The 139,315-nt window shown below is 45.4% G+C and overlaps 9 protein-coding genes and 2 long non-coding RNA genes across 15 annotated transcripts; 5 read left to right on the top strand and 6 right to left on the bottom strand.

Moving 5' to 3' along the window:
- Positions 1–23,765: 23,765 nt before the first annotated feature.
- On the top strand, positions 23,766–49,112 carry TSC22D2 (TSC22 domain family member 2). Of its 4 annotated transcripts, XM_035566437.2 has the most exons (5): positions 23,766–25,839; positions 36,362–36,435; positions 40,188–40,259; positions 46,552–46,603; positions 47,737–47,834. In XM_035566437.2, exons 1-4 carry the CDS (start codon positions 23,858–23,860, stop codon positions 46,590–46,592), a joined length of 2,169 nt encoding a protein of 722 aa, XP_035422330.1. In that variant the 5' UTR covers positions 23,766–23,857; the 3' UTR covers positions 46,593–46,603; positions 47,737–47,834. The 4 variants fall into 4 exon arrangements, with proteins under 4 accessions (XP_035422330.1, XP_035422328.1, XP_035422331.1 ...); XM_035566435.2 differs by lacking the exon at positions 36,362–36,435 and having other exon boundaries at positions 23,767–25,839; positions 47,737–49,112; XM_035566438.2 differs by lacking the exon at positions 40,188–40,259 and having other exon boundaries at positions 23,767–25,839.
- Positions 49,113–56,748: 7,636 nt separating this feature from the next.
- Positions 56,749–57,567, bottom strand: SERP1 (stress associated endoplasmic reticulum protein 1). The gene is made up of 3 exons (XM_035566537.2): positions 57,361–57,567; positions 57,110–57,185; positions 56,749–57,013 (listed from the first exon to the last, which is right to left on the bottom strand). The coding sequence occupies exons 1-3, from the start codon at positions 57,442–57,444 to the stop codon at positions 56,973–56,975; spliced, it is 201 nt and encodes a 66-aa protein (XP_035422430.1). The 5' UTR covers positions 57,445–57,567; the 3' UTR covers positions 56,749–56,972.
- A 90-nt stretch (positions 57,568–57,657) lies between these two features.
- On the top strand, positions 57,658–73,758 carry EIF2A (eukaryotic translation initiation factor 2A). 2 transcript variants are annotated; one of them, XM_035566481.2, is made up of 14 exons: positions 57,658–57,787; positions 61,024–61,093; positions 61,529–61,603; positions 62,285–62,403; positions 63,618–63,717; positions 64,132–64,214; positions 64,921–64,994; positions 65,139–65,283; positions 66,214–66,330; positions 68,531–69,102; positions 69,963–70,079; positions 70,960–71,088; positions 72,172–72,237; positions 73,297–73,758. In XM_035566481.2, exons 1-14 carry the CDS (start codon positions 57,760–57,762, stop codon positions 73,360–73,362), a joined length of 1,761 nt encoding a protein of 586 aa, XP_035422374.1. In that variant the 5' UTR covers positions 57,658–57,759; the 3' UTR covers positions 73,363–73,758. The 2 variants fall into 2 exon arrangements, with proteins under 2 accessions (XP_035422374.1, XP_050568457.1); XM_050712500.1 differs by lacking the exon at positions 61,024–61,093 and having other exon boundaries at positions 57,710–57,787.
- A 705-nt stretch (positions 73,759–74,463) lies between these two features.
- Positions 74,464–81,735, top strand: SELENOT (selenoprotein T). The gene is made up of 6 exons (XM_035566535.2): positions 74,464–74,661; positions 75,491–75,601; positions 76,718–76,844; positions 78,314–78,401; positions 79,236–79,387; positions 80,923–81,735. The coding sequence occupies exons 1-5, from the start codon at positions 74,513–74,515 to the stop codon at positions 79,358–79,360; spliced, it is 600 nt and encodes a 199-aa protein (XP_035422428.1). The 5' UTR covers positions 74,464–74,512; the 3' UTR covers positions 79,361–79,387; positions 80,923–81,735.
- Positions 81,736–85,833: 4,098 nt separating this feature from the next.
- Positions 85,834–86,793, top strand: LOC118258008 (glucose-dependent insulinotropic receptor-like). The gene has a single exon (XM_035566514.1). The coding sequence runs from the start codon at positions 85,834–85,836 to the stop codon at positions 86,791–86,793; it is 960 nt and encodes a 319-aa protein (XP_035422407.1).
- An 886-nt stretch (positions 86,794–87,679) lies between these two features.
- On the bottom strand, positions 87,680–96,844 carry ERICH6 (glutamate rich 6). Its single transcript, XM_050712610.1, has 12 exons — positions 96,798–96,844; positions 96,153–96,268; positions 93,863–93,909; positions 93,637–93,753; positions 92,686–92,787; positions 92,450–92,607; positions 91,390–91,457; positions 90,403–90,560; positions 90,171–90,256; positions 89,231–89,383; positions 88,195–88,426; positions 87,680–87,943 (listed from the first exon to the last, which is right to left on the bottom strand). The coding sequence occupies exons 1-12, from the start codon at positions 96,842–96,844 to the stop codon at positions 87,680–87,682; spliced, it is 1,548 nt and encodes a 515-aa protein (XP_050568567.1).
- A 2,349-nt stretch (positions 96,845–99,193) lies between these two features.
- SIAH2 (siah E3 ubiquitin protein ligase 2) lies at positions 99,194–109,655 on the bottom strand. Its single transcript, XM_035566534.1, has 2 exons — positions 109,148–109,655; positions 99,194–100,682 (listed from the first exon to the last, which is right to left on the bottom strand). The coding sequence occupies exons 1-2, from the start codon at positions 109,559–109,561 to the stop codon at positions 100,125–100,127; spliced, it is 972 nt and encodes a 323-aa protein (XP_035422427.1). The 5' UTR covers positions 109,562–109,655; the 3' UTR covers positions 99,194–100,124.
- A 300-nt stretch (positions 109,656–109,955) lies between these two features.
- Positions 109,956–115,908, top strand: LOC118257998 (uncharacterized). Its single transcript, XR_004781758.2, has 3 exons — positions 109,956–110,445; positions 111,538–111,627; positions 114,419–115,908. It is a non-coding gene; the product is annotated as an uncharacterized LOC118257998 (long non-coding RNA).
- LOC126913405 (uncharacterized) lies at positions 113,743–117,518 on the bottom strand. Its single transcript, XR_007708639.1, has 2 exons — positions 117,154–117,518; positions 113,743–114,503 (listed from the first exon to the last, which is right to left on the bottom strand). It is a non-coding gene; the product is annotated as an uncharacterized LOC126913405 (long non-coding RNA).
- A 676-nt stretch (positions 117,519–118,194) lies between these two features.
- MINDY4B (MINDY family member 4B) lies at positions 118,195–126,377 on the bottom strand. The gene is made up of 12 exons (XM_035566517.1): positions 126,262–126,377; positions 125,994–126,021; positions 124,815–124,961; positions 123,926–124,045; positions 122,833–122,924; positions 122,062–122,227; positions 121,560–121,625; positions 120,960–121,030; positions 120,019–120,091; positions 119,640–119,744; positions 119,024–119,204; positions 118,195–118,337 (listed from the first exon to the last, which is right to left on the bottom strand). The coding sequence occupies exons 1-12, from the start codon at positions 126,375–126,377 to the stop codon at positions 118,195–118,197; spliced, it is 1,308 nt and encodes a 435-aa protein (XP_035422410.1).
- Positions 126,378–130,930: 4,553 nt separating this feature from the next.
- Positions 130,931–137,766, bottom strand: CLRN1 (clarin 1). Its single transcript, XM_035566531.1, has 3 exons — positions 137,514–137,766; positions 131,695–131,874; positions 130,931–131,196 (listed from the first exon to the last, which is right to left on the bottom strand). Exons 1-3 carry the CDS (start codon positions 137,764–137,766, stop codon positions 130,931–130,933), a joined length of 699 nt encoding a protein of 232 aa, XP_035422424.1.
- Positions 137,767–139,315: the final 1,549 nt, after the last annotated feature.

The raw sequence follows: 139,315 nt of genomic DNA, 5'->3' as shown, positions 1-139,315 counted from the left end.
AGCAAGTGTTCACATATGTATTGTGTAGGTCCCTTTGGCATTCCACAGGAGAAGCACATAAAATGAGGAAATAGAGACTCACAACTAAGTCACAAGGCTGAAAAGGGCAGGGGGCTGGATCCAGCCATAACTTTGACATGCAGTCTGACAGACTCCATATATTTCAAGGTGCAGAACTTCAGCTTGTCATATTTCAGTTTATGAATGCTAGAGAGTGTTTTTCATCTATCACATTTCATCTATCATATTTCATCTATCAGATTTCTCAGTTGTATTAAGTTTCCGTCAGGGAAAATTAAGCCCCTAATTTGCTGCCTTTCCTCACTTGTAAGTGGATGTCAAGGTCAGCTTTGGAGAGGTGTTGTGATGATAATGTTGGAAGCAGCTGTGAAGTGCCCCACCTGGTGAAGTCTCAAATGAAAGACAGGATGGCTGTGCCAAGCATTATGAAGTCTTTTGAAAATTAAGATAGCAACCAGTCATGTCCAAATTTGTATGTGAGAGTCAGAATTGCTGCTGAACAGCATTTCATCCTAATAATGTGCACTAGCTGCTACAGCTGCCGATCAGTCCTTCATTTCATACCAAAGCAAGGGGTTTGCTCCAGTTCTTGGACTCCTTCACCTCAGTGTCATCAGGATTTCTGCTACACAGTCATTGACAGCTCACACATACCTGCCACACCTAGCACACTCATCTGCATTCCTCACATGTTCCAAGACATGCCCTGTTCATGTACTTGCACTCGTGGAGCTCACATTTGCTGTCTTTCTTTCTCAAGTGGCACCAAGTCGTCCTACAAAGTGCTGCTGCATTACAGAAATGATGAATTTAGACCATAGTCTCAAAAGCCAAGTGATCCTGTCCTTGTGAGAACAGATTAAGGGTGCATTATCCTGCCACCTAACCAGTACTTTCTTGAAGTATTTTACAACTTACTTAAAGAAAATAAATGCTAGAAATATCTGATCTGCAGTGATGACCTCTGGAGCTTACTACGCATGTAACAGAAGTCCTTTGCTTAATGCATTTTGCTTTGATCTGTGACCAGCATATGCAAGCTTTCTCCTAGCCTTTTCTCAGTTTATAAAGCTTTTCCTACCGTCTTTTATGTTTACCATCTCCAGTTCCCAAGTGCTGTTCAGATTTCAGACTCTCAAAGTTTCTCTGGCAGACAACTCTGTCTTCCAGGTGATGCAGATTGGATGGAACAAAGCCTGAGGCCACAGCGTCTCACCTTGAAGGTACTTTGAGCCTGGACTCGGGCAGAGAGCAGCCAAAAATGGTTCTCCCTTCCCCCCTTCTCCTCATTCTCCTCATGCAGCAGGGCAAATCAAAACATCAAAGCTGCAAAACCCCCATCGTTGCTTAATTTGCAGTCTAGAGGGGAAAAAAAATCAAGCTCCTTATTTCCATACAGCAAGTGGGAACCAGTACTGGCTGGCAACTGTCTAGCCTTGGCCAAGGGCAAAGGAAATTGTTAATCTATCACTACTTTGAAACACAATCTGTTTGCTTCTGTGATTGCTTAGGCTGATTTAATTTCCCATTTTTCTGTTCTAATCTCAAATCTTATGCCTTGCTTTTTAGTTTAATCCTTTACATTTAAGGTTCGCCTGGCATCAATTTTTTCTTAACACAGTTTATGTCCATTAAATAGACTGATTAACTGATGACTGAACATGTACCTGACTATAATTTAAAAAAAGAATCTGTTCTGGAAAAAAAATCTATGAAGTGATCTCTCAAAAGTGTTTGTTAGATTTGTATGGTAAATGTGTCCCTGAGCTCTGGGTGGGAAGGTTGTGTCACTGATCACCCTCGTTTTCTTCCAGTCACCTTCCTGCACATGCAGGTTCTGCTGGCCATCAGAGATGAGAATCATGATAGATTAAGGCATATATTTTGAGAACCTGATTATAATAAATAAATAAAAATCCATAATGTGACAAAGTTGTCTAGGGTAGTCAGAGGAGCTAAGGTATGGTGACACTGAATGATCACTGGTAAAATGCTGTGGTTTAACGTGAGCCACACCAAGAGGTAAGGATGTTGCTGACAGATTCTCCTCAGACCCTTTGCACAAGCGCTACATTTAGGAGAGATGCATGGGAGGAGGAATTAAGGTGCATGGCAAAAGTTGGAGGCTGGCTGCTCTGGCAGAAAAGGATGTGTTGTCATCTACGTGAGAGTTTGCAGTCCTGCTGCACTGTAGGTAATCTGCAAGCCTTTCTGAGGGCAGGGAAGGATTTAGGGAATGAGCTAGTGGTGGGAAAAGGGACAGATTAGGATCTCTGGGACGGATCCCAGTCCATGCCTGCTTTGAGGCTGTGGATTTCTCTTGTTGATTTACTGCAATACTGTTTTGACTTAGGAAACTGACACACCTTGTGATATATCATATCTCTGATTACAGTAGAAGCTCCTCTGATTACACACCAGTGCGTGGCTTTCTTGCTTTCTCAGTTTTATTTTCTACACTGAGCTTTGCAGCCTTATGTCCATGCTATATTGACATACACAAAAATGCACTTTAAAAGTGTCCAGTACATTTTCATTGAAAAAAAAAAAAAATCCATCCATCTGCTGTTTTATAGCATCAGTCACCAGAATGAAGTCCCTAGCACTGGGAGTGTGTTCCCCACTGATGTGCCAGACAAAAGTTCATAGCTTTGTCTTACTGAAAATGAAGTCTTGACTATTCACACAGTTCCCAATGAGTCACTCCACACCCTGGAATTATTTCTGACAGATGTAAAATGCCTTCTGCTGAATTCCTACTCCAAAGAGCCTTTTGCATGACCGGTTTATCCGTGAATGCAAGCAGACTCATGATTTACAATGCTTCATCATCATGGCATGTGTAATACTAAACATGATGACTAGGGAAAACAGACCCACCTGTTTTTTCTATAAGTTCACAACCTGAAAAATCTCCCAGCAGCCACACAAGAGTAGTTCACCCAGGGAAGGTGTGCGCACAGGGAGACCCTGTACTAGGTATATTAGACCCTTTTGATTCTCAACACAGCTATGCAGTTGAAAGAAAATGGATCAGCTGAGGGTATGTGAATTCACTGGCAGAGAAGACGTGCAGATCAAAATACTAACTTGGAGATCAAAATAACTAAGAAAATACTGACTATTTCTGTCACTTTTCACTTTCTTGTTCTCTTTTTGCTGCTAAGAGTATGCTTACCACTGACTAGATACTCAGCTCTGATTCAAATAATGCATGTTGACTGTCCTTGTTTTGAGCAATCGGGACAAGACACTTTCAGCTGAACTAGAACTCAGCTCTGTTCCTTCAGCCTGCCCCTGTTGACCTCCTTCGAGCTGGAAGCACTTTTTCTGCTGTGTTTACCCACAAACACAGCCCATGAGCGCCATGCAATACACAGTCAGAAGACATGCACAGGCCATTTCCCAAAGCTCTACAGCTTCTTCTTGAAATGAGGGATCCCTAGACTGCACCTGAGAGATTTTCACAGATCTTTCTTCCACAAAGAAAGGCGCCTTCAGGGGCTCCAAATTGGGCAGAACCTTCTCTGGAAGAGAACCTCCCCCAAAGCAAGAAGGCAGCTGCAGTAAGGATGCTTGGAGGGGGTACCAAGAGTTGGGAGATCCCCTTGAGACCTTTTGTTGCTCTCAGGTGTGCCGGCTCCATTATGAAGCAGGAACATATCCATGGTAACTCAATCACTAGCTTTGAGCTGGTACTAATGCCGGGAGGTTTAGTGTTGATGTGGTCAGATGTAATCGATATCCTGTACGTGCCACTGCATGTGTCTCATGAGAAATGGTGTAGTTTCTCATTAAAGGGGAGCTCTATTGAATAGCTGAGTACTCACTGTAAGAAAAGACTGTGGAGAAATCTCTATTGCCATACCTGCAGTTAGTGAAAGGAACTGATGTGCTTTCACTGGTGGCTGCAATCATTTTGATGACATTCCCTAGTAGTTGGCCAGTTCTAGTATAATGCGAGAATGAAGACATTACCTCTGTGATGTGAGATTTTAGGCTGTGATTCCACATTCTTCTCCTATGGAAATATCCGTCATTCCAAAACAAACCAACAGCACCCAACACCATGTTAAGCAGTTATTTTTAGCACTTGTGAAATAAATTATTAACCTGAGTAATTAAAAAAAGAACCACCACAACTCGCTAGAACTTACAACTGTGAATTTTGTATTTCCAAAGTTGAAATTCCCTCCTTCTCTTTATTCACAGATAGTTATGATACCTTTTGTGCAATACTGAATCATTTTTGTGTCAGGCTTGACTTGTTTTAGGGAGTTAAATTGAGTGTCTTGTCCAAGGAAATCTGTGATTGAAATACAAATCTCTGTGCATCAGGGCATGTGTGAAAGACTCCCAGATGCGTGCAGACAACCAAGTATATGTTTTTAAACATGTTTTACTACCTTAAAGGTAGTAAACAGGACTTTAGTAGAGGCTGATATATCATTTCTATGCCTTGTCACTAGATGCACTGGATTCTGACAGCTGAACAGAGCCTATTAATTAAAACTGTCATTTTTGTCAGTCTTTTGTCATCTTTCCTAGTTCATTCAGTTTCATGCATTTCAAGTATCTTCAGTGGGAACTTGACCAAACCTTTTCAGTTAGCCCCTAAATTCTTTGCCTCTCTTTATGAGAAGGAGGATTTATTCTCACGTTTCTCACAGCAGTAGCCCCTGGCACTCTCCTGGGGGGTCATTGTGTTGCAGTGCTACATTAAGGAGCGCCTTGGCTTGCGCTGACTCCCCGGGGAGAGCAGCCTCAGGCAGTCTGAGGCTGGGAGCAGCTGTGCAAAGCTGCTGGTAGGAGTGGTCAGGTATTAAACTCCCCACCCTCATCAAGGTTACAGAGGATAATGCCACAAATTTTGCTGGAATACAGAGTCTTTTTTGTGCTCTTCTGAGAAGGATCTGTGCTAGAATAAGCAAACAAAAATTGGACCTGATTTTGCATCCCTCTGCTCCCACAGCTATCCTCACTGGAGTCAATAACACTGCTCGTGTGAACATATGATGTGGTATAATAACTCTCAGCTATTCATTCTTAAAGGAGAAGTGTTATTTTTGCAAATAACTATGACCTATTTTTGAATTTTGCTATATATACAAACTTTCTCTTCATAATGTATCAATGAATCATTTGAAATACTTGTGATGAAGAGAAAATGATTGGACCTTACAGACATATTTAGAAGATGCCAAGGTTTTGTTTATTTTACGTTTTAATCATCTCTGCCTATATTACCACTGATCACTTTCCACAGTAGCTTTTGAATATTGGTTTATCTGGATATTCAATATTGCTAAAAAGCACTTAAAAGGTCAAACACAAGAACAGAGAGCCATTTATTTTTTCACACTACTACAGCCTAATACAGATTTGAACCATGAGCCACCTTGTTACAGCTTCTGAAATCAAAGTAAAGTTAAATAATTTATAGCATAGCACAGACATATCCTGTAAAGATAGAGGTATCTTTCATGAACCCATGCCATGCAAATGAACCGGCCTTATGATGTTTTCTCATTGCATTTTCAGTACATGTTTCCTTATGTTTCAAATTAATTAAAAAAACAAACAAACAACAACAACAAAAAAAACTTTGGGGTTGAGATACTGGTTTAGGATGAGATGATAACCTGTAGTCATAATGCACGGGTCTTTTACTATACTGTTTATTTTCTGAATTATCCTCATCAGAACTTTTCCTTAAACGTCTAATTATCTCTGGTCTGCTCTGCTCCCCAGACTTCTCCAGTAAGTGGGGACTGAACTGGGTTAGTAAATGGGTTCTTATGGAACACAAAAACAGTTGCTGGAGCAGAAACAACATTTTTGTCCCTGTAGCTGCACCCTAACAATTTTATAAATTTTATTTTTTTCTGTAAAAGATTAATTTATTTATTGTAGCTGAAATAAAACCAATAAAAGATTCCTATTTAAACATGATGTGTACATATAATTCTGTTTGATTGTTTGCCTGTAGAGGTTTTTACTCAATCTCACCAGAGAAGGAAACTGATCTAAAGAAAATCCAGAATAAGATATTGTTTAAACTGGCAAAAGCATTTGGGGAGCACACCGTCATCGAGCTGTAACAGCCCGTGCAGAGACAGACCATTCCCCCCCAGGCCTGGAGCCAGCTGGGAGCGGCACGGCAGGTCCCTGCCCCTCTGCCCGCAGGCACACAGCCCCTCGGCAAGATCAGCTCATGAGTGGCATTTCACCATTGCTCACTTAAGCAGAAGGTGGTGCAACAACACTGACCTTCCCACGCACCGCCCGCTCTTTATCCCCTCCTGGAACACCCTCTGCGCACCAGCAGCAGGGAGCTCTCTCTGGCACATTCCTGGCGGGACCTTAAGTATTATAATTGATAGAACTAATTATATTAATTAATAGAATTACTCAGGGGTTGTAATATTCTTACATAATATCTGTGACTACCATCAAAGAGTCTACGCCTAAGTGCTGTTGAAGGTGGCCTTTGAGCATACAAGGAACCTCAGCACCTTGCTCTGAACTACCTACACCATAGAAAACTGGAGATAAACAAGCTGAGTCAAATCATTTCTACCTTTCAAGGCCAGTTGATGCTTCCCAAGCACCCAATTTTATAGCAGAAAACAAAGATATATGATTAGATGTTAATAACCATCTTCTCACTGTCCTAGATTGCAATAGCAATCATTGCATATGGACAGCTTGTTCAACCACATACTGCTCATAAATAGATGGATACTCTTCAGAAACTTATTCCCTGTCCAAACAGAATAAAAGGATATGTCTTCTTCTTCAGGAATAATGTCTGTTCAACTTGGATGCCAGAGATTTGCCTCTGGGGCCAACCTGAGCTGTGATAGAGAGGGTGGACGAAGCTGGTTTCAGGTAAGGCTGTACATGCAGTTTATACACTTGTGACGTTGGTCACTGCTAGATTTCCATGTGGAAGTAACACCAGGAATGAATGCTTTTAAAAAGGAATTCCTATGGTGGCTTCCACAGGGGCTTCCACAGCAGAGGAAGCTGTGTAGGCAGGTAACTGGAGTCTCAGACATTCACGAGGGTTTTCCCACAAGCTCAGTTGTATTCAGGTGGTCTTCCCTAGAGACTCTATTGCCCATCACGCTTTTTCCTCTGCAGTGTCCTCTGCGTAAGTAATGGGGTAGCCAGGTTTTCTGTTCTGCGTCCCTTCTCATGGGCCTTCACCAGGAATGAGAGGCTCTGGTCCACCTTAGGCCATCCCTTGAGTAAGGGTCAGCTTAGCTGAGGAGCTTGCTTTTATTCTTGATGCAATGTTGGCATCTCATAAGGCCACTCGCTGCCAACTGCTGCACTGCATGATGGAGCGTGAGGGCTAAGCATAATGCTCAATGACAAAGTGGCGTGAATAAGAGCATCTGCCAGCGTCTGCATATATATGAGGTCAGTGAGGCTACATTCCTTCAGATCAGGAAACAGAGCCAGCCTGATCTCATCCTCATGCCAGTTTCTCCACGTTGCAAGGTTACCACAAGACCTGACGACACATTGTTCCTGCACTGGGGGGGATGGGTCTGTGGGCTTGTCTCCACTGCTTGGTGAAACCAGCTGTAAGGAACAAACGTGCACAAGCAATCTTCAGGCAAGAATGCAGCAGAGAACAAGCTCTGGTTTTCCCACAGCATGAATCAGCCAAGCTCATGGCATATACCTCCCCAAAATCCTTAAATACCTGGTCTTTACTATGTTTATACCATACTTGTTCATGCTCCTTAGCAAAACTATACCTTATTTATCAGGGGCTGCAAGAGCTCCGTGACCACATTTATTTGGTGCTGGCTGCCTATTCGGGAACAGTGGTCTACCACTTCAAAGTGATGTGTGCAATCTGGTGGTCAGCCCTGATGATCACAGAGGGAGATGAAAGCAGAATAGTGGAAGGCAGTTATACAAAACCTCCACATAATAATCATATTTTCCTACTCCCCATTTGTTATTCTGTGTGGTAATGTATTAATTCCTTCACTAAACTCTTTTGATTATTTTTATAACCCTTCATGATGTCACTCTGAATATTACTGTTATCCTTATAAATACACAACCCCCTTTCTGAAGAAATTTTATCCATCCAGCCAACATGCCCTATGACTTTGAAACCAGTACAGTAAATTCATCAATTGAATTGAAAATAAGATTAGGTTTTGGATGAAAGCTACACTACATACCCCTCAGGCTTATAAATTTGCTCTGGTTCAAGGCATAAGTAGATGTCTCTGAAATGAGTATCATTCTGATGGGTTTTATATTTTTCTTAGGCAGAACTTGACAATTTTGGAGACGTATATCTGTAGGCAAAATGAAGTTATGGTTATATTTTCATCGATACACACTAGGAACTTCTCAGGTCCTTTGTTTTACCAGAAGTCAAATTTTACAGAGTCAGAATGTGCATAGTTTCTCTGTTACTTCCATTTGATAGCACAGTTGTTCCACGTAGGTATCAACGGAATTGAAAACAAAGTATGACTTGCTCTATATTTAGAGAATTTGGAAGTAGACTTGACATCAAATTTCTCTGCATCTGGTGTTTTCTTTTAAGCACCTATACAATGCACTATTATACATTTAAATTAAACTCAAAATATACGAAGAAAAACACTGCTGAATTACTCTTTTCTTCTTGTTTTAGAACATGTGAAAATAAGCTTATAAAACTCCAACATATCTTTCACTTCCACACCTTTCAAGATATTCTGATACTTTTTCTTTGCCACATAGCATGGAAGAGTTTGAGGACAAGTGCTTTCAAGTTTACTCATTATCAGAGCTCTGATGTGAGCTTGTAATTCAGGTTCTGTGTCATCTGTGGGAAAAATCGTAGAATGCTCATCTCTGCCCCTTGCACCCACCCAGATGTTGTATCAGATTCTGATCTCTTTAATTGTTAAAACTTGTCATTATTATTTGATTTTGCATAGTATCTACGTAGGCTCATTATAGACCAGAACATTACTATGCTATATGTTCCCATCTTTTTCTGCTCTGTATTTGTAAACTCCTGAATGGCTTCAGTTGCTATATGATGTTCCATATAAACCTAACTTCAAAAATAAATGAAGAAGGATTGTCTTGCAGTCATGATCCTACCACCAGCACTGTCATAAAGCTTTTTCTGTCACAGCTGAGTGGGCAAGTGCCCATAGCTGATGCACAGTGGAGTTCACCCAGACCGGGTGAGGGTCAGCGGGGACCATGAGGCTGCAGTTTTTTCATTTTACTATTTTTGCAAGATGAGTTTGAAAGGTATTGTAATAATTTGCAAAAGAGAACATAGGGTTACAGGGTTCCTATCTACGTGTGACTGTTTATGAGTCACGGAAGGAAGCAACACACCTCACACATTCTAGAGGGTAAAGTCATTTGAACTTGTCGTTTGGGGTTTCTCGGCACATAACCCAAGTTCCTGCCAGGCTCCTGTTACTGATTTTTTCCATGTGCTACAGCTTAGCTATGTGTATACTGGCCAGACTAAAATCCCAGATCTAACTACCGTTTTCAATTATGCTCACGTGACTTAAACATAGTCTCATGTAAAATCTCTAGCAATCCTTTGGGGCAGCAAGAGTTTGGCTTGCAGTCCTCAAACACTCTGTGAGAGCTTGGATGACTGAGCACTAGGCCACCAGCTCCGGAAGCCACTGCAGCCCCACGGAAGCCAGTAGCACTGACCACCAGTGGAGAACCCTACACCACAAACCTGGCAAATTTCCTCCTGCTGCCACACATGAAAAGGAGAAAGCAAATGTGATAGGGAAAGATATAAACAGAAAATGTGAGAGGGAACTCAGAGCATCGCCCTTCTCCTCACGCAACTGTATCTCTTGTTTTCCAAGTTTCTGTTCTGCATCACCTCTGTTATAAGCACAACCTTGCCTCTCTTCTAGAGAAAACGTGAATGATATGCTCAAAAATCCTTTAGTAATTTAAGACTCAAAATCATTTTCCCCCCATATCTTGTGCATTGTCAACACATTTGCAAAAACACATACACAAAAACAACAGGCTAGTGCAGTGTGTATTATACAATCCACATACATGCTAAAGTTAGTTCACGCAATACACTGTTTAGTGTTCACAGTACTAGGCAGGAGATCAAGAAATCCTAGATTTTAATTTTACTTTGGCCACGCTGACTGTGTCTGCAACTTTGAGTGAATCATTTGCAATTTAGGTTTCAGTTCCTTACCTAAAAAAAATTGGGAGATTTCAGGAAATTTCTCTAAAATCTGTCTTTTAATTACATTTCACCAGAAGATGAAATGTCAGTGCATGCCGTTCACATATGCTGCACTATGGAAATGGACGCTACATGATCCAGAACATGGCATATTTCTTTTAATAATTGGGTGTGTGACAGCACAGAAGGCCTGGTTCTGTGAAGTACACTGGAAGAAAAGTAGGTATTTTCTTAGGCATCTAGCTATAGGCTGACAAATTTGAACATACAAACTTTCTTGAAAAGAATCATTTCGTATTATTATGTGCATATTGTCATGCCAATTTGAACAGCATGCCTGCATGTACATTTTAACTTTTAAAACATCTGAACCCCCTTTCTGCTACTTGTGTGTACATTGCCTTTACATTCCTGCAGAGCTCACCTTGGGGTGAATAAAGAAAAATAAAGGGTAGCTGTAAGAACATAGAGGGTAACTTTCCCATATGCTTAATCTATCATACTACATATTTACTTCCCATTATAAAAGTCTTTTACTACGTCAGTAATTATTGAAATATTAACATGGGTTAACAATGATATTGGCCTACAAAGAATAAAAAGAGTTCCATCATACTGTTATTTTGTATTTCCACCCCTGTCTCTGTCCCCTCCACTTTGTTCTGACCCACGTGTGCTCGTTCAGACCCTGCCGGTTCACTAACCTTTGGGCTGGAGCAGGCTGTGACGGCAGAGTGCCCCCAGGGAAGAAGCTCCGGTTAACTGAAGCATGAGAGCCATCAGAGCTAGCTCGCAGAAGAGTGATGCCCTGTGTCTTTCACTTAAGGTGAATGCTTGCCACAGTCACCCTCAGCCCATGTAGAAGGGCGCAGGAGCATGACCCATCGTCTCCCTGCCATCACTGGCAGGGCAAGCCCCCACGCTGAAACAGAACGGGGGCCACCCACACCCTGACAGCAACATCTTCTCCTAGCCCCCATCCTCTCCTTCATAGAACTCCCACTTATAGTTCACATCTTGCGCTCAGTGTGTTTTGCATTGGTTTACACATATTGGCATTCAGATAGCACCTCTGAGAAGCACAGGTTATTGGGTAAGAGCCCTGCAGCTTGCAGGCAAACTGTCCTGCCAAGGGGCCTGAGGTCAGGAGGGCTGGTGCAGGCCTGCGTTCAGAAATCTGCCAGATACACTGCGGTGCCCTGTGCAACCTGCCCATTTTGTGGGAACAGGGGGGAATGCTTTTGATTTCACTTCTCATCTCTGCCCTTTGTTATTTTGCACAAGGTAAGGAATAAAGATATATAAATAAATAAAATAAATAAAAAAATAAACAAAAGCTCTAAGATAGATGGAGAAATGTCCCAGTACTTCAAAAAAAAAAACAACAGGGTCTTTGATCTGAGGGGAAAAAAGTGAGAAACTGAATGTTTTTTATACAGTTGTTACTATGCAAATGGAAGGCACCAATGCTGAAAGACTCAGGGATTCAGAAAGAAGCTTTTCCCTTTTCCTTCAACCAATCTGCTCTTTATCTGACTATCCAAAAATTGTGTATGACAATGCTGAAAAGAAGCCCCAAACCACTATAATGGAGAGAACACAATGAAACTGCTTGCAAGATGAATTAGTTACCAGCTGTTGAAGTGAGTTATCTGTAGAGTGTGAGTATCAGCCAGTACAAACAAGTACTATAGTCTGAGAAGGGAAATCTAAATCACTCATGATATTCAGTGATCAAACCCTGCCTGTCTACTACCTACGTAGCACAGGTGATTTTTTCCATTTTCAATTATTTTATAAAAACTGGAAAAGAAAACAAATGGAAAATATGGGCCAAATTTGTGCTGACCTATAATAGGGTTACGCAAGTGGTAGTGTAACTGCAAAAGCATTTCAGAGCTATTCTCAAGGGAACTACGTTTAAGTGAGTCAAAATTGTTATTGTCTACAAAGAGGAAGGGAGAAAAGGTGAAAAAATAGAAGTGAATAGACATGTGTAAGATTTACTAATTCAGAGAGAAATAGTCCTCATTTTTTTCAGAGGGCAGATTTCCTTAATAATAGATAATGCATGGCACAATAATTGCCTAGTGTCTCATTTTATGAGGGTGGCTCATTCTCAAATGAATGTATATTGTCTTTACAGGTTTATGACCACAACGTTGAAGTAAAAAGAAATCTTGTGATTCACTTCAGTTAGAAGGGGAATCACCTCTATATTTTTTATTGCTTTCCTAAGCCATGTTTGGTTTTAATATAAATGCATCTGATATGTTTTCTAGTATTTGGAAGAATATTAAAAGAACCAGTCACAACAATCTGATGCCTGCAACTTAAGACAACTTTCAGACTGATATTTAATCTCTGTGTCATCTCCTGCCAAAACCAAAACACAATAGCACAATGTCATAGTATGGGAAAGTCAATAAGAATCCATTGTGCTCATTGCAGTTCCAACAACTGCTATTACATATGTTACGTTTGAACACTCTGGGTGTGTATTCATCTTAATTTCAGATCCAGTTAAAAACTTCTTGAGAATTCCACAAGCTTTAATCAGGCTTTGTCAGCAATTCAGGTTTGAGTTACATCATCAGCAGTGCCTGCACTTGACTAGCATTTTAATGAAAGAAAAAACTATGAATTTATATATCGCACAGTGTAGAGTGTCTACAAACTGTTCCTCACACTAACAGACATCGACAAAATTTGCTAAGTGCTTGCTGACGTTCATTTCTGAACTGGATTTTGGTTGGAATACTGCTTGAACAAGGATTTCAAGCTTAATTCCAGTATTTCATGTACATCTGCTAGTATTAATTTCAGTTACCGCACTCTGTAAATTTTTAGTGGAGAGCAATACAACTTCAAGACTCCACAAGATATTTGCACTATTCAGTAATTTTTTCTACAGATAAGAAAGTCATACCTTTGCTTCCACTTCTATCACTAAACAACCATATAAGAACCACATTTTTGATGTTACAGAACTACTTTTTGGGCATATTTTATACAATAAATGTATCTGTTTTCCCTTGCCAATTTTTTTTGCTTATTTTTAATGGCTTTGTGTGTCATGTTACAGCAAAATGGTAGCTTCCTCTTTTGAAATGGAAGGATAGCAATTTTTTTTTTTTGTTTTATACACCAATACAGAATTATTAGTAGTAAAATGGTCTAGCCCTTAATTTTGTTTACTAGAGGAAGACAACCAGGAAGGAAAAATATCCTCAGTCACAAAGATTTGTCAAGCCAGGAACCATATTTTGTTTCTCCATGTTCTCAGCACATTACTATTCGCTTTTGCAACCATTAATGTAAGTAAATTTAATTCATACAAATAGAATAAAAAATTAACACCTGTACCTGAAATCCACTGCATGATTAAATAAATCTTTGATAATTAAAAGGAGAAAGCATAGCTGCTTATTAGAGTAACCTAAAACAAATGTCTCCCTTTTTGTAATAGAGTAATGTGGTCTGACATTAACAAGCTCTGGATGTGAATACATGGTTTTCCTATTAGGATTACACTCATGAGTGGGAAACAAATGTTTCTTTCTAATAAGTATTTTCCTCTGTCCCCTGATACAATACTTGCTGGTGATCATAAAAAATGGGAAAATGGACTCACGTGCTTTTGTCTTGCTGACACCAGCTACAAAAGAAAGCCAGTTACCACTTTTCCAACCAGCAACTTATACATAAACTTGTGTTAGAACTACTGTGTTTGAGTGACTACAGTAAATGGCAACGGATCAGGAAATGAGAGAGTACTACATTAGGGGACTATTTCTGGTAGTGCAAAGGAGAAATGTTGTTTTCTTATTGGAGACTTCTGGACAACACTGTACTGACAGAGTGCTGTTCTGCCTTTCCCTTGATTCTGGTCCCGGTACAAAGCCTGCCCCAAGATCTCTCTGTGGCTTTCCAGCTGAGCTTCTGAGATCCACAATTACTATTTTGGGAATGGCAACAGAAAACAGATTTTTTTATTATTATTATTTTTTACTTTGTTGTACACAAAATGGGAAGGGCCAGGGACGATAGTGGTGCCAGTAACAGCAGGGCTCAAGGAAGGGAAGACTGCTCCTGGCACCACAGGTGGCACCTCGAGAACCTCGCCAGTCACCTGGCACTGCACGTGTAGTGCTGGGTGCATCCCAGATGCACGAACCCCGTGTTTCTGACGCCGCTACTGTTCTTTCCTTTCTGGCTTCTGCTGTGGCAAGGACGCTCGGCCAGCTCAGCACAGGGAGACGGGACATGAGCCCCATGGCTCAGGCTCTCTGATGATAGCGCTAGCATAGGGTTTCCTTTGGGGTGAAGCCAAAGGTGCCACTCTGCTGTGTCTGCACCTGCTCAGTATCTATTGCATATATTGTGCACATCCTTCCACAATTACACTTGACTGCTGTGATGTCACGTTTGCTACAAAGCAATGCTAACTTTGTGCAGTCATCTGCTACTTGGCTTTAGATGCTGGCATACTCATTCAAGCATCAGAGAGTGTGGATGTGGCTGGAAAAAAAATAACAACCACCCCTCTCTTTCTGTAGGAGGGAGGAAGTCCCAACGATTCTCCACAGAGACCACAGCTCCTCTTGGTGACCCCTCCATACCTACAGTCCTCAATGATTCTCAGGTGCCTGATGCCTTAACAGAATACAAAGCCCATGAAGAGCAATGACTGATGGTCTTAACTTGCAAAATTTACAACCTAATTCTTTTACATTGGGAATTACATGTATTAATAGTGCAACTGGGAAGAAATACCCTCTTCCAAATGAAAATGCTGCCAGTGAGTTTTTTAAAGCATAGTGATATTTTTCATTTAATCCAGAAGTAAATTTGTAACACTTCCATTGGTTCACCCTGACAGGCTTTGGAATGCTCACTTCCCCAAATATTCTGTTCTCCCATTTTTCTCAGGCTCCCAAGACAGAATTCTGAGACCGTTTTGATCTGCACACACAGATAGACAGACAGATCACTTCTGCCACCCTAATGATGGACAAAAACTTGTGTCTGTTCTTTTAATCATGTTTATAATGCAAGTGTTCCATTATAAAATAGTAATTACAATACAAAATTTAGATCGTCATAAACAACTATCGCTTCTCTACATCTAGCATTTTGTTTTTGCTGAGGAATCCCTCAGTTTCACTAACAATTCTATTTCAGTGGATTTCAGCAGAACTACTTATGTAAGCTTTAAAATTAACAGCATAAAAACTGAGACTTATGTGAACAGAATTTAGTTTTATACTCATCATGTCATTTTAGTGCCTAACAGCATGAGTATTTCAGAAAGTGTGAAGTCACAGGCTTTTATAGTATCTGTACAGTTTGATTAGAAAAGCAAGAACTAACCGCATGAATATTATGGAGGTCTAGTGTTTTGGGTACAGCTTCCGTTTGGAGTCAGAAAGTCCATCAATCCACCATCCAGAACAAAAATAATGCTTGTGCTTTTGTAGAAAAGTTGCAGCTATTGCAGAATGTAAGTTTTATGTAGCATGTTTGTAAGAAGAAAAAAAAAAGCAAAAAAAAAAAAAGCCAGGGAACCAGTTTTTGCTAATCAGTATCCCATGACATGGTAGCAATACATCTGTCAAAAATTACTCAGAACCTAAATATGCAGAAGTTCTCACACACCTTTATTTATCTAGCTCTAATCTTTGCTCTTGAATGCATACTTACCAAGGAAAAGGGGGAAGAAAAGGCATTGCATGCATTTAAGTGAAATGTGAGGGGCATAGATACAGGTCCACCTTTGAACCTGCATATCTCAGGTATTTCAGCCAAATGAATGTTGTCTCGGCTAGAGTTACAGAGCAGACATCACCACACTGAACAATCGGGGCTCCCTGGAAAGTCAATTTAAATATTTATTATTATTGTTATTATCGAGTTACAATTGCTTTAATGCCTTCTCTATGACTGTTCTCTCATCTTAGATAGAGATCTGTTCTCTCATCTTAGTAGAGATGATCTACTTCACACTTCCTTACTCTTATGCTACAAGTATTACATAAAGGAACTCACTTTAGGAACTCAAACTGCAGACTGGCCTATAACTATAGTTCAAGTCATGCCATGGGTTATTTAAGTATCTGACTGGCTATTTGGAATTTGTGTTCCAAATGTTTTGTAGTCTTTACTCGATAGGAGTTTGAAATGTATGAGAGAATATGCTGCTGAATTCCATGTATGATATCTGAAACCATTCACATTGCACTCTTAACTAGGTTAAATGAAACCTGATCTAGATTCCACTTGATCATAAGACTAGAATGCTGAAAATGCCATAATCTATTTATACATCAAATTGAAGACATTTTAAGTATCTTTAAATGTCATTGGATGACAGTATGTTAAGCAAATATCCATAATTTACAAAATGTTTCATGTTCATAGTCAGAAAGAAGACATACCAGCCTGACGTATTTATCGTAAAGCCAGGATTTATTTCTTGACTTTTAAACTAAACACCGAAACCAGGTCTGCTCTAAGCATAACAAACAAAATCAGTCATGAAAACTTGAGAAAAAATTTTGCTACCATTATCAGTTCATATAACAAAGAAAAAAAGGTAAATGATTACACTCTCAGCTGGTCATAAGAATACCTCCCTAGACTTTGAATGTTACAACTGGATACTTAGGGTGATGGGGATATTCTACTCATCTCAACATGCTGAGTGGGTGTAATACCATAATTTCCTTTGAATAAAATTGTGGAAGTGTGAGCAATTTTGGCTTAATTCTGGACTTTGAGCATGTTGTATATGACAGAGATGTGCTGAAATATTTTTTTTTCTTGTCCAGTTGTTATCACATATTTATAGTTGCTCCTTACCAAAGATCCTGAAGGATAAAATTTTGTCTTAGATTTCAGTGAACCCAAGAATACAGCTGTATTGCTGTAATGCTTTACAGGAATTACAGATGTTGCCTTCCCTGAAAGTGTTGTTCCTGAAGCAATAATTCATTGTTGGAGCCAGCACATGGGAGCTGGCTCATAATCACATCAAAAAAAGTTCATTACTTTTTAGCATCAAGAACATACTGCAATTCCAAGCTGGATTTACTGATCAGATTTGACTTATACTTCTCTTCTACCTCAAAACCACAAATGATTCAAAACACAGCTAAGAGCAAGGTTGAGAACAACTACGGAAATATGAGTAGCCAAATCAAACAGATAAAAACCATGCAGGGGCTTATACAGCCCAGAAGTAATTGAAAATAACTAGCCTACTAACAGACAACCTCAGACTCCCCTGATGAAACAGAGCTCTTCAGGCAACAGTTCCATACTATGCTGTAATTTGCCTAAATTATTTACATAACGCTTTAGGTGTGCACAATGCTCTTTGACACAGTAGGCTGAACAGAGGAAAAGTCCTGCCCCAGACCACTCGCAGTCAAACAGCACAATCACGTGCAGCACAAAATAGTACAGAAAAAGTAAATGTATCCCTCGTGAAGAAGAGAATGTCACACTAAAGACCTGTCCATTAATTTGTGCAAATGTTCATGTTAGATTTTGACATATCTTATTTAAATAAAACACAGATGTCATTGACACTTAATGGGCTTTGTGATTGACTTGAAAGGGGTCAGGATCAGGCTAACAGTAACTGGTGAGATTTCATATAATTTATGCATTTCCAATTGAACTTGAAATGTGTTTCCATGTGTGTAAAGGTTTCCACCTGTTCTCAGTTCTTTGTCATAGTCTTTTTTTTGTTGTTGTTGTTTAGTTGTTGTTTTTAGTGCCCATTATTCTCTATATAGAAAACAGTGAACACTGCAAAGACAAAAAAGAACAATTTTGTTAGGGTCAGAGAAAAAGGAAATTTCCATGATTTTTGTCACATGAGACTTTAAGAAGAGCCTGAAGCTAATACTGTTCACTGGTTCTCCTGATAGTGGCCTTTATAAACGCAAAAATCTATTTAGACATTCAACTAACTCATTTGCCTTTTTCTATGCCCTTCTTCCCTCCAGCAGTCTGTAAACTGGAATTTGTCTCCTACGTCTTCCAGTCAATGTCTTGCAGCTTGAAATCCATATTACCATCACATCTCGGTGCAGTTTGAGATTGTTTGTGGTAATTTAGACAAGTTTTAAAAACAAGAATTTGGATGTACGTCTTACTGTCTAACACCACTAGCTTAATAAATTGTAAAATGTACAGTTTACAGTAAAAGAAAGAATTTTCTGATATGCCTGTTTATTTTTAAATTTGAGATGTTAACTTAGGATCTTCATAAAAGAATCACCTGAAAGGGAGTTCACTCCTAAAATACCATACTGCTAAACTTAATGTATGTAAAAGTTTAATTTTTAGTAATCCCTAAAATTCTGATCAAATTTGAACCTAATGATAAATGTATTTGCCACTTTTTCATTATTGTGCCAGTTTGTTACTATTTCTGAGACTATCACATAGATGATATGAGGCTTTTGGAGGGGAAAACAAAAAAGAGGCACAAATGGGGGAAAAATAACTTGTAAAAGGCCACACTGAAGATAAATACCAGCGTCGGTGTAAGACCGAGGTTAAAACAATGATCCCCTGAACTCTTCCTACTGACTACCACAAAAACAGTATTTTAGCCTGGACTCCTGATGTGTAAATGCCCTATTCGTTAGAGCACACTGCTTCCCCAGGCTAGTTTTTAATCTTCTACAGTAATCACCTAATGTTATTAAAGGCTAGGAAATTTGAACCCATGAACTCTTTATACCAATAAATGGTCTGACTCCCTTTGGTAATTCCTATGGCTTTCTTTTAAACACATTGTATTTTTAATGTTATCATTAGGGATCTTCAAAATTCTAAATTTACATATACACTCGCTAATATGCTTACACATTTTTATACACACATGCATACATCTATAGATGTGAGAGTGTGTATGTGTGTGTAAACTCTGTAAGTTTGTAGGTTTTTTAATGTACAACTTACATAACTGCCTGGATGATATATAGACTTCAGCCATAATCAGTGGGATGGACTGCCTTTTGCCCATTTAAAATCATATAAACAAACATACAAACAGAACATTTTAGTACCATTTTCACTGAATCCATACATGTGGTCAGCGTCTGAATCCACAGCTTATGCTCAATAGAAGAACTTCTTTTGTGGTCTTCTGTCATCTGTGATAACGTTTCAGTGCGTTCAGCCTCCAAGCCAGAGAGATTCTGTGAAGGAAGCATGTCCTTTGCATGACTGGCACCGGATCCTTAAATGGCAAAACATGCAAGTTCACCTGCAGCCCACAGATGGTAGAACCTCAAGTGTGGAAATTCACCAACTGCTCTCCTTGATGAAGCTCTGCCAAGGGATCCTCGTAGTGAGACGCACAGTGGCAGAAGGAGGTGCAAACCGTGGAAGAGTCGCACAACGCTGTGCGCAGCGCAGGAGCACTGCCACAGAGTCTGCCCTCACTGCGCCTGCTGAACCTGCCCATGCCAGACCTCGAGAAAACAAGGACATGCGCACACGCACACAGAAACCATTAGGACCCCATGCAGTTGATGCTCACAGGAAGTCAAATAGAAGTCATGTGGGAATTTCTTTTAACTAACTGTGGCAGATGTTATTATTGCAGGCAAAAAAGGAATATACACATGCTTGACACTTAATAAAAATAACAGGATATTTGTGCCCAACATACTACAATATTGTTCAGCAATAATTCAACCTTGCAAAAATATTATCAGTGTAAAGCTGCCAAGGCCATTGTGTGGATTATTTGTGTGTATCTTGGCCAACCTGGACATGGACTGCAGCAATTTTTATACTTGACTTTTCAGAAACCTTTCTGTTTTGTTAGCGAATCAGTTTATCCTGTTCATTCTTGTTCGTCATCCCTTGCCTATTTTACTTTTTATTAATTTCCAATTCTCTTTTGCTAGACCGCTGTAAATGTCAGCCAAATAGTCCATTCCTCATTACATTTTAGGTTCCATTAGAATGTTCATATATATGCAGTTCATGAGTGGAGTGTTGCTCCTGATATGACTGCTTCTACACGGGATTTATAATTTTATAATTGCAAGTGTTAATTTATTATGAACAGGACCGAATTAACAGATTTAAAAAAAACATCTTTGATGGTTTAAATTTCAGATGCATCTAAATCAGAAGACCATTATATTTTACAAATACACATTTTCATACACTAAAAAGTAATATAATAATTGCATAAAATGCAAAGAAAATAACTCTTAATTTTGGATTACTGCACTGTCAGGAAAAAAACTTCTGTTCTTACAGCGTAGCAGCCTACTGCTGAACAGCTTACTGGTAGTCATTCAATACGTAATGTTGAAAAAAGCGTTACCCTATCTGTCATGGGTCTATACACCTATGTGGTGGGAATGAACTTCATCCCACTAATTACATATCCTTCTTTTAATCATTTGAAAGATCACACGTAGGGGTAGACCTAGTAGAATAACTTCTGCCTCTGTTTTAAGGCACCCTTGCAGGTTTTTAAAATAACACTTCCTAAGAGAGGCTTCATCAGTTTCACTTGTTACTGCAGCGAAATAACCACACACAAATCCACTAGCTGGTCAATAAGAACCTTCACAACTACCTTATATCTTTGTATATTTAAGACGTACCACTTCAAAGTGAAGAAAATGTTAATGTTTGGGAGAGGTAAAGGTTGTGACACTTTTGTCCACAATAAACAGTCCTCCAAAGACTTATTGATTAAAAAGTATTTGTTGGGTTGGCTCCCTATTATGTTCTGGCATCCTGCATCCTTCCACTGCTATGCATATTATTTGTCTGTGTCGGGACAATGTTTTAAAATTTATTGCTATCCAAAAAATGATGCATTATATGCTGTCCTGAATGTATTGTATTAATATGCCCAAATGCTTCTGATTTAAAAATTAAAAAACTTAAAAAATCTATATAGAAAAATTATCTCAAATCTTGACTGTTTCCTGTAGCTAGCCACTACTTGCCCTTAGAAAATCCTCCTCAAAGATTATCACCATTTATCCATGTCCCATACAACCCCAGATGCTTTGCCTCGCTACAGCTTTCATGGTGACCTGAAAAAAAAAACAGAACAGAACTCCTGCTGACCCCATTGGTATCTGTGATATAAACGGTAGTACCATATAGTATACTGCACTATTATATACTGTCAGCCACATGACTTTCTCTTACCTATTTAATCCACCATTGTTGTAAGTAATTCAAAAACTCCCAGACACATCCAAAAGCTGCCTGTTAAAATGAAACTTGTCAAATAAGCGTTACTCTCTCTTCTCTAATACAGAGTTCCTTTCTTTTATCAAATTATACTCAATTAACTTGCAGAATAAGGAGTAATAGTTTCGGGGCTAAAGGCAGGTTTAAGGTCTAACACCTTATATCCCATGCCAAAAATAGACATTCTCATGGACATAAGACATTTCTTAGACTGAAATACAAAGGTTTAACATTGCAATTCAGTATTGAGATGATATTACGCATTTTAAAAGATCTTGCACCCTCTGCATTACATTTCCTTTCTAACATTTGTATATCTGAAATCATACTGTGAAGAGAGTACAGGAAACAAAGGAACGTATGTCAGAGGGAATTTGTTTGGGAGGAAGTTTGGGGAATTGTCTTCTTTCCTCTTCAAAGTCAGGGCTGAATATAAAAGACGAATTCTAAGAATGCAGGTTCAATCGCAGGTCTAGAGGAAGTTAAACAGATGGCAGCAAGCAGAAAATAAAGAATGTGTTTTATCCTCCAGTGGATACCTGGTAGAAGCTATTCCAGAAAGAGCTGTCTGGTGGAACTCATCTCATACCAAGAGGGAAAACTCCTGTCTACCAGAAGGAGATCCAAGAATTAGAGATGGAGTTCAGATGGGAATTCAAAATCATTAAGGGGGAAAAAGGAAAAAGGATGCTGCACTCTCAGCTCATCACCTCCTAACATATGCAGAACAAAGAAACTCTAGAAGGCAGACTTTGAAGGATATGAGGACAGGAAATAATGAGGGATGAGTTAGTGCAAAGAGAAACAGAACTGAGAATAAGGCTCATAGTAGCGTAAAGAGGATAGGCAGAAGACAAAGTGCTAAGTAGTGAAGAAAAAAAGCCTCAGCACACTGTATACGCCCAGACGGGGAGAGCAAGGATTTTACGTATGTAAGAACTGATGAGGCTCTGCAGAACAGGCGGCTTTGCAGGGCGGGGTATACCCCGAGGCCTGGGATCTGAAAGAGACTGCCCAGTGCGTGTGGTGAACAGGCAAAGGGACGGTCCTCTGCCAGAGGAGACAGAAGATTTGGGGTTTAATATCTGCAAGGATGTAGGCCGTGAAATGTTGGCTTGAGGCTAATGGCAAAAAATCCACTGGTTATTTTGTACATGTGGTCGCGGACACTGCCGGTTCCACAGCTGCCGAAAATGATGGCAGTGCTCAAGGAGACGGGGACTTGGGTGACTGTCAGCAGAGTGCTTTCGTCCCTGAGAAGGCATGAGGAGGTGTGACAGGACAACGGGGGTCACAGAATGTCCGGGGACGGGGGCTACGAGGGTGTGAGGCATCGGGCTGCCAGAGCAGGCTGACACCGCGGGCGGACATCATCCGACCAACTCCGCCGCCGCCCTGCAGCCGGGGCTGGCACAGCCGGTGACAACGACGGGCCCAACGCAGCGCCGGGCCCGGGCGGCCCCGGCCCCGCCGCGCCCCTCGCAGCGCGCCCCCTGCCGGCGGGGCGGGGGCGGGGCGGGGCGGGGGCGGGGGGGAGCGGCGCGTTCCGCAGAGCCAGGCCGCGCAGCCCCGCCCCGCCCCGCGACGACCGCCCGGCGGGCCGGCGTGCGGCGGGGCGTGACGTCACCGCGCCGCGGCGTCGGGGGGCGGGGCGGCGCCGTTCCCGGCATGCCGCGCGGCAGGACTTGAGCCCCATCTTGGGCGAGGGAGCCGCAGTCGGAGCCCGCGCGCCCGGGGCCGGCGCAGCGCAGCGCAGGGTAGGGGCCCGCCCGGCCGCCCGCCCTCGCGCCCAGGGGCCGCTGCCCGCCTCCGCCGCGCCGGCCGCGCCTCCTCCGCCCGCGGGGCTCGCCCGCGGCCGGTTCCGAGCAGGATGCGCCTGGCGCTGGTCTCCAGGTAGAGCGCGGAGCAGGGCGGGGGGACGCGGGGCCGCCTGGGCCTCGCCCGGCCGCCGCGGGGCCCTCGGGCGGGGCGGGCCGCGGGGCGCTTCTGCGGCCGCCCCCTGCCCGCGCCCGGGCCGCGCCCTGCGCCCCCCACCCGCCGGGCCGGGCCGTCCGGCAGGAAGCTCGGAGCGGGGCCGCGGCGGGGAGGAGGAGGAGGAGGAGGCGGAGGCCCCGCGGCCGGCGGCGGGAGGAGGGCTGCGGCCGGGGAGGAAGAGGAGGAGCGGCGCCGCCGCCCCCCGCGCGGCCCCCGAGCGGGAGCGCCGCGGCCGGGCCCGGCCGCCCGCCGCAGGGCAGGAAGGCGCCGGAGGATGTGCGGCAGCGCCGGGGGCCCGGCCGGCACGCCGTGACAGCCCGCGCCGCCCCCGGCCGGCGCCGCGCTCGCCGCGCCCCGGCTGCCGGAGCCCCTCCCCGCGGCGGAAACATGTCCAAGATGCCGGCCAAGAAGAAGAGCTGCTTCCAGATCACCAGCGTGACCACGGCGCAGGTGGCCAGCAGCATCACCGAGGACACGGAGAGTCTGGATGACCCCGACGAGTCCCGCACCGAGGACGTGTCTTCTGAAATCTTCGACGTTTCCCGAGCTACCGACTACGGCCCTGAGGACGTCTGCGAGCGGAGCTCCTCCGAAGAGACTCTCAACAACGTGGGCGAGGCCGAAACTCCCGGCAGCGTCTCTCCCAACCTCCTCCTGGATGGGCAGCTGGCTGCGGCTGCTGGCGGGGGAGCTGCCGCTCCGCCAGCCGTGGCCCCCAGTGGGGGGGCTGTGCCCAAGAGCTCTGCCGTGCCCCTGCCAGGTGCTGCCCCTGGCGCTGCCGTGGCAGGAGGCAGCGGTGCTCAAACTGCCTTGCCCTCCACAGGGCCTTCTGCATCCGCCACCCCTGGGACGATGTCTCAGACAGTGGCTGCTGCGTGCAGCTCACGCTTCAGGGTGATCAAGCTGGACCATGGCACAGGCGAGCCCTACAGGCGAGGACGATGGACGTGTATGGAGTATTATGACCGGGACTCAGATGGTGGTGGTGTCCTGGGCAGGACTGGAGATTGCATTAGGCACAGCAGCACCTTCGAGCAGGCCGCTCAAGAGAGGGACAGCGGTCTTGGTGCCACAGGAGGTTCCGTCGTGGTCTCTGCTGTGCCAGCATCGGCACATGGCCCTGATTCCATAGCTGACAGTTCCCTTACTGCTGTGTCACAGCTGCTCCAGACAGAGAAGATGAGCCTACAGCAACCTAGTTTTGTCATTGGGCAACAACAGCAGCCGCAGCAACCCATAGGTGGGGCCATGCCTCAAAGTACCGCTCAGCCTATGTTTTCTGGGGCTTCAGTAGCAAATCAGCAAATGATGGTGCCACAGCAATCGCAGCCACAGGTGAATACGCAGAGTGTTGCACAGGCTGGACCCAATGGGAAAGGCATGGCACCTCCAAGTGTAACAATAGGCCAGCCCAGCATGCCTGTGGCACAGCAGCAGGTGCAGCAAGCAAGCATACCAGTGACTCAGCCTCAACAATTTGCTTATTCTCAGTCCCAGATTCCACCACCCGTACATCTATTGCCGACGCAACCTTCTGGTCAGTCAGAATACATGCAACACGTGACAATTATGCAGTCTCAAGGAGCTATTCAACAAGCTACTGCAGGCTCTGTTCCAAGTACTGTGGCTTCCAGCCTCCCTGTGGGCCAGGTGACTGGCCAAAATCCCTCACCTGTGGGAGCACCTGTGATGGGGGTGTCAGCACAGCCGGGTGAAGCGGTCGGACAGGGATCGGGAGTAATGCAGAGCGGCCAGACACAAGCTGGTCAGACTGCCGTTCCGCAACCAGGAGGTGTGGTGCAGCAAGGGATTGGACACGCGGGGGTTGTGCAACAGAAATCTGTGACTCAGCATCAAATGGGTGGAAGCAGTCAAGTGTCTGGAATGCCTGGTGCTCCCCATGCCATGGTTTCTGGAGTTCAGAACGTGCCTGCAGTTGTGCCCGGTACAAGCGTGCCTAGTGTGTCTACCACTTCTGTTACTATGCCAAATGTCCCTGTTACGCTGGTCCAGTCGCAACTGACTAGCCACACTTCTGTCAGTAGAAGTACCGGTGTTGTCCAGCAGCAGCATGTCGGACACTCCTTAATACAAGGCGCCCCTAACGTACCGACGAATCTGCCACAGTCAAACCTTGGACAGTTTCAGACTCAAGCTCAATCCATAGTAGGCCAGATCGATGATACTAGAAGAAAATCGGAACCCCTACCTCAGCCACCACTTTCTCTTACAGCTGAAAAACCTCTTGTGAAGCCTCCCATTCCAGATGCTCTAGCAAACCCTCTTCAGTTACCTGCGAGTACTCCTATGAACAGTCTTGCTAGCTCTGTGTTTGGCATATCTATTCCCGTTGATGGTGATGAAGACAGGTATGAGTTATTTTTTAACACCATAAAAATACCTTTTAGTAAGGGGGTAAAAATCCTTCAACTTACTGTCAAGTTTTCTATCAGTTCATATTTTTCAAAAAGTCTTAACTGAAACTTTACTTTTTTTGAACTGTACAAAACTTAGCAGGGTGTTTAGGCAAGTAGTAAACTGTAGTTTTTCTCAGGCTGTGATCGTGATTACTTTTCTCTCAAAGCAGGGCAAAAAACAGCAAGAAAGCTGCTTAATGCACAAATAATTCATTTTCTGAATCAAAGTGACTGAAAACTGTCTGCCCTCCTACACATAATTGCTCAGTGTGTGAAGAATTATTGCTCAGTTCACTCCTTTCCTTTTCCCTGAACTTAGGATAAAATAGCCAAATGACAGCCAGGTTAGAATAACACTCCACTGCTATACTGCACTGTGCCCTGCTATCTTAGGGCCAGCCAGTTGAGGTATCTCGGAAAACTTACAGGTTTCTAGCACGGATTCCATTTTTTTAATTATCCTGCATTTTACATTACCAGTCAGTAAGGCAAGTACTTGCATCTGGACGTGAATGTAATGTGCTGACATAGTGGAAGCTCTACAGATAACAGCTCTTTGAATGAGAAGGATACCACTTACTCTGCTTACTTGAGTGAAGATGCAGACACAGTGGAAAGTAAGAAAATGTATTTTGAGGTTGTAATCGAAAAATAATTAGGAACTGTTGATTTCAATAATGTAGTGTGGCGTGTAATATGAGAAGGCTTGCTGAAGGGCCTGAGAGAGGGACCATAAATTTCTTTGATTCTTGTAGACTTGTCAGACTGTTCTGGAGGGTAGCATGATGACTAAAGCTGTTCTTGCTGACTGCTCCTTTGAGAGAAGACTTCCAAGGAAAGCAGAGTTTGAGCATTGAGTTAATGTCATTAACATTTATTGTTGGGATTACCGCATTTTGGGGGAATAAAACACGTGGGTTATACTGTTTGTATCTTTAAAAATAGGAATAACACCTTTATGAAAAGGTCTGATGTGCCTAAATTATCCTTTAGGCCTTCCCTTCCCGTGGAAGAACACCAGACTGTATGATAATGCTCTCAGCGTTGCTTCGAGTGCTTTTTAGTAAAGCTGCTGCGTGTGTGGGGTCAGGGTGTCTTGGATGGAGAAGGTACCCCAGAGACAAATTAGTGTTTTAAGAGTTAGTTGTGCAGTAACAACGGCCTTGTGCTCTCTGGAGCTTTGCCTAGCTTCGTTTGAGGTGGTAACCTTACTGATACCTTTATGCAAGCAAGAGCTGGCTTGAAGGCAGTTGAGTTCTAATTAAAGCCATAAAAGACTTAGTTATACAGTTAAATTTTTCTGGTGGTCGTGCCTACCTTAGGAGGGTTCCTGGCAAAGTCTTCATAGTGCCAATAAGGTTTGATTTCAGCCAGGTATTTTCAATGGCTCAGTATATTATCAGAAAAAAAGCATGTTTTTAATCATGTTAATGACTTTCATTTTGCATAGCTTGTAATACTTAGTGTTTATATAAAGTGTAGTAACAGGCGTGACTGTGACAAGTGAATCCCTTACCTAATGGTGAGGGGAAGACTCGTGTGACTTAGAGCTGTAACCTGCAAACTTTGTGTTGGGTACTGGTGAGACAGGTCTTGGTAGCCATGCCCTGAACAGTGATTTTTAAAAGTTATTTTTGTATTGTTTTATTTGAGGTTGAGCCACCTTGCAGCACTGCTTCATACATTGTTAGCTTCTGAAGCTTTCTCAGAAATGTGGCCACAAGAGCTGCGAGTGAGAAACAGGAACGGATCGGAGTGCAGCGCGTTCTTTGTACGTGCTGCCTTATGACGTGCAGTAGGGAAACTAACTTGTGGTTATCTTGAAAGAAATGCGTACTTCTCAGTTGTCTGCTTCTGCGCTGGGTGATAAAACCTAGTCATTTGCTGGAGTGGTGCACTGAGCAGGAGCTCTGGGGTGTGTGTCTGCCAGCTTGGAATAGCTTTATTTAGTAGCAATGCTGGTAAGTAATGAAAGCTTACTCTAAACAGGCCTACGCATCGCACAGAGTAGGAGATGGAGATCTAAGTTTTTACTTCCACTGTTTCCAGACAAAGGAGAAAATCCTAACAGCTTGTTAAATGCTGTTTTACCACTTAATTTATATTTGCTGTAGTCGCTGAGAAGGCTTTGTTATAAAATAACTGCTTGTTTGCTGTTTTCCTCCTCCTCCTGCTTTTTTCCTCTTTCCAGCCATTTAAATTACACCATTACTCCCCTGGGCTTATTCCCAGCTGCTCACTGGTCTGAAACCAGTGGTGAAATAGTTAATGAAGACCTTCAAGTGTCATTAATAGGCTGAGGGTTGACACTGCGATAAAACTAATAGGGCGCAAAGGGAGCTTGCACATCGTGAGTCACTGCTTCAGGCTGCCTGCTGGTTCAGGAACTTAACGCTTGGTTTTGTGTAGAGAATTTACTTTGTGATTGCAAGAGCTAGAAATTCTGTGGAAGGCATTTTTCTTTTCAACCTTAATGTGTGACATTAAGGTTGTAGGCAGGTGTCTGCATTTCTTCTGACACCTTTGACTATATTTAAGCATTTTTACAGGCTTGAAACTTCACAAACTTCTATAGATTATTCTTACAGTACTCTTCTAAAATAATGATTCATCAAGGAATACTGTATAGCTCTCAATATCGTGAGTTCATCTAGTAAGTCATTCACCACTTCGAATATGAAGAGGAACTATTTGGTAAAATAGTTTAGGAAGAGACCCCTTTCAAAACAGACCAAGAGCTATAGTAAGAGACAGAGGCCTATATAAAATGCTGATCAGCTCCAATGTTGTTTGAAAAAAAGTTCTTTGTATTATTCCTCTCTTATGGTCTACTGTTTTAAATTGTCCTATGTCTAAAATTGGGGTGGAGGAAGTGATGCATACACACATTGAGGTGTGAGGAGATGATACATATATAGAACTATTTATCTGTAGATGTAGAACTGATTTTTTTGCAAGATGTGTTGCCTAAAAACCTTCAATTTCCTGCCTTGATAGTCCATTACACTTTTATGATAATATAAATGAAACTGCAGTTCCTTGTGTTGACCTGCTGAATAATGATGAATTGAGTAACCATGAAATCTTACCGGGGGGGAGAGGGTCCAGAATAAAAAAGCCTTTGACACGTCACAGCCTTCCTTTAAAAAGCAAAGCTCTGTTACTTAGTTTAGATATCTAAATTGCTGAGATCTTAAAAAGAGAAATATATTCTGTACAAGTTAATGAAAGATCTACTGCATAACATTTTTTTCCTCTCTGTGTGTCTATAAGTAGAATAAACTGCAGCAGTATGCAAGGATTGAGGAAATGCTACTCTTACTGAGCTAGATGTGGACATTGCAATCCACTTTGAGTTTAATGTCTGCCAAATGCTATGAAAACAGTTAGAACTGGATCTCGTGTTCATGTCGACTGGTCTTTACGTGCTGGTCTTTAACAGCGGTATGTTTCAGGATCAGTGTATGTCAGTTCCTCATTCACCTTTATGTCCATGTATACCCAAATTTGTAGCTGACAGGCATAATGTTCTAGCTGGTTTAATATTTTATTTTGGCTCTTGGGGGAAAAGAAATATGTTGCCTCTGTTAAAAGAATGTTACTGAGAAGGCTTGTTCAAACCTCCTGCATGTTTGGCAGGCTTTGGGGGCAAAATATTACTAGGCGTGTTGGAAAAGGAGCAGAGTATAGATCACTTTCCAGAGATAGCTGACCAGCTTGAACTGTGCCGGCTGTATTCCAGGAATGCTAATGAATGGCTGCAATTGTGGACTGTCAGCTACAGCAGCTAAACTGTTGAAAACCTGGCTATACAGACCTCTTCACAGCATAGGTCTCTCTGCTCAGTTAAATCACTTTTTTGTGTAGTGTACTAATTGTTGCTGACAAAGTATAATTGTTGAAACTGAGCTCGTGAGACTGTATTCATAACGTAAGGAAGAAAGAAACGGCATAGGCATGGATGTAACTTTGGTATCAGTTTTTTATGTGTTGCCCTCGATGCACATTTTGTTGTACTCCTGAAGAATGAGTGTTCTGCGAACGCGTACCAGTAAGCAGTACTTGAACTGCATTATTATTGAATTCTGTCCCTTTCTTCACTGTGTTTGTAAACTTATTAAAACTCTGAACTCCACTGCAGCTACGGATCTGAATGTTTTCATCTCCCCTAAAGGGTTCTGTGTAAGAGGGTTTGCAGAGTCAGGTGAGAATGAAATGCAGGCGTGCTCTCAAAGTGAGTGTCTGTGGGTCGGTGGCCAGAACTACAGCACTTGGAACACAGTTGAGATGGGACCTCCGAGGTGAACGGTACAGTTGGTGATATCAAATGATAGTTAACGCAAATAAAGCTGCAATTGGTTGCATTCATGTCTTGTACTTTCTATAGCAAAAATTCCGTAAGGTAACTCTAACACAATGTTTTCTAGATTATGGAAAACTTAATGTGTTCTATATTCTTGAGTGTTGAAAGGCGTTTAAACAGAAAATTGTGATTGCTTGTTTGACAGTGCTGTTTTCCAGCTTACACTTTTAAATGCCTTTGTTAAGGGCAAATCCATACAGTCTTAAACCTAATGAGATATAACTGTTTCAGATGAGGTGGTTATTAAAAGGAAGAAAGGGGGAAAATACTTTAAAGAAGTTCACAAATTTAAACAATTCAGCTTCTTTTGAAGACTGCAGTATACCAGCTCTGAAATAAATGGTTCTCTGTACCTTATACTCCCAAGTATTTTGCTCAGCTGCTGTAGGTTTGTTTTTTTCTACTCACTACAGCAGAGTGCAAGTTTTCCATAGTCAGCCTCTTTCTCAATGCCGTTTTGTATGATAGAAATAACAGCATATGTTTCACGGGAGCTTTTTGAAAGCTCTCATTAAAAGCTGAATATTCAAGTCTTTAGGTTTGTTGAGCTAGGCAGGACTACTGAGCTACTGCCAAACTACCGGAACTGAAATTGCTCTCAGACTGTGCGTCCTCCCGAGTTCCTGATAATCCCTTACAGCCTAAAGGGACCATGAAGGGAAAAGGAATTGTTCCCTGTGACTGTACTGGATATTGAGTATCAGCCTGTTGCATTTTGAGGTTATATATTTTTTCAGTTATAAAGCTGATGATTAATAGCTCCTGCTGCTCATGAAAAATACCAATTTTGTTTATGCATTTTGTGTGTTAGCAAAGATTCTTTAAGATTCTGTGAAAATTTTACTGCCAAAGTATGAGTATTTTAGTTCTGGTAGATAAATCTAGATTGTCAGCACAGGTGTTTACTTTTATTCATGTATTTGACAAACTGTAAAGATAAAATTATTTATAGTACTAAAGCTAGTATGTTCTGAGAAGGTTCTCCAGGCATAAAAGGTTGCTTGAAGTGTAGTGTCTTCGTTATTCTTCTTGAAAATCCCTTTATTTTTAAAATTAAATTATAAATTCAAACATGATTAAGTTCTAGTAAATTCTTTGCATTACAGGATGATCTATTTTTTACTCACGTAAGGCAGGTGAGTTGCCTATTCTGCCACATGAAGGACAGCTAGATGCTTCTCTTTTTATTTTGCCTGAAAAAAAATTATTCCAGGAGGTTTTTTGTATGCATGTTCACCCTTTGAAGCTAGGAATAATATTTGTATCATGACAGCTTGATTGAATTATTTTCCCAGTGCAGTGAGAAGGTGGAAATACTAATCAGTATAACAGAGCGCTGTCAGCTGTCTAGCACAATGACAGCTGACCTGTTGGTGTGGTGCTCATTGGAGTTTACAAACTGAAAGAGATCTGTGTCAATAGCAGAAGACAGCTACAGAAAGGGACAGGCTGGGTTTGGAGGTACCTCCAGGTCCTTCTGCCCCAGCCCTACCCAGCAGGGCTGCCCAGGGCCACGTCCTGGCAGCTTCTGAAGGTCCCCAAGGAGACCCCAGCACCCTGTGGCACCCGCCTGGCACAGAAGCATTGCCTGGGGGCCACAGGGAGCCTCCCCGGCTGAGGTTTGTGCCCAGGGCCTGTGCCCCTAGTGCTGGTTTGGAGGTTGCAAGGTCCTTCAACAGCTTGACCAACCTTACAGTGCCTCTTTAAAATAACATCTTGAAGCCAAGTGGTAGCTCTTGTGCTGCGTGTGTGTTAGTTATAACTTCGGCTGAGCGTGTGCTTGCATGAAACAGGCTGTAAACAACTTGTAAATGGTGTAGAAAGGCAAAGAAGTAAACTTGCAAACTGTGCCATACATAGTCTAGATTCTAATATCTGCTTAAAAAGCTAAGTACTTAAACCTGTTCGCTAAGAGATGCTTTCTTGAGCCATGTCACATAAATAAGGACAGGTAGGATTGTGCTAAGTCTCCTTGAAAATCTGTTTTCCTTTACTTTTTTTTTCTTTCTCACAGATCTTGAAATAAATATTGTTGTCAAAGAACAGGAACTACTAGTATTTATTGGTAGCTAAAATATCTTAAACTGCTGTACTGTAACTTCATGTGCAACATAGTTGGGGGGGATTTCAATTTTGGGCTGTTTTCTATGAAAATTAATATTCTCAAGCAAACTGTTCACTCTGCAATGCCTCTTTCATCAATAATCAAACTGTTTTTCCTTTCACCAATAGGTTTGATGAAATCTAGTTTGTGGGCAGAGCAAGCAGTAGGAGCCTAATCCTCTGTAGTAATAAGTTCGTATGTATTAATAAATGCTTTCTTCTTCACCAGCCAAGCTGAGAGTAGAAATCAAGGTAATTCTCTTATATTGAGAACTGAATTAATATGAAAGGAATAGTTGAGTTTCAGAGTATTTTTCTTAAATGTAAATGTAAAAGATGAGCACTACTTGAACTCTTAGACAAAGTTCCCTCCAAGAATGATTGTTAACCTAGTGCAGTTACAGACCACTGTTATTTAGTTACCTCTTATGATGAGGTGCCTCCCTTTTATCAATTCACAGCTGTGTGTACAGGAAGCATGCTGTCTCACTGTCCTCATTAATTTTTGCCAATATAATTGAGCTGTAACTCTTCCTTCATAGAAACCATCATTCATGCTTTCAAAGATTGTAATAAAATCAAGAGAAAAGTCTCACTTTTCATGTTCCTGTGTTCTACTGATTTTGTATTTACTGATATTTGTATTGCCAAAAACTTGGCAGGCAAAAGCTACAAAGTGACATTAATCAGAAAAAGCCTTGAATTTACTGGTGGCAAAACTTGGTAGACCTGAGTGAATACTTCGGTATAGTTGCACCTAAGACATCTCATCTGGTTAGCTTCTGTAAAGCAAATGTACAACAGACTCGTAGATATTAAATATTAAACTACTTAAGAAATTAGTTTGAATTTAATGTTGCCTCAAAAGGTTCTGGTATTTTAGACAAGATTTTCCAGAGTTGATAGTCAAATTCTTTAAAAAATAAATAAATAAAAAATCCTCACAAACAAAAGAAACACCACCATAAAAAAAAAAGGCATGAGAAAAATCAACCAAGCAACCAAAGTGTACACGGGGGAAAAAAAACTTGCTATTTGATACTAATTGAGTGCGGAAGTGAGGCTGGGTCACCTTTTGTCTCGCAAACCACTATCACCTCAGGCGTGTCTGTTCCATAATGCTATGAAATGGTATCTGATCTACTTTGGAACAAGACTATCAAGGACTTTGAGTATGTTTTAAAATGTAATGGTGAGTCAAGTAGAAAAGTGTTTTCTGCAATTACTCATTGCTGTAACAAGTAGAGAAATTGTTGGCATCTCTTCTGTGTAACTCAGGAGAATGGTGATCCTCCTTGGGAGGGCATGGTAGAGGTACCAGTGACTGCTTTGTTCAGAGCTGTGTGCTAAATGCTCAGATTATCTGCTGTATCCCTCTGCTGTGACCATTATTAATGTCAGTTTCACCTGCTCAGTCCATGCTGTATTCTCACTTTCGGTTCTTTTAAGTGTTTTTACTCTTTTTCCCTAGCGAATGTCGGGACTGAAGAATATTACAAGTGTGTTTCAGAGATCCAGGCCCCCAGAGCAAGGGCAAGCTAATGCCATCATTTCAACAGACCAAGTAGATGGTAGTGAAATGGATCTGTCAGACTTGCTTACTACGACCACTTGACAGTCATCTCATTCACTTTCTCCTTAGAGACCTCTAGTCAGTACAAAAAAAAAAATTCCAAAATCCTCTTTGTGGAGAAGATATGGGCTACTGCTCTGATCTTTCCTGTGGAAAGGAATAGGCAACTCTGGTAGGAAACTGTAACTCTTTTCTCATACTTTAAATCCAAACATCAGGACTTTGAGATGCACCTTAGTTGAAAGAAAGCTGTTAATGTCAGACTGATGTTGCATTTCAGGTGATACGTGCTTTAGCTCATTAGCTGCAGTTTCATCATTTCTGGAAGAGTTGAGAGGGAGTGCACAGCTTGTTTGTAAAGCATCTGGAGCATTGCTGGTGCTGCAGACAGTATCCTGATTGCTGCTGTACAGTACATCCGGCTGTTCTTTCATCTCCATCTTGAATTATGTTGCAAAGCTGCTGTTAAGCATGTCCTATATTAAGTGATTTTTTTTAGCAGTTAAATTTGTTTCTCTTGATTTTTCTGGTGGAGGACAGACCTGTGCTGAAAGCTTTGTTTCCACTTCATGATACTTTCATTCACAAGTAGACTATGAACCAAAAAGTCCATGGTGGTTTGGAGCCACTGTCCCAAAAACAATCATGCAGGCTGCTAATTTAGTCAGCCTTTCCTGTCACAATAGTTAAAATGCGTCTAAAACTGAATGCAACAGTCTAGTTCTTGCTGTTTTTCTCAGCATATGTATTTCAAGTATAATGGCTTTAAAGAAGGATGTCAATGGAACTACATAATTAAACATGACTTGATAGTTTTAATCTTTTCTCTCTTTCTTTAATTCCACATTGACTGCCCCAAGTTTAATATTTGCCAAGTCTCTCATGTAAGCTTTGTGCTCTGGTTACTATGTTTTGTAGGTAGAATATCAGGAGATCCCGCAGTTGATTTATAGTAGTATAAATAAGAAGTGGAACAGTTTTTAAAAGAGGAGTGGAGAAGGAATTTTGTTACTAGGCTAAACACAATCTTAAAATACTATAAACTTTGCAGGGAGTTTCCCGATAAGCTGTTGTCAAGTGACAACAAAACCCATGGTTCAACTCCTAAAGAAACCACCCCAACATCTGAACACCAATTGTAGTCGGTCTTTGCAGGTTGTAGCTACTAGTTACATAGCAAGCTACTAGTGAAACAGCCTTTTGGTGATCAGTACAGCATGTAACTGAAAACTAACTGCTGTTTCAAATGCCTTCTAGGCAATATAATCTTGTATAAATTTTAATTTTTTTTTTCTGTGCTTTGATAAGTATGGCTAAAGAACGGTTTTATTTTACAGATGCATAGTCAGGTTCCTATAAACTTCTGTGCAGAGGATAAAGAAAGAGAAGCTTGCTGCTGAATTTCCCATCCTTCTGATGCAAGAGCATTACTCTATAATTAACGACCTTCTAAGAACAGGAACACAAGAATACAGGATGCTTTACTAATACTTTCTAATCTTAACATGCTACAATATGAGCTTTCTGTGCAACTAAGAAGAGTTTTGTTTTAGGGTGATCATTCTTCACTTTCCACCAGAAAAGTAAATGAACTATACAATTGAAATGAAAGGCAGCTTGGTTTCAGAGTATAAACTAGTCTTTCTTTACTTCTTTCTATTCCGTTTCATAGTTAAATTTGATTCCTGTAGAAATTGATTCTATTCAAAGGAAGAACTTTAAAGTTCTTGCTAGTGATCTCATGAATTCTCAGAGAATTGTGAAAGATGGGCTGATAGGCTTGTCTGGGGCTTTAAGGGCCTGAAATCTTTTGGAGCAATGACTATTTGATCTCTTCTAGAATCACCAAGGATGGGAATTCCACCAGTACTGTAAGAATTCTTTTCCATTCCTTACTGTTTGCATGGAAAACAATTCTGATGTGTAATATAAACTTTTTCTGCATGTTAAAACCCAAAAACCCATAGTATTTTTGTTGTGCTTATACCCAACAAGTATGAGATTTTCTTTTCCTTTGCAGATATTTTTAAGTACATGAAGCCTAGAACTGTTTTCCATCTTTCTTCAATGCTTAATTTTCCTACTTGTGATACTGATTAATGGGGGGAGAGGGAGGGAATGGAGATAACATCTAGTGGTCTTACCTGAACCTTGGTAGGTTTATATCCTTCTGGACAGTTTGCATCTGAAACTGTAAGAAATCTAAGTTAGGGGCCAAATGAAACAAGACTTCAGTTAGTATATGCATAGCTTGTGTAAGACTGAAGTATCACAACTTTGATACTTCTGCAAGATTTTTACTTCTGCTTAGATTCTCTTCTGTGGAATTGCACTGAACTACTGATTCCATGTTTTGTAGTTGTGCAGCTGATTATTGCTACCAGAGCATAATACTTCATGCTTATCCTTATTGAATTGCATCCTTTTTATTTCAGACCATTGCTCCAATTGGGCAAGATCTTCCTGAATTCTATTCCTGCTGTCCAGAGTGCTTGCAGATCATCTGCAGGTATAAAGATAGTCTGTACTCCACTGTCCAAGTCATGGATTAAAGTTTCTTATAACAGACTCGGAGGAGACCCCTGGAGAGCTCTGGTTGATGCATCCTTCCATTCTTCCACTGAACTATTGGAGAGCCACGTGTACAGAGTAGTTGATCAATTGTGGACCCGCTTTGAATAAGCCATGATCTTAATTACAAAGATGTCATGCAAGGTGGCATTAAAAGCACTACTAATTTAATAATAATTAGATCTTCTGTGTTCTTTCTATATGAGGCCTGTTAATTTTTTTCGTAAAGAATTTTTGTTTCACATAAGCTTCTAAAATGGCAATCCATGCTGGTTTGCTGCTGTATAGGTAATAATAGGTGGTTCTATTTTGCTTTGATTTTCATCTGAGGTATTGAACATGGGTTATTTGACCTGTTAGTTTCATGTTCTTCACCTTCACAGATGGGTGCTTCGGCATTTTTAGTCTTCTGCATCATCCGTGTCCTCAGTTAATCACTGATCTTGAGACAGAACTGTCTGAGGTGGAGTGGTATGAACTTTTATTTTGACACCTTGAAAAATTCTTGGTATTCTTCAGGAATTCCTCCTTTTGTGGCCTTTAACTGCTGCTGTTGGCCAGTAGTTGGAACATGCTTGGTTGTGTAATGAGCAGCGATGCTCCTAGTCTTCCTTCGGAGGTGGGAGCTGGAAACAAGGCCTCTGTGGGTCATGTTGGTAACTGGTACTTCCAGAGCCAGTAGCCTTATTCAAATGAAAAAGCATCTGTCTGTGTACCTGAAAATTTGCCAGCTTTCATGGGCCTGCTTTGTAGCAAAGCAGAGCTCTCTTGAGTAAAGTTTCAATTTGGCACATGCTTGCCCTGATTAACAGCAGTGGGGGGAGGATACCCTTCTAAATCCTTCCAAATGTGAGGTGAGAGTTCGGATATGGTTTAGACTTCTCTTTTAAAGGGACAACTTGATGTTTCAGGTATGCAGAGAACTGTTAAAATTGTCATCCTTTAAATTTAGATCAAGTTTCTGTCATGCTAAAACTGTTGTTAAAAACGGTAATTCTGGAGTGTGTAGAGAATATTGGAGTTTGTGAGTGTTTAGAGGAAATAAATCTGCCGTAGGACTTAATCATAGAGAAACAGACTCTTGCACAAAGTGAGATGCAGTTTGAATGTCTAAACTTGCTATGCTAGTCATCTGTCACAGTCTCTGGATCTAGAATCAAGCCATCCTTGGGAACACCTGTTCTTCAACCAGAGATGGAGAAAAATGCCTGGTGTACCTCCTGTGGAAGAGGAGGGGACTCCTCTGGTGAAGTGCTGGGGACCCCCTCTCTAGCTGGCTGTTGGGCCCCACTGTGCAAGTCTGCCAGCAGCTGGGACTGAACTGTGGTGCCTGCTTCTGGGGAGGGAGCCTCGGGAATCAGCTTCCCTGGTCCGGGCTGCCGCTAGGTGCGGTGGGGACGGTGTCAGAATGACTTCTGGTGCTCCGGCGGTTGCGCTGCAGGGCAGGCTGCACTGCTGCTGTAAGCAGTTTTCTTGATTGTTTCAGCAAGCTGAAAGGAGAGCTGAAAGGAGTTCAGTAATTCTCCAACCCTTTACAGTTTAATGTGGTTAAAAATAGATGCCTCAGCAGTCTGGAACTCAAACATCAGCTCAGACCTGCATGTCAGACATCAGTTACCTCTCTGGATTTGCTTTTTGTATTGAGATAGCGCACCATCCCCCATTGACATCTTGTTGAGTGAGATATAGCTACAGAGTAGAAAATGTTAGTTGTCTAAGGTAATATACCCTGCTGCTGAGATTTTTTTGTAAAAATGAGAATTTAACAAGAAAACTTGCTCATGCTTTTCCAGATATTTTCCAGATACTTGCTTAAGAATTGTGAGAGTATATTGCATATAGCCTATCAGTGCAAAAACAGATTGTGTGAAATACACGCTGTGTGGTTGTAAGCCACAACCTTTCAAAGCTAACAATAGCAATAGGGTTTTGTATGATGCAAGTAAATTTATCTTGGGAGATAAATGACTTTTTGTTTAGTCAATTTATGAGGAAGAGACTTTTACATATGCATCAGATAACTTAATTAGAAGAGGTTGGGCCTCATCCTTCCTTTAAGCAAAAGAGTGCTGTTGTATCTGCAGATGCCAGTTGCTTTCTATGTTATGTCCCTGTATCACTCATATGTCCTTTACTTATTGTGCTGCTATGTACTGCTTCTCCCTATAATTACTTGAATTAATTGTCACTCAAGTGTGTAATACTTAGGAAAACATAAGTTCTAACACGAAAGCATGGTATTTGGTCAGTTTGATCAAGCAACATCTGTAGCAGGCTTTAAGCTAAATTCATGGAGGGTAGAGAGTTGAAGGTAGGAGATGGAGTGACAAACACCACAAGCAAGTGATTCCTGATCTTTGCTGAGACGTGCGTTATTAACTACTAACCTTGCTAGGCTGTTTGTATACAGCTGTCATGGGAATCAAATTACTTCAGGTTAATAGCGTCTTATGGTGCTGCTTCTGTGACGTTTTCTTATGATTTCAAGTATACATACAGTAGTTGTGCTTAAATGGAAATAATTACCTCGAAGACAGTTGTTTTAAGAAGTGTTCTTGCTGCAAACTTAGAAAAGGGATGGACACCTGTGCTTCTAATGTTGGTATAAGCTTCTGATCTTAGAACTGCCTTCAAAAGGAAGCTGAGCCAATACTAGCTCTTCTGAAGATTGTTCAACTAAGCTGTTAAATTCTTCTCCAGGGCTGGCATAGCTACACCAGTGTCAGGATAAACAGCAGTACTGATGAGTTCCTAAGCTTAGCTGTAACACCGATACAGCTACTAGCAGTGGAGAGTTTTGACTTTGTGCTTCCTCTAGTATCCTATAAGCAGTAAGTCTTCAGATGAGTGTTTGGATAATTATGGTCTTCAAATTACCCTCTTGGTATAGCTGCTATCTGTGGGCAAATACACACCAAACAAGGAGGGTCAGGCTGTCTTAAGGGTTTGGCATTGGTGACAGAACTTGTGCCACCGTGTCCTGTGTTCAGAAAAGTTACCAGTCTGCTGGAGCTTTGTGAGAACCAGGGCAGCAGCTAGTGCGCTCAGGTTTACGGGTCAGCAAGGGGCCCCTGAACAGCAGTTGGCCTGTTGTACGTCAGGGGAAGCGTGAGGACAACTGTGGCAACCGCTTACAAAGTTAGCGATATCTTAGATTCTGTATTTCAATTTTAACTTAACCTGTTTTTCAGTTTTAACTTAAACTTTAGTAGGTTGAACGTGGCCTATTTAGCTCTGACTTGGAGGTCCAGTTAGAGAACTCCTGTGTTTCTAATATAAAGCAGGGTGTTAGGTAGAACAGATACACTGGGTAGTGTTCTAGAGACTTTTTGTGAAATGCCTTGAATTTAGGTATGTATAGCACTAGGGTGCTATACAGGTTACCTATAGGAGACTGTCAGCATTCTGTGAGATGTTTCATTAATAGCTTTTACTGTATAGTCCTTTACAGAAGCAACTTGAAATAGCGTGAAAATTAGTAGGAAATATGGAATCAATGTGTCTTTAATGGAAACTCATAGAAACAGTAAGGACTTTCAGCCATTGAACTTTTAGGGATTCTGCAAAATCTAAACATGTGGACAAAAACTTAACCTGTCTGGATAGCTGAAGTATTTTGGTAGAATAAGAGTTAGTATTTATATTATATATCCATTTTCAATATCTCTGTTTGATTCTTGGATCTCATAGGAATCCGTCAACTGTATTCTACCAAGCGTTCCATTTCAACAAGTTACGTGAGTCAAAGACCTTCTGGGATAGGTATGAATGCTTAAATATGGAATGCATACATGCTGAGGTATGCATGAATGGCTTTGCTCTATGCAAGTTTCTCGTCATTTCATTTGCGCAGAACTGTTGCTTGTGTTCAGAACTTCATGTTGGACCTCTGTTGCCTGGAAGTCTGAAAGCAGTCATGGAGTTGAAATATATGTAATGAAACTTATAACTAAAGTCTGAAATGCTATTTTTCTTCTTCCTTTATTATGCATGTATAATAAAGTATAAGCTGAAAGAGTTTAATGCTGGTCAGCTAATAGCTGGCCTTCAATAAAACATTTTACAGCTTCCTTTTCAAAAAAAAAAACCACAACTTTGACATTGTGACTCTTAAGTCTTATGTCAGAAAAAAGGTTGTGAAAATGTTGTTGATAAAGTTAAAATCTTTCAGGCTTGAGGCCAGGAAAGGAAGCTTAGTGGCTTGTTTTCATTCTGCTTAAGTTAAACTAGATGGGTAACAAACACGAACTGTGACATGGTATGAGGACAAAGTAAGCTTACTAAGTCAGCATTGAATTCATGGCGAGAAACTGCAATGAAGTGCAACAAAGTCATATTTGTTACAGATATGACTCACCAGAGATGCATTACTAATTCATCAGTAGCTGCAAATGGTTTCTTTCCTGCACTTTAATGATTTTGAAGGGTTTTTTTATTGTCAGCATTAAGTCCTAGTGATTATGTGACTTAATGTTTTGCGATGCTCTGGCCTGTCACAATACTGCTTAGCAAGCTCTGTGGAGTATAGATCTTATTTTTTTTAAGTATTGGTAACAATTTTATCACTGTACTGGCTGCGTTTGACTTGAGAGGCTCTTCAACTTGCAAAAGCTTAACTGAATCCTTTAAAGTTTGCTTGGCAATAATTTGTATATTTTACAACACTGATGCTTAAAAGTAATGCTAATGCATCCTGCTGTTTTTTGTTAAAATGCTAGCTTTAGGCCAAGTTTCAAAAGCACATCTTTCTTTTCTTGTACAAATGAGTATTTCTGTGTTAAGCTCTGGATGATGCCATTTCTGTGTATTTACGGACAGTGGTAGTATTTATGTTCAAAGACGTATTTAACTGAAGCAAACTGCATGGCCTTGAGTACAAGTTTGGTACATAAACCAAAAATGCACTTTAAGGTCTATCATTCATTTGTTTCTCTTATTTCTGTCTATAACTTGAAATAATCCTTAAGATGCAGAAGTGGATTCAAAAAACCCAGACAACTAAAATTGCTAGTGATTACAACTGAGACAAATATTAGATTCCTGTATAATGTCCAAAACAGGCACAGGAAATGTGGAATACAGGAGAAGAAAAGCAATATAAGTGGCTTCTGAAAAATAGTCTTGTATCTTTGTTGAACACTTCGTAGTGAAAGCAAGCATTTGTAAAAATGTTGAAGCAACTTCATCAGGGTTGGTGCAAGTATTTCCAGTGAAAACCTGGCAGGGGAGCTGAAGCGCGGTCCGTGCTCCCTCTCTGGGCTGTGGGCACGCAGAGGGAAGCCCCAGCAGGATGGAACCGGTGGGCAGGGGCAGCCTCTAATGCCAGCAGAAGCCTGCGCTCAGGCCTGAGTCGTCTGATGGCAAGTTAAGTGGTTTGGGGCTTCTGTGGTCTCAGGTTTGTGAAAGAAGTCTCTGCCGCAAAAAATGAAAGTCCTTCTGAGTTCCTCAGAATCCCTGTTTCCTCATCCCAAAACTTAGGGGTTCACATACTGCGGAACATAATGATCTTAAACCTGGTCGTAGGCTTTTTAATTACGTTCTGTAGCTCCTTCAGAAACAGTCTATGAACCTCAGGGATTTATTTGTTAGGAGAACTTAGTGCAAACATGGAAGAAAATCTTCCTCTGTAACTGTAGTATTGTTCTGAACAAATATGGATTGTTCTCCTGTGAGCAGCCATCTCCTGGGACTATTTGAAGCCAGCAAAGCTGGCTACGTGCTATCACAATAGATAGATATTGCTAAAAATTCTTAACTAAAATAGAGACAGGTATTTCTCACTAATACACCTTGGCAGGGAAGAGTGATGATAACATTCAAACTGTTAAATGTTAGTGAAATGAGGAGCCCTGCAAATGTTTTCCCTCCTTAGTTTTCACCTAGGCATTGCTCAGGGCACAAGTCTCATCAGCCTTTCTTTTTGACTGGCACTATTACTTCAGAGGGGTAACAAGAGGAATAATGGCTTTTTGGCATATCCATATGAGTCTGGATGATTGCTCTTCTGGGACGTGGTTTCCTTTGTGTGGTAATGGTAGAATAGGAGCTTTATATGGATTTGCCTGAAACAGCCATTGTTGTTGGTAAACTTCAATTCCAAGCAATATGATTAAGTTTCCATTGCATTTTTATGTGAAGCATTAAACGTTCATGAATTTTAAGTGTTGCAGGAGATCAGTTAAACTCGCCTTAACTCCTTAAAGAATAGATAAGGCTTCTATGGGTGGACTAAATAGTTTGGCTAGTGGTAAGACGTCAAGAGGGGCATAGTTGACTATGGTAACTCCCCAGTGAGGGGAAAGAACAAGTTAACATGCATATTGTTTTAGTTTGAAATTCACTTACAAACAGAACAAATATGGGTGTGCTTTGAAATACCTTACTTATCCTTTCAGAAAGGTTACTTCAAAGTTTCATTTAAAGTGGTAACAAGGAAGGAGCTAGGGGAGGTCACTTAGTTTCAGGGATGTCTCAGATTGTGGTTTATGATGCCATCTTTTCCAATTTCAACTAAAACAGGATAGATCTAGTGCTAAAGGAAGAGTTACCGTGTGTTAGCTATGGGACGTGACTTGCTACCATCAGTGTACCTCTTGCTGTTTGTTCTGCAGGTAGTCTTTCCTGCTCTCACACAAGCTTCAAAATTGGCTTGCAACATCCTGTCACTAGGACTTGCAGTCTCATTTAAATGTGGGGCGCTATTACCTAGTGTAGTACTTGACAGTGCCAAAGTGGGACTGTTTATAACTCATGTTCCTAATGCATTTAATTTTGATATAAAATACGTGCACTGCTGAGGACTGGAATCTGTAAAAATGAATGTTATTTTTTTTAAGCATACAGAGTGAGTTAAGTTGTAAATGCCTTTCTTTTGAAACTTAGATTCTTGGTCTTTCTACCTAGCTTTCAAAACGAATTTTGAAGTTGAGTACAAATCTCTTGGAAGGATGATGGGTCTATCTAAAGTCACTAATGGTGAAAATACTAGATTGACCACAGTGGTGCTTGTTGAATTCACCATTGAAATGGGTTATAATGCCTACATATGTCAGGTAGTGCTGAAGGTTAAATTTTCCTCCAACCATTAATGAAGTCAGCGTTAAGGCGTTAACTTTTTTTGCTGTCTCCCGATCCACTGATCCTCAATTTTTACATCACTTATTTTATTCACTTTCTTTTGAACAGTGTCATTCAACTTTTTGGAATAGTCTATAGTAAGCAAGTTTTCATGAACCATAGAATTACACTTTACAAAAAAAAAAAAACACTAGTTTGATCACTATGCAATACCAATACTTCCCGTAATTTATATACTGGCATATGTTGTGCTAACAGGCCTACCAAAGACTTGTTTCACATTATTATAGCTTGTTGATGATACTGAAGCCTCTTCTTAGTAACATCTTTCCATACTTGTGGGATACCATATCTCCATAGGAGAAATTTTTGTAGCAGTGAAGTCAGAATTACACCAAGGTTTTAACAATGCACTGCATTGTGGAAAGTGCAATTGCTCTACATTAAATATAACATACACTAGAAATCAGATGTGCACTTAGACTTACCAGTTCTCTTCTTGTTTTCTTCATTTGTATGTACATGGTTGTCCAAGAGGCTTCTTTTTTGTTTACAAGGCATTTGAAACAGAATAGTGCTGTTCTTGAGTTGTGTATATATATGTTAAGAATATTTTTCCTATGTAAAGAGTTATGAGGTGCAAGCTGTAAGTATTGGATAAAACACTTTTGGTCCAAAAGCTGCATACGTGATTGTGTGCTATAGCTAAGCAGTATTATCAGTCAAATCTAGTTTTGCCCATGGTCTTTTCAAAATAAAATGTGAACACTATATTTAAGCCACCAGGATTTTTGAAATCATCTAAATGAGGATTTCTCAGATTAAGTAGGTTTTTGTCCATCTGCTGTGTATGATAGAAGGGCCTTTAGAGATAGGTGGTTAAAAAGCAAAACTGTAGCTGTGAAAACTGACGAAGATTACTGTAAGTCTCACCTTGGTGCGGTGACCTTCCCTGGCCGGTTCCCTCACCGCCTGTGGCAGGAAGTTACCCTCCACACGTTCCAGGGGTCTCCTGTTCTGCTGCTTCTCTGCTGTGTTGTATTTCCAGCAGACATCTGAGAAGTTGTCTCCCTTGAGAGCAAGTGCTAGCGATCATGACGCTTACAGCTGCTTGTAGATTATTTTCTCCGCTTCTTCATCCTGGTTGGGTGCTCTGTAACATACTCCAACCACAGTATCTCCCTTACAGGCCTTTCCCCTGACTCTTACCCAGAGACGCTCGGCCCTTCCTAATGCAGAGGGCTACCCCACCGCCTCTCCTTCCCTGCCTCTCTCTGGAGGAGCCTGTAGCCATCCACCTCAGCGCTCCAGCTGCACAAGCCATCCCACCGCATTTCACCAAGGCCTAGGATATCAGAGCCCTGAGACTGAGCTGAAAGTGCCACTTCCCCCTGCTCTTTTTCCTCCTGCTACGTGCATTTGTGTAGAGGCATTTAAGTTGAGCCCCTGCACAACTGGAACGCATTTCTTGTTAAATACATGTTCAAGCATTGTAGTTACAGATTACAGGCTTTGTTTACTTTACCAATAGAGGCTGTTACTTTCTCAGTCTCAGAAGCTAATTCCCTTTACTTGTAAATGATTGGTGTTAGGTACTGGCTGTTTTTGTGGGACTCTGTAAAATGGGTTTCTCTAAATAGTGACATATTCTTTCAACAGCGAGGCTTTGTTTCATGTACGAAACTAATATTTATGACCACCTTGCTGATACTCACTGTAAAAAGCCTTAAATATTTTCTTAGTGTGTGGTATCAGCGAGTGTTATGTATTCTTAAAGGGGCAAGTTTCCAAGCCTGACTGCAAACCTTCCATTTTTCCTGCATGTTAACTTGTTTTTTAACGTGGCTGCACACTACTGATAGCAACTTCCTCCTCTGGTGGAGCGTATCAGTAGATACAACTAGCAGGCCTGGCAAGTAGTCCAAGAACTGCAGTCTTGTGTCAGACATGGAGCTGTGGAGTAAAGTCGGATCACCAGGACCTAGTATAGGAGGTCAGGCAAGGAGCGTAAGGGGTGACAGAAGATGCATGTGGTTTGAATTTATTCTGTGGCTGCTGTGGATGTGTTCCTCTGCTGAACCCTGTCTTATCCCCTGGGGTGGGCTACACCTCTTCTCCACCTAGAGAATCAGTCTGAAGGAGATCAGGGGACACCCCCTGATTTGTGTTTCTATATTGTGACTTGAAAACAGCCAGCCTAAAAAGACCTGAATTGCTGTAATCTGGTATTTAAAGATGTAGTTCAACATCTTGTTTCCCACAGTAAATACCTGCTTTCTTGTACCGATGATTGAGATGTTTTGTCGGGCTGCTCTGCATTAGTATGTCTTTTGGAACAAGACTGACTCATAGCTGTAAGCAGGCAAAGGGCAGTGCATTTTTTAGATCGTTAAACATGATCCACTGAGAATTCACTGAAACTGAGTAAATGCTCTTGTGGAGTTCCAGGTCTCTGGACATGTCTTACACTCCTATTGACTACTGCTGCTTGGTTGTAAAGTAGTAAAGACAATGCAGATCCAATTATTTCCTAATGGGAAGTAATCTTCAAGTAAAGCCAGAGAACAGATACTATACTTTTTTTCTTCGGTGCTTTATAAAAGCAATTTAGCAGAAATTAAACTAGAGGTTAGGACCTCATGAATATCCCATGTATCCCCATTTTCCCCAGGAAAGAAAGCTGACAAATGAGGCGAGGAATTAAAGTATTTATTCTACTGTCTATTCAAATGTACTTTCCTGTGTGTCATACGTGTAGTCTAAGGAATTACAGACTGAAGGAGCAGTGTCTCTCAGGTGCTCTAACTGTACTAGGCAGTACGGCCGGGGGGACAATACATGATTATGTATTGAACCTTTGACACTGAAGCTCTAGCCTTTCAGAAAACATGTTCTAGGAATCCTATGGGTGCCAATAGGTGCAGAGTTTCAACCAAATGATACGGTAATGCTCACAAAGTTTTCTGTTTGTTTACAGTGCATCTGGTGCAAGTGTTGTTGCCATTGACAACAAAATAGAACAGGCAATGGTAAGTAAAGAAACCCAAGCTATTATTTCTAATAGGTTCAGCAGTTTGTCATTGAGCATAAGTTTCCAGCTGTGTTGTCTTTCTATGAGTCAGTAACTTTCCTTCAGTTGGGTCAGACTGAGAAAAAAGGATTTGTTTGAAGAAAGGATTTTCTATATAAGCTATGGGATGACCACAAACAAGGTATTTCACTTTAAGTTAAAAGTGACACTTTGCTTATATACTTGTCACTTATATTGTTGGCCCAAAAATGTTCTTAAACGAATTTTTATATAAATTTCTGTGAACAAGCTGAGACTGAATTTAAAGCAGTGCTGAAAATAGCACGGGTTTCTTATTTTAGTGATGTTCGTTTCTGGTTTCTTCATCGTCAGTTCTGCTGCGCCATCCTTCACAGTTAGTTCAGCTTCAGTTAAATTCAGTTTGATTTTTTTCCTTGTGCTGATTTAGGGGCTTTCTTATTTCTTGATTTTTCGTACACCTCAGTGCTTGGGATTCAACACTGGACTCCTACCACGGGGTCAAAACTTCAGAGCTGATGTTTTCATTCTGGGTAGCTGCATAATTCTAGGGCGTTGTCTTCAGCATAACTGAGGTGACAAGGCTTCACGAGATGGCAGGTGATGGTTTACGTGTACTGCAATCCTGCCTGTCAAAGCTGTTCATGGGAGAGAGCTTCATTTAAGCAGTTAACACCGGCCTCTAAGGCCATAAGGATAGGATAGTACCTGAAGGTTACTGTTGTCCTAATATTCTGTTGGATTATAAATACATGCAGTATAACAAAAAGACCCTTTCAAAAGTTCTGTATCTACTCAGGTTACTTTAACTTTGTCAATATTCCTTGTTCTTCAGTGGGGGGTGAGGTGGGATAGAAGTCAGTTATAATAGAAACATACTTAGGTTGCTGTGTGCTAGAACTTACTACTGTTACTGTTGAATGCTGCAAGCAAAGCTTTGGATGTATGGGCCACTTTATAGTGAATTAAAGCGCTAGGTTAACTGTTCTTGAAGGCTAATTTGTTCAGGCTAATTATAAATTATTATTTATATAGTAAAGCAGTGAATTCTGGGCTTGGGGTGGAATGGAACTGTTCTTTCAGTTGGAGTAACTGTCAGCTTGTTCTTTGCAGGATCTAGTGAAAAGCCATTTGATGTATGCAGTAAGAGAAGAAGTGGAAGTCCTGAAGGAACAAATAAAAGAATTAGTTGAAAGAAACTCTTTACTTGAACGAGAAAATGCACTGTTAAAATCTCTTTCAAACAACGATCAGTTATCCCAACTTTCAACCCAACAGGCCAATCCTAGTAGCACTTCACAAGCGCAAGCAGTGATAGCACAGCCTCCACAGCCAACACAACCTCCACAGCAGCCGAATGTCTCCTCAGCGTAAAGCTTTCTTGCCTCGTTTAAAAAAACAAAAAACCTGAGAGCAGTCTGTCCTTGTGTGCCACTGATGTTCTTTCCACTTTATATGAAAGCAAGTAGCCATGCTTCTGTTGTGTGTTTGGCCTTTTCAGTATTAGACAATCATTCTCCAAGAGCTTTCCCTCACAGATAAGTTATGAAGTGCAGTTGGTGTCCGTTATGTCATCAGTGCACAAGGGGAGTGGTAGACAGAGTTGTTAATGCAGAGAATGCATTTGCTTGGTGTGCCAGAGTGAGGTCTTTAAGAGCTTTGGTGGCTCTCCGAGGTTTCCATTACCCATGGATTACTTTGAGCCTTGCTATCTTGTAAGAAGTAACAATTCATCTTAAGAGCCACTGTTCTTTCAATATAAGTAACATTTGCCTACATTAGTTTCATTTATTTGTTTTATTTATTACAGGGCTGCTATTTTCATAATGTACATGAACAATGTCACAGAACTTTTTTAATTTTTTAATAAATGTATGTATCAGTAAAATGATAGATGGGATTGCGTTTAATAGATAAAAATGTTTAGGCAATAATTGAACAAAAGAATCCTGGCATATTTCTAACACTAATGGCAATTTACCTTTGGTATTTATTTACGGTAGTAAAGATCCAGCTTGAATGTAAATTTTGTATAGAGTGTAAGTATGAAGACCATAGTGCATCTGTACAGGTAGTCACCAGTTATTGTGATATAATAAATAATTGATGGGCTATTTTGATGAAGAAAACTTTGCTCATTTCTGTTTCTACTTTCTAATAGAGAGAAATTGCCACGATTCCTCTGCTTTTTGACATTTCGTATAATTTTTTTTTGGGTGGGAATAAAAAGCTGTGAAATTGTTCAACCTACTTTGTAACCAAAGAAGCAAAGCTGTGTAATTGAGTTTTTTATTTTATAATGCACATTCTTTATGTATTTTTATTTAGTGTTTTCTCATTCACAACTTTCTTTGCTGTCTAGCATGATCTGCATGACCTATAATCTTTGAACCACTTTCGTACCTCATGTTTTTATCCAGCACTCTTATTGTAATATGTAATAGTCTGTGAACAATGTCAAATAAAAAAGAAAGAACAGCTGGTGTTGGTGGAGCTGAGCTAGTGTGCTATGCACTAGTTGTTTAAAAAAATGAAGTGAGCCATCTTTTGTTCATTTAAAATGGTGTTTTGAATTTCGTATGCAGAAAACGTTTTGTTACATTGCAGATTTTAATGTATTTAATAAATGCAACATGCAGATTAAGTGCAGTGTATACTGAGTATTTAAATTAAAAATGTACATTTCATAAATACAGTTTCAAGCGAGACCATCATTTGTGTAAACTAACACTGTGTCAAATTGATGTATAAATATATATTTTAACACATTTTCTGAAATTAAATTGCAGTTTTGAAAATTTGTGGCTGTAGATGTGGTTACAAGGTAACTAAATTCTGTACCTTTTTTTAAATTCTGTATTTTTTTAACAAAACAAAGACAACTAGGGAGCCAGTAATGGAATAATGCTGGAATTCTAACTGCTTTTCTTGCAATAATCTTGCTGTTTTTTTTCTGTGGATTTTGAGGGGTGTTCTGGGAAAAGCATAATTCTAATGAGGTCAGTGACTCTACTGGTTTGTTCTTGTACCAATCACTATGTGCTGGGGTCTTGAAATGATTTGGTATCTTAGTGACATAAAGCCAATAATTTACTTTTGAGAAGGTTCTACGAAGAGCACGCTGCACAGCACACCTTCCCCAAGAGCAGTGTGGAGCACAGCTGCGAGCTGCTTTTCCAGAGCAGGCGGTCTGGTTCGCTTCTGGGCCTGCACCTGTTCGGTCAGCGTGCCAGCATTTACCTCCGTGTCCTCACCCTGTGTTTGTCTCAGCTCTGGTCAGGTTCATGTGTTGGGGGAAAAAAACAAAACAACACTGGAAACTGAATTTTGGTGCCTTCCCTTCCTCTCCGGTGTTCTACTAGTTGACAGCACCACCCCTTTCTGGTAAGCATCTGTTCACAGCACAGTTCAGAAAAGGGTGTGTGTGTATAAAAGTACTCACTGGTCTAATACACTAAAATATCTTCAGTGGTAGGTTGGTGCTCTTGGCCTGCTATAAGCATGCATGTAGTGAAATAATAGCTTTGCATACAAATTGGAAAAAAATATTTTAGTAGCTAAACTTATTTCCCTCAAGTGTGAGCAAAAGCTCTCTGGCTACACAGCAAGGATACGGATGTCTTGAGCTCCTGTCTGATATGATTGGCTGGTAAAATAGACAAATTTTAGGAATTATTTGTACAGGAAGTCCCCCTTCAGGTGAGTAATTGATTCAAACTTCTGTGGGGGGAGCAAACTATTTATATGGTTACACTGTGTTTCCTGTTCTTAAGGATTGTAAGTAGTAAGGAGGCATTTGAAACATTGGAGTTGTTGGTGTTCTGACGACGGTAGAAGTAGAAAAGCATGCCTTTTGGACTGAGAAAAGTCCTAATTGTTTCTGCATTCCCATGGAGCTGGTTTCTGTACATCTCTCCTTGCGTAATTCTGTAATCCTGGTGCGTAGAGTTGCCGTTGTGCAAGCTCTGCCTTGAAAGGACAAGTAGATCCACCTATGTGCAGGTGAAAAGGAAAAAACATGTAGTAAGGTTGCTGGAAATGGGGGTTGAGACAAAGGTTAAGCTGATCCTGTTTCTAATCCTTTGCTTGCTTTGCTCCTGTTAGGGGTTTTTGTTGTTTGTATTTAGCTTTTCTCCTGGTCTTAAGTTGTATTCAGCTGTGAATACCACTGCTTGCTGTACTGAGAATGCTATAAAGTGGCAGAACTGAGTTCGGAAGCTGGTCTTTGCGTTGCTGCTTTCTCTTGAGAGGACGTCTGAGGCCGCTGCCTGGAGAGCGGAAGGAGCAGCAGCTCCTCGGCGCGTGATGTTCGTCTCGATGTTGTTGAACGCTTGATTCACAGACTTGGAAGGACGGCTCCTTCGCCAGCCATCGCGTTACCGTCGGGCTGTACGGGCTGCCCCGCCGTACGTACGGCCGCGTGCAGTCGGCCTCCCCCTGCTGCACCGCCTCCCGTCGTCGCCTCCGTGTGACCGCGCGGCCGAGTCAGGCAGCGCCGGCACCGCGCGGTGCGGGCGGCGGGGGAGGCCGCGCCCCGGGGCGGCTGCGGGAAGCACGCGCACGGCTGAGCCCAGCGCCGGCGGCTTTCGGGGGGCCTCGGGGAAGCGGCCGCGTTAAGGGAAATAGCTGCGTGCAGCCGGGCGTCCGGGAGGTGATGCCGTCCTTTGGTAGGAAGCGGTGCCGCTGCGGTTCCTCGTCTTGGGAATTATTCCGTCGCTTCAGCGTAGCGAGTAGAGAACTGATTCGGCTGCTGGACTTGTGGTGCTTAGAGGTTAGGTGGACCCTGTGGCTGTGGGTGTGCCTGGCGTGGGTGAGAGGAAGAATCGTGTCCCTCTGCAGCAAGAAGCATGCTAGAGCAAAAAGGTCTTAAAGTGACGAGCCTTAGTTTTCTGCCAGTTCTGAATTAGTCCTGGCGTCTCAGAAAGGATATGATTGAGCATGCAAGGAGAAGCTGCAAAAGTGATGGAGGATGTGGAGGAAACGCTTGCTGAGGAGAGCTGAGTGGTAAGGCAGCAGAACATGTTCAGAGCATCTCCGGAGGTGCTGAATGAGGTGAGTGCAAACAGTGATTCACTGAAGCTCAGGTATGGGGAGGAGGAGCACTCAGTGAAACTGGCAGGAGGCTGGCTTAAGAGAAAAAGCAAGTTTTCATTTCTTTCTTTATTTATTTTGAAGTAGCAGAAAGTGAACTTTGGAACTGGTTGCTGCAGGGTGTAGTTGGAGGCAGGCACTATGTTCTGAAACAGCTTAGACAAAGTCTTGGATAGCAGGTTGGTGAAAAGGGATGCACCCTTATCACCCCTACACAGCACTTGTGGCTGTGAGGAAAGGAGCAAGAGGGAACTGTAAAGGCTGGCGAACTTGCCTGCTCGTAGTAACATTGCCTACTGGCATGGCTTGCGACAACGTACCAGGCTAGCCAGGCCAAGTATGTAGCTTGTAGAGAGCCTATCTTTTCTGAAAAAGTTTTTCTCTTCAATAACGTGCTCACATTTTGTGGGCTAAGGTAAGATTTCAGTTAAGCAACAATCTGGTAAGTCACCCCCCTTGAAGTTGGGGAGGAACAAGATTCATTGCCTTTCTACCACTAACAAACATGTCACAGGAAAGCAAGTCCCTGCAGTCTCTGAGGATGCAGCAGTTCTGACTTCCAGTCTCCAGTACAGCCATCTTTCCTTCCTCTTTTTCCCGTGAGCATGCAAGGGAATTTTTCTGCTCTTGTAGTTAACAACTGTGATTTTTATTTTTTGTACAGCCTGTGTTAGCAGTACCCTAAGTCTTCCGCTTCCTTTCTGCAGAGCAGCGGAGAAACAACATCCCGCAGGGTCCCAGCTCCGCCGCCTCGCTGCAGCTTCTGGGCCAGCTCTTCCCCGCTCACAGCTGCTGCTGCCGGGGAGGGCGGCTGGGCCCGGCTGGCTCCCGGCTGCGGGCCCAGCTCCGGCCGCCGGTGGCCGGGGCCCAGCCGCAGCGCCGCTCCCTGCGCGTTTCCGCGGGCTCTTCGCCGCCGGTCGGAGCGATTTAACGCCTTAACGGCACCGGGGCTGCACCGGGCTGCCGGCAGCCAGGGGCCTGCAGCAGCGGCGGGGCGGGGCGGCAGGCGCTGCCCCCGGGAGCGGGACGGGGGAGCGGGGGCCGGAGGCAGGCCTGCGCTCGGGGAGAGGCGGAGGCAGGAGGCGACGACCGCGGCAAGCGGCAGGGCCGGCGCTGCTGTGCGGGCACCCCGCGGCCTGCTCGGCGCCCGCACCTCGCGCGGGAGGAACCCCCGGGGCGCTCGGCCCGGGGCCCGCGGGCGCCGCCGCGCTGTGGAGCCGCCGGCCACGGGGCGGCGCCGCGCGGCGGGGCCGGGGCCTGCGGGCGGGCGGGGCCTCCTGCCGGGACCGGTACCGGGCCCCGGCGGACGGCGGGCGAGAGGCGGCCCCGGGCCGCGGGGGCGCCCGCGGCAGCGCCCGAGCGGCACCGGCCGGAGCCCGGCGCAGCGACCGCCGCCGGAGGCGGGTCCCGCCCCGCCGCGCCCTGCCCCCGGGGTGCCGCTGGGCGCTGAGGGGCGGCGCCGGTGGGCCCGGCTCCCGCACGCCGCAGGCGCCGGGCCGGGGCTGGCCGCTGGGCCGGGCCGTGCCGGCGGCTCCGCAGCGCCCGGGTGGCAGCGCCCGGTGGGCACGGCGGCTGCCGCGGCTTTTCCGCTGCTGCGGGGCTGCGGGCGGGCTCGGAGCCGCGGGGCCGGGCGGTCCGGCACCGGCACCGGCACCGGCACCGTTGGGGCCACCCGCGGGCGGGCAGGAGGCGCCGGGCCCGCTGCGTGGCAGCGCGGTGCAGCCTCGCGGCCTTTGCGTGCCCCGCTGGGGGAAGGGAGCGGGATTTGCCGTGAAGCTGCTGCGCTGCGGGTGCCGGCACAGCGCCCCGGCGGCACAGGCAGCTCGGCTCCCCGCTGTCCCTGGGTCGTGCCCGGGGGTTGCTTTGCCGGGTCGAGACGCCCCGGTAGGCCGGCGTGTCCCGGAACTCGCTTCTCGGGTCCTGGAAGCGGGAAGCCGGAGTCCCATGAGATGGGAGAAAGACGCGGGTACGGCCCTTGGGCAGCCCCGAAAATAAAGGAGCCCGGCGCTCCGCAGCGGTTATACTTAGTGCTGCGGACACGGCGCAGCCGAGGCGGGGTGGCTGGGGCTCCCCGGCCCCCTGCTGGGCTCTCTGCCCCCCGGGCCCCTCTGCCCGGCCGCTGCCCCGGCCTGGTGCCAGCGCGGGGCCTCGGGAAGGCCGAAAGCCCGTCCGCAGCCCGCGGTGCCCGCTGCTCCCCCCTCCTGCGGCTGGCCGCTGGTCCCTGCGGAGGGGCGGACGGCGGGGCTGTCCCGCTCACCAAGCAGAGCTGCTCCACGCCGCCTCCGCGTCCGCAGGGTGCCTGGACGCGCTCTGCAGCAGGTTTCCTTCCATCAGCCTGCAGAGCAGCCAGCCTGCAGCTCCCCGGATCCTTTGCCTCGCCCATCTTGAAGACGAGAGGGACGATTGCTTCCCTCCAGGCCTCGGGAACCTCTCCCCTGGGTGCACCCTGTCAGGTCCCGTAGACTTGGGCCCCGTTTGTTCGGATATCCCATAACCGGTGCCTCCTGCACCGCCGCCAAGCCTTCCTTGCGACATCGCCCCTGCGGCTGGTGAGAACACCGGCCCCGCAGAGCCGGGAAGAGCAGGGTGCTGTTTGCTTTGTCCTTTCAGATCACGTAGTGTCACGCACTGTGGGATCTTCCCAAGTATGTAGAGTCTACTGGTCAAAGGAAGTTTTTTTAGTTGAATACAAAGTTGTTATGAAATAAAGACCCGTTCCCTGGAAGCAACAACAGGGTATCAGCGTCTGCTTGCTTGTTACCTTAGCGCTAATACCACTCAATATTGTTTCTAAAGACAAATTACTCAAAGCTGGAAGGTCCACCATCAGACGGCTGACCACACGTTGTGATAAAGCTGGTCTCACAAACGAGCATCGTCCCTGAGCGTTTGTTTGCAGGCTCGTGGGGTGTACAGGGCTTACCCTGCACCACCAGGTGTAGGACACCCCAATGTAACCAGCCAAGTAACGGAGGCTGGACTCGCAAGCAGTCATTGCTGCAAAAGGCAAGGTGGCTTCCTTGCCTTTCTGTGCTGCAGCCCTCTTTAGCTGTATTTTCCTAGTATTTAATACCACGTCACCTGCAAAATGTCCTTGCTCTTGTTTTGCCAGCTGATCACTAAAGAAACCATTAACCATGGGGCTTCCTCATCCCATACATAACCAGTCTGTTCTTGGCTCTGACGTTTTTAATGTAGAGAACCCCCAGCACACCGGTTTAAATCCAACAGCACTTTCCAAAGGGCACAACGTGCCAAGCCGTAATTATCTGACAGAGGTCATCGCTGGCACTGGCTCTCAGACAAGGACTGCTGCTCGTACCGTTCTTACAAGCAAAAGCAGCTACTGCACGTCCTCCCATTTAGACATGACTAACAACATGCTTCTGTTTTTCTGAATCTGGTGATGCTAGAAATCGAAAGAGCATGCTCAGCTACTAGATAGGCAAAGCATCACAAATGCTGATGTGTTCTGCATTTGCACCAAAGCAAGCAGTCCTCTACAAATTTAATCAAATTCTGGGCACGTGGGCAGCCAGCACAGCCCGTTCTGAGGCCGCCCGAGCGAGGCTTTGGGCAGAAGCAGGACCCCCGACGCCTGCCCGAGGCGTGTGCAGCGCCTGCCGCAGGGGCTCCCCTCGCCGAGGGGGGACGGTCACCGAGCTAAGGCTGGCGTGACGCGGCCCCGCCACCCAGTAAGGCACCAGTTTGCCAACCCCAAAACTAACACAACTCACATTTGAGAAGAACTTTATTTAAAATAAGAGATTATACAGACTTCCCCTCCCCCACCGGTTACAAAATATGAGCTTCCAGGAGTAAGGAGCGTACGTTACGCCACATGGCTGGAGTCTGGGGCACGGTCTGGGCCGTGCTGGTTTACACCAGTTCCAATGACTTCAAATGGAAACGTGACAACTCATACCAGCAAAAAGTCTGCTCCTTCACAGCTAACAGACATGTAATTCATCTCTACAGAAACTTTTTTCTATTACTAGTAATGTAACCAGATTTTAAATGTCTTCTAAGAAACCTGAAAAAAAATAATCTTCCTTTAGCAACTGCATGCAACAGCAGGCCGATTTAAGACTGCCTTCATTTACCGCAACAGACACTGAGAGGCCGCCGCAGAGCCGAGGCCATCAGCAATAAAGTATGATCAATAGCAGCATTTCTATTGTGATTTTAAGTTACATTCTTCTATACAGGCAGGGAGGGTTTCGTTTGGTATTTCAACGTTACTAAGAAGGAATTGTGACGATCCACAGGGAAGCAGTTTAGCAGTGGATCCATCGTTAGAGGAAACAGAGCTGAAAGCAGGATTTACCTTAAACACGATTAGAATATATATCGCAAGACACACCACGCTCCGCAGATGTTAGGCATAAAAGCAGAACCGTGGGTAGGAGGGGGCAGGGTCCCTGGTACCTGCACGAAACATCCCCATACAACATTTTAAAATTTAAAACCACGACTTGTTGAAGGTTGTCCAAGAAGTATTTACAGCAAAGTCACAGCCTGCCGCCGGGAGAAGTTCAGTAGCTCTTGCCCTCGCTGATAAACAGTACGTGAAACCTCAGCATCGGGTTATGTCAGAAACAGCTGCTGCTTGGTCACGCTGGTCTCTAGTTAAGTAACTCCCACTAGCTATACAAACAAGCATCTTCTATTTATTAGAACAAGAGGTATAGGATAGAGTTTTCTGTCACGATAAGCATTTGAGCGCTAGCGCACTGCCACATGCTGCAGTGCTGGTCTACATACACAGAGATGACGGTTCACTTAGATAAGCAATAGAACGCCGTGCGGCCCGACTGCTTCGGTAGGAACATGCTTTAAATCTGTACTCCGGCTACTACAGAAATCCCGGCTTCCGACTTTAAATAAAAGCATTTCCAGCTATACAGAGGCTTACACAGGTCTCGAGACCGGCGTGTACAACAGGTGCCGGATCCCAGATCTCTACATTGCATACAGACTAGCAGGCGTACATAGAACACGAAGGTAAGCTCTGCTGAATAAGTAGGTCCACGATTGTAGATCAACAATAGAATTTTATTGCTTTATACATGTGGTGCTTTTCAAGGCACTGTGGCACGGACTAGAAAACTCGGAATGACTCGTGAGGGGACCTGGAATGAGGCATGGCCGGCGCCGGGCGTCGTCCCTCAGCGGCTGCGGGGGGGCCGGGGCCGGCCGGGCGCGGGGCACAGTCCGTCGCGGTCCTCGGGGGGCCGCGGTGGCGGCGGGAGGCGCCTTCACATGCCCATCCTGATGCTCTGGATGATCTGGAAGATGGCTGCAAGAGAGCAGACGGGCGGGCGGCTGCGCTCAGCGGGCCGCGGGGCCGCCTGCGGGGGGCGGCGGGGCCGGGCGGCGGGGCCGGGGGGCTCACCTGATCCGCACACCACGAAGATGAACAGCGCCAGCAGCCACGGCCCGACCGACGCCTTCTCCTCCGGGGCCGTCCTCTGCGGGCAGCGCGCAGCGCGTCAGGGCCGGCCCGCGCCCGGCGCCCGGAGCGGACCGGGACGGCCCACAACGGCCCGGCCCGGCCCGGCCCCAGCCCCCCGGCCCGGCCCCAGCCCCCTTCCCCGGCCCGGCCCCGTCCCTCAGCCCGTCCCCGCCCCGCCGGTCCCCGCGCACCGAGGTCTTGGCGACGTTGCCGCGCTGGGTGATGTTCTTGCTGTGCTTCTCGTTGGCCATGCGGATGCGCTGCTTGGCCACCATGGTGCGGCCGCGCCGGGCCGGGCCGGCTCCGCTGCGCTGCGCTCCGCTCGCTGCGCCCCGCTGCCAGCGTCAGCACCGCGCGGCGCCGCCCGCCGGAAGCGCGCCCCCGCCACGTGACGCGGGACGGCGCCCGCCGCCAACCCGCGCGCCCGCCTCCGGCGCTTCCGGGGCCGCGCGCGCCGCGGCGGGCGGAAGCGCTCCCTCGGCGTCACGTGCCCGGCGGCGCCCCCCCCGCGCCGCGCGACGTGGAGCTCCCTGCGGCCGCCGCGCCGCCGCTCACCCGGAAGCGGAAGCGCGCCCGGCCCTCGCGCCAAGATGGCGCCGCCCGCGCCGCTGTTGGCAGGTGGGTGCCGGGCCGGGGGCGGAGGGCCGGGGACGGCGGGGCCGGGAGCGGGGCCGGGTCCCGCTATGCCGGGTCCCGCTGTGCCGGGTCCCGCTGTGCCGCCGGGCCGCGCCCTCGTCGCTCCGCGGCCGGGCCCTTGGGCCGCGGCCGCCCGCCGGGAGCTGCCTTCGTGCGCCCGCCCCGTGCTCACGGCCGCCCCCCCCCCCCGGCCTCGCCTCCTGGGCCGCGGCGCCCCGCGGCTCCCTCGCCTCGGCCGCCCCCGGCGGAGGGAACGGGGCGGGCCGGGCCGGGCCGGGCCGGGCCGGGGGGGCTGCGGGCCCTGCGGGCTGCCGGAGACCCGCGGGGCTCCCGGCGGGGCGGGGCGGGGCGCGGTGCCGCTGCTGCCCTTGCGGAGCCGTCACGGGCCGCCTCGTGGCCCCCCTCCGTGCCTTTCTCTCCTTAAATTCGTTAAAGTTGCGTGTAGCGGGAGGGGTACCGGCTTCTACCCTCCTCCGTTGCGAAGCTTTGAAAGCAGGGCTCGTCCCGGGGTACCGGGGGCTACAGTTGTCCAGGCTGGTCCTGGCTCTGCGTTACTGCCCGCAATCTGCTGTGTGTTCAGGTCCTGATTTTTCTGTGGAGCCTGATGCGGGAGCTGGGCAGTAGGCTCCAGCAGAGTGCTCAGAGTGCTGAAACGCACCCCTTTGACACACGTGAGAATTTGCAATCTGTCGACACAGTGGTTTGGCCAAACTAATGCTCTCTTGATTAAAACGTTCTCATCTTGAGCATTTCTGAGGTGCTGGGAGAGAGATGCATGGGGATAGGCAGCAAGTAAAGAAGCAGCTCTGAGGAGCGGTGTGAGGGGGGTGGCTGCAGGCAGCACTGGCTCCCAGCGCTGCGCTGCTGTAGCTGCGTGAGGACCCCGTGGCGTGGCTCAGTACGAGCTCGGGAGGCCGAGCGGGAGCACTGGAGGTTTCTGGGCAGGCCCCTGCGTGCTGCCAGACCTGGTGCTCGCTGAGATAACCTGGCGGCAGCGTCTGCTTGCTATCTTGAGTCCTGTTGGTGAGGAAACCGTTTTTCACCTCAGCTTTCATCCATAAATTGATCAAACATCAACATTTTACGCAGGCTGTTAGCCTTAGCTTTTAAAACAGAAGTGCTGTACCTTTTTGGTGTATACTTAGAGATTTTTTTTTTTTAGCTTTGATCGTTTCTGATCTAAAAGTCTTACATTAAAAGCTACTGTCTGCTGCTGCTGTAGGAATGCAGAAGTCAAGTTTGATTATGAAGCATGCCATAGATCAGTTGCTTTGATCAGCATCATGAGATTGAATCTTGTACCTTTTTGGACTTCACCTGTAAATCATCCGCATGAGGAACTCTTACTGAAATGAGTAGGATCTCATCTACGGAGTTCCTGAAACGTTTGGACTTTTTGTGAGAAGCATTTAACGTACAGTAGTTCAGACACTTGCTGGAGACGGTGAAGAACTTGTTATTTTTGTTAATCCCTGTTCATCTGAACAGCCTTGTACTTTATCGTTCTGTCCCGTATCGAGAGTGACTAGGGCCTTTCTGCAACAAATACCCATTTATATCAGAAGCTGATTTATTTGAAATATGGTATCAGTCCTCTATGTACTTGAGAAATTTGTGTTGACCTATTTACACTCTAATTAATAATCTTACGTAGTCTGTTCAAAAGAAAGCCAGCAAGAATACTCTGAATATAAGAGTAATAAGTAATATAAGAGTAATAATATGTTTTTGTATTTTAGAGTCAGAAGGAAACACAATTTTTGAATCTCTGGGACAGACCTTTGTAAGAATGTACCCGTGACTGTTTTTATGAATTGCAGTTAGGAGATTGACGTACTGTAGATCAGCTTGGCAAATGTCATGGAACTACACTCTGTTTCCCTCTGAAGAATCTCAGACGCTGAGCGCTATTTTGGGGTGTGTGTTACACCTTCCTGCCTCACGTAAGGCTGTTTTATTTTTGGCAATTTTGTGATTCTATGAAAATCCAGGACTCAAGAAGTATGCATCTTTGGTATCCCAAGAAAACACTTAAGCCACAGCTAATACCTGTGTAGCAATTGCCTGTTTTGTGGTTTAATTTTGAATTCTAACATGCTTGTAACAGACCCACCCGAGGATTAAAAAAAAAAAAAAAAAAAGCTTTATTCACAATATAACGATTCCAAATGCATGATTTTGCACGGACTTTGTCTCTATTTCTTGCTTGTTTTCTAGTGCCATAAGCATGGCAATTTCTCTTAAAATGATGAAATTTGGAACACGTTTTTTGTCAGTATTTCTTTCATGCTTTTTGCTTTTTAAGTTGAACTTTAATGTTGAAATTAACTATAGGGCACATCCAGACTCATGTCAGCGAAAAAAAAATCCGACATAATCTTCCTTTGGCAAATGCCCTTCCTGTGTTTAGGTAGTTAATCCTTGCTTTGGGGAATATCTGGACAGCTCTCTGTGATTCCGTTGTGCAGGAGTACCGTGTAGCTCTCGCGGCGATGGAGGATTTTGCAGTTCTGCACGTTAGGCTTTGTGCAAGTGCCTCTTGGAAAAAGGCTGAGCGTTGAGGACCACCAGCCGCGTTAGGGCAAGGTGTTTGTCCACCTCCTTCCTCACACAGGTGCAGTTCTCGTGTAGCTTGAGGTCATCCTGCGAGGTGAAGCAGGTTTTTGTTCTGTGGTACCCGCTGACAGGACAGCGGGCGGTGAGCTCAAACTGGAGCACAGGGAGTTGTGTTGAAACGCAGGAAAAGTGACCGCTGCCAGACAGCGCGCGGGCACCGGCTGCCCACGGAGGCTGTGGAACTCCGTCCCTGCACGGCCCCGGCTCCCGAACGGGCACAGCCCCAGCGGGGTGTGCAGGGCCCCGGTAGTGGGGGGCCCTGCCTCTGACTCCATCCGACACACCCGGCTTTGCCTCCCCCTGCCCCGGCACTGAGCGTCTGTTCCCTTCTTTGCCCTGGCGCCAGTCGCGCTGCGGGCGTCTGACTTCGGTCTGGTCCCTGTTATTATTTTTTTTTTTTTAATCCTGCAGTTACTCTGGATGAAGCCAGGTCAGCATCTGATATTCCGAATGTCCCTTTACAACCTTCATTTTTGCTACCTTTAAACTGCAAGAAGAGGGAAACAGTACTTACGGGTTTCAGGGGTCACAAACTAGATTACGGTTTTTGTTTGGGCAGTTTTCTGAAGTTGAAATGAGAACACTTTTGTTTACTTTTCCAGTGAGAGGATCTGAAGGGCTTTACATGGTGAATGGGCCGCCTGCTTTCACAGAGAGTACGGCATTTCAAAGGTACTGCTGTTCCAACAATTTGTGACCTTTTGTACAGAAGAAATACCCTAAGTTGGAGGAAGGGACCCACAAGGGCCATTGAGTCCAAATCTGGACTGGTTTCTGTCTTTCAGATTTTCTTCTGAGAAGTAAATGCAGACTAAAATTGAAAAATGTATGAAAAAAAATGTATTTTTTTCTTATTGTTCAGTAAACCTCAGTGGCTTTGAAGTCTTTACCCTTGCCTGACGTCTAATTGCCCAAATAGTAATCACTGAACAGCTAGAATAGTTGAATTGGAAGGGACCTTCAGAGATCGCCTACTGCAGCTCTCCGGTTGCAGAGTAGATCGCTCTGTTATGAAGGAGTGCAGGAAGAAACTTGAGTTTCTTTTACTTTTTTTCGATACCTTATGCAGTGCATTTTAATACTAATGTGCATTTCTTATTTCTCTAGGGACTCTGGAAAAAATTGCAAAGCTGTTACTTTTAGCAAGGACGGTTCCCTCTTTGCCTGGTGCAATGGAGAAAAGTTGGTTCCTTTTATGATCCTAATCATTTAATTTGTATAAAGTAAATTGAGTCAATTATGTTACGCTTACCTTATGTGTGTGAAGGCTGTTGCTATTAATGAAAGCATTTGCACATGCCTTAAGTGCAATTTAATTTGTATGTTGTTTGCAGTAATGGCTTTGTTTTCTGAATAGTTGATGAAAAAATTACTGTTTTTCTCATATTTATAATGCTCCCATTTCTGTGGAATCTTGATATGACTTAGTTGGGGTTTTTGTTCCTATTTCCTGATACCTCCCTCGAGACCTTTAAAAGGACCTTTGAAATATGTGGTCCAAATGTATGTTCTAATTCAGTTACATCTTTGTTGGCCTTTTCTCAACTTTAACACTGGAAGCATGGACGAACTCTCCATGGACGGAGTATACCTTGTCTCCGACTCAGAGTCACAATGTGGCAGATCAAAATACGAGATATGTTTTGACCAATGTTTCATGGAGCCAGTTTCTGTTGTGCTTGGATGTCTGGGCTTAAAATGCGTTCTTTCAAAAATTTGGTAAAAGTGAGAGGAAAAACCAGCTCTTCAACACCAGCCAAATCTGGAACAGATCTAGGAGAGTCAAATACATGAAAAGTTACCTTGGCAGTTAATTAACTGTTGTAAGCATGTTTTATTGATAGTATCATTTTCTGGTTCCAGAGTGAATATTTTTAATGTCACCAGTGCTGAATTACTGCGTTCCTTTGATCTTCCAAAAGTAGTTTGCCTTGAATTCTCACCAAAGAATAACGTTCTAGCAACATGGCAGGCCTATACAAGTGAGTATTTTACCCACTATAAAAGTATGCAGGGTATGTGCATGTTTTAATTTGGTTTGCAGACTTTCTTTTACCTGATTTGCCATTGTAGCGTGTTCACTGCCTAAAAGAGCAGTGTGGAAAGTGTACAGAAAAAGCATGTGGTTAATCAAATATAGAGTGGGGGAGGGAGGGAGGGAGGGACGGCATCCTCTGAAAGCATCTGGTATTGACCGTTTCTTACCAACAGTAAATCAGTGCATGTACCAGCTATTGGTCTGTTAAGTAAATGGCATGTTTCCAAAAAATGCAAACTGATCTTAGTGCAGAGTATGTTTCAATAACACACCGTTCAAGCAGCTTGTGTTTGTGTATAGATAAAGAAAATCATAAGGTGTCTCAGGAGTCATGTCCTCTGCTGGGCACAGCTAACATAAGTGTTCTCCTTTGTCCAGAGGGATTTAGTCTCTCCTCTGCCTCTGTGTGGAGTTGATGTTCCTAGTTTAGATATTCTCGGTCTTACCGAATTACGTGTCTAAAGTGCATGGTGTAAATGCTTCCTGCGATAGGAGGAGCTGGCCATGAGCTAGGCTTGTGGGAAGTGGTCTGGGACAGGCTGTAGGATAAGGTGAGGTGGTACTAGTGGCAGAACTGATGACAGCTGTGGACTGTTAGAGAACTGTTAGGAGGTGGTTTTTTAATTGTTGGTAGTAACAGGCAGGTTGTAGCTGTAATATCTGGAATGAGTAAAAAAAAAAAAAGTTTAAAACAAGCAGAGCTGTTTTATATGGCTTATAGATACAGCTGTGACTATTAACGTGTTGGACAAAATGTGTTGGATTCTTGTGAGAACACAGTGTAATAGTGGAGAATATACCTTCCATTTTTTTTGCCAAGAGAGCATATTTGATTTTGATTTAAAAACTAACAAACAAAAAACAACACAAACACGCATTTAAAAAGCTGTCCTAGCATTGGTAGCCATAGTCTTGCAACGGGAGTAGAAACCCCACGCTTCCACATGTTAGTTCTTTCTGCACGCTGACAGACTGCAAGAAGACTTACGTTAATAGGTAAAGCAATTAATAACCTAGTAGTCTGTTAGGGAGTGGGATGCTTCCTCTAAGAAGTTTATGCGTGTTTAGATGCTTGTAGAATCATGAGGTGGAATGTTGTCGTGGTGAAGCAGATTTAATCCCAAGAGATCACTACTTTAATACATGTTTTTGTTGCAGCTGCTAAAGATGGCACAGCAGGGGTGCCCAACCTACAACTTTATGATGTGAAAACTGGGAAGTGTTTGAAGTCTTTCATCCAGAAAAAGATGCAGAACTGGTAAGTAACTTTTCCCGGTGCTTAATGTTTGCAAAGAAATGTGGCTTCCAAGTTCTCATACGGGTAAGTGGAGCTTTTGGTGCGGTGTTGTCTTTCAGAATGTTTCCTGCTACTAGCTGAAAGTAAGTAACTGTGCTTGTTAGTACTTCTTACACAGTTATAGTTATGTATTTCTTAGTGTAGATCCCCTATCATTTGACATCAGAAAAAGAAAGCTGGGCAGGTGATAATCGTAAGTCGAGTTGTATATTTTTTACAAGGTAAATTGTATATTTTTTCAGATGGCAAGTGTCATTTATCCATCTGAAATATATTCTGATTGAGCTTATTTAGATGTAAGATAGGAGGAAAAAATGCTAGACTGCTAAAGATGAGCAATGCTCATTGTTTCTAATTTTTTTTCTTTAAATGTAGGTGTCCCTGCTGGGCAGATGATGAAAGCATTTGTGCCAGGAATGTAAACAATGAAGTGCACTTCTTTGAAAACAACAACTTCAGTAAGGAAATGTTTCCATAAGATAGTTTAATTACGTTCTGTGTAGGCATCTTCTGTTTTTTTTCACTTTCCACTTTTCCCTCTCATTTCTTCTGTTGCTTGATTTTTATTTGAAGTATTGTCTGCATTCTATTTTAATTCTGGAAAATCAAAATTACTACATTTTAATGAAGTATGTTTTCCTTTTTCTTTAGCTTATCTTTTTAATACTTACCTACTACGAAACACATTTTCAGATAAAAAGGCTTGGTTTTGTATTTTTACATTTAATGAGATTCAGGAAATAGAGAGTAGAAAAGTGAGAGGAAATTCTCAGTAGATAACGTTATCAATGATTACTTCTTTCTGTTGTCTGTATTTTGTCGATGAACTATTTGAAAATGGCTCATTAGAAAACTGATATTGATGGCAAAACTGAGGCTGTGAAGCTACAGGTATTTTTTTTTTTCCTCAAAGAAGTTCACTACTATTGGTGGAATATTTGGATTCAGTAGAGGGAGATGTCAATAAAGAAAAGAGGTCTAGTCAGACCTCTAGTTTATTGAAATGGGAAGTTAAAGTTTGTTTGCCTAGTGGAATAAATCCTTTGTTGTTATATATACCTCTCTTTGTTATCCATGATACAGACTCGTGAGAAGGTATAGTTGAGTAATCCAGGCTGACGTTTTGTCATTAATGTCATCACATCTGTGACTTCTTTTTTGCAGACACTATTGCAAATAAACTGCATTTGCAAAAGGTTAATGATTTTGTGTTATCTCCAGGAGCACAGCCAACCAAGGTACTTCTGATGTTTTTCCAACTTTTTTTTGGTTTTCTTCAAAAAAATACTGCAATTTTAGTACAGTGTATGAGTAATAACTAGACCAAGACTATGTGCTACCAAGAATATAGTCTGCAATAAAATCTCATGACTTTGTTTTAGGTTGCTGTGTATGTTCCAGGCAGTAAAGGTGCACCGTCGTTTGTTAGACTCTACCAATATCCCAACTTCGGTGGCCCTCAGTCTGCACTAGCCAATAAAAGTTTCTTTAAAGCTGACAAGGTGACAATGCTATGGAACAAAAAAGGTATAGCAGCTCTATATTTAAACCTGGCATTCCGTCCATTTGTGATTTTATTACTTTGTTACTATGTGGATTTTACATTTTATTTGCATATAGAGATAAATACCAAAGATAGCCATTAGTGCTAATGCAGTGTTAAGGTTACAATTCTCAGTACCCTGAAGAGCTCGTAATTTTCCCATGTTGACCTCCATGATTTTTTTTATATCATAATCCAGAGTATTTTACGTGTTGGAAAATTTTGCAATTGAATAACGAATTGAAATTTAATTTTGTGTTCTGTGGTAACATATTTAAACTGTAAACGTGAGATTATCTCGGAGTGTAAACTGTTCTGTAAAATCGTATAAACAGATGTAATCATGATTGAGATGACTTGCACAGTCCTCTGTATGCTTTGCTGTTTGTGAGCAACATGCTGAGTAATATTAAAAAAAAAAAATTCCTTAGTTCAACCCATGTTGTTTGGAACACAGACAAGGTATTACATAGCCCACGTGTGGTTTCTGTGTGATTGCATAAAATAGACATACGTACAAAAGCTGTTGATGATACATTTTAGTCAAGGACTGATTGGGATGCTTGTTTTTTGCCTTACATGAAAAGCATTAGACGCTGTTGCTGCTAGTGAACATCTTTTTATGGCTGCCAAAGTTTGTTCACTTTCTTATAATCCAATAGTAAGTGAATAGCCTTGGCTTGTACTCTTAATTTGAGAAAGGAAAATACTAGTTTTGTTTGGGTTTATGAAAAGTTCAACTAAGAATAGAATGATAAAAATGATAATTATGATAAGAATGATAAAAGCAGCGGTATGCGTGCAACTGATTGTAAAGTTCATTATCAAGTTAATGTCTCTTTGTGCATGGTAGTTAGTGAAAAAGCTTGTTATTTTCGGTAATTGTATTGAAATAACTCTGTCTATTCTATTAGCCACAGCTGTACTAGTTATAGCTAGTACAGAAGTTGATAAAACAGGTGCTTCATACTATGGAGAGCAAACTCTGCACTACATTGCAACAAATGGAGAAAGTGCGGTCGTACAACTACGTAAGTAGCTCTTGGGAATTTTTCATTGTATTAGAGCTCTCAGTAGTGGGAATTGCTGCTTCACCAGCTTTTCCTTGATGTCTGATGGTGGTTTTTGTCAGTGTAAAGTAGTATTCTTTACAAAAATGAAGTGTTCTTTAAAAAGCAATATTATTTAAAAAGCCTTCAAAGCCTTCTTTTAACCTGCAGTATGTTTTCAGTAGCTAAATCGTTGTCTTTGATATACTCGTCTTAATGGCAGTAGCACAGAGCACACACTTTCAGTTAAAATATACAAATAATCTACCTGTGAGAGTGCACAGGAAGGGAACTGTGTTTTCTTTCTGAGGAAGGACCTGGACAACGGAGGCGAGGCAGCTTAATGTTTGAGGATCCAAAATAGGCAGGAAAGTATTTTACCAAATGGAACAATCCTACGTGCAGTGTTAGGCATGTGATTGATACTGTCAGTAATGTTCATCTGGAAGGAGCAAGCACTCATTTTCAGTGTCATCTTTGTACTGAAATCTTCATAAATTTCCTCTGGGTAGTATTTTTTCCATTATCTTAAGTTTTTGCTGTTATGTTAAATACTTGTCGTGTTTGGGATTATAAAGAAGCTAGTTTGTTGTGAAGATTTCAAAACGCCGGGGATGTGATGATGTAAACAAGTAATACCCAAGTGACTTTGTAAGAGATATTGTGACTATGTTCCCTTCAGTACTAGCGTTGATCAGGGTAACATCTCCAGCTTGCCTTCTGTAGTAAAACTTGCGGTTGCAAGTACTATGCCCTGTTTCTCTTTGTTGCTAATTTGACTGGAGGGAAAAATAACCAGTTATAATTCAATGTCTAGAATCTCTCTGGGGACAGTTTACTGCATTAAGAACGCTAGTTCTTAAATTCCATGCTTATTAAAACTTTCTTTGACCTTTGAAGTTACTAACTTCAAATGCATCTTTATTTAACAAGAGGTCTGTCATGAATTCTAATTTAATTTAGCTATTCATTTTCAAGGGGGATAAAGGGTAAAACTTTTTTTTCTTTCCTGAGGAAAGCAAATACTGAGCACTTGGAGTGAGTGCTGCCTCATTTCCTATGGATCGTAGAAGTCTTTTCCAACCTGAATGATTTTATGATTTGTATCATCTGGTTGCTTTTGAGGTCCAATTTTGAAGCTTTTTTTCACAGAAGCGGGGGGGGGGTGTGTTCAGTTTTGATTAATATGTGCTACAGCCTTTGCCTTAGCTGTTGAAGCCCATATAAAGCTGCCATAATCTCTCCAGTTGCTTACTGTCATGAAACTTGTAGGAACACAATTTTCTTTCAGATCTCTATCTCTGCAATTGCATTTGGGTAACATTATCTAAAAAGATTTAAGAGGGAAAGCACGCAGTGTGATTGCACAGCTGAAAGATACTGAGGTTCCCAAAGATACTGAAGATTTAGAATAACAACAAATGGTTCAATTCAGTTTGATATTTTGAGGCAATGTTCAAAGTTAAGAATTATCATTAATGCACTTGGCACTTACCTGAAACATACGTAAAGGTAATCAGATTATGGAGCGTTATAATGACCTATGGGTCTTATTCATTCTTCTGTATCTTACATGAATTGAGATCGCTAATCCACCATTTTTTCAGTATCTCCTAATGCTCTACCCCCCAGAATAGCTTCCAATAATATCAAGTTTTAGTCAGTATGTGTGAAGCCATTTTTTGTCCTCTCCCACTTCAAAATCTGCCTTAAAAAATACCATGCATGAGCATAGTGCAAAGGTAACTTAAATCAACATTTTTAGCTCTACAAAGCTGAGCTATGCTATAGAGTAGAAGAGGAACTAGTATCCAGCTGGTATAAAATTCCTGTTTTTGCAGGTTTCCAGTGGGACAGTTTGAGATGGTCCTGAGATACCATTCTTGAATAACGAGGAAAAAAGATAAAGGATTTTTTTTTACATTAAAACATATGCTTAAAGTGCTGATGCTGACCCCAGAGAGGTAATTTGGAATGGCTGCAGTTATTGTTGCAAACCTTAACTAAAATTATGAGACAATTGTTTGTTTCTACTGTAATTGTTAGCAAAATTCATTTTCAGTCAATAATTAGATTATAGGATTTTAGCAAAGTGTGGAGTTAAGAATCATTGGTATCTTTTCGGTGCAAGTGAAATAGTATAATCTCGTAACAATGGCTGCATGTTTTCCTTTTCCTTTAGCTAAAAATGGTCCTATTTATGATGTTGTTTGGAACCCCAATTCTGTCGAGTTTTGTGCTGTGTATGGTTTTATGCCTGCCAAAGCAACAGTTTTTAATCTGAAATGTGACCCTGTGTTTGATTTTGGAACCGGTCCTCGCAATGCTGCTTACTACAGCCCCCACGGACACATCCTAGTGCTAGCAGGATTTGGAAATCTCAGGGGACAGATGGAAGTGTGGGACGTTAAAAACTACAAACTCGTTTCCAAACCAGTAGCCTCGGATTCCACCTACTTTGCTTGGTGTCCTGATGGGGAGCACATTGTAACCGCTACCTGTGCTCCCAGGCTACGAGTCAGTAATGGCTACAAGATATGGCACTACACTGGCTCTCTTTTACACAACTATGAAGTTCCATCAAATGAAGAAATGTGGCAAGTTTTCTGGCAGCCATTTTTGGATGGAGTGTTCCCAGTGAAAGCAGTGAAGTACCAAGCAGTTCCAAGTGAATTGCCAAGCACTGAGCCAAAACCTGCCCAGGCATACAGACCTCCGGCCTTGAGAAACAAACCTGTGACAAGTTCCAAGCTTGTAAGTAGACTGCCATATATGTACTTAATTGATCTGTTTCATTGTTTTGCCTGTCTTTGAAGCTTGGTCTCAAATATGTGTATATTTTTTATAAGGGACACTAGAAGAGTAACCAGAATGACAGGAGTATTACATTTTTCTTGAGAGGTTTTCTTAACAGTCCTCTTCGACCAATTATTTGCTCACCGTTTGCAAGAATTTGTGCTAGGAACAGTTTTCTTTCGTCCAAACACTGTTCTTTCTCAAGGTGGTTTGCAGACTTTTAAAACTGTTCTCTACAACATGCACAAGAACAATAAACTATAAATTTAGTTTACAGTGACACTGGGTACTTGAGTTAGGCTAGGTCCCAGCTTACCAGCCTGCTCTCTGCTCCCAACTTGTCATATGCGTTAACTGTTAATTGAGGAGCTGGGGAGTTGGGGCTAAAGAACTTCCTCTTTCCACTAACCAAAACAACAACTATAAAACAACCCAGTTGTTTTTTCTTTCTTGTCACAGGGAGCTTGATTAAAAAGTTCTCAGCAAAAGCAAAACGCCAAGCTGTTCTATTCCTGTTTGATTTCCACTCCTCCACCACCTCCATAAAACATGATGATTTTGCTTTTTTGCTGGACATATGTAAAATATTCAGGAAATATAAGACAGTACCACCTAAAAGGGAAAACTTGAGAATGGAGGAGTTTAAACTCCTTTTTACTGCTAGCCTTCCACTAGGAGAAAGGGCATGTACTTTTTTTTTCTGTCACAGTTCAGCTTTGCGTATGGTGTTGTCTTAAGTAAATTTGGAAGTGTTTTTTTTTCTTCTTTGTACCAATATGGAATAGAGGTTTCAAAACTTAATTTTGCCTGTCCTGCAGCATGAGGATGAGCCACCTCAGAACATGAAACCACAGTCAGGAAGCAGTGAAAAGCCACTCTCTAAAACAGCTCTCAAAAATCAAAAGAAACATGAAGCAAAGAAAGCTGCTAAACAGGTACTACAAAAGTAATTCTTTCAAGGATGTTAAACTAATTTTCACAATGCCAGTGATCAGTCTCAGAGCAGTGACATTAGTTTTACTGAAACCCATCCCCACTGATTTTGCATGTGCTCACTTCTGGGGAGGGTGGTAGATGTGTTAATTATCCTTTCGCATCTGCCTTAGTCATACTTAAAAATAACAGCTGTGGTTAGTTGCTGCAGGGGTTAGATGAAATGAATGTCAATATGCAGTTCTGCCTTTTCACCTGCAAGGTGAATCTGCAAGGTTCTTTCCAGACTTGGGTAGGAATTGAGAATGGGGTTGCTCTGCAGGTCAGGGCTGAGGGGTGTTATCAGGGCAGACCAAAGAGAGCTTGTTTTTCTGTTTCATTTCTTTGCTGTTCTTCACCTAAGCAGATAAAAATCAGCTTTTTGGTATTAGCGCTCCAAATTTTACAGACTTCTGAAGTAATAATTTATTAAAATAAGAGCTTAGGTTTCTGAATTTATTACACTGACTTTGAGCCTTTTCTTTGTCGTGAAGAGATGACGACCCACCAGTCTCCTTTACAAAATACGTGTGTATATGTCTGTCATGTCATCCTTACTGGTGTTTTCCCATGCTATGTATGGTTGGTATCTTCATGAAGTAGAAACTAAAGAAGAAACAACGTGAGTGACATTCCAAGGAAAGCCCTTATCTATATAATAGGTAATACAAAATAGCATAGCAAGTCACATACAAATTTTAGAGAATATGAGCAAATCAGAGGAGGAAGAAATATAAAATGGAGCAATTCAAATGATGAAAAAGATTTTTCAGGCCTGCTGTAATCTAAGGTATTTCCTGTAGATAATGTGATTTATTTATTATTTTTTAAATCTGCTTACAGGAGGCCAAAGCTGATAGCAACCAGGAACCTACACAGTCCTCAGCATCCCAGAGCACACCACAGAGTGCTGTGCCTGCTGTGACATCAGGAGATCCTGAAATTGACAAGAAGATAAAGAACTTAAAAAAGGCAAGGGGATTTCTTAAATGAACATCAGATTTTTCTAAGAGTTGTTTTTTAAGGTCTAGTCTGACTGTAAGGTGACCTGAGCTCAACAGGGTAGCTTTTACTTAGATGGTAATTTCCTGAATTTGTAAACCAACTTCCTTGGCTTTTTCATTTCGTAAAATAGTGGAAGTCATCACTTGCCGAGACTCCTAAAGATCTTCTCAGTCTAGACAGCATAGAAGCCACTGAAGGGTGCATGGAAATGCATTCCAGCCTGCGATTATGAATACCATTGGATGTGCGACAAAATCCTCACAACTGATGATTTTGAATCCTCACAACTGAGTATAGCTTAAATGCCTTTATGCTTATAAAGGCAGCTGTGGGAGTTTCTTGCTCTTGCTGCTTTCACCAGCCCAAGATGATCTGGGAACGTGCTTTGATTCTAAGCAAGACAAATCTACTTCCCCTAATCTTAAGGCTGTTTTGTTTTGTTTTTGTGTTTTTTGAGGGAGAGAGAGCGAGCTTTTGAACATTGTTAAATCTTGAATCTGAGAAGGGAGCAGTGATACGTGGCTTGAATTTCTTCCTAACCGCTAAGTGGTATGAGTGCAAAGTTTACTGCCAATTTCATAAGTTCTTGGATTTAAATAGTTATAGAATGGAATTTGCTCAATTAAGGCTAGAGAATCTTTCCCATTCCTGCAAAATCCATCAGGGCTTTTTTTCCTTTTCGCCACCTCCTGCTATTCACGGTCCTCTGTTATGTCCTGGGCCTCAAAGGAAAATATGTGGTGAAGAGGGATGCCGATGCTGTAGGAGTCATTTCTGAAATGGATTTGGCCCTTCAGTCAGATGATGCATGGTGTTCTGGTTTCAGAAACTAAGCATTCCTGTTCTCTAGGTTGTCTCGTTCTTGGAAAAAAAAAGAAAATCTCTTTTATTGGTGGGGAATTCTGGATTGAGCATCTGGAGATGCTTAAAGAAAATGTCCCTTCCACATTGAGAACTGCCTCCTGGTAAATTTAGCAATTGCAAGTGCAGGAACTTTTAAGACTGTTTTTTCTGTTCTTGGTTCACCTATATACATATTTATTTTCACAGAAACTAAAGGCAATTGAGCAGCTGAAAGAACAAGCAGCTGCTGGCAAACAGCTAGAGAAGAATCAGGTACTGTTAAGATTTGGGTAGCTTGCTTGAGTTGGATTTTTACCCCATGTTTGGTGCGTGTTGCTTTGTGATGATTATGCTTACATTTTGTAAGATTTTGATGTGATGCATCCTTTCAATTTCAAAATCAGAGACAGTTCCTAGCAGCAAGCATTCAACAAAATGCACGGAGAGCAAACCTGATGTTTGTTTAGTTGGTGTCCCCACCTCTGTTGCTGTACCCCCATCAAATGACCCATTTGATTCATCATATGGCCATGTTTGCTATTATCACCGCTCCTGTGTGTTATGTGGAAATGAGTACTAACACTGACCAAATGATGCCAATGTACAGTGGCCAAACAAGTGTGAGAACTCTCCTATGCTGCCCCCTCTGATATCCCTGTGCACTTCTTGCACATGGGATCACTTCAGCCTGCAGTACCCCTTGGCTCAAGCATGGAGTCAGGCTTTCTTTGAACTAAATACTGTAGACGTAAGGGATGATACCATGGGATAAGGCACCAGGTGTGCGTTTGTTGGTATACTTCTAGCTTTACTGGCTAACTCAGAAGTTGCCTAGTAGTGATGGCCATTAGTTTCCTGGTTTATATGGCAAGGATTATGTCATATTTTGGAGACGTTAGATCGTGGCAGGACAATGGGAAAGAAGGGCAACGTGAGATTGGGGCAGAGATAGCAAGAAAATGAAAAACACAGCAGTCACAGTGCTTGGGGTAGTCTCAGACTGAGTGCATTACTGAAGAACATGCTGCAATGTAAATGCTCAGATGAGGAAGTGTGTTGTCTGGCAGCCTCTCCTGTCTGCCGCTCTCCTGCCTAGGTGACACCTTCCAGCAGATGGGCAGTGAGGCTGTACAGGCAGGATGTGACAGTGTTTGTTTCTTTGCCTATTTCATCATCTAACCCAGTTTCCAGTGATTTTAAGGTTTATTTTAATCTCTCATTCTGCTGCAGAGCAGAGTTATACATAACTTAGTTTTACCTTCATAAATACAGCTTTTTTGATTTCCCACATAATAAGCTCCATCTGTGTTACCTTGTGCTTTTTTGTTCTAGTTGGAGAAGATTCAGAAAGAAACTGCTCTCCTTCAGGAACTGGAAGACTTAGAACTGGGTCTCTAAAACTTCATGGAACTCCAATGTGCTGTTAATAAAAACTTCATGCAAAATCTAATGTATATTGGACATAATAAAAAGTTTCAGGGAATGACGGATGATGCAGAAGTTTACAGATTTCCTGCACACTTTCCTTTTTAAAAGCTTTCTGAAAGATTTGTGCACATGCGAAATTGTAAACAAGTAATATCACAACAGGCAGTTCTGTTGCTGTTCAAACCAGAAATGTGCTTATGTCCATAAAGCGTATCAAAAAAAACAAAAATCAGAAGCATTCTGTTGGGTATGAGGAGGGAAGGCGATGAGGTTTACATACTTAATAGCTTTATTATATTTAAAAAGACATGATCTTTATGCAATTATGGGATGTAGATAAAAAATAAAGAGCATTTAATAATAAAAGTAGTTCTGTTCTTCTGTTACAAGGGAGGAATTTTTAAAATAATAAGGCCGTGCCACCACAATCAAAAATAATGCACCAATATAACGCGTTTCCAGGTACTGCAGCAGCAATGATGACCCCTGCAAGTCTTTTTACTCGTGACTTTATTTTTCTTCCACTTCTCTTTTTCCCCTTTGCTTTTTTCAAGTCTTTTGTTTTTGTTTTTTTGTCGTCTGTTTTTTAAGGGTCACAAACAAAAGTCAAAGTATGCAGGGGAACGGCGGTAGTGGGTTTTATGCTGTGTTGCCCAATGCCCAAACCCCAGCTGGGAGGGTTTGCGACCACCAGGTGCGTTTGGGGCCCGGGCCGTGCCCCCTTCTCCCGCGGCGTCACGCCTTGGATCCAGCCCGGGAGGTTCTTCAGGCTGGCGGTGTCCCGCAGCTCCGACGTCCCCCCCGCAGCTCCGACGTCCGCCGCCCTCGCAGCGCACGGGTGGCGCTCGGAGCGTGCTCTCCGTTTCCTCTCGAGCTTCCCCCCGCGTGCTCCCCGGGCACGGCCGCGGGCCGGCAGGAGCTGCTGCCCGTGAGGAAGCGGGGCGCTCGCTGCCGCGTCGGGGCAACCCCGGCACCGGCGCCGGCGGCGCCCAGAGCGGCGGCGGCGGCCCCGCCTCGCGCGGTGCCCGGGGCCGGGGGCGGGCCGGGGCCGGGCGGCGCCTGCGCGGCTCCCGGCGGCGCTCGCGTGACCTTGGCGCGGCGGCGGCGGCGCTGGGGCGAGATGCGGGCGGCGGGGCCGGGGCTGGGGCTGCTGCTGCTGCTGGCGCTGGCGGCGGCGCCGGGCGGCGGCTCGGCGGAGCAGGGCGGCCTGCCGGCCAAGAGGCTGCGCATGGCCTACGCCACCGGGCCGCTGCTCAAGTTCCAGATCTGGTGAGCGAGCGCGGCCGCAAGATGGCGGCGCCGGGCGGGCCCGGCCTCACCCCCCCTCCTTCCTCTGCCGCCAGGGCCTCGCTGCTGCTGCGGCGGCGGGTCCCGGTCCCGGTCCCGGTCCCGGTGGCGGGGCGGGGGCCGCGGGGGGAGCCCGGGGCCGGGGCGCGGGCGGTGTCCGCGGGCCTCAGCGCGGGGCGGGCCTGGGCTCGGGCGGCGCCGCGGCGGCCTGAGGGGGCCGGGGGGGCGGGGAGAGCGGCTGCGGCTCCGGCCCGAGGGGAGCGCCTCGGGGCTGCCCGCCGCTGGGAGCCGTTGTCTGGTTCCCAGCCGGCGCAGAGGCGCGTGCGGCCGGTGCGGCCCGAGCCGAGGGCGGCTCTGCAGCAGCCAGCGCGGCCGCCCCCCGGCGGGAGTAACCGGGCCCGGGGCGCTGACCGCGGGCGGCCCGAGGGGGAGTTAAAGGCGAGGGCGAGGGCGTGAAGCGGCGCTGTGGCACCCCGCGTGGGGCCGGCGGGCGCAGGGCAGGGCGATGCTGAGGCTGGCCTCGTGGCTTGGGGCTTTTCCTTGGGGACACGGATGAATCCTGGGTCACCGGCCTTCAGCGGAGCACTTGGCTTAGTGCTGGTTGGCGACACGGATTTGGGCAAGAACCAGTGCCTGGCCAGCTCTCAGGTCCTTGATGTGTAACTGGGTTGCAAACGGTTTTCTTCTTTGGCAGGAAGCGTTCTAGTTTCCTTTTAAATAAAAGCGATTTGTGAGTTGTGGTGATGCCAGGTTTGCAGCGACTTTAGCACGGAGCGCTTCAGTGTCAGTGACGATTCCTGTCTGCCTTTAGTGTCTCCTGAGGCTACAGGCGGGTGTTTGAGGAGTACATGCGGGTCATTAGCCAGCGGTACCCAGACATCCGAATCGAAGGGGAAAACTACCTTCCTCAACCTATATATAGGTAAGCAAATCACGAGCAGTGCTTTTTTTTTTTTTTTCTCTTTTCCCAATATGCATGCTCATGGTGAGTGGTGAACATGTGCCTTTGCAGTTAAATAAAATTGAAAATCGAAGCTTATGAAAGGTTTTTTTTTTGCTGCTGTGTTTGTTTGCAAGCATGGCATTGTCTCTCTTCCAGATATCTACGTGGTAATGTGTGTATGGAAAACTGAGGCGGTTTCTGTGTTACAAGGCCTGGTGTGCTCCAAGGAAATCTAAAGTAACCTGCATAGTCCATGTTGCTCACAATGAAGTTTTGCAGCTTTTCATCGTGATATATCTGGATATAAGTTCTTGTTTGTTGCTCAGGCTTGTGCACTTCGTGTCTATTTCTTGCAATAGGTCAAGGTTGCAGGGTAGGGAAAACCTTGTTTTTATCATGTAAATCAGGGGGAGAGGATGTTGGGGGATCTTAACCACAGCGCAGGGCGAAGGCAGGAAACCCCAAAGAAATTTGGAAGAATGGAAAATGAAAACAGCGTTTACTGCTGTTATTTAAACCATCGTGTACACACTAGAGAGTGGTGCCATAGTTACTGTGGTGGCTTCTGAGCCACTTCTTGACCTACTTACCCCTAATAAGCACAGTGGTAAGATTGGTACGAGACTGAATTCCTCAGTGCTCATTTGCTCTCTGGGTATAGATCTAATTCCTGCAGAGCACCATGGAGTTCTCTGCACCTGCTGGAAAGCTGCTTTAAGAGGAAGTAGTACATACCAATTGAACACGTCTCTATAATACGGAACAGCTTCTTCAAGAAACTAAATGCATTCTCTAGTTTAGATGTATGTAAGTTGAAATTTCTGTTTAAGGTCTGGTTGCGAAAAAAGAACAAATCTGTATGTGAGGCATACAACACTGGTACCCTGAGAATGTGTGTTTTTGTTCATGTGTGTTGCTTTTATGGATTACAGGTATTTTTAAAGACAGATAAATTTACTTGAAAAATTGTATATTTCCTCTGAAACTCTGGACTGTACATTATGAAAATTATTCTAATGAGATAAATCATAGCTATGTGCAGTAAAGTTGTAATGGGAACGTTTTAAGTCACTCTTATATGTTGTCTTTTGATAGGCATATAGCATCCTTCCTGTCAGTCTTCAAACTAGTATTAATAGGCTTAATAATTGTTGGCAAGGATCCATTTGCTTTCTTCGGCATGCAAGCTCCAAGCATCTGGCAGTGGGGCCAAGAAAATAAGGTAAACTGTTCGCTTTCATCTTTTATTTTTGAAAAGCAGTTTTAGAATGGCTTCATGAGGGTGCTGTGGGAGAACTGAACGTTGCTGCTGACTTAGCTTATGCACACTGTAGTCTTATCAGAGCCTTTAGGCTTCTGTAACTTTTGGTTTAATTCCTGGTGTTTCTCTTTCCAAGCTGATGGTGCTGTAGAGGGACAGATGCGGTCAACATTACTGATAAAGATGTAACACTGGTTGCTAAAGAAACGCCGTGGTTATTAAGAAGGCACTCTGCAGGGTTTTTTTGTTTTGTTTTGTTTTTTAAGGGCTCAGGTGGAGTTTCAAGCTGATATTGTTATTAAAACTACAGCTTCCTTTTTCTGTTGTCTCATGGCTATTTTGCAGTGGTTGCTTTTGTCCAATTTTAATACATTAGGCATACAATTTGATCGTGGTTAGAAAAATCAAATTGAAATTCTGTGGGTTTGTTTTTTTTTTTGCAGAACTTACTTGGGTATGACAGACTCTGACTTGTGCGATGAATATCCCCGTGAGTCAGTACTAACAGATCGATGGCATTGTACTCTGATATATAATAACCCTATTCCAGATTTATTCTATTAAGCAAAAGCAACGTATAAGTCTGTTAACCTGCATACATTTCACTTGTGCACAGACCTCAAACAGCTACCCAGTGCAGCTGGTCTGTGTCTTCAGTCAGGTTGAACGTACAGAGGCTGTAACATACCACCTTTAGTGAAATGGGCCAAATGCAGGACGGAGCTGGGCTGGCTGTGACGTGCCCGTGGTGTCCTCAACAGCTGACATCTCCCATGCTAAATCCACTGGCATCGCAGCACCCGGTGTGACTGTGCCCTTCTGCATGAAGAGGGAATTAAAGCGGTGGTGGCCATGGGGTGAGGTGCTGCATTGCTGGAGATTGCATCAGTTCTTCCGGAGGCACCAGTGCACAAAGAAAATTCTAAATTATTAGTTTGAAGAAATGCTCCAGGGTTGGCAATTGCTGCGAACGAGGCAGTTTGACTTTGCTGTGTGTCTAGACCTGCAGTTGTTCAATGTCTGTGTTAGATTTAAGTGTTACTCTGAAAATGACAGGCAGTGTGTAGGAACATCTGCGTTCCCTTGTCATCCTACAAGTGCCGTCTTAACCACGTACTTCTGCAGACGGGCTGTTGAGATGTGCGGAGATTTGTGGAGGAAGGGAGAAAGAAGGTGCAACTTTGCTTCCTTGAATCAGAACTGTGAGCTGGGTGCTTTCAGAACAATTTTAATACCTGTCTTTGAAAGACAATGTGCAAAATCTTTTTACAGAGAGGATGAAAGGATGATGACTATGCCACTTTAAGACTACTTAATAAATTGCAAAGGGGAGTACTAAGATGCCTGTGAACTTCAGCACTTACGAGTGAATAAAATAAGCTGTGCTTTACATGGCCAAAGTGTCTGGGATTCTCTCTGTTCTCTTCCAGGTTTATGCGTGTATGATGGTTTTCTTCCTGAGCAACATGATTGAGAACCAGTGTATGTCAACAGGTGCATTTGAGATAACTTTGAATGGTGAGGCACGAACCTTCTCTTCTGGGAATCCTGGTGCATGTGTATGCAGATCTGTGAGAGCTGTTTGTCAGCTGGAAGGGTGAGGGGTGGTGTTATGAAATGGGTGGGTTCCAAAATGCGATGGTGCGTGTAATGCCTCCCATCCTCAAACTTCAGATGTTCCATGTCACAGTACATGATGAAAATTGTGCATGTCTTACATTACAGTCAATTACATGTATTTAACAATTGCAGTGTAAAAAAAACATAGGGGAATGTTTGATCACTTGGAGTAGCTGTATTGTGTTTTCTTTGTGTGATGTGCATTTAGGAAGAAACGATCAACTAGAGGAACAGTTTCCAGTTAGATGCTTTCGCTGTCCGGTTTTTAAATATGGTTTGGACTTGCAATCATGTTAAGTCTATTGATATTCCCAGAATTTCCAGTACTGGTAGACAGCAGTACTGATGTCTCTGGTTAAGAGTCTGTGGACCTTCTGCCTTCAAATAATGCTATGGTTTTAAAGACTATGTAAGCTTGATGGAGTACAATTTTTTTCAGGCTGTAGGTGCAGGTCTGTAATCTAGTTCTGTGCTTTGTTTCTCAGTTTATAATTGTGCAGGGTGCATTTCAATGTAGTAGTTCCTAAGCTGAGTTTTATACTCCAGAACCTTTGTAAAGACTGACTGCATCGTGTCAGAGTAGTTGAAGCAGTGTTGATCCAGGTATTTCTCTCAACAAAAAATTAGTACCAACCTGCGTAGATTCCTAGATCTTTTTAAGTTTGTGTGTAAACTAGCCCTACATGTTTCTTTGTCAATTTAACTGTGTTTTCTCCATGTGTTTTGTGGTAGATGTCCCGGTGTGGTCTAAGCTAGAGTCTGGCCACCTTCCTTCCATGCAGCAGCTTGTACAAATTCTTGATAATGAAATGAAGCTCAACGTGCACATGGAGTCAATGCCTCATCATCGATCATAGCCCCATCTAACAGCACTGAAACTTCTTGTAAGTCTTCTTCCAGTCGCCTGCTGCCTGTTCACTTGGACGTAAAGGGCTGTATGTTGCAGATTGAATGCTGTATTTGATATTTGTTCATTTAAAAGTGTTTTACTGAAGAAAAACCCCAAACAATTCTAGTGACTTTCAGTTAAATGATTTTACAGGTACTGTTATAGTGGGAGGTTTTGTTTTGGGGTTTGTTTCAAAACTGGGAGCTGGTTTTCCTTTGGCCAGAAAAAGCCTCGAGTTAGTGAACTGTATTAGACATCAGAAAACACACTTCATTATGTGCCTCATGATAGTCTATGTGCGAAGGATTTGTCTACACTTTGTAACCTAGTTGAATTACATGACCCTAGAAAGTAGAACATGCTTTCTTGCCTTTATCTGTGTGCTATGCTGTTTTAGCCTTTTGCAAACGTTCCTTGACTGTTAGTAGCAGAGGTTGAGTGGTCATATCCATGCTTCTGTGCTTTATGATGAGCCAGTTCTGTGTTTCAGCATCAGTTGTGTCTTTCAATACGTCTAGCTTACGGTTCTTCACAGGACCAGTGATGTGCCAGGAGAAAACTGTCTTGGTGCAAAAGTGGAGAATCTACATTTAAGGGACCACTCGTGAATTATTGATTGAAAAAAGCTGGGGTACGGTTTTTTGCAAAAGAATGCTTCGGATTTGGAGACTGATTGCTTGGCGTTACCTTGCCAGCAGACACCCCACTCTCAAGTGACAGACCGTGTGCTGCCCAGCTCTTCTGACCTGTTGATGCCTCCCTCCACAAACACTTGCACAGCTTCATGAAATGGGGAGAGCAATTCAAAGAGGTTGTTGCATCGAAGTAGCAGTGCAGGGAATATGAGAAACCGTTGACTTCTGATTTTTGCAGACATACCTTATTTATTCAGTTAAGTCCAGTTTGTCTGCTGGTAATACAGCAGAAGTCATTTTAATTGTGAAGTTGTTTTGTATTTTAGAAATGTCATTATTTAAAAGTTTGGTATTTCCAGTACTTTTTAGATCTACATGCTGAAGCCTGACATCCTGTACGTACAGATTTTACAAAGACAGCATTCTTTGTGTTGCAAAGTAGATTTTGACATTTTTAAGCTTACAACACATGCTAAGACTGTTCTTTTGTGGAGTTCTCTTTAAGAGGATGTAAGTTTAAATATAAAACAGAAAGCCTTCAGTGGTATTTCTATCCACATGGAAAATAACACTACACGTTGAGATGACTCTGGTAGTGAGGCTCACTGCCTGTGTTCTAGTGTCTCCTTATTTAATTCATACTAATGTAGTATCACTCTGATCGTATCCTTGTAGACAACTGTTCAGAATAAAATAATAATAATCCCCTCTTGTCATGAGTTACAACCTCACAAGAGACACTGCTTATAGTTCAGTTGTTATTACCTGAAGCACACACAGCCTGCCTTTCTTCCTACTTTTCCGCAAATGCATTGTTTGGGCAGTGCCGACTACGGGCTTGCTAGTTTAACTCAGGAGTAGTTGCCTGCTGTAACGCTTGTCTCTCTGTTTTCAGGAATTAAGTGGTGATTTCCAAGGGCCGCGTGTCTCGGACCAATGAAGGCCTGTACTGAAGACAGCTTGCTGTTGGTACAGACTGGATGCTTCTCTTGCAGTCACGTTGTGCCTCCTGAAAAAACCTTAATGAAAGACATCTTTCAGTGCTGGCACGTCTCCAGATACTGCACATTCATGGAGTGCAATAATACTGTATAGTTTTTTTAAGATTTCATTCGACCAGTTCACAGCTCAACAATGCAGGCATTACTAATTGTAACTTATTTTATATTCATGTTTCACACAATGGCAGATTGAGTTGATACCTAATTATCCCTTGGAAAAAGTTTGTTTAATCTGTTGTATTTTATATGGATTTATGTTCTTTTTGTAGTTTAAAATGAAGTTATAGGAGTGTCTGATATTGTCCTAATCTGTTAAGTAATTGACAGCTGTCTTATCAAATATCTCTAATGTGGTTAAAGCAGGGTTGTATATTTTTCAAAATATATGGCAGAGTTGAACAGTGCATATATACTAAATTATATGAACAAAATTATATGCAGAGTAATTGCATCATTTTGTGAATTCAGTAAAAATTAAGGTCAACTGCTTTTTAAATTGTGTTGGCCAGCTGAAGAGGTTTTCCTGTGACCATTCTGAAGAGTTGAAAAGCTGGGCCTTTCTTCTGTCCTAAATAGAAGCTAAGGAAATTAATTTAAATAAAGAGTTCTCATTGACTATGTGAAGTACCTTGTTTGAGTCGCTGATGGTGATGATATTCTTAGAATTGTAACCGAAAAATACATAAAGAGTCCACTTCCCAAAGTCAGTGGTGTGTTCATTGTCTTCTGTGAGTGCCTTACAGCATCTGTGTTCTGTTAGGATTGTTGTGCACAGCTGTTTTCTCCCCACCGGTTCCAAACAATGTTTGCAAAAACCAGACTCTTGCAGTTCTTCACTGACAAACCCACCTGTGCTGTGCCCGGTGCCTGCGTGAACCAGGGGGTGTTGGGCAACCTGCATGCCACGGCTTTGGGAGTTGTGATCAGTGAGAGCTGCTTGATGTTTCGGGGCACTGCATTAAGCCGCACTTCAGGCCTGAGTTTTGAAACATGAAGCAGAGGTCGGTGCCACACTCTGGATGAAGGGTGGGATAATTCCACTTCCCACAGAAGTGGTGTGGGGTCCCTGCTGCCCAGGCCCCTCTGTGTGCCTGCTCCCCCAGCCTGGTGCTTGCGTGGGGCCACGGGGAGGCCGACAGCCTGGCTGAAGCTCTGTAGCACCCGTTCCTCGGGTCTGCCAAGCTTCGGTTATGATTATGGTGCAGGTGCTGTGCTGGAAGAACCTCGCTGGATTAAAGTAATCTCTCGCAGCTTTCTGGGGGGAGCTGAGGGTTCTCCTCAGCTGGGCTTCCTGTGTCAGTGTGACCGGTAGGCATGCAGACCCTGCCCCTGTCACCTGGCAGAATGAGCACGGTTGAAACCTGCAGCTCATTTTCATTTCATCTCCTGACTGCGGTAAGTAGCTGCAGGGGACCCGCTGTGGCCGATGGGGTGCTGCCTGGCTGCTCCCAGAGGGCACTCGAGCTGCGTCCCACCGATGAGCGGTGGCAGCCACCACCCCCTCCACTGCGCCTGTGACATGGCCGGGTGCGGAGTGGCATCCACCAACGTGAGGCGTGAGGAACCACAGCGCTTGTGTGGGGATGGTGGTTTGCACGTGTTGGTTCAGCCTCCTGTGGTGGCACCTCTGAGGGGGCTTCGGGGAGCTCCTGTCCTAAGGACCAGGTGGAGGCTGTAAAGCGCAGGGCTGCCATTTTACACCGTGGCAAGGAAGCTCCTGAAAGTCGCTGCTACTGGAGAGCTGTGCAGCAAGCACTGGGTGGCTACAGCAGGTGCTGGGTGGGATTAGGCTTCTATGGAAGCTGCAGCTCTCCGATTGTTGGGGTGTTGTCCTGGGGCTGTCCTCCGGGCGGTGGCATCGCTATCGCTATCGCTCCAGCTCGCCCTGCCTGGGAGGGAGTTGTGCCTGGGGCCAAGTCCTCTCCCTGAGAATAAACGTGCTCAGGTTTCCTGCTGGGTCTGAGCTGCGGTAGCTGCAGGTCCTGCTCTGGCCCTGCTCTTTCAGCTCGTACTGAGCCCATCCTGCCATCAAAACAGGCAGAAAACTGCTTCCAGTGAGGCTGCACAGCACAGCTGGGATCCTCAGTGCTGTGCCCCGCTGAGGTAGAGACATCTCATCTCCCACTCTGCTTTTTGTTCCTGCTCTGAGGTACTGGGTTTTGCCCCCCTTGTAAAACTAGTTAAAGTACTTCCCGGATCCTTCTTATCAAAAATTATCTTTGGATGGGGAGCTGAGGCTGGGAGATTTTCTCTGTTGGGGCAGTAAATCAGACAAGAAGGGAATCTGCAGAGCTGTCATGAGGGCAGTTGCCATGTTTTGTAAGAGCAGTCTTTGACCCACCTCAAGACTTTAAGGAACGCTTTAAGTAATGTTTCAAATAACTGCAAAGCTCCATCCACCTAGAGGAAAGAAAAATCGACACCAATTGCTATAAAGGTGTTGCTAATCCCAACCATTAAACATACAATGGCCTCTTCATTCTATGATGAAATAATCTTTTTAGGTAATCCATAAAATATCTTCTGAAATATATTAACCAAAATGTCTAGTATGGATAGAGTTTTAGTTTCTCATTAGATATATACTTCAAACAGATCAGACAGAACAAATAAGTGCACAGATGTGTTGCTAGGCTATGATTTTCCATGAGCTGTTTGTGGTATCACCCTGGTGATGTTTGCCCATGATCTGCTCGCTGCCCACAATATTCCTCTTCTTTCATCTCTGCAAGATTGCGTAACAACACGTTGGAGTTAGGTACGTGAGAACCTGGGCTGATGTTCTTTAAATACACCAGAAGCACAGCCCTCTCTGCTTTTCTGCTAGGGGAGCACAGGCTGGCTGTGTTTCAGTCATGTCTGTAATTGCTCTGGGTTGTAGGGTGCACAGAGCAGATTTGTTTTTATGGGCTGGACCAGGCCTCATGAACATTAGTCATGGATCATTTCCAATTGAAAAACTGAACAACAAAATGGAAAAAAGAGCCTTGCTAGTCACTAGTCAGCAATACCTGACAGCCTCCCCGCAAACCAGTTGCCAAACACCACATGACAACTCAATATTTGTGGCACTCCAACCAGGAGGACGTGTTCAGCCTGAAGTCCGTGCTTCCCAGAATTTAGCTTCAGCACAGCTGGATGGGTTCAGACCATGGGTGCCCTGAGCCTGGGAACCCATCTCCAGCAGCAGCCAAGAGGACGTACCTCAGGCCGAGCGTACACTGTTTCCCATTCACCCTCTCGAAGCTCTCAGCCTCCAAAAATATTCAGTGCAGGGCTTTCTGGACCCTCTGCATTTTCCGTGTATTCAGCCGGAGGGCATGTGCTGATACCCCGTTACCTCTAGTGCTCTGAGGATGCAGTTTTGCCCAGCAGACTATGTTACAGCCTTTGGCATGGGTTTAAACCTCAGTGATTCTGTTGAACATGCAGTACCTGCCCTTTCCCAAAGGTCCTGCACCGCACTTACACCATGGTGATGAGAACAAGAACAGGTTACCGAGCGTGACCGATACCCTCTGCTTCCCTTTCCGCCTGGATGAGGCATTTTCCCAAGGCGGGCAGAACCTCGCGGTGCTGTGAGTGACTGCCTGGCTGCGACAGCACGGCACGCACTCCTCCGCAGCAGTGTTTGCAGTGCCATTAGCAGAGCCATCATGCCACTCATTAACAGGAGCTTGCAAGTAATATCTGTCTTGCACTGGTGAACTTCAATTCCAAATCTGTCATAAATGTGAATTTAATGAATATGGTATGTTTATCCTGAGCCTAATTTGACATAAATTGGATTTAGTATTTTTGAACTCATTTACCATGCCACTTCCATAGTGCTGCATTTACAGCTGCATATAATAAAAACTAATTTCACACAAGCGTCTTTTCTGACCCACTGCCAGGAGAACCCGACAAGCTGTGGGACAGTGAAGAACTGTCCAGGTATTGCCGTGCCCCCCTGGTATCTCCAATGCTCCCTTGTTTCTCATGGTCTCAGGTAGGCCCTCCAAAACCTGCTGTGCTGGTCAGGGCCACCCTGCTGCCCAAACCCCGCGGGGCCGCGCACACTGCCCGGCAGCACGGGCAGAGGGGTTGCTGCAGCCCAGGCAGCCCCAGCAGTCACGTCTGCCACGCTCTGGACTGCAAATGCCTTAAGAAAAGCATTTACTTAGGGTCTAAAATACTACTATGCAAAGTGCCAGTGCTGGTCTGCGGGCATCAGGAGAAGGAGGCTGCATGGGACAGAGCTCTCGGGGTCTTCTTCAGACCTCTGTTGTGGGCAGAGTGGCCTCACACCAAGTTCCTATCCCCCCTGACCACGGGTGCCTGGGAGCAGCTGCCATCCACCCGCTTCAGCTTTGTTTGGAAAGCTGCTCCTTATTGCTGTGCGTCACGGGCGTGCTCAGGAGCTGGCCAACCCAGCCAGTGCCCCTGCAGCACACTCCTCCCCGGAGAGTTCACCCTGCAGCCACTCACACCGAGCATGGATGAGAGCAGCAGCTCTTCTGCATCGCTTGGAGCACCCTTGCGGGTGTGGAACACAGTCAGATGGGAAGAAGAGAGGCTGAAAGTGTTGAAAAAAACACTGGTGACTGGCGGCAACTGGGATGGTCCCAGAGGTCTCCTGGGATGGACTAAGCACCTCTTAAAGGACTGACTTAGATGCTGCTGGCCTCAATCTGCAGCTGGAGAATCTGAAGCACTTCTGTCCCATTCCACCAGCTTGGCCACACATCTCCTCACAGCAGGGTTTCTTTGTGCTGGGGTCTGTTTATTCTGGGCATCTGTTACGACCCTCCTCATCTGGGAAGATGGTCAACATCCTGTGCACGGTGCTGCACTCCCTCCTGAGCTGCCTCATTCCCCCGGCCAACCTGCTGGTGATTGTGGCTGTCTACCAGCTGATGAGGAAGCAACCAGGCACCAGCTACATCTACATCCTCAACCTGGCCACTGCTGACCTGCTGGTGGGTGTGATGTGCATTTCTGAGGCGCTGGACGACATCCTTGATGGGGACTTTGACCGCAGCAAGTCCTTCTGCCTCCTGCGCATCTCCATGAGCATGACGCCGTGCATTGGCTCCATCCTGACCCTGCTCCTCATCTCTCTGGACAGGTACCTGGCGGTGAGGCTGCCGCTCTCCTATCCCACCCTCCCAAAGAAAATGCCTGTGGTCCTTTCCCTCACTGTCCTCTGGATGCTCTCCTTCCTTTTTGGACACTTGCCTTTGATCTTTCCCTCTCTCCAGCAAAGCAACTACACAGGTTACTGCGGGCTCCTGTATGCAGCCAAGAGTGAGTATCTCTACACGATCTGCTTTGGCATCTTTGCTCCGTCCCTGCTGGTGCTGGTGTGCCTGCACGTCTCGGTGGGCAGCATCGCCTACCTGCAGCACAAGCGGCTGCAGCACGCCTGCGCCCAGGCTGGGAGCCTCCGCTCCCGCCTGCGCCACTTCAAGGCGCTGCGGACCGTGCTCATCGTCATCATCGGCTTCAGCCTCTCGTGGGGGCCGTACCTGGTGGGGGGCACTGTGCAGGCCGCCTGCAGCTCCTGCAACCTGTCTGACCCGCTCAAGGACGCCTTATTCCTGCTGGGCGAGACCAACTCCCTCATCAACCCCCTTGTCTATGCCCTGCACAGCAAAGACATCAGAAGCCACCTCGCGAAGCTGCTCAAATGCAGGGCAAAGGGCCAAGTGAAGCCCCTGGCTTCCAACGTCCGAACCGTGGGGAGCTGGGATGGAGGCTGGCCTGAGGCACCCGGATCATGAGGCATCCATGTCCCGCTGCCTCTGCCCGCACTCCTCCTGTGGTTGTCGGGCCCCTAGCAGAGGGTGACACATGGTGCCGTGCGGGTGTGAAGTGGGGCCTTCCTGGTCCATCAGCTGCTCACGAGCTGCTGCCAGGGGCTGCAGCTTGTGCGTGCCGTCTGGTATCTGCATTAACGGCCCACTGTCCCCCCATCCCAGCACTGCTGAGGCAGTGCCTTGGGATTGCTTTGGGTGAACTGTGGCCTTTTGTCTCCCTCTGCATGGGAGAATCGCTGTCTCATAGCTGCAGCAGGCTGAGCTGCCGTAAGGCACTCCCTCCAGGGAAGTCCGGACATGCCGGTGGTGCAATGTCCTCAGCAAATGCTGGCTGCGCAGAGAGGTGCCTGTGCAGGCAACCTCTGAGTGAACACTTCTTCCCTGCCTTCCTGTCACAGGCTGTGCCTTAGCTGTGCTCTGCTTGTTTTCCTCTTTGTGCCAAATTTATGGGCTGAAATGACTGCTCAGCCTGGGCTGGTTTCTTCTGGGAGATGGAAAAGAAGCCACTCAGGAGCAATGCACCAACCTCAAGCATGGATTTATTGTACCCTGAGCAAAGCCCCTCTTCAAGCCTCACAGACAAGATATACTTCGCCATGGACTCACACCAAAACGTGAGCTGGTGCTTCTTGCACCACAGCCTCACTTACGTTGAGCAAGCACCTGTCAGGTGGGAGGGCCACAGGAGAGTGGCTGTGCAGAAGGGCTACAGGCTGTCCTCGGCTCCACACCGCAGCGGGGTAAAGCTGCAGGTGGAACCTTGCTGAGCACATGCAAGTGCCACAGCTTCAGGGGCATCTCTGTCTCTTCCCAGGCTCGGCTCATTTTGCCTTCACACCATACATGCTGGTCAGACCTGAGCATTTAGTAGCGCCCTAACCGAGCTGCGCAGCTCTTCACTTAGGTCAGAAGTTGTGCAAAGGTGTAAGATCTTTAAAGTCTGTGTCATAAGGTATGCTGGAGGCTTGATTTTGTCCCATTGCTCGCTGGAAGGAAAGCTTAAGCATCCACGCAATTTATCGAAGAGCCGCAGGATCCTCACCCTGAGGGCCAGCAGCAGGAGGTCGTCCTCACTCAGCGGGGTGGGCAGACGCAGCCGGCTGGCCGGGCCGACCTGGCAGGAGCGGAGGCGAGCGGTGTCAGTGGAGCCGTGGCCATGTGCTGGCTCCGAGGAATGGGGGCTTGGGGTGAGGCCTCTCGCCAGGAGAGAGACCTGCAGAGCTGGGTGACCCTGGGGCTGCAGGGCAATGCAGGGGGCACCCACCGTGGGGCGAGTGTGATCCGTGGGCAGGAGCTTCCCCGGCTGCCCCACTCCTGCTGCGGGGAGCAGCTGTGTGTAGAGCTGCCTGCGTGCTTGAGAAATACCTGCACTTTGGTTCCCACGTTGAATTTTGCTTGTTGTCCCATGGCGAGGAAGGAAACAGTGATCTTGTCCTGGCCCACAATCCTGACCCCAACGTGCTGGTTCAGGGAGATGAAGATGGGGCTCAGTGGGACGCAGGGTCCTGATGATGTTAAGCTGTTTGGCCACATCCACCTTCTCACCCTGCTGCCTGCCTTGTCCAAATACTGCCCTCCCTGAACATTCATGTTTATCCTAAAAGAGAGGAAAATCAAAGCTCCACACCAAGGTGGTGCAATCTGCAGCCTCCACTGCCCATATCCCTGACACCCCACAGGGACAGGATCTCAAGTCAGTGCTCTGCAAGCCAAGGCACAGCCAGTTTAGGGTTTAAACCCCCCAGAAAACACAATGGGGAGCAGCCCTTCTCTTCAGGGAGGCTCCCAGCACAAGGCCACAAGTTTGGCACCCCAACAGGAGTGACGCTCAGCCACTTCTGGGATGCTCAGCCCCTGGAAACTACCCAGGCTGCAGCCAGGATACAAAAGCAAAACAAAACAAAACAAAAAAACGAGAGCCCAGTAGCACACTGAGTGCTTTCTCCTCCTTACCTAACTGTTTGGAAAAAAAAAAAAAAAAAAAAAAAAACACACAAAAAAAAAAACAACAACAAAAAACAGCAGCCAGTTTCAGAGTTTTGCATTTCTACACTACTGTGGGTAAATATTTCTCTGGTGTGGGGAGAGGAAATGGGTGGGTTTAATCTTAATTTTGTCCGGAACACCTCTGAGCCAAGGCTTCCTCCCTTCATAGGAAGAATTTCCGCAGAACAAGGGGCTGCTGCATCAACTTGGCACACACTGCTGTGTCTCTGAAAGACTGCTTTTTCCCAATAGCATTACGAGTCTGTAAAACACACTTGCTCTCTCTACAGATCGCACCTCCCCTATGCTATATCTGCCTTTTAATTTCTGAGTGCTACTAAAAATACATTTTATGACCTTTGAAATATAAAATGTGCAGTGGACAGAAAAGATGCTATGATTGCCACAAACATACCATACAGATCCGTGTGGGTAATAACAAGTACTTCTGCCATTGGACTTAAATACTGCTTGTATTTCGGCGTTATTGTGCTTGTCTTCCCGTACTATGCAAATAAACCATTTTCTTTCTCGTATAACAATGATTGCCAGATTTCCAGATGGATAGCTGTTGTCAGATAAGGTGTTCACAATGCCTTTGTTTGTGTTTGATCTGTTTTTACATGCTAAATATTTCAGAGCACTACTTTGAAGTATAAAAGTTGCTGTACTACCTGGATTATTGTGTTAAAGGCAGAATGGTGGTGTGCAGCCGGTATTACCTGGGAAAGGGACAAAGTTTGTTTTCCTACATTAGTTTTCTGTACACTGACAAATAAGTGGTCAGAGTACACTTTTTTGTTGTTTTTTAACCAATTACCTGGGCAGAATTGCTTAGAAGCCTTAACGATACATTCGTGGAGCCTGTAACACATATTATTGAAAGTACAAGCCTTGCAACATGAAACGACCAACTTAACGTGAATGAAGACAGAGAAAGCAGGGGCAGGTCTCACACAGCTTACCAAAAAAAAAAATGTAATAACCAGGGGAAAAAAATGGCCCTAGCCCCTGAAACCTGACTTGAATGTATCTGAACAGCAGGTATTTTGTGTCTCATTGGGGCTGGCAGCAAGGCCTCCATCCATGGGACCACAGCTTGGGAGTGGGTCTGAACACCAAGCTGACGTGTCTAAGCTGAGTATTAAACACACAAGTGCCATTTCTTCATCAGAGTTACTGGCTGATCTGGAAATATTTTACACCAAGGGCTATTTAAGCTGCTTCACTACTGCTTTTTTTTTGACAGTGGAAGTGGTGGGCCAGGTTATTCTGTGATAAAGCAGGCTAGAACACACTTAAAATTACATTTCCAGCCCTGGACTAGTGCTGGCAGGTAAGCCCCGTAAGGATACAATAACTGCGCTGTTCCATCTGGAAGCATGGTAAGAAATTTCCCTCCATGTTTGTAGTATCTTTCCAACAATTCATTCTTCACTACCTAAGATTGGAAAAGAAACAATAAAATGAATGACAGAAGTCCAGCACACAGCTGCCCCTTTAAAGGCACCAGTGCAGGGCTCCAGTTACTCTGTAGTGTGGGTGCAATCCAGGTGCAGCTCGTCCCATCAAGCAGCAGCTACTTGCCTTTCCGCCCACAACGCTGAAATCACAGTAGGTGATGCTGTAGGAGATGGGCTCCTCTTTGAGCTTTGCTGCTCTTTCACCAGGTACCAGTGTCCAGCCTGTTGGAGATGGTAGCTCCTGAGAAAGCAGGTAAGAAATCACGCCAGGTTGTCTTGAACCTAAAGAGGAAAGGGAAGGGTTTGTGTGCATCAGGTAGGGCTGGTACCTCTGATGTCAGGGCTGCCTGATGTCTCTGCAGGGAGACAGTAATTTGGTGGAATGCAAATCTCTGGCTGAAATGCTCCATCCTGGGAGTGTCTTGGGGTACTTTTTATCTAACAAGGATTGTCCTAGCTGTTCAGCTACTTCAGAGTCCAATTTTCTACATGTATATGTATGTGTGTGTAAATAATGACATTTTTCAGAGAGCACTCATGGCTCCGCGCTCTAGAGGACTGAGAATAAGCAACCCTTGGTGACACAGCAACCTTATTGTCTTGACATCTTCTGTGGAAAATATGCCCATATTTGAAATCCAGTTTACCTGTTCTTAGTCAAAAGGGCTTTGCTATTACTCACTAGATCCCAAAAGCTGCTCAGTCACCTGTAGTCTGAGCTAGAAATTCAGTGTTCACTTTATTAGGTAAAACCTTGATCACCTTAACTCTGAGAGTTCCTGCCTTCCAAGGGGTTGGCTTTACAAGCTTATTGCTCTCTAAGGTTAATTTCTGCGTATCTTTGTGGAAATCTTCAGGTAGAAACACTGAAAGTCATAGTAAGGTAGGTCCTCTCTGTGCCATGGCCACGTAACTGTTCTTGCTTTTTTCATGTGAGAGATTAAATTAGATACTGCTATATTAAATAATGGGATTGCACACTGGACAATGAACTAGCATGTCACTGCATAAATCTTCCTATCTGATTAGAGAGCATTAGAAACAAGCAATTCCACCAAATTCATTGTTGTGATAAACAGATAAATAAATACGTAGATAAATGCAAACTCACATTCGGCTACAGTTGTTGGCTCAGCTGCCAGGAAAGCTAACTGTCTGGCCATTTGTCTCTCCTGCTGCCTGGAAAATCAAAGTCTTTGTGACACACACTTCATATATCCTGTTTTAAATGCTAGCAGTGCTGGATATTGTTGCAGTAGGAATGCAAGTTTCTGAATCTGTTTTTCTCTCCACTACTGTAATTGCAAATAACTATTGGAAACAATAGCATATTATCAATCTAATATCTCAGCAAAGACAAATTTTTTCCCATACAGAAATTTCAGTGAATGAATTCTGTAATGGTATCAACTCTACCGATAGCAAAGCTTAACATGTTAATGAATTTTATATGAGGATTTTTATGTAAAAGTAGTACTGCCTGCTAGATGAACAAGACAGGTGATGTGCAAGAATATTTTCACTATTTTTTCTTGCTTAGCTTCTTATAAACTTGACTATGCCTAACAATGGCTCTGGTTTATGTTCTGTGTATAATATGAGGTAGTCACACCATCAGACTGCAAAGGATCTTTAGGGAAACTAGCAGTTTACTTCCAGGTGTGCTGTATTACTTTTCTTCAAGCCTGTGCCATACACTTAGTAGGAAGCCCTAAGTTTATGCAGATATCAAAAGAACTCAGCAGAAGTCAAACTCAGAGTTCTTAAGCCTTCTGCAAACTGGAATCCAAATGCATGTCACGGTTTATGCAGCAAAATAGGGAAATAAAAATTCAAGCATTGTTTTGGCACATGGGGCAAAAGTGAGACCTAAATGTTGTCCCTGCCATAGTTGGTAGGTTATAGTTACATTTTGGGCCCTACCTGTGTCTGGGTATGTTGTATCTATTATGAACAGCAAGCACATGCTTTGCCACCCTCTCATACAAATTAGTAAAAGAAAAGCTAAGAGGGTCTAGATAGAATATAAGTGCATGTTGCCTGATTTTTTTTTTTCTTTCATTCCCACATGTTGTAGTTTTATTTTCTTGCTGCTACTTTCCCTCCAGAGTAGCCTATTGTTTCTTGTACAAAACTAATCCTTAGCTCTCTCCATAGCTGCTTCATGGTACCTCTGGTACGCTCTCTCCTTTGACAGGCGTCTTTCAGCTTCAGTGCCATGGGACTTGTGGGGTTTAATAGCAATGGGAACATTCCAAGCACTTTCGCGATTCTTTGTTTCCTTTACAATGAACTCGTAGAGGTCTCGATTCTGCTCACAGCAGAACTTCTGGAAGGCAGAAAAGCAGTGTCACTACAGCAGGACTTTTCACAGTAAATATCGGCTGATCCTTTCCCACCAGCTTACTGATTCATAATCCTGTGACTGTGGGCAAGTGTCCTCAAAGGAAGGAAATGGCTTCAGCAGGCTCCCACAGAACTCACACTTTGGAGTGCAATCCTCCTCTACCTAAAGTGGAGGTATGGATGACAGAAGTATAGTATCAGCACACAAATCCTTGTTTTATATTGGGGAAATAAGGCTTTGCTCGAAACGCAACATTTTAAAGCATGTGTGTAAGAACAGTTAAAACGTATCTGTGTCTGTGATATCTTGGAACAATTTAAATTAGGCTATTAGGTTCAGGAAACTACTAAAAAGAAAAGCTGATCTGTAGCAATTAAGAATCTTAGTACTGCTCAAAGAAATTGAATTAATGTAGTGTTTGAGACCCATCCATCCCAAAGAGAGGGAAAGCTTTGGAGCATGCAGAATGCTACAGTTGAGTACTCTGCTGCATTAACCCTTTTAAATGCACTGCTTGTGGTTTTGCAGAGAAAAACCTTCCTGACTGCAGCACTGTTGATCATAGAAGAGTCTGTGTGGTATTTCATTAGGAATCACCAGCAGACTTGCCGATTAAACAAGCTGAACATATTTGACCAGATGCAAGTCATAGCTGTTGCACTGATGCACTTTAAGGATGGATGCTAGATATTTTGAAAGACTGATCTGTTTTTTGAAAACACATTTTGAAACTGATGTATAAAAGATGCAGCTGCCAAGAGCACCTGCTAAATGTAGTGTTTAACGCCTCTGCTCACAAAGGCAGCACGCCTGAGCTCAGCACTCTTCAGAGAGACAGCAGTTGTCCCCAACAGTAAGTGGTGAAGGGGTACTTGCTATGGCCGTTTGGCAACCACACTTTATTTACTATACCACATGTTTAGCACTTTTGAATCAATCTTTTTCTGACCATATAATTTTTAAATACTTGGCTTCTCTGGAGCGTGGTTTCTGGAACTGCCACTGACTCACCTCAATCTGCATGCTGTCCCATGATGATTCAGGTCTGTAGGCCAGAATAGTCGGCAGGCCAACAGAGGGGAGCGTCTGTAGTGATTGCTTGAACAGCTTCACAAAATCTTCTTTGAACTTGAAGAGGAAAAAGAAATGGCAATATGGAGTCATATCTTTGTTCAAAGGTGAAAACACTAAGCATAAAATTCATATATAAAAAATACAAAACTGGGTGAGTACTTACCTCCAAGTTGCACAAAGTATCTAAACTGCTGAACTTGTCTGGCAGGGCTGCAAGTGATAGCAATAATGAGAATTATTGAACAGCAGTGCTGTGTTCCCAGAAAAAAGATTTCCTAGACTCTCCCATATCTCCTCTCTTCCAGCATGCCACCCTTTTCTCACCAGCTACCTCAGTGGCCTGAGACCTCCTCAATGCACACCTTTCTACAACTTCAGAAAGGCTGCCTGGGAGCTGAGGGTGACCCTTCCTAAATGCCACAAGGACCTGAAATGGGCTTGACCTTAAAAGCAGTCCCACTGAAGTGATGGAGATGGCTTATTGCTTACAGTCAATGACTTGTAGCACTCAACTAATATTGCGTTGCACTCTAAAACATTTCCAGTCTCTCTGGTTCTGAGAAGTATGAGTCAGAGAGGCAATTGTTTTTTCCCATCTCCAAGTGCAGCCCATGTTGTGTGAGTGCAAGGAAGAGAGTTTTGGCCTCTGAGGTGGCAGGAAAAATCTCTTGTGACCGGGTCTCTGTCACTGTCCTCAGCAGCCCCACATTCACTCCAGGCAGGTGGTGTTACCAACACCCAGCTGCCCCAGGTGTGCATCTTACTGCTGCTCCATGTGCATCACCTGCTGTTTTAATACTGATGTGGTCAGTGTGTGAGCTGCAATTGCTTCCCCTCCAGGCAAATTAAGCAGTTTCCTTGTTCTTTTAATCACGATTTTCAGTTCCCTTTGCTGCCACACAATTTGTCTTGTCCATTTAAGTAAGCTCATTCTGGCTGAACGTTTTCTGGAAAGCAGATAAAGAAGTCCTGGGTAGGCTGAAATACCAAATGCATTTCTAAGTCCTTCTCCTTGAAAATATGACAAAATCCAAGTGTGTAGTTGGAAAGGACAGGGTAAGAATCGCAGCAGCCTCAGGTCAACTCCCAGGTCTGAGATGGAAGCTGCTGCTTGGTGACGTGTCTGGAAGTGAATGCACTAGTGCAGGAGGAAAAGCAGAAAACAATGCTATAGGAGTCGCATATACTTTTAAAAGACTGAATGATGTGGCTGATGGCTTGCTTGAACTTTTTTTTTTTAATTGCAGTTCAAAGATATATGTAGTTATCATCCTCTGCGATCATGCTGTATCACAGAGTGTAACCACTCACAAACCCCACCCAAGAAGTGACTTCAGGAGGGCAAAACGCAGCAGCAGCACTGTGCAGCCTGGGCATAGCCCTGCGTGTGCTGCAGTGCTGAGGGCTTGCCAGGAAGCCCAGTACCTGGCCACAGTGCTGGAGGATGTTCCCCCTCCTTAACCTGCCTTCTGTATCATCTCTATCTGCTGCTGCTATATTCAAACACAGGTAGATGATTTACTGCTGGCACAAGTTTTTTTTTTTTTTTTCTGTACTTTGACCATGACAGTGACAGTCATGCTGCGAAGATGTGAACCTCCACCTAAAGTAAAAAGTCTGTAACACTTTTCCCCCGCAAAGACGTTCACAGCGACCTTCCAAACGCTCTCCAAGGGTTAGCAGAGAGCACTCTTTTTCTGTGGTAGGCTGTGCATGCCCCCTTTCTATTGGGATGGATCTGCACACAGCTTTCTCCACTACTTCCAGGTGGCGTGCTGTGTTTTACAACCCAGGTTCCTATTCCTGCTCCTGGAGGCACAGGAGACGTTCCCCTGTAGAGGACTGGATGCCATCCTGCACAATGTTCTCTAGGTGATCCTGCTCAGCAGGGGGTTGGACTAGACGATCTTCAGAGGTCCCTTCCAACCTCATCCATTCTGTGACTGCCTGGCATTGAAAATGAAGCACAAAGGATGCTCGATGGGGTGCTCAAAAGGGATAGTTTTAGTTTCTACCTAATCTTAACATATTGTCTGCTGAAGTGCAACCTGCTTCACCCAGTAAGTGAAGGGGCTGGTTACTGAGTCACACGTATGGATGACTCAGCTGAGCAGGAGGAGAAAAAAGGTTGATGTATTTTCAGCTGTCTAAGAGGCTTTGAAGTACCTCTCAAAAGAATACAATGAGCTATTCCTGCTATCTGCTGAGCACTTCCACACCCACTGGCTGGCGCAGCATTCCTGCACACACTGTGGAGGCCCAGAGGTTCAGCTGGAAGCAGTTCTGCAGTGGTTCTTGAGGGGACTGCTGGGGCTGCCCCTGGGCTAGTGCTGGTGTGCAGAAAGTTCTTGAGGAAATAGCAGCGTCCTCTACAGCAGGCATTTGGGCACCAGGCAGCCTCTGTGAAAGAATGCAGGTGAACAACCTGCTTCTTGAGAAAAGCTGTTGCTTACGTGATTTTTCGTAGGCATGTTCATAAAGCCAGCTAGCTTCTGTTTGCACAGACACTGAAATTCCTGGTGGCTTCTGCACACTGGTGGGATTGGCAATGCCTGACGTTTCCATCTCCCTTAATTTAAGACAGAAACCTGCGTATTAGTCCTATGCAATGACTTCAAAGCAGTTGCCTTTGAAGAATAAACTAATAAACAAAACTTCTCCAAATGTATGTAACCAGAAATTAGAACAGTTTAGACATAGGAAGTGGGGCTTGACCCTGGCTTTTCTGCTGTTGGCCAAGGACACCTCAAGTGTCTGGTCTAAAGGCCCGAAATGTGCCCCCGAGTTAGGCTGTGGAAGGCTGGCACATGACCTCATGGTGCCCATGACCCCGCTCTCTCCCGCAGTGCCTGGGATGTCCTGGCTGGGCTTTCGCTGCCATGGCATCCCCAAGCTGCCTCACCACCGCTGCCCCGTCTCGCCCAGGTGTCACCAAGTGCCCGGCTCGGTGGCTGTGTGTGTCACAGCACCGGTGTCGCTCATCTCAGCACTCCCTGCAGATGACGATACCGGCTTCCTCTGTGCGCCCCTCACGCGAGCAGGGCTGTGGGGCTGGCCCTCAGCCAGAAGCGCAGGGTGAGGCTGACCCTGTGCCGTACCGCTCGGCCCTGGCCATGGCGGACTCTGGTCTCAGTGCAGTCTCCATGGCGACGCGGCGGGCGCAGGGGCTGCCGGGTTGCCCCGCCTGGGGCCGTGTGCCCTGGGGACAGTGCCAGCAGCGTGAGGCGAGCCCAGCAGGGAGCGGTGCCCACAGCCACCGGTGCCACCCTGGTGGTGTGGTGTGGCCATCTGGCGTGAAGGCAGGCTGGGGCCGCGGGGGCCTGGGCATGGTGGGGCTGCGGCTGCCTGTGTGAGGGGAGCCGGACCAGGGCTCACAAAACTTGGTGTTGCTGGGGCATTGGGGTGGGCGCTCAGCCGCACTGGGGTGCTGTGTGGGTGGCACAGCTCTGTGCTGTGTTTGCTATGGGCCGTCTGCCACAGGCGGTGTTAGACCCAGGCTTGAGCTTTGACCCACAGCAGCGTGGATGTGCTCTGCTGTTTGGACATGGTGTCTGCAGCTCCGGTGACCTTACCAGCACTCATGTTATGCAGGATGATTGAGATGTACTCACTTTTAAAAATGGAGAGCGTGTTGGCAATGACACAGCCACAGGGTGGAAGAGCTTAGGCAGTGCCACACTCTTGTGGTGAACTCACTGGTCCCTGCATGTCCTTGCATTTTTCCGTTTGTTTAAAGTGGAAATGCTTTTAGGGAAAATTCTCAACAATATATTGTATCAACTCAACAGAAAAAAATAAAATAAAAAAAAAATTCCAAGGTACAGCTCCTGATGCCTTGTATCACCCTGTCACAAACTGCAGTCAGGTATTGTTGGCAGTGTTGGCATGGCCATGCCACCATGCCTGCTGGCGCTGCCACGATGCAGGACACGCCGGCGCTGCCATGCTGCAGGGCCTGCAGACCATGGGCAGAGCTCTCCCCCAGCTGGTAGCACTGGCCCTGCAGTGGTCCCACTGCTGCCGGTCACCTCGGGTGGAGTTTTCCCAGGGTGCGTTTCTGTTTGTTTCAAAGTCAGATTGCTTTGTTTGTGGTCAGGAGTTTTGTTAATAAAACCAGGCTGACTTCTGTAATGTTTTTGTGAGTATTCTGAGAAACTTCCTTAACTGATGTGCTGCTGCTTTCCTTGGCAATGTGCTACTGTCCTGCCAGCCTCTCCCGCCCCGACCTTGGATGTCGCTCTCAGGACATTGTGCCAGCTCCTTTGCACCCAGTTTTCTAGGGAAGAAAACAATTTCATCAGGTGTTGGAACCAACGTCACACGTTCATTCACTGATCTAAAGGGGAAGCACACAACTTATTGGCAGTACAAGCTGAGGTATTCCTTATTCTAAACTCAGTTGTAAGAAAGATACGGGGTGGTGTCTCTTTTTCTTTTTTTCTTCTGTAACATGTAACAAAAAGTATCTGTTTGTTCACAAGTACCGAATGGTGTAGGAAACCATGGTGAAACTGTGTTAAATTATCTATTGTGGGTATTAGCAACATTGGACTAACTAATTTCATTTCATGAACCCTGCTACAATCAAAGACTTGCTTCAGAGTTTTGTTTTACACAAAAAGCTCTTAAGCCCCAACTGTCAGTAAGAAAAATTGTCTTCCACTATAAATGTTACTGAGATATGGGAAAATGAATTAAATTCTTAGGAACACTTGCTTAACAAGTCCTGCTAAAAGCATAGGTGTTAACTCTTGTAAAAGCCAGAGCTTGACTTTGATCCCGCATGAGCAGGAGTAAATTAGTACATTTGGCTGATGCTGCTGGAGTTCTGCCAGTACAGTGTAAATGAGATCAAATGTAGGATCTTTACAGGAACTGGATACAAAAAGATTACGGTAATTCCTTGTATGTTTTTTTTTCCATGATCACTTCCAAATTCGCAAGGACAGAACAAGCTTCCCTTGATGCTTTTCTTGTAATTTTCTTGTGCTTTTCTATGGACTGCTGCCAAGTGCTGTGTGATATTTGCATAGGACTTTGTGTCATAACTTGAGAGATCTCTTCCCTGAATGCATATAGTTAGGACTGTTTTTCTTCCCCATGTATTATTTTATATTTATTCACACCAAGCTTCATCTGTCACTTACGTAGTTTTCCACTATCGTGAGGCTTACTACCTCTGAGTAATTCAGCAGGCAGTGTAACCTCACAACATATTGCCTCTTCCAACTGGCATCTTAATACTCTGCAAAGTCACATGCAGACCTAGTATTTTTCTTGATTCAGACAGAAGGCTTCTGGTAGCAGAAGGGGATTCACAGGCAGATTCAGCTCCAGTGGCACGCTGAGATTTCAGTTTGCATGAGTCAGGCTAGGAATCAAATCCTGCAGCCCCTGAGCGGCTGGAGGAAGAGCTCAGTGTGTTCAGCGAGGCAGGGAATACCGAGGGACCTGGAAGCAATAGCTGCTACCACACATGCGCATTAGTGCAGCGTAGTTTTTGCAAAATATTTATTACAAAATAAAAGTAAATATGGCAACAAAACTTAAATAGCAAATGACATGACACTGGCCATAAAGCTCTATTATTCTAACCAGTCTTTTACAATAATCAAGTATGTCTCCAAGGGAAGCTGCATGTAGACAGCTTGAATATATTTCTATATTATTGGCTCTAGCTGTTTGAGATGTATTAAGTTGTGTGCCTCCTGCTTTCACCAGTATCCAGCTGTGAGCTGCTGTGCCTTGTGCTGGGCTCCCTGATCTCCCTAAAATGGACCAGAGCAGGCAATTCCCATGCTCTGTAAAACCTGCTATGCTTCAGCCATCCTTACTCCCCCTTTTTTTGAAAACACAGCAAATAATCTATGCCCATCCCTTTTTAATAAGGTAGCAGGAAATGGAGTAGCAACACTGACGTACCTATTAATCTACTTTGAGCCACAACGTCTCTTGGGAGGTCTGTGAGAAGTTGCTTTGATTTCTTTCTTTTCCCACCTACTAAAAACCTCTTAAAAGTCACCAGTGAGAGTAAGTCTGTTTTCAGACAGACTTACAGCCTAAATGCTGAAAGGGCTTTCAGGTGCACTCCAAACAGGAACGCAGTCCATCAAGTCTTTTAAGTCATACATCTAATGGAAGCACTCTTTAAATAAAATATAATTACATTTAAAAAGGTGTCCGTGTGGGGGGAAATCTTCCTAAGGCACCCAAGAATTTAAAAAACCTTTTCTTGCTTATATTACTTACAGGACACTTTTGTTCCTCTTCTCTCCAAACTTAAAAATGTTGGCTAGTTAGGAACCTTAACATACACAAAGACATGGTTGAATATCATTTTAAAAAAACAGAACAAAAAGAAAATTCTTGGTAAATGTAAAGCACTATGTCAGACAGCCAAAGGTTTCACTAACTACACAAATATATCACGGACAACATGTAGAAATGGTCACATTAATTCCAAGGTTTCCATTGTCAGCGAAAAGGTGTGCTATAGCCGTATCGAAAACTAGGCAGTCACTGTTGAGTATGGCAGCAGACACCCCGTCGTGGATGGAGCGGGGAGTTGCCTCCCAGGTCAGCCTGCGGCGGTTGCCGTTCAGCTCCAGTCTGTATGCAAAGTTCTCTGCTTGCTTACGGGTGCCGATGAGCAGCACGATAGCGAAAAACTGCTGATGACCTTCGTACTTCTCTTGTTTCTCCAGCACCAGCATGAAGTGGTGACCAAAGCATGACTGCATCATGACCCAGTCAACAGCACCTGGAAGGTTAATGTCTGTGGCAAGAAAAACGATGTCTTCTCCCTGAAGGGTGGTAATGCTTTTGTGGGCATGCATAAGGTGGGACATCACGGCTTCCAGAGATCCCTGCCATTTACAGGAGGCTCCAGGACATGGGCAGGAGTAGGGACGATACTCACATATGTCTTCATGTTCTGGCTTTTCTGTGTGATGTAGTGTCAGAGAGCAGCCTGTCGTTGCGTACTGGAAAAAGACCAAATACAAGGCATCAGGAAACACGCCCAGCATAACTGTTCATTGCTCCCACCTCTGATCAACTAGAACTCTCGTTTTCATTGCAAATTTTACATTAGATACTTTTATTTAGCTCTGAATTTAGAGCTGAGCTTATTTTTTTTCCTCTTAAAAACAGGTTATTCCTGTCCTTTTTGTTGTTGTTTATTTTTAATGCAAGCACTTAGATAAAATGGATTATAAGGTTGATAGATTTGCTGTTGTAGTTAGATCTGATCAGCTGAAGCGGTCCTGGTATGAATTTTTCTTTTCTTTAAAATGAAAAAAGGATGCTAGTTTGGGCAAACAGCTACTAGAGTGGTGTATTTTTAATAAATACACCTAATTACCGTCACAGAGCAAATGCATTTCCATTAAACTAAAATGCAGAATCCCAACAGTTTTAACACTGGAACAGTTTCAACATTGCAGTTGTGAGGAGTGGAAAGACAGATGATGATTTTTTCAGTGAGCATGAAGCCAGTGCACAAATAAGTACCATGTGACTTCTCTTAATGTCACTGGGCACCTCTGAAGGTTAATGTGCTTTAAACAAACAGGGATGCTTTTCCTTTTTCTACAGTGAGTTCAGTGGTCTACACTGACTACATTGCTTCCTCATTACCTCTAGAGGGAAAAAAAAAATCTTTCCTGTTCTTGCCAAGAGCATAGCTTGCCCAGTCTATAGATAGCTGTGGTGTTACCTACAACACTGCTAGTACTATCACGAAGGTTGTAACTTGTGTGCATGGCGGCTTACAGATGCTACAACGCTTCCTTGAGGACAGGCATTCTTCTTTGAGACTAAATGTGAGGACCACGTTTGCCATCCTAAAGAGAACGTCTGAAGTGACAAAAGGCTGGCCGAAAAAAAACAAGTCTATATAGAATTTTGTTTTTTAAAAAGTCAACAAAGGAAACTCAGAATTAACCAACATTTAAATGCTTATTTTGGGGTTAATACAAGTGCAAGAAGTTTCAGCTCAAAGGGTTACATGCCTGAGATGCAAAAAGCCAGAATCCTCTTCACTTCTGGCAAATCACCCAAACTGCAACACGGTGCTAGAAGTACTAGGACAGAAACTACAGCTTGGGCTTCTGCAGGAGCTTGTTTTAGAAGCCATAATATGTTAACGTGAGCCTTCATTTACTGTGCCTGCCCCTGCTGCTTAATCCTCTGCTGAAGGATTTATTCACATATGTGAGCAGGAGATGCAGGAGAGCAGAGGCGTGCTGCAGTGGAATGAGACCGTCCTCCTGCCAAAGAGAGAAGCCCCATCAGGCAAACATGCGGATCCTGTGCCGGCTGCGTCGTCACCGTACATTTCTCTCACTGTTCTGCTGTTTTCTCCCCACGTTCATATCACTGTTGACACTTTAATCACACTGCACTGTGTTGAAGAGCTGCTCTGAGTCTAACCTGATTAACAAAAACATAAGTAAGACTATATAAGCCGCCGGTTAGGCAAAACCAGATGTCTACGTAGACCAGCATCCTGCCTCAAAAAGTGACCATTGGTGAACATGGCAAGAGCATGAAGTAAACACCGGTGGATTTTTCCTTCACTGTGTGACATACCTCCTCTTGTTTGTTCCTGAACACATTGCTGCTGGTGACATTTGGCAAGCCCTACTGACAGTGGGAGATTGTGAACAGAATTATAGAATGGTTTCATTTGGAAGGGACCCTTAAGGATCATCTAGGAACAGAGAACTTGCTGTCTTCATGCTGCTTGGCAAACGTCACTGATATTCACTGTACCCCTCATTCAAACTGAAATGTCTTTAAGTCTTTCCCTGTGTACAGGTTATACAATACCTTTGATCTACTTGCCCCTTCTACCTTTTCCACTTCTACTACGTCCTTTCTGAAACAGGGGAACCAGGGCTGCATGTGGTATTAGCACACGTGTGCCACTAATGCCTGGGTTGATGTGACTTTTATGCTTTTTCGTTGCCTTTTTCTCCATTTCTAGTATTCCAGTTTTTAAAAGTATTATGTACTTGTTTTCATAGCGTTTTATTTAGCACCATATTTGCTTTCCTAAGAGGAAACAGACAGCTCAGAAGTTATCACGATATATATAATTTGGCATTCCATATTTTTGCCATATATGTCTCTCCACATGTGTTGGTCTGGACTTCATTTTGACAGGATATCTGAGTGTCTTAAAGCATTCTGAAAACATTGTCTAAGCTTGAAAGTGCTTGGCAGGGACAGGCCAGTATTGCTGACCTCATAAATGCAGGCAGGCAGGGACACAGGATTAAAGTAACTTGTCTGGAGCCACAAGGGAAATCAGTAGCAGAGCTGGGAATAGACTGCCAAGTCCAAATCCCTATCCTGCTCTAGCCAACAGACTCTCTCTGCAGTATACAAGTAGCTTGAGATATAAATTATGCTTCCAGGAAAGAAAAAGCCTTCCTGCTCCTGTATGTACGTAGAACAGCGGTGTTCAGGGACCCAACAAGGATTTACACCCTCTTGTGCTTTTCCCTCCTCCTGTGTTTTGTAGAATATCCATCCCTGCTTTGAAGATCCTTCCAGCCTTTCAAAGCATTCATCCAAGCTCAGTGACAGATGCTCAGCCCAATCTAGCAGTGATGCTAGTGAGATCTGCTGGAGATACACAGCGGGGTCCAGCCCCCAAAACAGTGAGCCTCTGTGCTTTCCAGAGTCTTATGCGTGTGAGAAAGAACGTTTGGGCTGCCTTTAGAAACTCTGCTGTGCTAGCAGTGCTGTGTGTTCTGCTACAGCTCACCTGGAAAGGGCCAATGCGTGTTGTGTCATTAAATATAGAGTGCACAGGCTCTGTACATGTGCAAATAGGGTAAAATAGGCAGACCTCTGTGTGTAAGGGATCTCTGATCAATTAAAGACATTAAACAGTAAATATTAAGCAAAATAAACATGTATTTTTATCAGAAAGAAAAGACCACTTTATTAGAGTTTATTATGTCTTAGAAATACGTATGATCTTATTTTAGTTTGTTGAAAATCTTAAAAAGGACTTTTTTTTTTTAAATTAAGAAAATCTCTGAAGAGGCCGTATAGTAGGCATTAGATAACATACAGAAATTTACATACAATAATAACATGAATATGCAATTTGTCGGCAAGTGGTTTGCTTATGTAGCAAGCCTGTCATTCTTTCCCTTGAACTGATGGTGTAGCGAAAGTGGTCTAAGGACATACAGCATCTCTGCCTACTTCCTACTAAAGAAAATCTGAGGGAGCAATCAGTCTGACATATTTAAAACTTCTCAGTTTATATACAGCCTTACCTCACCTTCCAGTTTTAAAATCCAGAACGTTATTATTGGCTGTGAGGTGCAGAAAGACTTTCAATTTATTGCTTCAAAGTGGAGCCTAAGAGTACAATAAAATGAATTTACTGGATTCCCTTTTCTTCAAAGGATCAGAACCATCTGAAGACTCAGAAATATGGCAATACCTCTAGTTAGAGATGGCTGTATTAAAGGATCTTGGAGGACCCTCTATGTGAGGTACCTCTGTCCTAGATCCCAAGATACAGAGACACCACTCCTTGGAAAGCTAGAAAGAATGATGTTTCACTCCCCCAAAGAATCAAGTCCTATGTACATAGATGTTTTTCATGTATGTAATAACTAGAAAAGCCAACTTCTTTGTCATATATAAAACATCTTTAAGTTGAATTAATCATACCACTGAGAACTCATTGATGTACCTACCCATGAGGGGTCACCCCCCCCATTATGCATTGCTAAATGCAATTCCACAAACCTGCCCAACAGGGCTGCTAACTGTGTGAACAAACACACAGATATTCTTGTCTTGCTGTTGAAGGTAAATTCTACCATAAACTGGAACGCAAACAGGAACTGCCTAGAGTTTTACAGAGCACAGATCAGGAGTGGCTGTCTCCATGTCATTTCCATGGCCACTGCCAAGGTAACTCAGGCGTGAACAGCTCTGTCAGGTCCCGTTACAAAAGGCTAGCAAAACGTGGCAGGACACAGATCTCTGCTACTACATGTGGTTATATGAGGACTGTAGTTCTGGAGACGACAATTAAGACCACTTACAGCTCTACTTGCTTTCTAGTATACTTTGGATTAAATGGTTAAATATAAAAATGCCTCTCCTATGCTATATTGCTCAGTTAGCCAGGTCACAGTCCCAGCTTTTAGCAGCTGACAATCACAATATATCTCACCAGATTGCTGTAAAAGTGGCTTTTGATGTCTGTTCGTGAAGCCTTGAAGTCACAAGATTTTTCATAGCCAGTTTTGGACAAAAAAATTCAATGTTGCAGAAGAACCTAATTACAAATTAAGTCAGCTTCATAACTAATGAGCAACTTTACGTTATTCCACTTGTACTTATTTAAAAGATGAGAAAAAATACTGTAGTATTCATTATTTAGGCGTTTGTGTGTGATTATGATTGCGCTTAATTTTCTGTATATTGCTTTGAACACTAAAAGCTGTATTTTCAGTAACTTTACTGTGATTTTAAGATTTAAATCTCCCACAGATTTTTTTCCAGAAGTCCTGTAAATTTCAGAACTGCATTAACTGTAATTCTTTCTTAAACCATTTATGAACCCTCAAAGTGGCTGCAGCCACAGGCAGCACCAAATCCCCATTTTCTGTCAGTGCTATCACGTCTCAGCCCTACTTATTTCTAGCACCACTCACAGAGTTATTTCTAGAACTACACAGAACTATTCTGGAAAGACAACTGCTTTTATTTGTTCTTCCACATCTTCTGGAGCTCTGTTTTTTTTTTTTTTTAATTCTACTTAAAAAAGATTCCCCTAACTTTGTTAAAAATCCAGGTGATAAAGCAGGACCAGCTCCTCAGCACGGCAGAGCCGCTGCCTGCCAGCTGCAGCACGAGGTGAGGTGGTCCTCACCTTGCCGCTGGGAGCTGCTGCGGCATGAGCCCAGGTGGGACAGGCTCCGCTGACCTGGGTGATGCTCACCTCCGCAGTGGGTGCTTGTGGCTTTGCAAGCGCTAATGTGAGAATTAGTCTTGACAGTCTCCTTGCTGTTTCTGGGTCTGAGAAAGAACAGTGAAAACTATTAACATAGGCTAATTTCACTTTGCTGCTCTTGGGAAAAGTGAAAGCAGCAGAACAGGAATTACTCATGGTAGAAAAAAATCCACATAAAAGAGGGTGTGAGAAGGTAAGTGAAGCAGAGCCTTGTTCACCTCTCTGCCTCTACAAGGCACTTCTGAGTGCCCAGAGAACTGGGGGCAGAGAGACCTTGAACGGATACTGGCGAGTACGAAGGAAGCACACTCCTGCCTGGGGCAGGAACGGGATGCTGGCCGGGACACCAGGCGGGTGCGCTGCGTGTCTTGCCCTCTGTGCGGCCTGAGCTACACAACTCACCTGAGCGCAAGCACAGCCCTGCGCCAGAGGCACGTGTGTGGTCCTGGCAGTGTGGCCAGGGGCTGCTGGAGACGTCCAGAGCCTGCCTGCAGAGCTTGCCCAGCAACTCTGTGCTGGGCCCCAGAGCCGCATGGACACTGCTGCCATCCCCGCACCGCTCCAGAGCCCCCGCCGTATGCTGCGGCTCCCAGATGGGCTCTGGCCTCCTGCTGGCACAACGCCTCATGGCAAAGCATACCAACCGCTGCTGGTTCAACTCTCACATTCTCCCAGCTCTGCACGAGGCCTCAAGCACCGTACCAAGAACCCAAACAAACCCCAAGTCAACACTAACCCAGCACAGTCAGTCCTGCGCACCTCGGTGGGAGATTCTAGCACAGAGCCCAGTCCGGGATCATTTCAGAGACTACCAAGCCACTGCTGGCTCAGTCTCCTCAGGGGAGACAGTCAAACCACTCCCAGTCCCGTAACCAAAAAGCTGAGCTATCTGATGCCCTGGGCTTCCTGCAGTCACTGCAAACATCCAGCCTCACTTGCATCCCTCCTGTCTGCAAGCTACAGCTTTGAACAGCATGGCGTTAACCACAGAACTAACACTTGGAAGTACTTTTGGAAATACTGCTTTCTTAATTGGTTTACATGTGCTGGTCTTTTTATTATTATTTATATTTAGAGAATGCCCATCTGCAGAAGTGTTGATAGCTGATGTACCTGAACCAAAACTTGACTGACAGTTGGGTCAGTTCTTGGGTTAGGGGAAGGCTCTTTTTTTTTTTTCTTTTTCTGAAATGTACTTATCTTTATTGATTTCTATTCCTCTACCCATGGAGAAAGAAAACCTAAAGGGGTGAGCAAGCCAATCCCATCAATTAAGGGCTTTAGAAACCTGTTACCAATGGAGTAAATTAAAGTCTGACAGGCAAAGTTAGGAATGCCTTATCCTCTTTAAGGCAAGAGTCTGTAGGCTTTTTCTTCTTTTCCCCATACTTTGTTTAACCGTATCACGTGGGGAAGAGCAGGTGTCCTGCCTGGTGGTTCCGCTGCTAGGCAAATTTGCATGCTGCACGTATCACTGTTGCGTTTCAATGCAAAAAACAACTGTAAGGATTTGGTCAGAGGAGCTGTTCCAATGTTGATGCATCAGTTTCACTAAGGATGACTAGAGAATACCAGTTGTCACAGGTTAGACTGACGAGACACTTCAGAAAATGAAAAGTAGGCCAGCATTTGTCCTAGTGGAAAAAAAAAAGGCAAAACAAAACCCAACAACACAGAAACGCCCTGACTGCTCTTATTCCCTTAGGCTCAGAACCAGCCACCGCTGGGCACCTGACATGCTGCCCTTCCAGCGGTGCTTACCCGAGAGAGGACCTGTGCACCAGCACTACGTGCCATCTGCTCTTGCCACCACGAGACTGCCTCCCACGCAGGAGTCGAGCGGTAAAACAGCCCCACGCTACCAAAAGCTCAGTGCGGTGCCTGCAGCCATCCCGCTCTGTCTTGTGGCCCAGCCAGCTCTCAGACAGGTGCTCTCTCACCACCGCCTGCGCTTACAGAGCTGCTGGAACTAACATATGATTCACTCCGGAGGTGCCATTATTCCCGTTGCATCGTTAATGACTCCTGGCTCCTGCGGGCTGGCTAGAGAAAGGCTGTTTAGGGCTGGCTTTGGCAGGCACATGCGATGAACGGGCAGCTCCCACCAGAAACCTCAGGACACGGCTCCAGCAGTCCTGCTTGGCTGTTGCTCCCCACCTTGCCACTGGCAGCTCCCTATTTTAGATCTTCCTTCTCATATTCCACGTCAACGATGGCTTCAGCAGTTCCTGTGTCTGTCCCACCATCACTCCAGCCTGTGGTTTTAAAGTGCTTTTGCAACTGTGGAGGCCTAAGCGTTGAGGGACTCCAGGACGACGTAAAAAGGGCCCACTCAGCACTGCCCGCACACAGCTGCCACCCTGATAAATGTGCACTAGGAAGGACGTGAACTTTACAGCAGTTCACCTTGTTCTTTTAAACAGAACACTTACTTGAAAAAAAAAAAAAGACTTAAATGTTTAATCTGAATACTTGAAATAGTACTGAGACAGAATGGACTTTAAAAAAAATAAATTCAGGCATCATTACTGAACTGGCAGCTTATCAGACCCTGTCCTTCCAAAGGAGGATTGCAAAGAACTAATGAGAGGGTTGGGAACAGGATTTCTGCCACCTCCAAGAAACTTGCTCTCTCTCTCAACTAAGCATCACCATAGGTTAAAATATCTGGAAAACAAAAAAAGTTCTAATCTTAGTAATTACTGATTATGCCAAACACCAGGACAAAAATTAGACCAGGATTTACAGCAAATTAGAAAGACTCATTACAGGTTTGTTTCCAGAGGCTGGTGATTCTCCCATCACGCTGTGTCACTTTAGAAATCTGCACAAACATAGAACAGGCCAACGGAGGCCAGCAAGTACTTTCTTTTCTGTTCTGCGTTCACGATGGGGAAGAAATAAAAGCTGGGGATGGGACAAAGACCAGCAAAAAGCGTAGCCTTTGCAGAGCTGCAGCTCGCTTCGCACGGTGGCTCAGGACGAGGCCCGGTGCAGGAGGGAACTAACTCCTGGGGTACCTGCAGGGAGCGCAGAGCCACCAGGCGCCCCCCCATCTGAACGCCGCCCAGCGAACCTGCTATTGCTTACGCTGCGTTTGTCTTAGAGAGCTTCTTAAAGCCCTCTCACGTACTGTAACGCCGCTGTATGAGAACGCGACGCGCACCCGCTGAGGAAATCCCGCACCGGGCGCCCCTCGGGCTGCTGGCCGAGGCCCGGCTGCGGCACCGGGCCCGTCCCAGGCGGTTACACCGGGATGTCGGCACCGCTGCCTGCCGGGGGGCGGGGGGCCGGGGGCAGGAGGCCCGGGGCAGCGCCGGGCCGCCCCCACAGCCGCGCTTCTTCCCTCCGCGTTCCCAGGAGGGGGCCCCGAGCCCAGCGCCAGGCTGCGGGCACGAGCGGGCCCCCGATCCCGGGCGCGGCGGGCCCCGGGCGGGTCTGCCCGTCCCTTACCTTGCAGGGGAAGAGCACGGCCGAGGCCACCTTCTCCATGGCCAGGTTCCTGATGCTGGGGGTCAGGGAGCCCCGGCAGGTGGGGCAGAGGCTCAGCTTCTGCCGGCATTGGTTGCAGACCAGGTGCCCGGCCTGGCACTGCAGGATGGGCGGCAGCACATAGTCGAAGCACACGGGGCACTCGAAGAGCGAGGTCAGCTCGTGGTGCTGCGGGGACACCGGCCCGCCGGCCCCCGACAGCACGGCGGCGGGCACGGCCGAGGAGCCGGCGCCGGACGCCGCGATGGTGGCGGCGGCGGCGGGAGCGGCGGCGGCCGGGGACGGGGCGTGCTGCTGCTGCTGCTGCTGCTGCTGCTGCTGCTGCTTGCCGCACGGCTTGCTAGCGCCGGGCCCGGCGGAGGACGGGCGGCTCATCGCGCCGCGCGCCCACCACCATCGGGCCGCGGCCGACCGGGAGCCCGCCGCGCCCGGCCCCAACGCGGCGCTGACGCAAGAGGCGGCGGCGGCTGCGCGCAGCCTCCCCCGGCGCGGCCGCTCCGAGCATGCTCCGGGCCGGGGCTGCCCCGCTCCGGCCCGCGCCGCCCGGCCCGGCCCCGGGGCTGCCGGAGGGCGTCGGGGCCGCGGGGGCGGCCGCGCCCCGAGGCGAAGCGCGGCGGTTTCGGCGCGGCCGCCGCCGCCCGGCCGTGACTCGGGCGCTGCTCGGCCGCCGGCCCCGAGGTGCCGCCGGCCCCGCGGGCGTTGCTGTGCGGGGACACGGGCACCGCGCCGCGGCGGGGCCGAGCGGGGCCGAGCGCGCCTCGGCCGCCCTCCGGAAATTCCTCCGGCGGAGCGTGCCGGGCCGCCGCCCCTGCGCTGCCTTCACCCGGCGGCTCCGCCGTCCGCCGCTCCGCCGCGCATCCGCCGCGCGTGACGGGCCCGTCCCCGAGCCCGGGCGGCCCGCAGCCCTCCGGAGCGGGGCTCTGGTAACGGGCGAGCCTTGCGGAGTCGCGAGCGGAGCTGCCCGCGGGGCGGGCCGTCACCGAGCGGCATCGCCTCGCGCCCGGGCGCGCTGGGAAGCGCACGGGGGCCGCGGCGGCTGGCCTGGGACAGGACATCGGGTGGTGGCGCGTGGGGGAGCGCGGTGGGAAGCGTGCGACGGCATCGCTGTCTGCAGGGCCCCGGTGCCGGAACCTCAGCGGTTCCCGGGGAACTAAACGCGTCTGCCAGCGTGCGTGGATAGTGGTGTGGGGAGCCAGACGATCCAGAAAGCGAAGTCGGCCGGCATAAATGAGATTACTCAGGCAGGCGTAAGCGTGCGTGTGAGTGTTAGGGGAACTGGGCACAGTTTGATGCATTGCTTTAGGAAAGGCTTGTAATGTCAAAATGCGAAAAAGAATAAAGGATATCTTTATTTAAAAATGTTACCTAGAGTGAAATACTTTCTTCCGCAGCGCTGTTTTATATGTGAGGATCAGATGGTGAAATAAGTTGAGCTATTTTAATTCCCCAGACAAAAGAAGTTTGAATATAAAATGCGATGTTCTAAACACCCTGTGTTTTAGAAACCTTGGAGAAGTGAAGACAGTCTCAGGACAGAAAGCTTCCGAAGTCCTTTTTGTTTTATAGCAAGACCGAAGAAAGAATAAGTGTTTTCTTGTAGATGGCAGAGCTGTAGTTACATGTGCATATTTTGTATAAGTTTGATGGTCATCCGCCTCCTGTGATTTCATGGCTCTCCTTGCTCTGGGATTAGATGCAGTTCTGAACTTTTGTACAAAATACTGTTTCAGTGCCCCTGAACAGCACAACCGATCTGGATGACCGTGAGTGCCGTAATACAAGGTTATTTACCCTGTCAGCAAAATGTTCAAATTACATACATTATTTTTGCAAGAGTTCTCCTTGTGACTTGACTCTTCATGTCCTTAAATGAGCAATACTTTCTTCTGAGATACCCACAGCAAGCATTATTAACACTTCCCTAAAATGGTGTTATTATCAAAGTTCCTTTAGCATGTGCAACTGCATGACTCATTCTTGACTCTCAGCCTTGTGAAAATATAAATGAAGGCACTATCTGTTCTCAACTTTCATTAAAAAGAACGTGCCTTATTATCAGGTCTGTTTTTTTTTTTTTTTTTTTTCTCTCCTGCTTGTGAAGTACCATTAAACCTTGCAAGATGACACAGCCCAAGATACCAAAAAAAAGAAATCCTTTAGTATGTAGTTCAGGTGATAGTGTTTTTTTTGTTGCTGTTTGTTTTCCCTTTGTCTGGTATTCTGAGAAATCGTTTACACAGCGCATTCAGACATAATGGAAAGTCTTGCACTTCACAAAATAAAAATTAGCAGTATTGTAGGGTAAACCTCACCAGGGAACATGCACCTGAATTCTTGCTGAATTCTTACAGGTATTAAATAGGCACTTCACTGGATGAAGCCTGTGGTAGCCTTCTCTCCATGGAGCCTTAGAAAGCAGACACCACTAAGGAAGGATGTAGGTGAGTAGACACCACTGAGGAAGGATTTGGGAGTTAACACTGAACAGTTTAAAAAAAAATCACAGGCAAAGAATGACAGTATTTTGGCATCTTGGAATAAAATTACACTTAGGATCTTCACCAATGAATTAACAAACTGGTTCTGATTAAAACTGAGTTCACAGCAGAAGGCCATACTCTTGATAGCTAACTGCTGAGAGGGGAGGCGAAATTGAATAGATTCAGGCATAGTACAGTTGAAATGCTTTATTTTCAAACCTTGTACCATTTTCTCTTGAAGTTATATGACTGAAAAAGGCTATAGTTAATAAGGTTTCAGTAAGTTTCCCTGTATCTTCAGAAATTTTGCCACAGGTGATAAGTGTTTCTTTTGAAGTTAGAGAACTGAGGTTAATAGGTTCTGAGATTCTAGCCTTCATCCTGGTATGCTGAGTCCTTTTCTGACCACCCTCCCGCCCTCCCCAAAAAACACAAAAACAAACCACAAGCTCCCCACCCCCCAAAAACAAGCAAAAAAAAAAAAAGCACCAAAACAACACCCAACCAAGAAAACAAACAAAAGGGAAAAACACCAGAAGAGGATTGACTGAAATCAGTAGTTTATGAAAGGAAGCAATGGTAGCACATATGTGTATATATATGTGTATATATATATATATATATATATATATATATATATACACTTACCCTGTCCAGACTGGAACAAACCTGTATGAGGATGTAAATAACCACTTACGCGTGCGTGGGATGGGTGGAAGTCCCCAGAAGAGTGGTTCTGTGCTTGTGTTGCCTTTCTGTTTGAAGTGGAAAATCTCACACGTGCATTTTTGATGACTGATACCCAGTGTGTCAACCATCTTCTGGTAATTTTTCATTAAGTTTCCTGTGGTACCTGATTTTCTAATTTTTTTTATTTTTTTATCTTTACTTATGTTTTCTTGTTTTCTCCTGAATTATTGGTGCCTGTTCACATTTAAGGATTTTTCTCCACCGTTAGGACAGTCGAGCACCGGGCTGCCCCTGGCCTGCCCTGAGAGGCTGTGCCGTGTCCATCCCCAGGGCTTTCAGGGCTGGGCTGCAGAAAGCCCCGGGCACCCCCAGCAGCCCCCGAGGCCCTGCCTCGAGGCTGGGCTGCAGAGCTGCTGAGCCCACCTCCTGCCCGACCTGTGCCTGGCTTCTCTGCAGGGCTGTGCTCTTCTGTCTCGACCATGCCAAGCTCCTGGTCCGTAACGCTTACTGAAGGGTACTCTTATTTATTCATTTCTGAAGCTAACTTGTAGGTGTGACACAAGGGCTTCTTTATGGATTAAATTAGCGGCTGATGAGTTGCAAAAAAACCAAGAATGAGTTAAGAGAGTCTATGAAGAAAGAGTGATTCTCTGTCCTGCTGCTGCTTTTGTTTTCAGTATGCATCAGCAACACACGGACATAAGCGGAGAGTGGCCTTGTACGTGATATTGTTACAGGTGTGGATGACCTCAAATCCAATCACTCTTGCAGTATTTAGGAAACCCTGTCCAAACACTGGGAGCATTTAGATAATTACAGAAATCGCATCAGGCTGGAGGGTCACCACAGGACAAAGGTGAAAAATGTCATCAGCAAAGAGGACTGAGGAGTCGAGGTTACGGGAGGGGGAAGCGTTGGGCAGGAGGCTGTGCGCCACGAGCAGAGGAGGTCACAGGTGAGAATTTCGTGACCCGCTGCTGTGCGTGTGCTTCCTTGGCCTGTGTAGCACTTTGGGTTCAGCAGCCAGTTTGGAAGACCTGAAGGTGGTTGTCAGTTGGATAAACCCAAGGGGTTTTCTTTTCTGAGTGAAAAAACACAAAGCTGTTTTTCCTCTTAAAGGCTGCCAGCCTCTGGTGCTGTGGTGAGGTCTGGCAGAGCAGATTGTGTGGATGTGCTGTTCCCTGCTCCCTCCTTTCTTACACAAAGATGAGAGGCGTTAAACCTGGCACCTCTTACAGAGATTTAGGGGAAAGTTTATCTCAAGAAATCACAAGGTCAGGAACTGAACTATCTCCTTGGCAGAAAACCTCTGGAAATCTCATCTAGAGCACAGTGAAAACATGTTGTGGTTTTGATTTGTGGAAGAACTCTACAGCTCAAAGCAAATGAGTTATAAAGTAGGTATGTGGTTTATTTCGACAGCAGGCGCATGCGGGATAGCTCCCAAAGGCCTGCACACCCCAACGTGGCAACTTGCCTTGGTTATATGCAGTAAAGAGTTACCTATGCATGAAGTTTCCCAGTACGCCTATACATATGCATAACCTATCCCCGATTTGAATTAAAATTAGCTCCAAGAAGTCATTTCCATAAACTCCTCCCATCTGCGCTTGCGCAGTGCCTTCTGGTGATGGTCATCAGGGGGTCGTGGGGATGAAGGCTGATAACTCTTCATCACCGCTAGTTGACCCCCCTCCCTGCCTTTGTACAGACTCAGCTGCTTCTTGGCTCTTGTCCAAACCACAAGGTCAGTCTCAGCTGGTTTTTGAGACAGGTTCCCCATTTTTGTCAGGAAACATCCTCTGTGAGGGGCCCTGAGACTCCTTGTTTTGGTTAATTTGCACAGTAGTAAGCAAAGGCACAGCAATATCTACTTTTAATGCGGTTAAGCAAGCCCCCATTCTTCCATTCCTGGCTTTAATAATAACGATTGTTTTATTTAGAAATCACCAATGAGATTAAGCAAGACCCCATTCTTCTATCCTTGGCTTTAGTTTATTTTTAGTTTATTTGGGGCTGGGGGCTTCTGGAGCCACCACAAGGCATACGTGGGTCTCTGCAGATCCCAGGTGTCCTTCCCCCGAGAGGTACTGTCCGCAGCACCACGAGACGAGCACCTTCTCTGCTGCAACTGGTTCCTGTAACAGCTGTAAGAGAGGAGCAGCTGGGGCCAGCGTGACGAGAGCAGCGTTCCTCTCCCCTCAAGCCAGCCCGGTGAGGACCTTGTGGTCTGGAGGCCTGCATGTGCTGCGCACCCCGAGCACGCGGCCGCGCTGCGGCTCGCCTCGCCCCTCCGCCTGTCCGCGGAGCTGCCTGGGTGCCCCAGTTTCCTCTGGGGAACATTTGTGCATTTTAACAGTGTTTTAAGACTGGCAGATTGCCTCTCATCGCATCAAAAAAGTGTGCTTCATTTTGCTGGTTGGACCTAGGCCCTTATAAGAACCCTTTCACAATCCTGCACGAAGTGGATCTTTATTGTAGATTTTCTTCTGAGTGCACTGAATTTACCAGTTTGTTTATGGTTGCATTTGGCTTTGAATAGGGCCATGTTTCATGAAGCAGTCTATTAAAAAAAAAAAGCCATTGGGTTACATTTTCATGTGTGTTAGTTCAAGAGCACATGTATGTAACGTGCGTGTTAGACTCAGAACCTGGACGATGCTATTTAAGGTCCATTTGCATTGCTATTAAAATGCTTCCGTAATCAAAGCCACTGATAGTTTAAACCCCCAGACGAGGCTGGCAGCTCCCAGTTGTGGTGCGAGGGGTGGCTGCGGTGTGCTGGAAGCGCCCAGCTGCAGCCAGCCCGCTTGTGGCCGGTCCCACCGCGCCGCCGCCGATCAGCGGTGGAGCAGAAGGAGGGTGTAGACCTGACTGAACAAATAATGGTAAAAGTCTGTCTGAAGTGTGCTGTTTGGAAATCCCAAAATACTTAAGACCACTGCAGAATAATTTTACAATGGCCTCTGTGAGTTAATTTAGGCACCGTCTGTGCATGCTGATGCTCCATGCTTGTGTTTTAATTTGTTCACTGGATTAAATTTTAGTAGATCTGTGGCACAGATTCTGCCATCACTTGCCCATGACCAGGTTATCTCATGGAAATACCGTGGTCTTTCAGAGGCACTGTGGGAGCTGGAATTGGCTTTGGAGAGTTCCTCCAGGCTCCCGCAGCCCACGGCTTGGCTGTCTGCAGCAGAAGTATTATCGAGGAAATTGATTCCACAGCTGGGGGTGAAAACAAGGCTAGGATATTCCTACGGTCTTGGGGGAAGAATCCTCTTGCTTGTTTTATGGTTTGTTGTGTATTCTGTGGCACAGGGAAGAGAAAAACTAAGAGCCTTTTCACAAATAGACTGGAATGGTGTGGATGTTTATACAAAGATTTTTTTTCCCCAATACTGAGTAATTTTAAAATACATTATTTTTGTATATGTATATTTACATGTTAGAATGTGGCTTTTCCACTTTTATTTTTATTTTTAGCACTCCAAAGCCTCCTGTTAAATAAATAATGTACAAAACATCTTTGAGAAGATGGTTGTCTGGTTTAAATATACCCTGAACAGAGTCTGTTCTTCTGCTTGGGGCGGGTGGGAAGGCGCATGTCGGCTGAGCTGACAGGGCAAGTGCCAGAAAAGTACGAGGCATCCACTGGCGCAGCAGGATGCTGGGTCTAAGCCCTTGCAGTGACTGTTTCCAGCAAAACAATGCTTTATAAAGCCAGGAAAAATGGAGAAAGGAGCCGCTGATGAGAATGGGGCAGTGGGGCGGCCCAGGGGCAGGGTGCTGCATGGGGTGGAGGTGGCCGCACCGCATTGCTGAAGCAGCATCTCTGCGGATGTGGACACGCATTTCTTATTTCATGTGTAGGTTACTGGCTTTTCAATTTCAATTTAAAAAATCTGCACCTCATGTACAGTCAGGCTCTAAGCACTCTGAAAAAGACAAAAATGAAAGAAAGGGTCCCTCGGGAGGCCCTGTGTGGCACTCGGGAGCCATTTCACACAAGTAATCCCATTTCTTCCTCCGTGTCCTGGTCTCTTGGAGGCAAAGTCCTGCACCTTGTCCGTGAGCTTTCAGGGGCTCCCATATTTGTTGTCTCTTTGAGATTGACTCATGCAAGGTGCCAAATTGTGGCATGAGTTTCATCTGCATGTCTGGATTTGTGTCCTGCATTTCTTGCCAATATGTTAAGCAGTTTCTCAGGTAGTCCCTGCCCCCCCCAAATACTCCTGTGTTTCAGTGCGTGACAACGCTCCTGAGCATGTGGGGTGTGAGAGAGGTTTATTTGTCTTCTGCAAATAAATTTCTGGACTAGAAACAAAAATCTGTAGCTGTGCTCACCGTCACAAGTACAGAGCTTTCTGAGGTGTCAGAGCTGCTGAATTCTCCCATCCCTCACCTATTTTTTTTTCCAGCCAAGTTTAACTAATAGAAATGAGCAAGAACTTAGTTCTCATTGAGGGGAATTAGCATGTTGAATTTAGCCTTGCACTGCAGTTATAAAAAGACATAGAAATGTGGGGGAAGAAGGATGAAAGCCCGAGGGAGGCAGCAAGTGTGTTTCATCAGTCTGGTGAAGCATGGTTTCTGCTTTTTTTCTTTCTTTAGAAATCACGCATGCATTTCTGCACCTGTGTTCCTGCGTGCACAGGACGCAGCGCTGTGGGGGCGGGGGGCAGAGGCTGGGGCCGGGACCTGCTCCTGATGCCCCAGGTCCCAGCCCGTGCCCAGCATCCCCCAGCACGATCACGGCGAGGGGTGGCTTGCAGGGGCCGCGCAGACCCGGCTTACCTCTGGAGCGGGAGCGTGCAGGCTGCACCAGGCAGTGACGGTCACCTCGGGGTGTTGGGAGCAAGGCAGCAGCAGGCTCTGCTTCATCGCCCTGGCAAACTGCTCCAGGTGCTGTTGGCAGGGGGTTGGAACTAAAGGGGCTTTAATCCCTTCCAACCCGAGCCATTCTGTGTTTCTATGGTTCTATGAAGGGAGCAAGGACAAGTGCGGCTCCCACGTTAGCTTGCTAACCAGCAGGCTCCTCTCCTGTCCCAGAGGCATTTCTGGCTCGTTATGGACCCTCTCTCTCTCTTTCTTTTTTTTTTCCTCTTCTCTTTTGTCAGCTAAGAGTCTAAATTTCGGGATCACTTGCAGAAAGGTTTATTGTTCTCAGTACAGTTGTCATTAGCAACACACATTTTGGTATGACTAACAGATCTTTTTTGGGCAACGTCTAAAAAAGGAAGTGGAAAGCAGTCAGTGCGTGCGAGCAGCGGTGCACCCTGCCTGCCTCGGCCAGGCTGCCTCAGGGTGCCAGGACCCCACGAGTCCTGCAGGGGGTCTGGGCTCTGCCTGCTACTGAGAGCAGAAGAGAGCGATCCACATACACAAGTCACAGCTGGGAGAGCTGGGAGAAAATCTTTCTTGTTGCAACCAGATAAACTAGTTACCTACACTGGATTAAATAAATTTGATGCACACAGTATTGTCAACACTCAATATTGTTTTCGTTTTCACTGTGTTCAGCACATTCACAGCACTTCCTTTTTTTTTTTTTTTTTTTTAACATCTCCGTCTGGAAGGAAATCATGTTGCCATGCTCTTTTCTTTCCTCTGCCAACTTTAGTGAGAAGCAGACTGCATCCCACCACCCAAAAATCGTGTGCAAGGAGGTGTCATTGCCAGTGATTGCTCACCACTGGTGCAGGCTTTCAGAGCAGGTGTGATGCCCCGCTCAGCAGGGCGTCCGCTCGGCGTCCGCGCGTGGTTTTGCTGGTGGCAGCACCCTTTCCCCTTCAGACCGCAGTGCTCTGTGGCAGGAGGGGGAGACGCTGGCATGCCTCAGAAGAAGGGATCCGTCCCGTTCCAGCTGACAGCCGCACCTGGCCACCTGGTCCTGATTGCCATCTCTAGAGACGGAGACCTCTTCCCTGGGCTGCTTGTGTCTGCACAGCGGCCCTCTTCCCAGTGATGGGAGTGAGTGTCTGGAAAGGAAATGCAGTTAAAAAACACCTAACCCACTGGGTCATCCGCCCCCCCCCCGAAAAAAAAAAAAAAACAACACAAAAAAACCAAACAAATTTTTTAAAAAAGGTTAAAAACAAAAGAGCTGAGCTGCTGCAGGTGGGCTGCCCACCTGGTGGGGGGGGGAGCCTGTGGAAGCACTGCCCTGCAGCATGTTTGCAGGTTGCAGTTCTGCACAGGTGCACGCAGCCTTCTCTGCGGCCATGCTGCGTACTGTGACAGTGAATCTCGCTTCACCCCTTTTTCCTGCAGGCTCAGCCTTCAGTGTGATGTTTTTCACGTTTTTTGTTTTTAAATGCCATAGTGAAAGGAGAGCTGAAGGGCTGGGTGTTCAGGAAGTGGAGGTGACTGCGCAGTGCTTGGGGAGCACGGAACGCCCTTCCTGAGTGCGCCGCTCGGAGCTGCGAGGAGCAACCCACACTGCCCGGGGCGTGTGAGGCTTCAGGGGCGCCTGGCAGCACCTTGCTCTTGGGCAGGGAAACGCAAACACGTGCTGTATGCATATGTCTGTACCAGTGCACGTACACTGCTCCGTTGGGTTGTGTATGTAAGCAGATACACGCAGCACTATGCATACACAGCTCCATGCACGCCTGTATGTGACACCTGCAGCTCGGTGCCCCCTGGGGTTAGGCTGAGTGCTCACCTACTGTGAGGTGGGCTGTTCTCGTCTGCCCTCGCTGCCCGTTGTAGAAGTACAGATGAAAAACATGCTCCATCTTCCAGTCGGACAAGAGCAGCCTGTTGGTGCTGAAGAGGACGCTGTGCATCCCGTTGATGCTGCACAGCCAGATAGGAAATTTAGGGGTTTTCAGCACGCTTCCAACCTAGAGGTGGAACAGGCAGTTCAGGTCTGCTTTCACTGTCAGCAGGTGCTCAGCATCGTCAGAGCTCCCTGGGAGCTCAGTTACACTGCTCTAGGTATGGATTGCCTTGCAGCGCTGCTGCCTGCTCATCCTCATTGCCACGCAGGATGAGCAGGAGCCAAGGCAGCCCTTGTTGCCCAGCTGCAGGCCCCCTGAGCTGGCCGGGGTTTGGGAATGGGAGCGGGTTTGGGGATGGGAGTAGATTGGGGATGGGAGTGGGTTTTGGGGATGGGAGCAGGGTTTGGGGATGGGAGCAGGTTTGGGGATGGGTGCGGCTTCAGGGGTGGCTGCAGGGTTTGGGGATGGGAATGGGATTGGGGATGGGAGCAGGGTTTGTGGATGGGAGCAGGGTTTGGAGATGGGAGTGGTTTTGGGGATGGGGTGCACAGGGCTCACCGGGGACAGGCGGTGCCCGGCTTCCCCCCGGCTCCAGCGCAGGAAGCCCACCTCGCAGCGGCGGCCGGGGCACGCGCTGCCCGCCAGGACGACCTGGAGCAGTGGCTGCAGGAGAGGGCCGCGGTCAGGCTGGAGCAGCGCGAGGGGAGGCGCTGGGAGCCTGGCCCCGGGCCCTGGCCCCGCACAGCGCGGGGCGGCCGCGGGACCCCTGCCTGCCCAACAGCCTTCCAATGGCACCGCCGGCAGGTCACGGGTAACGTCTACAGCAAATGTTGCCTTACGATTATTTTAGGTGATTAACAGGTGGGGGTGTTTTCGAAAATCAAACATAGGAGGAATAACAATGATAAAAACACTTGGAAAGTTAGGCTGACCTTACCTGTGTGCAGATGACATTTCCACAACTGAATTCTAACAGATGAGCTGTCATGCCACCTAAATCTTTTTGGACCCTGTGCAACCAGACACAAAATATCGCCAATATCACAAAATATCACAAAATATGTAATGTCCAGGTCAGTGACTGGAGCTTTATACATCATGTCTGACTAATAAGGAAAACAGAAAGAAATTTCACAGAGTCATTTATTTTTCTTTTTTTGAGCACAGCAGTAGTGTCCTACTACAGGAATTTTACGTTCCTCCTGAGCTCTCGCATTTCAGGCCTATTTCTGTTAAAATTCAAAGCGAGGGTCGGATTCAAACCTTCTGCAGAATGGAACAGAGATTTCAGTCAGTGCCTCAGTTACACCCAAGTTTAACCTGAATATAACTATTTGAAGTAGCACTGCAATTTTTTTGCTAAATAGCCAACAGTGTCACATTAGTATGAATCGCTGGTGCACCTATGCCTCTGTATCTCTCTATAGCATCTTTACACAAATGCAATTACATTGGTTGTAGAAAGACTGTATCAGCTTCCTTTGCTAATAAAGTTATGCTGATGTATTTTTCTGTGTTTAAATAAACTTTTTGTGATTTTCGTGTTTAAGTTTAATCAGCTGTAACTATGATTATGGCTACTGGTAGAATAACTCCTGATTTGGTACAGTGCATTGTTCTTCCTGTGTGTGCAGCCAGGCACATTGCCTCTATGCTGCTCCCTCCTGCCTGCTCCTGGACGTGTAGGCACAAGAAGGACACACATTAACGTACAATATCAGCCTCTTTTTCCTCAAAACTCAGCCAGTAGCTCTACATTCCTCTGACTGTTGCTTCTCCTCATTAGTCTAAGAGTGGGCATTTAACTAAAATAAGAAAAAGACTATTTCATAAAATGTAACTAAACTAGAAGAAAATTATTAAAAAAATGAAACATACCTTTCCAGTGTCCTAGAGAAAAGTAAACTGTATAAAAACAGGATCAGTCCCTTACTTCCTTCGCTTTTGAACTGGAAAAAGAAAAAAGTAATCACAGGGAAGGAAGTATGGCACATATGTGATGCTTAATTAAAACAATTCCTCTGCTTAAATCAACCCTAGATAAATATAATGAGCCAAATGAATATGGTATTAATGTGGGGAGGCTTTGGCTTTGCTACTAATTCTGTTGAACAGGACCAAGCGAAAAAAAAAAAAAAGTCCATTTCTTGACTAACCTATTTTTGTACGTGTTTTTCTGTTTTTTTTTTTTTTTTTTTTTTTTTTTCTAAAGGTGCAAGAAACTAATTTGAATAACGTACAAAATGTTACCCTGTTTACCTAGCATCTGTGGTGAGGTTCCAGTGACTGCAGTGGCAGTGGGATTGTTTCCCATAGTAAAAAAAAAAAACAAAAACAGAACTCCCTAAACAACTGGGGCTAACAGCCTGGCTATCCTGCTGAAGGCCCTGCTATTGAGCTCTGCAAGGTCCACTTCTGCGTGAGAGATCAGGTGCAAGCAAAAAATAACTCAGAATAAAGCAAGTATTCCATACGTACACAATTTATATGGTCGAAGATAAATTTCTGAGCTGCTGCTTTCTCAAAAAAGTTAAACAGCTGAATCTGTAGGGCAAAAGCATAAGGTGAGAAACCAAAAAAGAGACATTATGTCAAGAAGCAGAGCTTTTTAATTCAGTGTTTCCTTCAGACGAATGAAAGACTAACACAAGAAACTACTCTGACCACTCCTCAACTGTGGAGTTCAGGTTTTTGCAAATAGTCAAAGGAAGGGCTTTAAGTCAACTTTTTTTTTTTTTTTTTGTTCCAGAAAAAAAGTCAGTCTTTAATGAAAAAGAATTACAGCCCCTGGATTCACCTAAAGCCTTCATGAGGTGACAGAAACATCTTCCAAGCTCCAGCTGGGATGTGGGACCTGTGTGCTTATAATTTGTGATGCGTCGCAAGTTAGGGAACAGGTTTATGAGATTTTTTTCTTCTGAAATCTTCAGGCCAAATATCTTAAAAAAAAATTGTTTACAGAACGTGTTTTCATACTCACCCGTTCAGTGAAGTTGTCTGCTTTGTAGTCTGCGGTAGGGACGAAGTGGGAGGCTGCTGAGATAAGGCAGACGATGGCTTCCTGACCTTCTCCTGCTGCCCAGAGGCTGTCTGCCAGGGCTGCAGCCAGGGCCTCTCCTTGCTCCTTTTGGCTTATTTTGCACAATCTGCAGAGCAGGGCAGAGCAGGACAGAGCAGAGTGCGGCAGGCAGCTGGGGGCAGTGGCAGCAGGGGGTCTGTGTCCCCATTGCTCCATGTCCCCTTCAGGTGCCTGCTGGCTGTGTGCCTGTCCTCGAGGATGCGGAGAGTCCCCACACCCTCAGGTTGGAGTGGTCCCGCTCACAGCCAAGCCCCCAGAGGCCCTGTCCTGCCTGAATATCCTGAGTCAGGCCCACACTGCCCTAAGGAGCAGACCTGTAAAGGCAGGAGGGCATTCAGGAAGGGAGCCGAGCCTGCAGCTGTGCCCATTGCCCCCGGCGTTTCCAGCAGCACAGGGACCGTCCGAGTGCTGCAGGGTGCCCAGCTGCGACCACAGCACCGGAGGTTGTGCCGAGGAAACAAGCACCATTGCTGCAGCAGCAAAGGTTTGGTGGGAAAATCCTTGCCTGGGAGCCAGGTACAGCGTTCCGGCAGGGTGCAAGTCCCCGTCTGTAGCTGCAGCCCTGAAGTTAGTTCTCACCTGGTAAAACTTGGAGGCAGGTGCTAGTTGTATTAGTTCTAATAATGCAAGGAAACAGTTTTTGTATTTCCCCAGGAAGGCTCATCTGCTTACCTTTCCAGGTGAGTATATTCTGTGTTTCTTACGAAGAGCAGATATTTAATGATGTTCCCTTGTACAGCCATCAGAACGGCTCTCGTTCCCCCCTAGAAACAGAAAGCAAACACTTGCCAGTGCTAATGAGCCCAAACAAGCTGAGCCGTGCAGGTCTTCTGGAAATTGCAGCATTCTGACCGTCTGAGCCATCCTGCTGCCAGCATCAAGGGGAGTAGTGTTTCTTTTCTCCCTGGTAATTCAGGATGGCTGCTGACTTCTGAGATAAATAGAAACGTAAGTTGAAAAAGATGTTATGTGCCTAAAAATAAGAAGTCTCTATGCAAGAAGAGCCCGTGGTGGCCCTGTTACTGTGTTCATGCAGGGAGGATGCCTGTGTGCATCCTGGCGAGGCGGGGGTCCCAGCCCCAGAGAAGGGGCCAGGGTCAGCACCATGGGCTCTGCCTCCTCTCCTCCGCCTCGTGGCAAAGGGACCAGGGGCTGGCAGGAGCACGGCTCCAGCTGACGGGGGGCCGCATGCAGGGCCCTGCCTGCTGCCGAAGGCAGATCTGCCTTCTTCACTGCACTCAAGTGTTCTTGGACCTCAGGGAGCCTCACCTGCCCTTGTGAAAAGCATTTTAACCTCCTGGCAGGTCAACAGTATTTGCAATTTTAAGTGTGTATCTTGGTCTGCTGCTTCTTTGGGGGGCAGTATTATGATGGCAAATAAGGAAGAATACAACCACCCTATTTTAGTAAGATAAAATGCAGATAAATTCACCTATTTCATTTCCAGGTGGGGCAGTAAGTAGTGGCTGACTATTGCCCCAAATAAATGGGCGAGTACACCTGTACGTGCCCACCCTCAGCAACCCTCTGCTTGTCCCTGGATGCATTTAGTGCTGCGGTATTTTGAGACTGTGCCTGCAGCACGCTGCTGGATCAGAATAGCTGTTCCACTGAAATCTGCTCCAGTATTTCCACCATGTGTCACCAGAGCAGGTGCAGGAGGGGTGTGTGCAGGTCTGCAGGTATACGGGTGCACGCATGCGCACCTCTGGCTGCCACATCCCGTGGGCTGACCCGAGGCGAAGCCGCAGCACTGGAGTGTTACCTTGTCTGCCTCCAGAGCGTAGGCCAGGTCAGAGTGTGGCTCGCGAAACCTGAAGTGCGCTTGTGCCCAGTCACGGCTGAAGACACGGGACGCGTCTCCGAACAGCACCTTCCGCAGCCCCTGCGGATGGAGAGGTGCCGGGTGCAGCTCCTGCAGGATCTGCAGCCTCAGAGCAAAAACACTAGGCACACATCCCTGAACACGCAAGTTGTTTGCCCTGATCCACGTGATTTGTGAGTGGGGGCTCGGGTGGAATCCCGTGAAGCTGACCCTAAGGGCAGTTCTGTGCCCACATCTCTTCAGGATGGGACCTTTTTCGGAGGTGTGCTCAGCCCGGCAGCCCTCTCCAGGCTTTTCAAGCTGTTGAGCTTTTTATTATGTTTGTGTCACAGTGACAGGTGATGGGTTTTGTATTGGAGGTCACAGGTGGCAAGGTTGGCACTGGGGACCCCTCTGCCTTCCCCCTGCAGAAAACCCGCCGAGCTTTTGGTAAAGCCCCTTGGTAAAAGCCCAGGGACAGCCAGCACCAAGCACTGATGCTCTGGAGACCAGCCATGTGGGCAAGCAGAAAAACATCCTACTGCTCTCCTGAATTTCTGCCTTCTGTTCTGAGGCTATTCCCTAGGAACACACCAAGAAGCAGGGACATTGTGTGCCTTGCCATTGGACCTATTGTCTAACGTGAAGTATAGTATGTTGGTTTTGAGGTTGTGTTACAGCCGTGTTCTTTAAAAGTCCCATAAATAAGTAACTACGATGATGTGCTTCTGTAACCGATAGCCGCAGGCTGCAGCTCTCAGCCCGGCGAGACCAGCTCTGGAGGAGGCTCCCGGGCCCTGTGTCAGGGGGACGAAGGCCGGCCCGCGCCCGGCTCAGCAGCCCTGCTCACCGTCGCCATGCCCAGCGAGAGGGGCTGGCCGCCCCGCCTGGGGGAGGCCGGGGGAGGCCGGGGCACCGCGGGTGGGCAGCGAGGCTGTGGGGTCCCTCCGGCACCACCTGGTCCGTGCCCTCCGTCTGTCCTGCAGCCCGGGCGTCCCTGGAGGAAGGGAGAGAGGGGCAGGTGTTCGGAGACGGCTGGCTCCTGGCGCGCTCCCAGGGTTTCCAGCCCCCAGCACAAGCACAAATGATGGCACATGGGGCTGAGGGGCAGCAGCAGGACTGCCCACGGTGCCTGGTGGCAGCAGCTTCGTCCCCTCACCCCGCCAGTCCCCACACTACCCGTGCCCCGTGTGCTCACCCCCTGCTCGCCTCCTTCCCCGCCACCGCCGCAGCGCGCTGCTTTCGGCTCTGCCGTCCACCACATTCCACTGCTGGCTGTGGGGATGGGCCCTGCGCAGCCAGGTTTTCCTTTACAGCCCCCTTCAACACTAACAGGCTAACAGCAACTGGGGATATTTCTGCTTAAATCAGGCCTGGGTAAACACGGTCAATTTTTAGTTACAAATTGTTTGTTTTAAAGGTGCGTGATATTTACTCTCAAATATCAATTTTATGCTCCTAAGTTGTTATGCTATGTATAAACTGATGAGGGTGTGAGGCTTAGATATATTTCTGTTAGATAGATAAATGTGCATTTGTATATTTCACTTCCAACTAACTTTAACTAATTGTTAAAAATAACTCCCACACAAGCAAATGATTATAGTGTAGAAGAAGAATGTTGTGGTTGTCCGAATTTCAGAAAATAAGCTTCAGTGCTTGTCAACCTAAGGATGGAATAGGTTCTCCGAATACTTGTATTTTATGTTCGTCACTCATTATCTTTTTTTTTTTTCTTCCCTGTCTTCTAAAATTGACCATTGACCATGAAAACTGTTATGTTTAGACAGAAAGGTCAATTTATGTTGAAATACTTTGCTATTTTGATTCAGATCCGGAAAACATCCCTTTAAATACCTGAAGAAAATGCATGTTTCTTAGAAAAGGAGCACAAGAAATAAGTCTCTATAAAGGCTGTTTGTTGTAGTGCACACTCAGATGAGTAATTTCTTCAATAGGATAACGTGGCAAAACAGTTGCAAAAACTGGTAGACAAGTACAAAATGTTATCTTTTAGAGAAATGCTTACCTGATGAGTAGTAGTACTGATTTCCAAACTGAAAAATAAAATATAAATCAAAAAATAAAATAGAGGCATTGTTAATGCATTAAGAAACAGGAGACTAGCTGGAGAAGAACTCCAGAAGAGAAGAGGAGGAAAAGCTGTTGCACTCGCGTTACTAAGCACCTGAAGACCTTTTCTGCATTCGCATAAGTCTTGTGATGAAATATAACTTAATGTTACAAAAAGTCTGGAATTTAAAATATGTGATAATGAAGGGGGACAAAAACCTTACCCACGGAAATGAAAGATTTCTCTCCATTTGTTTAGATCTGAAATTTTGTTGCAGATCTCATCCAGCGCTGCCTGCGCCCTGGGGTGCCCAGGGTGCCCGGCTCCCTGCTCGCCCATCAGAGCTGTGGCCCCAGGCTCACCGTCACCTCCCGCTGCCACATCGTGATTAAACTTTCATTAGTGCTGGTCACGGTCTGTTTTCCTGCTCACTGCTGAGCGGCACTGGTGCTTCATCCGAGACGCTGCTGGCTGCAGCTGGGTGCCCGCGGGAGCACAGTGGGGGGACGCAGCGGCGCCCAGCTGGGCTGCGAGGGCTGGGGCCGTGGTGTGGAGCAGGGCACGACACGGCTCTGCAGGCACCACGCAGCCACCGGCTCACGGGGAGCCCAGCTGGGGACGGGCGAGCTGCAGGAAGGGGGATGTTGGTCGGTGCCTGCCGGCTTGCCAGAAGGCTTGTGTTCCCAGGGACAGGGGTCAGCGGCTCTGCCTGATGAAGCTGTGGGAAACTCACTGGTTTCATGCTGCTGCGGTCAGGGAAATTTCATTAGTTTCCTTGTGTTTCGGTTTTTGGTAACCTGGAGACCAGGGCTATCCCTCTGAATTTTGGTGGAAAAACATGAGGCTGAGCTCATGTGAACGAGCTGAGGGGAGCGCGGGGGAAGCCGCTGGAGGAGCGCGGGCAGCAGAGCCCCGCTGGCAGCATCGTGGGGCTGGCGCGGGCCTGACCGAGGGGAGCTGCTGGGTTCTGGCCCCCGACTGGCTCCAACTTCACTGTGTTCTCTGCAGGATCATCCGAAATAACTTGGATTGCGGCTTGGTTTGTTAACGCTGAAGCTATCCAGGCCAGCTGCGCATGAGGTGCCCACCAAATGCTGGAGAATTTCCTTCTGGCAGCTGCCTCCGCCTCGGCCCCAGGGGAATCCCACACCCACAGCAGCGGGGCTCTAGGTTCGGCCCCACCGGCTTCTCTGTGGTGCAGGACGTGCTGCGAGATGCTGGAGGAGCAGCTGCACGCTTCCATTAACTTCTTCTATCGCACGGTTCCAGCTCCACAACTGCTGGGGGCAGAAGGACCCCAGCGGGGGCAGCAGCACACCCCCTCCCCCCATGGCAATGCTGCCCGCAGGGACCATGGGGCCTCAGCACCCCGCCAGGGCACCAGCCGCCCCTGCAGGGGTCCCCTCTGGCATCTCTCCCACTGCACCAACACCTTCATTGCTCCACGCCCCAGCATCTGCAGACGCGTGTAATTTCCTGGCTGTGCTCTTTAGAAAAGTTTCTGCAAGTAGGTTTCAGTTTGGATATGCTGCCGGCGCCACAGCACAGAAGCTGACTGCATTTACTGTTTAAGCGGGTGCTGCTTGGCGTAGTACCTTCAACAACAAAAAAAGTAAAAGTGGATCTGTTTCAAAAGAGTCTGCCAGCAGAGGCACCGGTGCGGCCCCGGCTCCCCTCACAGCCGTGCACTGAAGCGCGGGGTCACCAGGCGCGGAGCACCTGTGTCTGCAGCACCTCCGGGCCGGCATTGCTGGGTCGGCGGTATAAGCCTGATACACACCCTGTGTAACATGTATTGCACATGCTTGTGTTTATATGTATGCTCACTGCATGCCCACACACACAGACACACATGCGTACTATTTTTTTTTTATTGTGATAGAAAAAAATCTGAATTTTCAAGAACCTTCAAAACATATTTACATATTTCTCCTAACTGTATATATGTATTTTTTAATTGTGAAACCTAGTAGTCTCGAAATGATGCAGAGCAAAACTTTAGTTGATGCTCATGGATTAAAAGTGATCCACAGTACTTGCTGGTGTTGATCCAGGAGCATGAGCTGAGCATCTCATGCTCACTGCAACTGTTGCTTTCAGCTGGTCCAATGTAAATATTGTCGAGATTTTATTTTGCTAGTAAGAAGTTATTACGTTTGCCTTGGGAAATGGACAAGCATGGCTTTAACAGCTGGCCTCATACTTGAGAGTGGGCTGGGAGGGGATGGGGTGGGATGGAGAGGAGCTCTCTGTGAAGGGGCTCCCCAGAAGCAGGGCCCCTCTCCTCTGCACAGCAAACATGGCGAGAAGGTTGATCTTCTGCATTGAGGCAGGTCTGCGCAGTTCTTTGCCTTACAAATACAGGCTTGCTCCTTCTTCAGAACTGGCGAAGGTCATAGGGCAGACACGGCGCTGAAGGCAGCCAGTACCTCTCACCTCTGAGCTACTGGCCACCAGCGGGGCAGCAGAGCTGAAAGCAGATAGGTTTCATAAAACACCAGGAACGAGGACGAAACTTTACTTCTCATTACTTGCTCTATGGTAAGTAATACAATGAAATGTAATGCAAACTATGTGTTAGAAGATACATTAATATTAATTAACAAGAAGACACGTTAACTCAGAAGAAAATTATGAAAAAAATATTGGTGGTCATGGAAACTTGCAGTAGTGCTTACACATTGTTAGAAACTAGGCGTATATGATACAGCTTGGGAGGCAGGGTTGTTCTGTACAAGGCTCGGTGGAGCGGGAACGTAGATGACACACCTTTTACAAAAATAACCAGCAGTCAGCATGGTTGTTCTGCCATTCATAGTAGAAGTATAAAAACTGGCCTAAATGTCAGCAAGGTCATCTTGTAAGATGCTGCAGCTTGAGGCACAAGGCTGTCAGAGATGCAAGGTGACTCCAGGGGTGATGAGTGGGATTGCTCATTGCTTGCAGCTGCACCCGAAGGGGGCAGCAACTTCCGCAGATAAATGGGCAGCTGGTGCAGCCCATGCTCCCCTAGGGCACCTTCTCTGCTGTTAGCTTGGAAGAGCAGTTCTGTGCTATGCAAGGAGAGCCTCATCCCCATGGAGGTGGTGTTTCCTGAGGTGAAGCTCTTTTGACCTGCCTGTAAGTAATTGGACTGACGTAGCTGTAGCTGGGGTGAGTGGCCTGGTTGCTTTACCTGACCTGCAAAGGTTCAGGGACACAGGGACCGATGTGTTCATCCCCTCTGGCTTCCTGTATGTCTTGAGTTGGAGAGCCTCAGGTGTTTCCTCGTCAGCCTCTGCTGAGCTGCAGCGTGCTGTGTGAGTGTGTCCGATGCATCTTTCCATTGCTGCTGTTTGCTAAGAACTTTGACTTTTATTTGTACTGCTTGTTGAGAGAGCACTAATTGGCTGTTTTCTTGGCAGAGCTCTTCGTAATTGTGACAATGAGGCTTTGGGTGGATGTAGCACAGTACAAAAGGTGCCTGGTTTGGAGTTACATTGCTGTGCTCCTGGCTCTCTTTGCCTTGCTGTGTTGCAGAGTGGCTGTTCAGCAGTACTTGGTCAGGCTTCCTCCCTCATGTAAGCAGGAGGGAGTACTCTGCATTTCCTCTACATCTTACATTTCTGTCCTGATTTTTGGCTAGGATAGAGTCAATTTTCCTCCTAGTAGCTGGTAGGGTGCTGTGTTTGGGATTTAGGATTAGAATAATGTTGATATCACACTGATGTTTTAATTGCTGCGGAGCAGTGCTTACACGAAGCCAAGGACTTTTCAGCTTCTCACTCTGTCCTGCCAGCGGGCAGGCTGGGGGTGCAGCAGGAGCTGGGGGGGACAGGCCCAGGACAGCCGACCCAAAATGGCTAAAGGCGTATTCCGTACCATGTGGCATCATGCTGCCCAATTAATATGGGGGGGCTGGCTGGGGTGCTGCTCGGGGATGGGATGGGCATTGGTCAGTGGGTGGTGAGCAACTGCATTGTCCATCACTTGCTTTGTGCGCATTGTTATTAATTTTCTGTCCTAATAATCTGTCTTTATCTCAACCCATAAACTTTTTACTTTTTTCTGATTCTCTCCACAATCCTGAGGGGAGGGAGGGGCGGTGAGCAAATGTCTGTGTGATGCTGAGCTGCTGGCTGGGTTAAAAAACAGCGGTTTGCTTGTGTAGGCCTTTAACCAATTAACCAAAGGCATGTCATACCTGCAGCTGCAGTGATTGCACTGGGGAATTCAGGGTCAAAGAATTATAGTTTGGGCTTTTAAAATTAAAAACTCAAGAGAAGTCTATGGACAGGAATAATGGCACTGCCACATGTGACACAAGCTTTAAGTGTTAGTGGTGGGTTCAGGTGCTTGGGTTTTGTCTATGAGCCCTTGCCATAGCCATGTCTTCCCCTCTAGTGGGGTTTCTGGGGCAGTGCCTGCTGCCTGAGGCACAAAGCCAGAGGGCTTTCTCCTCTTGGCCCTGCTGCTCTTTCCCCTTGTGGTCTGCTGCCCTGATGTTGTGATGGTTGCATCGTGGCTCTTACAACAGGTAAAGGTGAAGACTGTGCTGCTGGTGATAGCAAACTCTTACATGGTTGACTACTTATTTTACTATCTAGATTCAGTTCAATGTTATTGATTAATTTTGTTCATACCACCTAATTCTAAAATAAGTTCCTGGAGGAAGGAAAAGTAGATATCTTGATAAGGTTTTACTCCAAGAAAGAAAAAGTATTTTGATTTAGATACCACCAAATAGCATGTTATCTTTTGTTTACTGTATATGTCACATTGACATTTATCTAAAACCTTCTCTTGTTTTTAATTTCTTTAGAGCTAATCATTTAAAAGTTAGTATGCTTGGTGGTTGTTGAAGATAGCAGCGATAAACCTCTTTGCTTTAAATGTTCATAAACTATGTAAATCTAATACATCAGGTCGACTGCTCCAGTGGTTGTCCCTGAATCCTTTGACTTTGAAAAAGGAAATTCAAATCCAGCAAAGCGGATCAAGAGGGCGTTCATGAAGTGCACCAAGGAGCAGCCTAGGATGATCCAGAAGGAATCTGCAAACTGTTCGCTGTGAGTCTTAAATGTAAAACTTCCCTCTTTAAAATTAGCAATTTTTTCTGAAAGGTGGTGGATCTTCACCTCTGAGGAGAAGAGAATCAGGATGAGACAACCGCAGGAACCTGAAAGAGCACGAGAGATGCTCACCACATCAGAAACCCTGGCAGCAAGGCTGTATTACATCCATCACAATGGAATGCTGTATTGATGGTGTCATTATGGCCATCATGACTTAATTTTTACTGGGAGCTTATTTCTAGACCCCAACCCCAGGCTGTGTGTCACGAGCAGACCTCCCCACTTGTCTCCCTGTGCCGGGGGCTCACTGCCCACTGGCTGTGCTGGGGTCCCCATGTTCCTGACAGGGGACAGGGCAGCCTGCCCAATCTCTCTGCTACCTGCTGGCCTGTCCCACCACCCACTGCCATGGGGAACTTCAGCGTTTTGTCTCCTGACTCCAATTTGGAGGAAAGCCAGGTGTCAGTACAGCAAAATTATCCACCTCTCTTCTAGATTGTCACTTTAGAGTCAATGCATCTGTAGTCCTTAATAGTCACCTGTGGTGATAAATCAGCCAAAAAAGAATATCCCAAATTCAGGTAATGTGGAATGGTACTTACATGCAATGAAGGTCCAGAGGTACAACCCTACAGGGCCATGCAGGGTTTCGTAGGGGCTGCCGAAAGCGTTGTACATGAAGAAGCCTGTTCCCACCAGGGCAAAGATGATCAGCACCATGCAGAAGAGAATGACACTCACATGGATACTTGCAGGGATAATTTTGAGCAGATCTGGAAAAACTAAAAATTATAAGCAATAACAAATAATAAAAATATAAGCAATTTGTTGCTAATTTGTGCAAATTATTTAAGCTGTGCTTTTCCAAATGCAGCAGATCTAGTCTCAAGTCTCTCAGAGGCTTGGCCAAAGATTTGTCTTTCGGGGAGGTGGACAGCAAATCCAGAAATAAACTCCCTGCATTTATGCTCATGCAGTCTTACTGAGGGGTAAATTATATTTCCTTAGCTCATTCACTGACTGGAATGTCAGTTATATTTATTGCTTTGCCCAGACCTTTATTAGCATCCAAACTTAGTTACAATTGATGTGAGTGTCACTTCTGTGTTTGATCTTGTCTGGAGTGATCAGCAATTCATACAAAACATGTCTCTCGGACTGGATTGTTCTGGCCAGTGCAGTTTGTTTTCCAGAATACACACACAGAGAGGATGAGATGAGACATTGCTTACTGCGATGCAGGACAAGAAGCACCTTGCTGAGCGCTGTCACTCTCACAGGTGTGCTCTGAGTTGTGCCCGGAGCACCAGGGGGGCCAGGACAAGGCCAGGCTCTGCTGGTGTCCTGCTGGTGCAAGCCTGGTGTGGGAGTGACAAAGCCCCCAAGGAATGCAGTGGTCCTAACCCTATGCGAGATGATTGTTCGGTGGGTGTGTGGTAGGTTCTGCTGTGCCTTGGATATTCACTGGGTCTGGAATGCCATGTGCTATCTGTGTGTCTGAAGTGTAGAAATGTGAGGGTTTGGCTGCTTTGTCTGCTAGGAAAGCAAAGAACTGCTCCCAGCTGTAATGTTGGTTTCTATTACATCTGAAAGCAGTGATTCCATCTCTTTGACTTGCACAAATATTCACTGCTGTTTTGTTAAGCTTACACATGAAGAATTTTGGCTAAATGCTTTTTTTAACTGAAAATCTTAAGCTATAAATATGTTAATTTAAAGGTCCACATTTAACAATGAAAAAGAAAACATTAGTAAACCTGTGGTACTGACATACAGGTGAACTGCAGTGTGATCTGTTTCTGGGTGACATTAAAAGCTGCAAGAATGAATGATATCTGGGGAAGGTAATATGTGTGGATGTTTACAGTATGGAAATACTGGAAACTCCCTGTGAAAATCCATTAACAATACCAAAGATTTGATTTGACACCTAAAAGGATAGGAGGTTTCCTATCACTTGATGTTTTTCTGTTTTTATTTTTTTATTAAAGGGTATATTTCTGTACTTACCTTAATCTCTTAAAGTTGTATCTTATTTCACTATTTTAAAATAGAAGGTCATTCATAAAGGTTATATCATAGGAGTACGTGCCACAAACTCCAAATGAAATTTTGAAAGATGTAGTGTTTTGTGTGATCAAAGTTTTCTCCCCTGTATTTCCACAGGTGAAAGACTTGAGGGATGTTTTTTTTTCTGGAAGCATATGGCCAAAAAGAGAAGATGAATTAATGAGAAGTGGAGAAGTCCTACACTAAGACAGTAGGATACCAAGATAAAACAAGGTGTCAAATATTGAAGCGTGTGGCTATGAAACCCAGTGCTGCTCAGGTCTGTGCTGGTTCTCCTGCTGGCTGGCAAGATGCTGCTGCTTTTGCATCAGAGCTTTGCTCTGCAGGGTCAAGAGAAAAAACATTGTTGGTTATGTGTGAGCACTGCCTGTTAGGCAGTTCCTGTGATCTGCTTGCTCTATGCTATATAATTGTTTCCAAAGCCTGTGTTAGCACTGGTTGCACTTGCTGCTATGATGCTTGCCTCAGCAGCCCACCCTCGGGAGCCCATGCAGCACAAGGAGACCCTCACAGTGGGAAACGGCAGCCATGCTGTGTGTGATTTGGCATTTACAGTTAATTACTGCTGCCTGATCTAACAGGCTGTGCTGAGGTTCAGCCATGTAATGGCCTGTGTGACCATCATAGGCCAAATGTTAGGAATCATTTAAAATATTTTTTTCATGCAGTTCTTTAGCTATTATTTCAAAGTGTGATCCTGCTTGGCTGGGGCATGGGATAGTTGATCAGCCTTGGTATAAGGGTAATCTGTAATCACTCATGTTTTTTAGTGACAATGGATATTTCAGAAGTAATCATCAAACACACTTAGCTGCTGCTGATCCACAGGGGCATGATTAAAGCAGGGTAATAACACCTTGGAGCTGCCTCGCTGCAGCTGCAATGTGCTGGGAGGAATAAGCCTCATGTAAATTAACCTACCTTGCAAAATGTTTACCAGCAAACATTTTGTAGCCTGCAATGCAGTAAATACAGAGAAGCAGGTAATGTGTTGTCAAGCCAATTTATCGCCTGACTGAACAAAAGGGAAATTAATGGCACAAATGTTGGTGCATTGCTCCCGAAGCTGTGTTGACTGCCACTTTGTGCTGCTAATATCTGCTGAGAGCAGAGAGGGGCACTGTGGGGCCTGTGGTGCGTGCACAGCCCTGTGAGCATGCTGCAGTGTGGTGCTCGCCCTCGGCTGTCCTGTTACCGACTGGGCAGGTTTGCCTGGTGTGGAGGGAGAATCTCCATGCGTGGAAGGCAGCTGCTGCTGACGGCTGTGTATTGTCCAGCTGTTGCTGATGGCTAAATTGCTTATATCATCCTAGTAAAATGAAGCGGGTTTTGGAAACTAGACCTTGTGTCTGTTGGACTGCAAAATACTCCAAAAAGTTACAAATGCTATGTATTTACAAGTGTAAGGAACAGCTGTACTGCTAGTATGCTATAAAGTAAAATTTTACACTTGTACTATTCAAAATAGCCAGCAAAAGGCTGAGGAGTCCTTGCTTGTGCAGAATTTGTGCAAGGAATAGCAAGGGATAGCGTTATTTCATGCAACACTACCTAATCCTTTGGGAGAACATGAAGAACTTATATAATAGTACAGATTTTTGTTTATTTTAAGCAAGTATGCTACTGCATTGTGCTGAATCTTTCCCTTGGCACCTGCATTTATAGTTTTTGTCATTAAAATTTTATAAGTGACATATTGGGAAAAATTAATTCCAGTAACAATGTTGTCTTGAAAGAAAAACATTCCTTGACTGTAATGAATGAAATAGTGTTTTGGTATGCATGTCAGTGACCTTCAGAAAATGAACTGCTGACCTAGAAACAGATGAGAATCAGCAAGAGTAAATGAGGCAGAAGGCTTTCCCCAGCCTAACAGGGCTTGCTGGCAGAGCGAATTCATTTTACAATTAAGAGATACAGTGGTCAGAGGGGAGCGTTTAATGGGAACAAACATAGAACTAAATCATTTAGCCTGTTTTCCATGTCTTTTCTTCTTAGACATGCTAAAGTGCACTTCAGTGCATTAAATGACAGACGTGTATATTGTACATGGTGGTTCTGCTTTCTGGGACGCTCACAGGGAGCTTTGGCTCAGGCTGAATGGGTTTCCTATAGCCTCAGGGAGTGTGAACCGGCCTCTCTGTCTGGTCTCTAAAGTGAATGCTTTTGGTAGACGCATACTTCGCTAAGCCACCCAACCATTGTTTTCTAAGTATTAATCCTATTAAAATAACTGTTGCATTTGCTTTTTAGTCTAAGTAAAAGATCTGAAAACAATTTGTGAAGAGGACATCAATGCTTGCCATCGGTTGTCAGTGAAAGCAGGGGGGTGAAGCCGGGACCTGCTGCTGGGCTCATGGACGGAGCTGTTCAGGCTGTGACTGGGCAACGGTTTGGGTGCACGCGCTGCCAGAGATGGCCTTGCAGCATTACCTCTTCAGCATGTGCTACATAAAGGATTCCAGGGCAGATAAACAGCCTACAATGTGCTTGTAACATTGAGTGGGACTTACTGAAGTATTTCACTATTAATGCTTGACTTGCACAAAAGGAAATTAAAAGGTAAAATAATGCCCTTAGGCAGACTGGGCAGGCTGTTTTGGGTCTGCTGAGGCTCTTAGGTTCCACTCAGACCTGCTCATGCTGTTGCCCTGGGTGATGATCTGCTGTTGGTGGTGGGCTGGGCCACCAGGCACCTGCTCTCTCTAGGGGGGGGGATGCTGCCCTACCACAGGTGTACCACAGCTCCTCTTCATGCCTGAGATCCCCCACAGGCCAGAGATTAAATCCAGCATTAGGTTCAGATTCTGAGAACAGGCATTAAAGCACCTGCTTCAAACCTCATTTCTCCATGTGAAAAAAAAAAAGACATTTACTGATGTTGAGTGAATTACTCTTCCATTCTTTTCTTTACGGAATTCCCGAAAGCTTTGAATGCCTAATGTCTGTTTTCAGAGAAACTATTGGTAGAATCACCCTAGCAGTACATTAACATATTCTAGCCGTAACGCGATGAACTTAAGAAAGCAGAAGTGTACAGACAGGAGCTTGAGCAAGGCAAGGAAATGGTCTCAAGGTCTGGGAGTCTCAGCAGCTGATAAGCAGCTGATAAGGAGCAGAAGCCAGCTGCCTGCCTCTGGCTTAGGGTGGCTTTCGCTGCAGGATGGGGTGCCCAGGTGGCCACTCAGCAGCACCAGGGCCAGGCCCCTGCCTGAGGCAGGCGAGAGCCCCATGGTCCTGTCAGCGCTGGCCAGGGGCCCCAGCAGGTCTCGGCCACAGGGCTGGCAACTGCTCATGGGAAGGGACAGCTCGACCCACGGTAGGAAATGAGTTCCTTGGGGCTTTGTGGACTGCTCTGAAAACTTTCTGCAGCCTATACCTGCAGGGCAGCGCAGCTTTCTTCATAGCCACAGCGTGCAGCAGTACCGAGAGCTTCCAGCTAGCTAAATAGATTAGCAATGGAATTTAATTAGAGAAGGTAAGTCTTCATATTGTACTAAAGAGTCTAGTCTACTGCTTTGAAAAAAATATTATGTAGTAGACCATTTACGATGCCTAATCTGGTAACCTTACTTTGCCTTAGATGACTCATGTAAGCAATTTGCCAGTGCTGCTCTAGCAGGTTGCTTCCAAATTTTGTTTTGTAATAATTTCAGGTGGCATACAGTATGTATAAGAAATGACTGTTTATCATCTGTTTAGTGTTGTTACATGCAAAATGTCTTCGCTTGATCACTTCATTGATCTTCTTATCCTTGAAGATGAACGGGTTATGAATATTACATGTAAAGCAAAACCACTGCTAACAGTCTTCCATAAGATTTTGAATGTTGGTTACTAAGTTCAATTTGCAGATCAATTGTCTGAATGTCAGCTAGTATCAACCAGATATTTTTCCAATTAATACAGCAAATTACTAATTTCTGTCTGCTTTGTTTCTCAGCAGCAGCAAAATGCTTCCATACCCCTATTTCTTTCATGAGATTCCTGCTAGTTTATTTTTCTTTCATGACAGAGTAGAGGATGTAATGTTGACATGCGCAGGAAGATGATAGAGATTAATTGACAAACAATATATGCATTTACTTTTAAAAAAAATATCTTTTGAAATGTAGATATCTGTGTAATTAAAACACAAACTGCTGAAAACATTAGTATGGCTTTGCTAGTATCAGAAAAGAGTAATTTAAACCTGAAGATTGAAATGCTGTAAGGGTAGCATTAGGCTTTAGAAAATTTCATGCCTGTTAAGGTCTGCGTACAAACAAGGGGGTATCAGGGCAGTTATCTCCTGGTTCCCTTAGCAGTGAGCAGCACAGTGCTAAATAATTCAAGCGCCTTTCTTACTCACATGCAAACTGAAAAGGTCTCCCCCCGAGCCCGCACTGTCTCACTCGCTCGCCATAGAAAAGCCCGTACTGGATTTCCCCGATAAACTTCTCCAGCTCCTGCCCGGTGGCGTTGACGAGCAGGGCTCCGGTCTGGCAGAGGATCGTTCCTCTAATCCACAGCTGAGTGCCGATGGCTGCTGCAGTCCCCAGGGCACAAGCGAAGCTGAACACCCCAGCTAGGCAAAAGATGACTTTCTTCTGCTGGGCTGGCATGGTGGCACGCGAAGTCCTTGGGGTGATGCAGCCTCAGCCAGGCAGTGAGGAGCTCTCCATTGCCCTGGCGGGCAGGCGCTGGGTGCCCAGCCCAGCCACACCCGTGCTGGCAGCCCCCTCCTCAGAGCCCCCTCCTCAGGGGCTTTGGCAGTGAGGCACCACAGGGCGCTGCCCTGTGAGGTGCTGGGGATGTCTGTGTTTTCCTTTTCCCCTTCTGTCTGCTGTATAATTCCAGCTTGCACGCTCCAGCCTGGAAAAAAGCAGTTTGCAGAGTGTTTCAGTGCATCCTGTGTCACTTGATAATGGTTTAAGATGACAGAAGGAACCTCTGTAATTCAAGGAGTGCTCTGTTCCTCCTTTGTCTGGCTGACCTGAGGATTTCAGGACTGGGCTTGGCTGCTTGTCTGGTTATCCCCCATCCAAAAGTAAAGTTTTTAGAGGGCTTTATTTTTCCAGGAATTGTTCTAGAGCCAGCAGTGTTGAGCTGCTCTCTCTCCCATTATGGGTGCTCCTAATGCAGCGGGGAGGCAGTGTGTGGTGGCTGGGCAGCTCTCCCTGCGACACCCACTTGTTTCCAGGCACTTGTTCTGCCCTGGCATGGTGCTGTCTGCTGGATCTGCTCCTGCCCTGGCTGCTGTGTGCAGCAGGATGCTTTGGCAAACTCTTCCACCTGGTTTTCCAGGCTGTGCAGGTGGGGTGCCCATGGCTGGGTCCCTGCTGCTGCTCCTGGGGCTGCCCTGGCATGCTGCCTCACCGGGGCATCACCTGGGGTCAGCCGTGTGGCCGGCAGCATCGATTTACTGGCTGCTAGCAGTTTCTAGAAAACACAAGGGTTTTTCTCTATTTTCCAATCCAATTCAGCTAAGTGCTTTGTTATCTGGATGCATGTCTGTGGAGGGAATACTCTTCAGATGTTTTAAGAGTATCATATCAATTAAGCTTAAAAGTGACTAAGTCTGCTTTAACTACATATGTTTTTAGACAAGCTTAGAATTAAAATGAAGCAAGGCTGGGTACAGACGTGGCTTTTTCTAAGCTAAAGCTTAAATAAAACTGCCTCATGCATGATCATGACATGTAACCAAAAGATGGCACTGTCACTGGAATCTGGCCCCTCCGAGCTTGCACAGTGCATGATGTTGAGCAGTAGGTTTGGAAATATGATTATTTTTAAAGATGATTTTGAACACTTACGCAGAATGCATTTATTCACTGAAGAAGTGTAGCATTTCAGCATAACTATCACCACATGGTAGCAGTGAAAGCAAGACTTGAATGTATGCATGTACATGCAACAGCCTTCTTCCCACCTTCTTCCCTTCCTAGGGCTTTGCCCCAGGCAGTGGCAGGTGGCGTAAGGGCAGCAGGGGAGTGGGCTGGAGAGAACTTTGTGCACAGACAAGCTGGAAACCGAACTTGAGAGTGGTTCTGGAATTTGCTTTGGAGCAACTTGTCACAGGAATGTTCATTATCAGCTATGGATTCTTACAGACTTGTTCAAAAACCCTTTGATATGTATCTTGGTAGACAGTACAAATCACTTTCCACA

This window comes from Cygnus atratus, chromosome 9 (genome assembly GCF_013377495.2).
Source record: "Cygnus atratus isolate AKBS03 ecotype Queensland, Australia chromosome 9, CAtr_DNAZoo_HiC_assembly, whole genome shotgun sequence".
Classification (NCBI taxonomy): Eukaryota; Metazoa; Chordata; class Aves; order Anseriformes; family Anatidae; genus Cygnus; species Cygnus atratus.
The sequence above is the reverse complement of the archived record's forward strand: the minus strand, read 5'-3'. Positions and strand labels throughout refer to the sequence as shown.

What these genes read in the sequence shown, in the direction of transcription:
- TSC22D2 (XM_035566435.2), top strand. Translation starts at nt 23,858, where the DNA reads ATGTCCAAGATGCCGGCCAAGAAGAAGAGCTGCTTCCAGATCACCAGC. An exon ending in GTTGATGGTGATGAAGACAG is followed by an intron (nt 25,840 to 40,187) that starts GTATGAGTTATT and finishes TGGATCTCATAG; the next exon opens with GAATCCGTCAACTGTATTCT. An exon ending in TCAAAGACCTTCTGGGATAG is followed by an intron (nt 40,260 to 46,551) that starts GTATGAATGCTT and finishes GTTTGTTTACAG; the next exon opens with TGCATCTGGTGCAAGTGTTG.
- SERP1 (XM_035566537.2), bottom strand. Translation starts at nt 57,444, where the DNA reads ATGGTGGCCAAGCAGCGCATCCGCATGGCCAACGAGAAGCACAGCAAG. An exon ending in GCAACGTCGCCAAGACCTCG is followed by an intron (nt 57,186 to 57,360) that starts GTGCGCGGGGAC and finishes CGCTGCCCGCAG; the next exon opens with AGGACGGCCCCGGAGGAGAA. An exon ending in CTTCGTGGTGTGCGGATCAG is followed by an intron (nt 57,014 to 57,109) that starts GTGAGCCCCCCG and finishes GCTCTCTTGCAG; the next exon opens with CCATCTTCCAGATCATCCAG.
- EIF2A (XM_035566481.2), top strand. Translation starts at nt 57,760, where the DNA reads ATGGCGCCGCCCGCGCCGCTGTTGGCAG. An exon ending in GCCTGGTGCAATGGAGAAAA is followed by an intron (nt 61,604 to 62,284) that starts GTTGGTTCCTTT and finishes TTCTGGTTCCAG; the next exon opens with AGTGAATATTTTTAATGTCA. An exon ending in AGATAAAGAACTTAAAAAAG is followed by an intron (nt 71,089 to 72,171) that starts GCAAGGGGATTT and finishes TTATTTTCACAG; the next exon opens with AAACTAAAGGCAATTGAGCA.
- LOC118258008 (XM_035566514.1), top strand. Translation starts at nt 85,834, where the DNA reads ATGGTCAACATCCTGTGCACGGTGCTGCACTCCCTCCTGAGCTGCCTC.
- ERICH6 (XM_050712610.1), bottom strand. Translation starts at nt 96,844, where the DNA reads ATGGAGACTGCACTGAGACCAGAGTCCGCCATGGCCAGGGCCGAGCG. An exon ending in ACATGCCTACGAAAAATCAC is followed by an intron (nt 93,910 to 96,152) that starts GTAAGCAACAGC and finishes TATCACTTGCAG; the next exon opens with CCCTGCCAGACAAGTTCAGC. An exon ending in GGGACAGCATGCAGATTGAG is followed by an intron (nt 92,788 to 93,636) that starts GTGAGTCAGTGG and finishes CCTCCACTTTAG; the next exon opens with GTAGAGGAGGATTGCACTCC.
- SIAH2 (XM_035566534.1), bottom strand. Translation starts at nt 109,561, where the DNA reads ATGAGCCGCCCGTCCTCCGCCGGGCCCGGCGCTAGCAAGCCGTGCGGC. An exon ending in CCGTGCTCTTCCCCTGCAAG is followed by an intron (nt 100,683 to 109,147) that starts GTAAGGGACGGG and finishes GTCTTTTTCCAG; the next exon opens with TACGCAACGACAGGCTGCTC.
- MINDY4B (XM_035566517.1), bottom strand. Translation starts at nt 126,377, where the DNA reads ATGGGCGAGCAGGGAGCCGGGCACCCTGGGCACCCCAGGGCGCAGGCA. An exon ending in TCAGTACTACTACTCATCAG is followed by an intron (nt 124,962 to 125,993) that starts GTAAGCATTTCT and finishes CCCTTCCTCCAG; the next exon opens with GGACGCCCGGGCTGCAGGAC. An exon ending in CCGGGCACCGCCTGTCCCCG is followed by an intron (nt 119,205 to 119,639) that starts GTGAGCCCTGTG and finishes TTCCACCTCTAG; the next exon opens with GTTGGAAGCGTGCTGAAAAC.
- CLRN1 (XM_035566531.1), bottom strand. Translation starts at nt 137,766, where the DNA reads ATGCCAGCCCAGCAGAAGAAAGTCATCTTTTGCCTAGCTGGGGTGTTC. An exon ending in GAGACCTTTTCAGTTTGCAT is followed by an intron (nt 131,875 to 137,513) that starts GTGAGTAAGAAA and finishes TATAATTTTTAG; the next exon opens with TTTTTCCAGATCTGCTCAAA. An exon ending in CCTCTGGACCTTCATTGCAT is followed by an intron (nt 131,197 to 131,694) that starts GTAAGTACCATT and finishes GTGCTCTTTCAG; the next exon opens with GTTCCTGCGGTTGTCTCATC.